Source organism: Argiope bruennichi, chromosome 8, assembly GCF_947563725.1.
Source record: "Argiope bruennichi chromosome 8, qqArgBrue1.1, whole genome shotgun sequence".
Taxonomy (NCBI): Eukaryota; Metazoa; Arthropoda; class Arachnida; order Araneae; family Araneidae; genus Argiope; species Argiope bruennichi.
Window position 1 is genome coordinate 20,246,215 of NC_079158.1, and position 144,179 is coordinate 20,390,393.

At 27.7% G+C, this 144,179-nt stretch overlaps 1 protein-coding gene across 1 annotated transcript; it reads left to right on the plus strand.

Moving 5' to 3' along the window:
* Window positions 1-51,992: 51,992 nt before the first annotated feature.
* Window positions 51,993-115,126, plus strand: LOC129981236 (peroxidase-like). The gene is made up of 14 exons (XM_056091994.1): window positions 51,993-52,260; window positions 87,505-87,710; window positions 90,476-90,608; window positions 92,821-93,047; window positions 94,724-94,891; window positions 97,004-97,159; window positions 98,363-98,464; window positions 99,836-99,949; window positions 101,813-101,948; window positions 104,190-104,570; window positions 105,969-106,151; window positions 107,300-107,469; window positions 108,059-108,161; window positions 113,647-115,126. Exons 1-14 carry the CDS (start codon window positions 52,244-52,246, stop codon window positions 113,726-113,728), a joined length of 2,178 nt encoding a protein of 725 aa, XP_055947969.1. The 5' UTR covers window positions 51,993-52,243; the 3' UTR covers window positions 113,729-115,126.
* The last annotated feature ends 29,053 nt before the right edge of the window (window positions 115,127-144,179 follow it).

The following is a 144,179-nucleotide window of genomic DNA, read 5'->3' on the forward strand; positions in this document are numbered from 1 at the left end:
TATGCCTGAAATTTTTAATTAAATAAAAATATCCCAAAATTAATTACTCGAAACCTATTTTTAATTAAGTGTTTGAGATATTCCATCAATTATTTTGTAAAAAATACTCTGTAGTACACTTGAGACTTCAATGTTGAAATATAGTTTTCTTTTCTAATATTTAATAAAAACCTTTTTGGTTTCAGTAAAAAACATTTTCGTTTAAATTGAAGTTCCATTACTTCCGCTTCAATTTCAAGTTCACATTTTGTGGGAACTGAAAGAAAATTAGAAAAAATAAACAATACAATGAACAGAACGGCGTAAGTCAAGATTTGAAGTTTAAAAATATTTAGCTGAAGAATCTACGTATAAAGTGACCAAGTTATATTAAGTATTGTAATTGCTTCAATTCCGTTGAATCAGCGGATCTCCAAAGGCGGCTAATTCACAATAAAATATAACAAACAAAATAATAAAAAACATATAAACTGCATAAAATGTTTGAAATTTTCGAAATTATACAGACTCTGATTCAAGGAAATTAAAAATGAAAATAAAGATCTAATTTTTATAATTTGTAAACATTTGAATAAATAATAAATTCAATAATGGCTTTAGTGGTGATAAAATTTCATTTCCGGTTAATTAAAATTTATTTGACACATAAGAATCATCCATTTGAAGAAAAAAAATAGTCCTTACTTTTGAATATTTCTGAAAAATTCGGTTACGATAAGAATATTGAGTTTTGATCTTTACCAGATACAAAAATGATAAAATAATTCAGATCGCATCATAATGCAGTTTCTATGAATATATTTAACAAAAAGAGCATTTTAACTTAGTGTTTAATGTTCACTTTATATATCCCTTAAATGTTCGTTCCTTATATCACATATATTTTATTTTATCCATCATAGCGCGTTTAGAAAATCAATGTGATATTGTAATCACCTCAACTAAGACCCACCATTTATTTTGACTGAATACCATTTTAGGGGAAAGTGATACGCCCTGGTTGGTAATCAAATAAAGAGACATCAAAATCAAAGAATTTATATTAAGTAACATACTAACGCATCTAAGCGAGAAGAAGGAACAATGAATTGAATAATCAGCGTTGCGTGAGATTTCATAGAGAAAATGCTGGTATTTAATTTCATATGCCTACATTCAGATAGAATGCGGCCAGAATAGATTTCTTTGACTTTTGATTTCTATATGCTTCATTGTTATGTCATCAAAGGTCGTGCTTCGAAACACTGTTAAGGAATTTGTTTTTACTCTGCAATTCTTACTTTGGTGCATGTATTTTTAATTAGTATGTCATCCGAGTTCGTTTCTTTTTGTTTATGCATGCTTGGTAAAATCTCGGTTCTAAAAATAAGACAACATTGTCAGGCAACAAATGCTTCGAGTTTTAATGACATCTTGCTGTAAACATTCAGAATTCCATCGTGTAAAAGAAAAGATATTGTTACAAATAAAATAGTAACAATTATGTAACAAAAATTACAATCTTTTGTAATCGAAAAGCTATTAGTTGTATAATTGTTCACTAGCTGCAATGGATAATTTTATTGTTTCGAGAAGTGTTGTTTTTTTTTCTTATGGCACTTGCCACGGATAAGCCCGCTATTACGAAGACAGCGATTTAAGCCGGTGGGGGAGCGTCTCTTGTTTTTTTAGTAGGGCCAAGAGTACGACTTTGCTACTCACGCATCATTAATTCCCTTGCACAACCCCTTTTTGCAGAAGGGCACATTCACACATCTCACAGATAGAACAACCACGCCCAAACCGGGACTCGAACACAGGACGCCCAGATAACGGGGAAGACGCGCTACCCTTATGCCAGGACGCCGAATGTTTCGAGAAGTGAAAAAAACATAAGCGTATAGATTTTTTTAACGAAAAAATAGCTTTTCGACATTTTAAAAACAGTGTAGCTATTTTGTTTTTTTTAAAATCAAGAAATGTCAAACTGGTGCATTGTTTAGAATGGCATCAGAGAGAAGACTCTTGAATGAAAATAGTTAATAAACGACAAAAATATTTCCATAATACTCAGCTAAGCATGAAAGCTGGTAACCACTAGTAAACCAGTGAAAAATTGTAATCAAAACATTAGGCAGTGAAAGACCGTACAGTTTTCACTAGTAATTTTATGTTCTAATAGAATAATCTCGCTTTAGAACCAAAATATAGAATATTGATATCAAGCATTTGTCACGAATTTATTTTTATTAAAACTATTGATGTTTTCAAAAAAGCGAATCAATTTTTAAAAATTGATATGGAATTGAGGTTCATTGTTTTTTAATCCATTACTATTCAGAAAATGTTCATTTTGATTGAAGAACTGTAAAATAAAAATCAAATTACTGTATTCCAATCACAAACTTGTACGAAGTAGTAAAATTATTAATAATGAATCTCATTACATAACAACAAGATAAATTCTAAATTTATTCCATTATTTACATATAAATTTAGTTATGAAAATTTATTTTTAGTTTGAATGTCTAGTAAAATGAGTTTTCAAGTAGAATAATGATATACATCCTGTATATCATTATTCTTTTTTTTTTGAAAATAAATTCTGATTTCCCAATTTAATTTACTGTTTTAAGCTGAAAAATGGCGTGAAAAACTAGAGGAAAATGGTTTTCATTTCCTAATTAAATGTAGTGAAGAATAGGTAGGTTGTTCTACTGTTTTCGAAAATTTAGAATTTCATACATATTAAATCTAACCCTTTGCACTCGGATAAGTAATTCAATGCAAAATTATTCATCTAAAACAAACATTTACTTAATGCTCTGAAAAATAAATATTTATAATTATTTTGAGTCCGATTTCTTTTCAAAAATTAATCTACATCTTTTTTCCATTCTGTAGGCATTTTTAACAATCAAAATTGAAAAATAAATAAAACGTCAAAACGATGCACTGTCTTGAATGGTGAGTGAGAGGCACCATCAGACTGCAAAGGGTTAAACTTTGTCAAATAAGGATACAAACTCCAGATAAAAATTTTAAATGAAGTATATGCTACCATATTATAAAATACCTTAGTATATACCATATTTCTAAAATACTTTAAAAGGAAAGCAGAAATTATGAAAAACATATTTTAAAATATATGTAATTACACACTGTAATTGTAGTTTTAAGAAAGTATGAAATAATTGTCTGTATATAAAAATAATTTTAAAAAATGAGCATCAACATTTAGTAGTTTTTCTTTAAATATCGAAGGAAAGGAACTATATAGAAAAGTAGATATAAGCTGAGTTTATTTATCATAATGTAACAATAGCAAAAATGTCTGATATATTTATATCAAATTTTAACAAATTTACCTTTCTATTTTAATATCTTTATGAAATGTTTAATAACATTTCCATACAGAAAATAATTGGGCGGTGTAATAATAAAAATTGCATCATTCAAAGTTGTAGCAATACCTATCTTTGAAATTCCTTTTGCAGTAACAAATATTAAGTACACGAAAGCGTAAATTTTTTATGTACTGACCGAAACATTGCGATAATGCACAATATGAAGAGTTACCTCGCCCAGAGAACCTCATTTTCATTTAGTTGAAGGTTAATTTCTTGACATCAAATGATCATGTGCAGTGGGTGCGGTTAAATTTTTTCACAGCAATCCCTTTAATGTCCTTTTGTGTAGAATTCAGACCAGATTTCGCAAAGTTGTTGACTTATTATGACTCACAATATTTTTTCTGGTTCTTAAAACTCGTATATCATACATTGTAGATATATAGATTTCTTTAAAGGTTAAACAATCAATCAATCAATTATTTAATGAAAGTGATCGGAAATCAAAAACAGAATTCCGGCCAAGAATAATACAGAAAAAATCGCGGAAACGCATTTGAATCTCATTAAAAAAGCGAAACAATTAAACATTCGGATTTCCGGTTTAATTTCTTTTAAATGTAGGAAGTACTGGAAGATAAAGATTGTTAGTTTAGCAGTCATCTTTAATTAGCGAAAGTTTCATTTAAACTACTGTTTGAGGAGCTATAAAGAATAAAAATTCATTTGGTGCTTAAAAGATGTTAAGTTTACATTTATTTTAATTCATAAAACTTAGTCAAAACATTCTCACTAGATTTGTTAACCGGTTGAAAACATTCGATGCATTTTCAAAACAATGCAATAGAAAATAATTTGAATCAATGGCAATGCATATTCGATTTCAAAAGATTTAAGTGAGTTGATCTATGCTAAAGAAGAAAGAGTTTAAGAAAAAATGTTTCCAAAATCCGATCATTTTATTTCTTTTTTTTTAATCTTATTTCTAATTTTTTCTTTTAAAAAGGCAGGAAACGGATAAAATAACATTCATGAAAGTATTTATCATCTTAATATAGACTTTCTATTGGGATAAATAAAGTTCTTACCGAGTTATTTTTATTTTTACTATTTAAGAAAAACAAATTCTTGACTGTTTATTTGGAAAGGAAAATTAATTTGCGATCGAATCAAATCGAAATCAAAGCTTGGAATATAATCAAAATTTTTTCAAACACTTTCAGTATATCTTACGTATTAGGTAAACCATTTCTAGTTCTAAGCTGTTTTGGTCAAGTGGCTCTTGCAAAATGAATAAAATTTCTTCAAATTTTTTGCCATATTAATGTTATTGAATTTTAATCTAATCATGAGTTAAATTAAATGGGGAAAAAAGCATGACGAATGTTTATCTAAAATCACTGGAAAAATAAGCCAGCTATAGATAATTAGAATTAAGAGCGTCTTAATGTTAAATTATTGTTTTTCAAGACGTTACATTGGTTCTTAAATAAGAGTGTTTTTTCTTTCAGTATGAAATATATTGTTCAAATAAATAATTCGCTATTTATAACATTAATCTATATCGCCGATTGTGATTATGATATTAAAAACGCCTATTGATGAAATGTTATTTTTATAATACAAGATGCTATCCACTTCTCGCTATCGAATTTCATCAATCAAACAATACTACATCCTTTTAAAAAAACAATGCTCAAACAACACCGAGCTGCTTATTCATGCATGTATTTTTAGATCTGATAGCAGATACAACCACATAAATAAGTTTAATCTTCGATTTTCAGGGGTATAATTGTCTTTTGGTGTGTTTTAAGAACATGGCACTTCATCATATGTCAGTTTTTTTCAATGTCAACATCTATTGGCAAGTTTCTATCATGCGAGATTTGCATTTCTTTATCTTGTGTTCATCTTATGTTTTCTAAGATTACTGAAAATAATTTCAATGAACACTTCGTCAATTCGTAGATTTTATCCTATTGGTGATGATAATAACATGCAAAAACTGTTACCATAAGGATGAATATGCAGTTGAAAATCGCATATAAAAAGGTGATAAGAGCACTAACATGAGATTTTTTTGTTGATATATCAATCCATGGATTATAAATTGAAAAAACTAAAACGTATAGCTCTAACTTTCAGCAGAAAGATTGCTTTATTTTTAAAAAAAAATGAAACTTTTTTTTTCAAATTTTAAAAAGGAGAAAGATTAGTACATGATTAAAATAAATTCTAAAAACTGATAGTCAATTTTTGGAACACATGAGACGCGGTACCATAAAAATTGCAGCATTATGTTTTTTTTTTCTTTTATGAATAATGCATATAATTTTAAACAATTTTATTACCATACCAAGGTTCATTCCTGGATTACTATTCTTGGGTTAACCTAAGGATTATAAATTTTCAAAATTATAGAACCGCATTTTTCTAAAGCTAAATTAAGAATATTTTACAGTTAAACCAGTATAACACAGAGATGCACATTTAAGTTTGAAAAAGGTTTAAATCGGCATAATTAATCCTTTTCGTTTCAATTCTAAGAGCCGTAAGGAGCCATAACTACAATTACTACCTCTGGATTTCAATAGATTTAATATTTTTATAATTTAAAGCAAAATTAATATTGTGCCCAAGAAACATGCTTTTTTTTAAATATTCCAGGAAAATAAAATTTGAAAGTGGGAGAATTCTTTTAGGACAAAAGCAATCTTGTTTTTCCCGATATTAGGAACAACAATTATATCTAAAATCTGTATTATTTAACCGACTTTTTAGTTGAAAATCTAGATAAAGATTACTTTTAAATTTCATAAAAATTCAGTAAATATTGTAGAAATATTCGTTCGAATTCCTTTTATTTTAGTAGCAGATTTTAAAAGCACTTGAGAATATCTCGCTAGTTACAAATAATGTTTCACATCTTACTTTGAATCTACATGAGAAATGTTTTGTAATGAGAATTCTAAGTTTCAGAGACAGATTAGGATAAAGCTGACACTCAGTTGCACCCCACTCTATATATTTCAATGCGATCCTCTTGAAAAAAAAATTAAAGACAATTTACACTCAATATAGAGTAGATATTGTATATTATCGTATTGTAAATAACTTGGAAATTCAAGTTCCAAACCAGAGGTTTTACAACTATGTTTCTGTGGTATTGAAGAACATCAGATCTATTTATACGTACATTTTAATTGAATTTGAAGACCAAGAATAAATTTATTGTTAATTTGTGCAAGAAGGTCGTGTATCAAATAAATACTCACTAAGGATCAAATAAATGGTATCAAATAAATGTTGATTTATTTGAGATTCGAACAGCTAATTAAATTTAAGTAATGAATATTTTTTTAATTCCATCTCTAAAATATACGTCAATAAGATCTTTTGATTATCATTTGTGAAGTGCTACTGAAATGAATGTGGTTGTTACGGAGTGAAATCTTATCGCCATTTATTTATAGTAGATTAGAAAATTAAATTCAGTTTTGAATGGGAGATGTAACAATTCCTTCCCTCTCCCACTCCTTTTACGATGTCTTTGTTGAAATCTACGTAGGTTTTTCCAGAAACAAAGTAACAAATTTGAGTGAAAAGGTTTATTACGGAATTAGAGATTGACAAAAAAAAAAAAAAAAGAAAGAAAAGATACTGACACATTTTATTTTCCCCCATAGTCTCCATGTTTGTTGAAGCCTTTGTGACAACTAATCAATTGAAATCGGCATTGGGGAAATCAGGACTTAGGCCACGCAGCCACATAAAGATTGCTTCATGAATTTTGGCATCGGTTCTGAAATAGCAACTTGCCAGGTGCTTCTTCAATGATCCGAAAGGACAAAAATCACTTGATGAGAGATACGGACTGTAAGGAGAGCATTCAATTATATTTCACTCGACATCAAATTGCCTGCAACTGAAGCCATGTTTAGTCGGACATTGTCGATATTGTTTCAGTAAGAAGACATATAATTAGAATTAAAATTTGACAGGGCTGCAATTTCGGTCACAAAATTAAAAATTAAATTTGATATATTTAAGTCATTGAGTTTTTCAGTTAAAGCGTTTACATACTTCTGAAAATAAAGACCGACAAATATCATTCTTTGGTTAAATTTAACTTGCATTTGATAAATGTATATATTATAGATGTCAAATCTATGAACAGAATTCTGTCCATCTAGCTGTCTTCATTTTATAGTTACCACATAAATTTATATTCAAACAGCATGGCAGATAGACCTTGAAAGAAAATTCTCTGAATGGTTTCCGTTCCAAATTTGACAGAAATCTACAAATTTAGAGTGGAAACTATATCCTAAATTTAATCAATCTAGCTCAAAGCGTTTTTGAGTGTCACAGACAGACAGACAGGTATAATGCCAAAAATGTATTTTTCAAATTCAAGGAGGTCTAAAACTTGGGAAATTCCACGAAATCTCGAGGACGCATTATTTTGATTGTAACAATACTTTTTCTACACTTCGTACACTAGAAAGTAATACTAAAAAGGCAGAAAAATAAAACTTACAGGTGGTTTTATCTTCAGAATTGTAAATGTGTATCAAATTTTGAACACCATCTAGTAAAGTGTTGACTTTCCAAATATGTTCATCTGAAGGCACTTCTTTCAAAGAGATAGCAATTGACATAAGCAACATTTGTAATGAGGTCTTGGTATCACGGTTTCAAATTTGGAATCAATTTATTTGGCTTAGTCAAATTTTGGAGCTCATCGGTCGATAATAAAGCGTTTAAAATGCGTACTATAGTGAGGCGCACAAAAGGCGTCATAGTTCAAATTCAAACGAGATAGTTCAGATGTTCCGGAAACTACTTTTCTTTCTAAATAAGTATTCCTTTATTTAAAAGTACTGAATTTCTTATTGTTGATGTGTTTTTTTCTTAGTGTAAGTTTGATACTTTTTAAGAAAACGTAACAATATCTCAAAAGATAACTATTGCCTTTCCCCATTTTGATTATTTTTTTTCCATCTTATAAGTGGAACCTAGATTGTAAAAAAGTTAAATTTCCAAATGAATTTTTTTTAAAAAAAATGAGCCTTTTGAGGGACAGAAAGCGTTATGCACTATTATGTTTTTGGTATACTAACAAATGACATTATGAGTGATTGGTATCATAAACAAAATGACGTTAACTTTTAATTGATAATGTAATCATCTTTATTAAGTGGTACTCACTTATTAAAAAAGTTGTGGTATAAGAGAATAATTGTATACATTTGAAGTTCGTGAAACACGTTTTATGCACCATCATTGGTATATACTTTTTACAAATAGTACAATTTTTCACTAGCTTATATATCAAGTGATTTCTCGCTCCATCAGCGAGATTCATTTAATCAAAAAGAAGAATATGTATATATGATATTAAAAATCTATATTCACTTGTTTTATTAAAATCTAAATAATTCTATTGAATAATAAATCATTTAGGAAGGAATATTTTATCAACGTTCTCCCTAAAAATACTTACGTGTACGGCAGGTTTGTTGAAAGTTTTTAAACTTTTCATACGTTAAAAAAAATATTATTATATGTTAATAATTTTATTTGTTAAAATGCTTGATAATTATTTTCAAAATGCATTTTTTCTTCCAACTATACGCAAAATGCTTCAAAAAATGAAGATAAATAACCAATGATTATATTAAAAAAAACACCTGTGAATTTTCAAAACGAGGTTAAAAAATTTTGTTCCATTTCGAAGTTAATCTAATAATCTACAGAAGATCTCATTCTAATCTAGAAATTAAATCAGAAATATCGATATTAATCTTGAAAGTTGAAATATTTGTAAAACTTATAAATTTATCTATTTGTTTCCATTTAAGAAAATCAATTCTACTGTTGTTGTATATTTATTTCAAATAGAAATCTTAGGAAGAATTTTACAACATCTTTCGCCTTTGGAAACATAACAAAATTACCTTACTTTTGGAGCGATAAATTGATAAATAATCCTTAAATGCAAAGCAAAACATCTTCATAGATGCAACAATCATAAAATGTTTACTCTAAACAATATAATTTAGCGCAAAGAATAAAATGTATCAACAAGCGTTTGAATGTTTTCAAATCTCAAAGTATTGTTGTTTCAAATAAAAAAAAAACTGAATTGCTTTCCTCGTAAATCATCAATAATAAACATCATTATGTGTTAAAAAGCTTTATATGGATTCATATGATTAAAAAAAGCATATATCTATTTCCTTTTAGGTGAATACTAAATGGCCATTGAAGCCATATTAGCTATTATTTCGGAAGAAAAAATTTGATTTCCTTTCTTTGAGATCGATAGATTAATCGTTATTGTTTTTCATTATCTAATCTTAGTTAAGCGGAACTTCCTGTAATAAATACAAAAATACACGCTGACGTAAGGGCATTTTTAATGGCAAATTAGTGAAACAGATTGATTCACAACACACATTGCTAAGCTATCTGTTTGATTTTATAAGGTAACCCGGAAATTTTCCTTCATTGTATTATTGTTATTTGGAGAACTTTATTTCTTCGCACAGTATTACTGGAAATTGAACTGCAATGCAAGTTGATTCAGATAGATACTTTGAATGTAGTGTGTTGATGTTCAATTCTTATGTATAATGATTTGCAATTATATAAATGCTGGACAAGAGGAATTGATTACAAAATTAAGACTTACTTTAATTGTCTTGAATTTCTTGAGTTCTGGTTTAATATGCAGGAATATGCTACAAAATTCTGTAAATAGTTGCCAGCATTTGTTGTTTCTCCCCCCCCCCAAAAAAAAAAGTTGGTTTTTAATTTCTAACTTTGTACACAAGATCATTATTTTATTTGTAACATTTTTCCTATGAAATATTTTTGAATTTTATATTAAGAAAACACTTCTTTAACAATCAATTTGTTCTTTTAAAAATTGCTTAGAATTATTCAGAATCTGATGAATGCACTCTACATCTGCATCACTTGTTTTTGGCAGTTCGGAAGACTTTCGTTATGTCCACATTTTCAGTTTTTTTTAACACTTTAAAGGTCTCTTTAGTCATCGGTGAATAACACTGATTAGAAGTATTAGGTATTTAGTCAATTAGGTCGCGTCAGTCAATAGTGACAGACGTTAAATCTTCCGTACCGTCGCCGGGGACTGACAATAAAAAATACGTTATAAAAAAAACAAAAAAAAAAAACAAAAATTACATTCTATTAATAAATGCCTTTAAATTTTCGTTATCAAAATATTTTAATGGGTTTCATTAAAATACAGTAAACATCCTATTTGTAAGATGAATCTAAACATCGGTAACATCCATGGAGACTCCGGATCAAACGAAAAGGAAGACAGTATCGACGTCGTTTTTTAAGTGTTAAAATACTTGATACACTAATCAGAAAAGATGGATCATTATTATAAACAAGTTGGGAAATTAGATGAATAGATTTTCCACAGAATGATTTGTATTGTGGTTACTGGATATTTGTTTCCAGTAACCATAAAACAATTCGTTCTTACTCCTGAACAATTATAGCCTTTACAATGCAGAAATATAGCAACAGGACCTCTTGAACTGTTTATCAATAATTAGCACGATCTGAAGGTATTTGCTGCAAAACAGTCAGTCTCAATTCTTATTCCATATATTTATTCCATAGATCCTATTTCCATCCATTATCCATAGATCCTATTTCCATCTATTATCCATAGATCCTATTTCCATCCATTATCCATAGATCCTATTTCCATCCATTATCCATAGATCCTATTTCCATCTATTATCCATAGATCCTATTTCCATCCATTATCCATAGATCCTATTTCCATCCATTATCCATAGATCCTATTTCCATCCATTATCCATAGATCCCATATCGATTCTTATTCCATAGATCCCATATCGATTCTTATTCCATAGATCCCATATCGATTCTTATTCCATAGATCTCATATCCATTCTTATTCCATAGATTCTATATACATTCTTATTACATAGATCCTATTTCCATAGATTTTTTTGTCATCGAATAATGCTACAATGAAATTAATATAATTGGACTTCGGGGAAGAAGAACTTCGGGAAAACATTTCTTAACTAAAACTATAAACACTGTATCATATGTAAAATGCTGAAAAATAGTACATTGCATACTAAATTGTGGATATTGTTTTAACCACCCAAATCGTCGAATAATGAAAAACTTTTCATCATCAACCTATCATCCAAATTATAACATTACATATTTGCATTAATAATTTCCATATTACGTAACTATTTACAAACTACTGTATCTTCAAAATGACCTTGCTCATAAACCATTTAATGCATCCTGAATGTGGAAATATTTTTGGCCTGACTACTGCAGCACTTGATCAAAGTCTTTTTCTAGTAGTTTTAACATAAAGATGCACCTTTCATCACCAAACATAGATCTTTTGCAACCTTTTACGTCATTACTTTGTTGCTTGAGATTATAAAAATGTTGAAGAGATTTATTGCCAGTTTTAAACAAGTCTGGTAAGATTATTTTATCACCAATATTTCATTAAAATTAGCTATCTCTCTTCTTGCAATGCAGAACCGATTTTAGAAGAATGATAAATAAAATCTGAAAACGGAAAAATAAAATAAGTAAAACTAAATTGATTAGGAAACTATTTTAATAGGATTCATTAAGTTTATAGTTAAAAATGTAATAATAAGTAAAAGAATTTAAAATTTCCAAAATTATTTTTATTTCTGTACAATTTTAAATACATCTCGAGTAATTTTGGATTTCCTAACCATCAAACATTACTTTCTTTGAATGCCTTCTCATGTTTGTAACTATTATAATAAATGATATTCCAATTAGAAAGACAAAAATTCCCCCACATAAAAACTCGTTTTATTAAGGAAAGAATTAACACAATAAATCCATTATCTTTATTAAATTCATTTTTCTTCAATTAAGTTGTAAAGTTTGATATTTTGATAAATTTTGATAAATTTTCATCATCAAGCATATAATTAGACTCCTTAAAAAACTGAATAACTGGAATCATTTAACAATTCTAATTGCTATTTTAAGCTACTTACAATTTTAACTGCATTCTTTAAAAATGGTTATAATTTAGAACACAGAACAAAGCAATATGGAAGGTAGTTTAGGAATTCACCCAGTTTACTTAATTCTTTTTTCTGTGTTTCTAAAAATAATTCATTTACCCTTTTCTGCTTTCGCCTATTCAGCCGCCTTATAATAGAAGAATTCATTCTCCAATGAGTGAACGAACTTTGCGTATCTTACAACACATAAGAGTCCACAATATAAAATTCAGTCCATTTAAAATTTCTTTTAAGTAAATAAATAAATAAATGTTTTGAGAAGAAAAGGTGGTAAACACGCGTGCAGAAATATTACATAACACAATTTGTAAATGTTTCTATGAATTATAATGTTTCTAAATTTGGGGAGAATAGGAAAGAAAAATAAATTCCATTCATTCTATTTTGCATACTCGGAAAGAATTTATTTCCGTAAAAAAAGAATGAACAATGCGGGTAACTATTAACTTCTGTAAAGAAAAGGTGGTATGAATGCTCTTTGGAATATTACATAACATAGGAAAAATGGTCATATTTTCAAAATCAGCCACTGTTGCTCATACAATGTATTTTTGTATGCACTAGTTACAATGTAATTCATTCAATGGGCATAAGACATTGCCTGTAAGGAAAGAAACGATCAAATAAAAAAAAAATTACAGCAGCTTAGAAACTGTGAAACAATGGGAGAAAGGCACATTTCTTTTGTTCTAGCTAATAAAAATAATAGTTTCATATTTAAAGCTTTCTGTTACTTTTTTTTATTATAAAAAAGACTAAATTCACAGAAAACAATACTTCTCAAGGATCAAGCATTTAATTAAAAAATGTAAAGACTTAATAAAATAAATTTAACTAATTAAATAAATCAAAGTGGTCTTTGTAGAAAACTTAACAATGCAAATGAGCAAAAGCTTATGAATATAAATTTAATAAAATTGACTTTATAAACTCACGTTTATTACTGTATTAAAATATAAAATATTTTATTTTTAAATATTTTTTTTTACTTTTTGTTCTTTTTAATTTATAATTAATATAAATATTATGAAATCTAGTAATGAATTTTCTCAATACTGAATTAATTAAATTGATTAATTGACAGTTAAGTTCTTACCATATTAATATAATTTATTGTGTTTATGAGTTTAGAGTTTTAATACAATGGGAGCTGAAAAACAGACTACAAAATTCGCGTAAAATATTGTAATTTGAGTTCCATAAAATAAGAATTTGCTATAAACATTACATTTTAATATCTTTTTAGTTTTTACGCATTTTTTAGACTTTCTTGATTATTCTCCACACGTTATTGATTTTTTTTAAAAATTATTTTTCACCTCGTCTTTAACAATTAAAAAATATCGATGAAAAATTTACTGCGTCGAGTTCACATAAATTACTTTTCATAAAAAAAAAAAAAATGACTTTAAAAAATGTTTAGCAGGATTTCAACAAATCCTGGAAATACCATTAAATGTTTTTGTTATCATAATGTAATAATTATATCATGGAAGTAAGCTGAAATAAAATTTATTTTAAATTTTATCAGAATTCTAGGAAAATCATATTAAAATATGTTAGATGATGATGTTTATTTCTGTTTTGATTAGTGTTTGCTGTATTATTTAATTCCTTTGTTCTTGTTTGTGTTTAGAAGATTCAATCTCGTTATAAAAATTATTTTTTTGTCCCACAAAGAAGTTAAAAGCATCATCTTAAAAATGGGATAACGAGAATAGGCCATTTTTGATACTATTTTATTTCAATTAGATATTGAATGTTGCTAATATAAACAAACAATTTCAAAAATTCGAATATTTATATTATTGCCAGGAATAATTCCTTTTTTTCATCGGGGAAGTTTTCAATAACTGAGCAATTATGTTTGTTTAATGTACCAAAAATATCTCAATGTTATAAATTGCCATATAGTAAAAATATTTCCACTTTATATTAATAGATTTAATTTTCAGTTATTGGGTGAAAAGAAGAAAAAAGTGCCTACAGGCCATTGCTTGGTTTAATTTTTCTGAAAAAATTTCCTCTACAATATTTACTAATTTTTCGAAACCTGAATAATTTTTATACCAGTTTTTTTCCCCTCCCCACAATGGATAATGTCAATAAACTCTGCTACTTCTATACAAAGATACCCAATCTGCATGTTTGGTAATTGGACTACTTTTTAGGAATAGGTTAAAGAACCAAAAAAAATCATAAAGGCATCTTCCCTCCGAATGAATCCCAAACGTTTATTAGACTATTTACCTTACCGCTATCCTGGACACTGAGAAGGTCGAACCATTGTTACAATAATAGTTTTTTCTCTTTTTCTAATTCGACCTAGACAGCATTTCGTTCTAAACTACTATCAGATAGCAAGGTGTAGGCTATCTTTTGTGAGGGATTTCAAAGCCGTCCGTCTGGACACTGGTCTGAAGGGTTAGACAATGAAGAAACCTTTCTTTTTCAGTTCAATTCGTGCGCCCGCCACGGACAAGTTCTGTTGGGGGGTTCGTGATCTTGATACAGTTCACTTGACTAACGAACACCCCGAACGTGAGCGGATGCCATTAACTAAGCCATAATAAACGCGTTGAACAAAGATTGATTCGAAATCAAAGAATCTTAATCCACGGGGATATTCAGGATCCCATAGGAATGTTTGATTGGATAAGATTATCCATAATCTGTTAGATAACCTTGAATGGTGCTTGTCTTAAAAAAATATAAAGTTAACTCTTATCTGTTGTGTTTGAAAAGTGGTGTATTTAGGGTAATGGTTAGTTCGTCGAATAGAAAATGCGCCTGCTTTTGTCGACATTTTCTTTCAAACTAATTATATGAAAAATAAAAAGTAAGCCTCATTATGATTACTACTGTAAAAAATTAAGGCATTTATTCAGTAGTTTTGCTCATAATTCCACACAGAATAATATCTGAGGTACTTTATTTAATACTTGTCACCTATGGAAACCGGCTGGTTCGCCAGGAGCAATGCTCTCTAAAATTTTCTATGTAATATTTATGTACATTTGTCTCTTAATAGCTTCTTCAGCAAAATATTTTTATACTTCAAACTTTGATAATCACGTAACTCATATTACTATAGAAATCTTACGATATTCAGTACTTTGTACTATATGTCTCTAATTTTTGTCAGCTCCCGCAAGATTTGAAATGAAAGAGAACTTCAATAAACACAAATTCTTTTGATGAAACCAAACATATTTTTTTTTTTTAAATATGACAACAAAAATCAAATCTTATGTGTTCCATGGAATATTCTGTTTATAATTTATGCAACTTTTTTCCAAGGATTATTCAATAAAAATTTTTTAGATTCATCATAAAATTCAATTATAACTTCAAAAAGATTGAAATAACGTAAATAATGTTTTATTTCCATCAATAAATGTACTTCTGAAAACAATTATGAAATCTAAATTTTATAAAGTGCTTCGATCCTATAAATCATATTCAGTAAAATTATCTTGATAGTGTAGCGCTTCAATCTTTTGGGATCTAGCCTGACCGAGTTGTAAAGCTTTGAACATATTATGCAAGTTAAATTTTAAAATAAATTGTCGGAAAATATACTTCAAATATTTAGTTAAGAAATTCCTTAAAAATAGAAACTTAATTTCTTGGTTAAAACAATGATATTATTAAAAAGATAATTTTTGTATTTTAAGATGGTGTAAAAATCAGTTTTATTTCGCTTAACTTTTAATTAAAATTAAAAATTTAAAAAAATCGTTTTGAAGTGCACATTCTGGACCACCAAGGTAAAAGTGTGCCAACTTTGATAGTTGTAATTCAAACAAACTGGCCTGTAAAGCGCCAATACACGCATTTTTATCTTTATTATAAATATGTATATAGATAGATATAAATGGAACCTATTCAAAAGATCTTTAAGGACAGGCCGAGTCATTCGAATAATGATCAAATGAGGAAGATGACTTTTAAGGCGATATCTTTTTCTGTTAACTTCCACTCCACACCACTGGGTGGACATTTGATATTTTAAGAGTTTAGCGTGCACCAAATTATAACGTATGGTAGATCTTCTATAGAATTTAGTCTTTAATTCGAAGATATGTCACAAAGTCACTACAGCTAAATAATGTCTAGGAAACTATTTTAATTTGTATAAAATAAAGATAAATTTTGAAATATAAAGAACTGTCTGTATTTTCTTCTATAAACATTTGTATTGCAGTAAGCAGTTTCTTTCAGAAAGATATATAAGTTGAAATTGAAAAAACAAAAAATATTTTTATTTTGCCTTTCTAATAAAAATCCTAAAGATATCAGTTAAAGTATTATTTATAGTTCTTCTCCATCATATCACAGACAAATTAAATTACTTCTTAGCATGTTTGAAAAGGCATGAACAATCGAATTATCAGCACTTTAGGTTAAAAGGTCGTGGTTAGGTTGGGTCGTGTTTCTTTTAACTGAATTATAATGTTATTTTATAATAAATTCTCTTTATACAAAACTATCGTTGCTTATATTATTGCGAATCATAATTTTTTAACTAAGGTAATTTTATTATGAATCCCATAGGTATGTGGAGAGTTTTGAAATAATTTCATCCCGTTTTATCATTTTAACATATTGTTATGGATTTTCCTTACCGCCGGGTTCTTTTGATAGTGTGTGCATGGTGTGAGAACACGATCAACAGGCCTCAGTAGAACAGAACGACGTTTATTTACACGAAGACAATAATACTAAGACGACGAGTACACAGAAGAAAAAAATATTTACAGCAGAGACGAATACAGGACAGCACACGGTAGCACACTACAGCAGACAGTGGCCCACAAGTAATAATCGTCCACGAAACACGAAGCGGCAAGACAGAATCCAGTTGGAGAGGAGTTCCTCAGAGCTTCGCTCTACGGTCTCTCCAACGGCTGAACTTCTCTCGCTTTAGCTGCCGATTCACTACTTCTCACAACTGGCTACTACATACAATATACGACGCTGCCTCCACAGTATACAATAGGATTCCGCACACAGCAGTTCAGTACTCGCTCCACGCAATGCTGGTAATTCACCTTTGTTTCGCTATTCTCTGGAAGACTCGTTAGTACGCTTCAATTCACGAAGACGACCCACCACAGTTTGAGAGTGTCGGAATTTTATAGTTCCCGGGAGGCGAGGCTAGAAGCTTCTAGACCAATCAGGCATATCTTGGTTCCTAATGGATGGATCGACACAATTCTCGAAGTTTCGAGCATTATCCATTTTGTCGCCAAAGTCGCCAGCTCTGGGATCATTGGCTCTGCATCCGGCTGATCCAATACGGATGACTGTAAATCTTTCTTATGATGACACTATCCGTGCTGGGTAGCAAAATTACACGTTAGTAACAATATTATACAACGTAACAATACTATCTACTATTTTATATCCAAAGTTTAATTCGTTAACATTGTAAAATTTCCTTTGGAAATATTATTTTAATCAGTTTTTAGAATATTAGCTTCTGCTATTAAATTGAGCCTTCGGTTCCATACACCTATAAGACAATTTTTCAATATGTATTTATGTACATTTGATAATTTAAATGGAATAAACTAAATGCATAAAAGGCTGTATATAGTCAATACACAAAAATTGTTGATCTATATAGAGTTTTAGGTGAAATTCGGCAAAAGAGCACCATCTATCCCTCTTCTGTATGTGATAAAACTCAAAAATTTAAACTAGCTGGATAAAGTTTAGCCTTCACCTAATTTACATTTAAAATGTGGGTCTATATTCAATTTTTAAACAAATCTGCAAAGTGATAATAAATTTCTGTCTAGTAATACTTTAATGTGATAGCTCAGAAACTTATTGGGCTTTTCGAGTGTGAAGTGTTACCATACGTAAGGTATTTTCCATAAATTAGCAATATATCCATAGATGGGAAGATTTCCCATGAGCAAATTGTATATTGAAAAATATTAGAAACGTTATTCAATTAGATAAACGTATGATTTTTGATGCAACATTGGGTCTGTTTGGGGACGAGAGGGGATCAGAAAGACGACATCTGAACCGCTACCATTCTTTCAATAATTCGATCATCAACGATCAGACTTTCGGCCATCGATGCAATATAGTGGTATCTGGGCAATTGAGTATCGTGAAATAGAATGAATATATTTCTTGGTGCGATGACAACGCTTATACAAAGAAATGCAAGATACAAAAAATAGGAAGTTTTCTCTCTTCGAATTTTTAAAATGCTTCTGTAAATATATGTCTTGGTGTTGCATTATTGTTTTGAAAAAATATCATGAATTGAAAATACCACGAAATCGACACTTTTATGCTTTTCTTCGGTCCTATTAATCATATATAATACTAGCTTATTATCAGTTTTTTTTTTAACAAAAACAATTTTAAGCAATTTTGTGATCTAAATTATCCGACGTGCGAAGCTTTGAATTTCATTATTTTAGATCATTTTAACGGTTGCATCCTTTAACGGTTATCCCCGTTTTACCCACAAACACCTTTTGTTTGGTGAACGATGTCTAACTTGCACATCATGTCAAGTCGAATTTACCATCTTTCATATTTTAATCGAATGCCCAGTTTTTAATAGAAACCGGCTGCATCATTTCGGAACATCAAATTTGAACATCCGTGACTTATTGGGAGAAAATCCTCATGCGAACATTTTTAAAAGAAATTGGGTTTTTACATCTTATCTAATTTTATAATTCATTAGTAAACTTTTGAAGATTTATATTTTTATAATACTCGATATTACTATTGACAAAAATTTTAACACCTAGATTAAAATTTTTTTAAAACTTTTTATCTCATTTTACCATATGTTTGGCGCAGCATAGCCAAATCTGGCTCTTGTGCCATAAACATCAAACTCAAACTCAAAACTCAAAAGCATCCTTTAAAAAACCATCTCTCAAAGGATGCAACGTTCTGGAAGTGACCTTTGGCTAGCTTGAAATCATGACTCAATCAAGAGTCGAAAAAGAGTAAAAATATTTCAGTTAAAAGGTTTGTTTCAAGATTATTTTATTAAATATGTTTAATAAGACAAGAGTATGTATTAGTCATGCATGCAATCAAACAGGTGAAAATGTAGATTTTTGTAGTACTTTCAATTGTGCATTAACTGAAGCAAAAAAAAAAAAAACTTATTTTAATAAAGAATTTTTTTATTGAAAATATGTGTCTGTTTCTAAACTTGAGAAATTTAGAGATAGGTTGTTGAGCCTGTATTAGAGTGGAGATCTCGTATATAAAATTTGATTCAAATTCTATGGAATTTTCAGTGTGGATGATTCAACTTCCACTCTATTATTTATAATTTCAAAATTTCTGAATAAAAATGTAGCTTAATGTTTATTTAAATATAATTCAAATTTGTAAATATTTTCCTAAATATTTTTTTGCTGGAAGTTTGCATTCAAATTCATTTGAGAATAAATTTGCATTAAAAGCATATAAAAAATATCTAATTTTTTTAAATGCTGCAAAAATTGTATGTATTGTTTCTATGTTTAGTAATAATTTTTAGAAATGACATTAGAGTATTTAATGCAAGGTTTATTCTTTTATCTTATCGTAATATGTCGAAAGACAATATAATAAAAACTTTTCAAGGTCAGTACTCATTTGATTAATGATAACCTACATTATAAAAAGAGACTGTTATAAAGCATTCGGGTATCATTTTTCTTTTTCTGCTAATTAGTCTCTTTAGTAAATGCGCTGCAGATTGTTGGAAGAAAAATTATTGCAACCGAGCTTCGAAAATTGACATTTTTATATAAATATCTAGCCTATCCAAATTTTTTTTAAAAAACTAGATCTAGAGCGATGACCTGTAATACACATATAAATGACACTATAAACAAAAGAAAATTATAAATTACTGTTTTGAAATAACGATGTATGCCTTCTTTATATTTCAACATATTTTGTTTTTCATTTTCTCTATATTTATGATTTATAATTTTTAATTACTGTATGAAAATGTTCACATTATATGCTATAATTCTTTTATTACGTATATTCTAAATATGCATTGTTTCCTATTTATATTTAATGTAATAATTTATATTTTTTCATAAAATATTTCACGTCGTTAAGGATGCAGACTTATAGTCTCAATTTAATATATATATATATATATAATATATATATATAGGGCTTAGTTTTTTAAGAACACATTCTAATATAATCGCATTATTTATTTTTAAATCGCTTAAAACTTCTCATTTCTTTGGTAACAGTCTTCTAAAATTTAAATGCAATTTCTAAATCTTTTTTAAATCTCACCCTTTTTGATGTATAGCCGTTTAAGATTAATTTTTTTAAAATGAAAAATATATTTAAATTACATATAAAAAATATTTACATAAACTACAGAATTACATTAAGAAAATACCTAAAAAGAGATGTTGGACTTATTTTCAAAATTGAAATTCAGAATGTGTAAAGATTTTTTTTTAAGTGTTTTACAATAATAATGAATAATGTTTAACGCTAGAGCAAATACTTTGTTTTTAATTCCAAAATATTCAATATTGATTATAGAGATTAATTTTTTCACATCTCAAGAATTTCTAATGATATAGAAAATAAATATCTCGTATAAAATACAGTGAACTTCAACTCATTGCAAGGTAGAAATGATGAATAATAGGAAATAGCATTGTATGGAGGAATTTATGTAAATTCTAACATATCTCTAATTTGTAACACCAAATACTGCAAGGACGATGTTATACTTTTTAAACTGTAAGTTTTATTGTGTGTATATAACCAATATGTAAATATGTAAGCATTTGCTTTTATTACTTTAAAAAAACAATGAAAATTTTAAGAGTATTTCACACGTAATGCAGAAAAAATTGTGACTCTGTATGAAAACTAATAATGAATTATTAGTTATGAATTCACATTATTCGGGAGTTTCCTCTGCATATGGTCCAGAAGATTATTTATCAAAACGAGGGAAACTTGATTTATTAATCACAAAAGTAAAATATTTTTTAAAAAAATTGAATTTTTTTATAAAATGCTTTGCAATTTTTCAATGAAAATAAAAGATGCTCCAAAATTAATGCAAGATTTAAATTTGACACCATTCGTTCAGTGAAGAGTTTCCAACCCTATTAATAAACCGTTTGAAAATGATAATATAAGGGTTAGTAAAAACGGAGCATTACATGATAGAAAAAAGTGTGTTAAAAATTAATAAATGTCTGGCGGCCACAACTCGAAAATTTGAGAATTGGCCCCCTTGATCGCGCGATTTAACACCATTCGATTTCTTTTTATTATGTTATTTGAAGTCAAAGGCCTATGCAAACAAGCTCGCAAGCATTCGTGCATTGAAGGATTAAAGCTGCATCAATGAAATTCAGCCACATTTTCCACAAAATAGTGTGTATCTGCCAGCAAAACCGTGGCGGCCATTTGCCCTATGTGTCATTCCATGCATAAACTTATCATGTATATTTATAAGATTCAATAAAAATATAACAACAAAAAAAACCCTGTTTTTTTATTTAATTCAAATATTGTTTTGACACGTTGTTCTATTGTGTAACTCTCCATTTTTACTGACTCTGAACTATAAGCTTCAAATGGTTTTTTTAATAGTTACCAACACTTTATTGCACGAATGATAGCAAATTCAAGTCTTGCATTAATTTTGGGACACCCTTTCCTTAAAAATTTATATTAAATTCCTTCTTTTATTGGAGGAAAAAAGTTTAAATAAAGAAGAAAGCCTCCAGCTATAAGAAGTTGACATAGTTGCATTTAATTCTCTCAAAATATCGCGCCATGATTGTTCTTTCATATGATTTTTTTTTATTGAAAATAAGAAAATGATTTCAAGGAAGTGAATTTTTTGAACGAATGCTTCCAGAGATTGAGGCTGCAGTGTGACGTTGTGAAAAATGCAGGAAACAGAAAGAGATGACAAAGAAAATCAGCAATTTCTTTCCCTTTTAAAGTGAGACTGATTATGTCAGCTTATAGAAGTTAAAATGATAGACAAAAGAGCTGCTTATTTCATTATTATTATTGTAATCATTCAATAAGCAAGTATTTTAAAGGACATTAACTCAACAACATAAACCATCTCAAATCAAGAAAGCCTGCAATTTATCTTTGTCAAGACGGAGAATTAGATTCGCGTATTAGCTGTCATTTCGAAAGGGAAAAATATTTCTCTTTCAAAAATAAACAAAATCGCTTTGTTTGATAAATGATTTCGTTGTTTGACGTTCATATTATCTTATTAGCGATTTCTATTTAAAAACTTGACATTTCCCCACTTGCCTTAAAAAAAAAAGCCAATAATTTCTAGAGCATCGTTTTAAAGATATGAAAATTTTAATTTATATTTAGCTTGAATTTTTAAAATAATAATGGAGGATTGTTTGTGAATAATCGCTGAATATCAGCAAAATGAAAAATTATTTATTAATAAACAATGTTTTAAAAATGAAACTCTAGATCCGAATGTGGATTACATCATATAGTTTCGAGACTTGATTCCGTGTTAGATTCTCAACATCCACGGACCTGCTGTTGTAAAACGTGTCGGTGTTTAATATCTTCCTGTTGTGCGGATAAGAAATTTGAAGAGTAGGGGTTTTGGATTTAAATGATATTCATATCACCTGACTTTAATTTGATGTTATGAACGGGTCCACGGTGGCCGAGTGGTAAAATCTAGACTTTGGGACCGGTGGGCTCCAGGTTTGGGATTCGATTTCTCTAAAAATTCATGAAGTGTACAGACCTACTGCATATTAAATCTAACATCGTGGGCTAAACTTCTCTGTCTAATGTGATACTGAAAGTTTAGTCAGAAAGGACCAACTCAAGTATCGTCCTCATCATCTGAGCGGGGTTGAAAATTTCGAGATCCATCCCAACATATTTCTATTATTGCTTGCACACGGGAAGTTAATATAACTACACTAAACTCAAAATCATGAGCATTCTTTGTGCAGCTTCAAAATGAGGCATTATTAAAGGGACTCTAAAAAAATCCAAATTATCAACTTTTATTTTATTGTCTAATGATTTCTCTCATTATAGCAAAATATCAAAGTTGTACTTTATTTTATTTCAGAAGTTACTTAAATTTATATTTACAACCACAAATATAATTCATGCACAAATGACAGATTAAATTTTTTTCCCCTCTCTACTTCCATAATTTACAAATGCTAAAAAATTTTTCTATTTAAGCTATATTTCCGAGAACTTTTTTATGCGTATTTTTATATTGTGTAAAACAGTGTTAATAATAATAATTCAATTATTTTTAAGCCAAATATAAAAAAAGCTATAGTTAAATACTTTCATGTTATACTGTACTTTATTATTAGAAAATATAAATTAATATCTCATAATTTGAAATCCATGCATAAATTTCTATAATAAACTTCATCAAATATAATAAAATTTAAAGTAAAAATATTCATATAAAGAACTTAAATTTTTAAAACTGCATTTAAACAGAGGGATTATTTCTTTTCGTTTTTATTATTTTCTGGGGGTTCTTGTTTGAATGTTATCCTTCAGTGTATTACAAAAATAATAACATTTTTTGAAGAAACAGAAAATAATATTTTCTTTACTAAACAAATCTGCTATTAATACTTTTAAAAATTGTACTGCGATTTTCTGCTTTCATTTCATATTTTTATCTCTTCTGATAATAAGAGAGTGTTTTTCTATGCATACTGACTCTCTCTGCAGGACAGATTTAGAGCAGAAATACTTCCGAAGACGTGAATGTGTTATTATGAGTTAAATTTGTCACAGTGACATGGTCAAAGAGATATTTTTTAATATTTTAATTTTTTAATTTTTTAATAATTTATTTTAATTAATTAAATTTAATGAATAAAATTTTAATTAAATTATTTATTTTAATTAATTTTTATTTTTTAATTTTTAATAATTTAATTTTTAATTTAATATTTTAATATTTAATAATATTTTAAGAGATATTTTTCGAACTCGGGGAAATCTAAAATGTGGAAATTCGTCAAAATCTTGAGTTTGAATTTTTTGACGATTACAATATTTTCTCTATATTTTCTATATGAGAAAGTAAAAAGATCAGCCTTCCAATGATGCTCATTTTATTCCGTGAAATTTATCTTCTAATTTCAATAAATTATAGTTATACTTAAACAATTTTTAAAATTTTTCGTTTACAGCCCGATTGTTATGGTGATGTTAACTTTTTCAATCCAACTTTTGCATGATTCAGTTCTTAAATCCCATGTAAAAGTGATATAGCTCGTGTAAAGGGAGGATTACTTACCAAATAAGTGTTGAAATCTGATCTCCGGGGCGTATATGTCCATTAGGGTCAAAGGTTAAATAAATGTTTTTTGTGTATGCATGTTATCGTCGCTACAATTAGGAATAAATTTCTAAAATCCTCAAGAAAAAATAGCTTTCAATTCAAATCAACATAACTGATGTCTATTTGCTATAGCATTGCAACATCAGAACTTTTGGTTGGCATTTTTACCGTAAATTCTGAAATACCGTAAATTGTAAAAATCCATACAAACTGAATACAATCGACAGCTATAGTCAAATCAGATGAAGACAAGACAAATATCAAGTGTAAAATATTATTATTATTGGCGGCTCAAATGTTCCCTAAAGTTTTTCCTCTTAAATTAAAATCAGAAAAAAAATTGACTAGATAATTCTGTTGAACCCCAAAATTGTAGACCATTATCATTTCTCAATATTCATTCCTTGAACTTTCCATGCATATGCGATACTGTTAATTTTAAAAGTAACTTTTACCAATTGATGTCGTATCCTGATATAATCTAATTGAATATAATAATAAATCTATCATTCAGTTGCCAACTAGGGTCGCATTGCAAAGACCGAGATATGTCAGTTCGGCAATAATTTCTCTTAAATTATACGAACCTTTTAAATTATATTTAAGTACACGAACCAAGAACTCGTTAAATTTGTCGCAATCAAATGTCCACTGTTGGCGTGGAGTGGAAGTTTGGAAATGAGTATAGATTTAAAACTGATTCTTATTAATGACAACGGACTAAAATCGCAATGTCTGAAAAAAACAGCTTTTGCATCGCTGTTAGATAAGACAGCAATATAATTAATGCTAAACTGAAATGCAACTAAAGTGGTTTCATAAAAACACTTCACCGGTGTGTTCATAAACCTTGTTGGTATTCCTATAATTTGCAGTTTATATGATCTTCTGCCATTTTACAGAATATTACATATGTGTTAATACATCTTAACATTAACCCTAAACTGATAGTCATCTATCAATTTTTATGTGTTCAAATTACTGGTTAAATAATTCCTGGTTGGTTAAGAGTGTACTTTATTGATGGCCTTTATATTAAATGGTTGAATAAACTGTAATTAACCTTATTAATTAAGACATGGTATATGATGTCATTTATCATTAGTGATAGAAACTAATTAAATCATTGACTAATTAATAAGATAGTGATACGCCAGCCGTTAAAAAAATAACATATAAGCTTAACTTCAATATGTGAGCTTTATTAAAAAAAAAACCTTTAGAAATGCTTTTTTTTATTATTGCAAGTTTGTCAATAAAATGTTTCCCGAAAAGAATAGAAGTTTGGACTATAATAGAATTAGAAGTGGGATAAGGAACGGTGACTTTTTGTACCTTCAAAAACTATGTTATGGTATAATGTTTTTATTTGGTTCAAAAGTTTCTCATTATTTACTCAATTTATAAGTCTAGATATGCTAAATATATGATACAGTAAATGTAATTAAATTGTTAGTATAAATAAAAGCGGGGTTAATATATTAAAAATAACCAGTATTTATTAAGAATAACCGATCGGTAATTACATAGTAATAACATTGGTCTTAAGAGCTATACATACAATCTATTATCAGATTTTTTAAATATAAATAATATATGTAGTTATAGAAAGTTACAAAACTACACGAAAAATCCGTAATTCGTTAGTTTAGTAAATACATTTAAATAATTATAATAAATTAAAAATTAAAATCATGTTTAAAAATGCTAACATTTTCCAAAGTTTGTAATGCAGAAATTTTTTAAAAATGTTATTGAATAATTACTTCAAATTTATTATTTATGTTTAACTCTTGTACTTAAGCCATATTAATTTCTATTGAAAGCATAAAATTAATTTCTACTTTGTCAGAAAATACCACGGAAAAAAAATCAAATCTGTAGCCTCCATTTCTTTACAATAACATCTGTTGAATTTATGTAAAATTCCACTTTGAAATCAATTAATATAACATTTATCCAAATATAAATTCTTTTGTTCATTTTGTTCATTTATCAAAAACATTTTGAAAACTTTTTTGACACTTGGTCATTTTTAATAGTTTGTTCACTTTTGTAGAACAATCTTGGTCATTTTAAATAGTTTGTTCAATTTTGTAGATCAATCTTGGTCATTTCAAATAGTTTGTTCAATTTTGTAGAACAATCTTGGTCATTTCAAATAGTTTGTTCAATTTTGTAGATCAATCTTGGTCATTTCAAAGAGTTTGTTCAATTTTATAGAACATTCTTTGTCGTTTCAAATAGTTTGTTCAATTTTGTAGATCAATCTTGGTCATTTCAAATAGTTTGTTCAATTTTGTAGATCAATCTTGGTCATTTCAAATAGTTTGTTCAATTTTGTAGATCAATCTTGGTCATTTCAAATAGTTTGCTCAATTTTGTAGATCAATCTTGGTCACTTCAAATAGTTTGTTCAATTTTGTAGATCAATCTTGGTCATTTCAAATAGTTTGCTCAATTTTGTAGATCAATCTTGGTCACTTCAAATAGTTTGTTCAATTTTGTAGATCAATCTTGGTCATTTCAAATAGTTTGTTCAATTTTGTAGAACAATCTTGGTCATTTCAAATAGTTTGTTCAATTTTGTAGAACAATCTTGGTCATTTCAAATAGTTTGTTCAATTTTGTAGATCAATCTTGGTCATTTCAAATAGTTTGTTCAATTTTGTAGAACAATCTTGGTCATTTCAAATAGTTTGTTCAATTTTGTAGAACAATCTTGGTCATTTCAAATAGTTTGTTCGATTTGATTTAAACTTGTCGAAAGATTCTATGAAGAATATAATCAGTTGGTTATTTATGGTAATCCCATTAAGTTAAATAATCGGTTTTCATATTAGTTATTTGTATTCACTCATTAGATATTTCTAGCATTCCATTTCTTATTAATGATTTAATGATTTTTTAAATGTGGTTGATTACAAGCAATGCTTTTTTTTAAATATTTACTTATCTGAAAATGTATGTTAGTAAATTTGACCCAGTTTTAGAAAATAAATTTTAGGCAAGAGAAATCTATAACAATAATAGCAAAATGACGTTACTATAGTTAGTATTCTATGCTAAAGACAACATTTTTATCATCTTGACAGTTGAACTAGTTAAAGCATTTGGTTTCGCGCCGCTAAACCAGATTCAAATAATAAAACGTTAAATTCAAGTCCTTAAGTTAATGCTGACCTTTTATTATTAATAGCTACACAACTTTGTGGGCTTCGTAAACATATCTCATTGACATGCATGTCAAGTGACAATAAAAAAAATATGGAAAGACAATTACAGATAAATAAAGAGACGAGTTTTGAATCCGATTTTGTTTATATCCAAATTTCGGATTTCTATCTCGAACCTATTTATCAAAGGGAAGGAAGCCGAATTTGCAAATAAAAAAAAAATGTTGTGTGAGAAATTATAGCAGTGTCCTTGACCGTTCCAAACCACTTGTTACCTGAGTAGGTCAACGCCTCACGTTCTCCCTGGCAAAGCCTGAGAGCCACCCAAAAATGAGAAAAAAGAAATTCTTCTCGAAATCAGCTCCGATGCGTTTGAGTGGAAATTCGATAAAAACTATCACACAAAGAGTGGCATTCACCGTTTCACTAACGAATTGTTCTGTGAAGAAGAAATTAATGGATGTTGTAATTGAGGTTTATGTACTTCACACAAGAAATCATCATGTTTTCTCTTCTTCTTTTTATTTTTTGTAACTTTTAAATTAGTTTCGTAACGCTAATCCTTTTTATCTATATTAAAAGATATTCTTTTGATTGCCTTTGAAAGAAGTTTGATCTTAACAATGAAATTAATTACAATATTGTATTTCAATCGATATTTATACAAAAATTAATAGAATGTGTGAATTTAAATAATAAAATAATTAGTATTGCACCTGTAACAAATAAATACAGTCGGAAGTAATAATAGTAGGTGTTTTCTAATTTAATAATAAACTACGTTAAGGAAATAATGTATACTTTAATCAAGATTCTACTGATAAAAATCTGAGAATATAATTATATATTGATAATAAAATTATATTTTTTTCTCTTATTCATTTAGTACAAGTAGATAATTATATTGGTAATGTAATGGATGTATATTATACGATTCGTTTTATTATTTTCAAAACTTAATAGAATTTTAAAATGAATAGATCTTATCATATTCATTGGTTTTTATACATTTAAAATTGTAATAATTCAATTATATGGCATACAAATATTGTGAGAAGAAAATGTTTATTTTAAACTTTATATTTGAAAGAAGCAACTATTATGAGTACGAGATTAGTTTTGCTTGTCTCAATAAATATTTCATTTCGAAAATATAAATAGGGCAATTTATGCATATTAGAAAATGGATTAATGTGGGTAAAAAAAACAAAGCTACTACGTGCTTTATTCTACAGGTGGTTTATTACACAGAACAGAATGCCGTCTCATACCCCCGTTCCTTAACCATTCTAATCATTGAATGGTTTGGTGGGCATAATACGGGAATTTTACTAAACACCAAAATATTTACTGCATAAAAAATAAAAATAACCATGTACAGAATTTACGAACATATAAGAAATGATAATAAAATGAAACCATTTACGAAGATTTTCTAATCTGAAAAATTAGTTGGAATAATAGGCAGAAAGATATTGTGTATGAAAAAAACCTCATGAGTTCTGTGTTCACTTATTATTATGACATAGTACTGAGGATGCTATTATAAAAATCAAATAAAAATAATTTGGTTAATGGTAACAAAGAAAATCTCCGTTTGAAGGATATTTATGAATGCAAATGTTTGCGAAAATGATGCTTCCCCGCCCCTTAGTCCTTGTGGTTTATTACACAAGGATTTTGGTAATTAGCCATTGCATTCCTTGGTTGAAAAATAAAATAAAAATGCTCAATAAATTATCATTTTTTTTCGTGCATTTCACGAACATACGTTATTATAAAATCAGAGCGAAAAACGAAAAATTTAGCATTTAAAAAGGGTATAAAGATTAAATCACAAGCGTCTAAAAATATAATATTTATTAATGTAGATGCTTGAAAATTTAAAAATCGAAAAAGTGAAATCAATAATAAATATAATTATCCTGAGACTATTTATATCTACAGCTAAAAATTATTTTTTAATTAATTAATTACTTTTTTGAGTTTGTGTCTATTCAATAAAAAAAGGGGGTCTCAAAAAATAAAGGAAACTTTAAAAAAACTGTTTTGTGTGTTTTTTTAAAAAATATAATGAAGAAACAAATTAATCATGAATTCTTTTGTAGACGGATATTTGGATTTCTTATTTCCTGTATTAAGTTCTTTATCATTTCCTGAGAATATAGGAACTACATTAAAAGAAATCATGGGCGTTGGCTTTTCGAAAACTCCATATTTCATCAATTTGAATATACATGAAAGAAAAAGTATTATCTTCTTAGCTGTGTTTGGATTAGTAAAGAAATAAATCTCAATATAGACTTATTTTTAGAATGCCTCAGTCAGTACACGGAAGGTTTTAACACGGTTTATATATATATATATATATATATATATATATATATATATATATATATATAATATGTGTGTGTGTGTGAATCTATATGTTTCCTTTTCTTCTCTTCATGTAAAAAGCATGTCAGAGGAGGGAAAATATAATTTCCAAATTTGCAAACAATAGGGGATATGAATTTTGGTTAGAACAAGAGAAAGAATATAAAAGACTTTTAGGATTATCTTTAAAAACGCATGAGCTTATAAGTAGCCGCAATTATGAGCTTATATTATTTCATTATTTTTTTTCTTCATTTTTAAGACTCATTGAATTACTCATATTTATAAATAATTCTTCCTGAAAACATATTTCGTCAATACATCTATAGAAATAATTTGATGTTGTATTCCATGTTTTTTATGCTATCATAGTTACATTGTATAGTTGTGGAAACTACTTTTAATACAGCGAAATTAAACAAAATTAAAATAGTATCATTTCAATAATTAAAAAAATATTTAACTCCTAAAAAAATAGAAAATGTCCCTAAAAAGATTTGAAAGAAGTTAGTAATAAAATTTAAGAGGTAAAGTTTAATTTTAAAATGTGCGTAGAATTAAGTATTAAATTCTCTCTTTTATGAATTAAAAGAAATTGTTTATCTATTTTGTGTGATTTTCATCGAGTAGAACTGTTTAGAAAAGTGTAATTTATTCATGCAATTTAGAAACTTTTTTTCACATGTGAAACTTGCAGACGTAATATGTAATTATGTGATCATTAAAGAACGAGAATATACGTTTAAAGGCAGTTTATTACAGGCATTCCACAACTGAATTCATGTAGATCGGTAATGAAGTAATAAATGTGTTCATTACATATGTGCCAGTAGGAAATCATTTGCAAGAAAGCAGCAGAGGCAGACAAAAAGTGAGTTTCCTCGTTTTTTCTTCGGTTTCCATTTCATTACTGCCATCCGGTATATCACCCAAATTCAGTACCTGCATACGATGGTGTTTCGTCTCGGAGACTTTTTACGGGGAGGAAAAGCGGGCTTTTTTGTGTGCCCTGAGCAGTCATCTGGAAAATGGGATGCGCGCACCTGTGAGCATTTCTCTCGTTTCATTTCAATCGACCTTCTTCGAAGCAATTGTCGTGCCCTGAATCGTCAAGATTACATTTTTGTTTTTTACGGAGTTTTTTTCTTCTTTTCTGTGAAAAAAAATGTAACAGACGTCTCTCTCTCTTTTTTTTTTCTCTTAAATTCAGCTGTTATTACTTTCTCGCTTACAAAAAAGATAGTATTCTTATTGTCAAAAAATTTAAACTCGACCAAAAAATTTAAACTCGACATTTTGACAAATTTTCTTATTTTTCAGACCTTTCTGAATCCGGAAAATATGTCTTTTGGAATTTCTAGTCCTTTATTCTAACACTTTTTTCCAACCCTCTCCTTTGCTCCAAAGGTTTTCTATGATTTTACACATATTTGTTATATAATATTGAAAGAAGTTGATGAATATATTTTCCATTCATTTGTTTTATGGGTGCAACATTTCATAAATTTAAACAGTCATTTCACTCATAATCTATACTATGTACTAGTAATATAGTACATAGTATAGACTAAGTACTAAAAAAATTTATATATGCTATGTACTTGTTAATTTTCGTATGAGGTATTACCACTCTATTAACGCCCAGTCAGCATTGAGATTTTATATAAATTTTGTCCTGTCGATGCCTGCATTGTTACTATAGAGCGACAGAGAAAATTAACATTTCTAAAGCTTAGGAAATGATCATTTGAATGATCTGAGATTATTGAATTTTTTTTGTATTATAATGATTGTCAAGGTCAATTAAAGAGAAAAAAATCTGATTTTCAATCAAACTGTTATTTCTGAGTCGCAAGCTAATTCACAGTTTACAACAAATGAAGAAAAGAGTGGAAAACTGAAGGGAAAAAAAGTAACAATGTATTAATAAATCAAAATCTTTCCAAGGATCTGAGATGCTCTTGGCAATGAAAATCGTTGAAATTAGTTCTAAATAATGGAGTTTTTTTTTTTTTTTTTTTTTTGCTGATTAATATTATACATGATATAAAATTTAGTATAAGGAGAGAAAAAATTAGCTCTTTGCATTATATAACAGGAGAAAAGTATTTAAATTTTAAAGTATGTTTTCTAATAGCGAATGATGTGTGTTCTGCGATGTAATAGTATTCATGTTTACAACCAATAATCGGTAAGTTCAGAAAAAGGAATTTCGAATAAAATCTCTACAAATTAGTAATGATGTAAATATAGGTTCAATAATGTAACGAACTTATTTCATTTGAATTTACTTAAAATATTTTTTTTAAAAAATAATGAATAAAACTTAATTTGAAAATCTAAAAAATACTTGACACCTTTGTGATCATTTGCAACCCTAGGATTAATGGTTGCTCAGAGCTTCAATTAAACATTTTGTATATTTATTTTTTAAAGGAGTTTTCAACAAAATGTTTTTAAATTAGATATTTTAATAGCCATGTAACTCTTACTAATTTAAAAACCTTACACTGTTCTGTTCAATGGGCTATTTCCTGTTTTCTGTCTATAACTTTACACATCCAATCATATCAAAGAAAAAAGCAGCAGCATTTAGAAAAGACGCAATTTTAAATTTTTTCAACATTTCTTGATTCTGAGGTTAAATTTTATTGGACATTTCAAAAATTATCTAAGTCATACCTTGCAACATTTAAAATGGAAAAATTAACCGAATCTTCATATCTTTTAGCATCAACTATGAGCCTTGATGTAATATTAGTAGTGATAACGAAAATGATTGGTGTTTCACTTAAATAAATTGTAAAAAACGTCTAAAATAGCTTTAAATTAATTTTAAATTGTTAAAACTTATATTTTTCGTGACATGTTTCAACTTAAAGATAAGTAAAATCCTCATAGTGCCGCAATATTTAAGGAAATTATAGAGAAACGATCCAAATTCCTCATAATTTCTAATTAATTAAAATTTAAAAAACCATTTATCAAGGTGCGCATTTCTTCCTTCAAAGTATATATATATATATATATATATAATATTTGGTATCTCTAAGTCTAATGATCTAATTTGTAGAATGCGTGTACACGAAAAAACCTTTTATTATTTGACAAAATAAAGTCAAGATTTCATATGAATACAATGTAAATTGTTTTGTGCGTATCAAAATTTGAAAAAAAAAAAAAGCGAGAGCATTGTGAAAATATGCATTTTTTTTTTTTATTATTATCATCAGAGCTTCTATTCGCTTTCCATTTCTATAATCATTAAAATACTTTCTACTTTCTGAGACTAAAATAAAAATATTGATTTAATTTGTAAGTATAAATGTTCCAAATCTTTCAATCGATTATCAGTCTTTGATAGAATCTCACTGCCTAACATATGCAATAAAATAAAATAAATATCTCGCTTATGAATACAAAAAATTAAATAAGTTATTTTTATTAATGATGAAGAGAAAGAAATTGTTTACAGGGCTAATATGCTTTTCAATTTGAATGAAATGTTTTATATCTGAAAGCATGTAATTACCTTCGTCTGCCAGGATTGAAAAATCGGACAGAAACTTGCATTAAAGTTTTCATGGAATTTGAATTTTTCTGAAATATTCCAAAATGGAACGCTTTTATAAATTAAAAAAAAATGACTAATCATGAATAATTTCTAAATAGAATTCCTTGTTTGCAATGGAGATTTGTACATTCGGGTATCTATTCCAGTGAAAAAAATAGAATTATTTTTTTAAAAAAGGAGAGAAAATGAAATATATGCATTTTATGATTCTCTAAACTTAAAAATAAAAAAACTCCATTTTGAGAGTATTGATGTTTAAAACTATACATTTAATATGTGAGAAAAAAATGTATCTGAAAGATGGTTGACAATTTCAGTATCAGCAAATATTTTCACTCTTGTATCAGTAATTAGTGATATTCTTCTTTATATTTGAAAATCTCGTTTAGTCTTCTTATTTATAATACTTTTAACTTGGTACTCGAATTTAAAAATGCATTGAAAATAAATCAAATGAAATGTTTTTCAAATTCCTCTGAAATACGAATAGAAATATAACGATATAATTACCTATTGATGAAGATTTGGAATTCGTATTTCTGTATCCAAGAAATACGTTTCCAAGTCATTTGCGCTTGGAGCAGAATTTTATTACTGACATTTGTTAATTAGTTATTTTTATTAAACAGCCCAATCGTAATATAATCTTTCTGATTTTATGATCATGCAAATTTAATGATGTTATAGCAAATTTGATGACATTATAATTTAATGAAAATGACTCATTAACGAATCTGCAACTATATACAAGCAGTTATTTTAAAATACATTTTTGAAACAAAATATATAATATAACTGGTTAAGAATAATATTTGTTAAATCCTGAAATATAGCAATTGAGAGTTGTTTGTACAGAACATCTTCAACTTGGTGATTTTTGAGTAAACTTCACTCAAACCAGTATTTTACACATATTTTATTTTTAAAATTCTAATAAATGTAAACATTTGATAACAAAAACTGAAGAGCTTGCTATTAAAATTCGAATATTTCTTTCATTAATAATTTCACGAACTTAAAAGCTTCATTTTTTAAAATCTAATTGTTTTATTGACCTCTAAGATTAAAAAAAAAAATGTATATTCAATAAAATTAGATCAGATTGAAAAAATATAACTTTTTAATTGTCCTGTTATCATTTTATAGCAAATGTTCTGCTAGAACATTCTTTTTAGCACATATAATATAGAAACAGTGTAGACTATGTTTGAAAGAAAAGTATATCACAACATGACAGATTAAGGAAAGCAGGAACCAGGTCGAAGCTGGGTATTTGCTTTGGTCACTTGATCTATTGCTTTAAGGAAAGTGATTTTCCGAAGAAAAATGATCGAGTATGAAGTTAAAAAAAAATCTGTGACTTCTATTTCCCATATGTTCTAGTATATGGCCTAAATAATAATCAAGCTGTAACTTATTGATATTTTAGAAACCTAAATTGCATTCTGTTTTTCAGGTGAATTACGCTAAGAAACATAAACAGATACAAACAGATTTCTTGTATACATAAAAAAAACATTCTTTTTTTATACTCTTTTCAAACGAATTCACTATCCATATTGTTTAAACGGTCTGTTTGTAAAATAGCTCTCGTTCTGACTTTATGTATGAGCATTTAAGCAAATTAAAGATATGAAGAAGCAAATTAAAGATTTCCCACGTGCTTTCATTTTTTTAAAATTTGTATTGGTAATAATTTAACAATTGTTCATCGGCTTTCTGTTGCTAAATTATTTATATACATATCATTAATATATTTAATAAATCAAGCCAATGAAAAGATAGAAATTTTAAAGTTCCTTTTGATTAACTCGTTCTAGTTTTACGAAATAATATTTTAAGTTGTTGTGGGAATGCTTTTATTAAAATGCAGAAATCCAAATTTAGAATTGTTTATTGAAGTTACTGTTACATTAGATTTCATAAAACTTTCATTAATTATAAAGAAGACAGAGAAAATACTAATTAAATGAACATGGAGAGAGTTTAAATTAGTCGCGAACAAAAACGAGCACAAAATATTGTTTTAGTAAAAGAAGTATTCAATAATTAATGCTTATACATAAACAAATATAATATGAAAATAATTATATAACATATTCTTATTATCTTTCTGTAGATAAAAATTGCTTTTACAACGGTATTTTTATCCTTGTTTAAATTCCAATTGAACGCACTACTGATTATCTGAAATTTATAATACATATAATATGAAAAAAAATAGGTCTAATTTTTTTCTGTGACTAAACATTTTTATTTTAAATATATCTTTTAAATTAAATAAAAAGGTGAACATCATTTGCAGATACGCACATCTTTTTAATTTTACATAAAAATAATATGAAAATAATAATATAACATATATGAAAATAATAATATAACTAATTTGTCATCTAATTTTTAACTTATGATTTTTGTTAATGTAAGACTAACAGACGAAAAAATCTTTTAATACCGGTGGTTCTGTAACTTCAAAAGAAATCGCAGATAATTGTAAAAGTTTTTGTTTATCCATTTAGGAACATATTGCAAATTATGATTATTTATCACGAAAAATTTTTCAAAGTTGGTTAAACTCAATTTCTTTATGCTCTTCAGAATACATGTTAATTTAATCCCAACAAATACTAAGGAATTCCCCCTTTTCTTTTTACTTCATAAATAAATTTTTCAACAAAATATTAAATTACTGATCTTTCTGCCTAACTGAATGAAATGTTCGCAAAAAAATTATTACAATAAATGAAATTGCTTTTAACCTTTTTGAAATCCAGGTTTAATTGTACTCATTAAGTTTCCTCGTCGTTGTATGTTAATTTAATATCAACTCTTATAAATTGCTTCAGTTATTTGAATAATGGTTGTTATTTAGGATATTATTACCGCCGAACTTAATTTTGAAAATCAGTTCTGTAGATCAGCAACGATTCTTAACTCTTTAACCTACAGGTAAGTAAAAATGGAACGATGCTACAATGAAAAGATCTAAGATAAAAGAAACTGTTTGATTTAAAAGTGTATAAATTCATTGTTGGATATCTACATTTATTGGCGATCACTGTACGTAATAATTTAAAAAAAAATATATTATTCACCTTTACACGATTGGCAGAATGTAAGGCAGACTTATTAAATCATTTATTGACGACAGCCGGAATCAGTGATAATCATCTGTTAATTTACGTTCGATACTTTGTTCTACATTTAATGTCTTTCAAATACGTGAAACATTTTTGTCTTTCTATAAAGAAATTTTTAATTGCGTCTTCAACTAATTCCGTCAGAATCATATAATTCAAAATTATTTTAAATTTGCGTTTCTAACCTTCTTCAATCAATATTTCTCAAAAACGAAAAATTAATATGTCATAATATTTATTGAAATATATAAAACAAATATTTTTTGATCTGAAAATATAATAACAGGCTGAGTCCTAAGAGCCATCACCGGTCACAATACATTCTCTTCCGCAGGAGATAGTCACCCTACTCCAATTTTGTACCTACCAGAGTAGTGAGAACCAACCAAGCCGAAAGTTTTTCATTCCTATTCTTGTGATGTCCAACCGTGATTTTCTTCAGAAGTTATATAATTTGCACTTCAAAAGTGAAAAAATCTGCATCAACTGAAATGCTCTCTTCGTCGTGTTCTCATATATGCACACACAATAATGCATATTTTGTGTTAAGTATTATAACACAGCCTATAAAGTATATCTTTGGATTGCTTGTCTCTGGGAAATGGGCCTCAGAATTTGAATGAAATTGTAATTGAAGACCATATGCTAGATTTCATTTACCAAGTATGCTGAGTTTTTGATTTATCACATTAATAAACCCAAGGACATAAAATCGAAACTAGGACGGATTTAGGCTGAAATTTGACCACTTTTATAATTTTAATGACATAACAATATGCTAAATTTTGTTTCTTTATTCTGATGTATATTCAAGACATCGTGTGCGCATGCATTATGAGAAGAATTTATAAGGGCTTCCTGCTAAATGATATATTTAAAAAGTTGTGACAAATTGATAATGTTTGTGTTCAAGATTACATTCCAACCTAGTTCAGGTAAACAACCATCTCTATGTTCTCAATGTGACTGTCAAATGTCTGTTCAAGATATAATGTCAGAATGCTAAAATTTCAATACTCAGCGTTCGCTATTTTTCAAAACACAAACTCTCCATTACCTTTCTTACTTGGTCAGAAACCACATGCACAAGTTTTTGTATTTTAAAAATTCTATAATATTTTATGTACTCGTTTAAATCTTGTTCATTTTCAAGTAATCTTGCGCACAATCCGTTTTTGATCATTGTACATTTATATGATTTTAACCCTGGTTTGGCGCAAAATAGTGAAAACCTTGGCTATTGCGTCAGAAAAATGGAAGCAAATCAAATCAAATCCAGACGTCTAGTTCGTCGTGATCTTGAGGTAATATGTAGACAAACATAATTCCAAAAATGCTTCTTTTTAAATTGAATATGATCTAAAATGTTGTGATTCAACAAAATCTGGAGGTGGCATTTTTGACTGTACGAAACTTTTTCTTGGTATATCTCATCCAAAAAAATTAAACTAATGCCACTTCTTTGTTTCGTTTATTTGTTTTCTATACATGCACATTTGATTTAAACTATAATCTTCGGTCCAATTGGGATTCAATTTTCCCATTGTTATTTTCTTACACTTCAAATACAAAATAGCGTCTTTTTCTTTTCGACAAACAATACATGCTCTTTCTTTTGTCACCAGACACTAAAGGTTGTGGATTAAAGACGTGAAAACCGTTATCTTCCGGGATGTAATAGCCGGGTGACATCCGGAAGAAGCAGAAACAGAAGAAAGTTCGACAATGAAGAAAGGTATCATTATTGATTTTAAAATATCCTTGGTGCTTTATTTTCACGGAAAACATCCAGGATATTCTGTTCTCTGTGCTCCGAGCAAAGGAGGACGGAAGAAATAAGAAGCGAGCATCGTACCTTCCTTAAATCTGAATAATGTCTTTGATTTTGTCCTGATTTAGATTCAGAAAGATAAAATGTAGAATTTTTATTTGCAAAATAATGCTGAATTTAATTCTTGCATTTTGGATATAATTATTAGTTATTTAATATCTCCCTATAAAATATTTTTACTTTTATTTTTATATTTTTTAATTATGGACATCAAAGATGAATTATATTTGAACTTCTTGGTATTAGTATTGTTATATATATATTGGAAATTGAACGCTGTATTTTTAAATGTTATTGTAATATTTTAACTCAACGTGGTTAAATGTGATTATTATTTAGTAAAATAATAATCACATTTAACATTTTAAAAGTTACTATAATTTAAGAGCACAAAAGTAATTTTTAAATAATTACAATAAAAAATGTACATACCCTTTTTTCTTATCTATAAACATAAATTTAAATTTTCAAAATAATTCGTGATGAAAAGAATTAATTTATAAGCTTCAGTTAGTCCTAAGGCTGTCAGGAAAAAAAAAGCATTCAATTGATACTATTCGATAGCTGGTTATCTGGAAAATGGCCTTTAATATTAAATTCTAAATGAATAAAATATCTATATTAATCGTATTTTTTATAGCTCGTATAATTTATTTGTTGCTTATTCTTCTTTATAATTCATTCTCCTATAATTTCATATCTTTTAATACCATTCTTGTATTTATTGGGAAAATATCATTTAGCCATATCTCGCTCCCCCATAAATTCATTTCATTATTTTAAGACATATGTAAGTACCTATTACAAATTTATAAGCGCTTTTGAGTTTAGTGTTTATTGTTTATAGATTTCTTTTAATCTTTAAATCAAACACCAATATGAACCATCAAATTTAATTGAATTTTTTTTTAAAACTACATTCTTTGTAAGATTTCAGGAAAAATATCAAAAGAAATCGCGAGATTATGATGGTTTAAAAACGATCAATTTAATCGTTTTTAGTCATTATCGCGTGTGTGTGTGTGCGTGCGTGCGCCCGTTTTGGAATTCTACAGGTCAGATCGTTTGACCTAGAGCTACTGAAACTTGACGCATATTTTGAGGGGAAGAATTTGCACCCGGGGACAGTTTTTTGGAAATTTTAATTAGAATTTTCTTGAATTAAAGATTAAGCGAAATTTTGGGATCTTTCCGCTTCAACTTCCAAAAATGTTATCTCACAAAAATGATTTTTACATTGAAGTTCAAAATATTATCTTTTTAATGATACCAATATTTTAACACATAAATTAAGTTTCGATTTTCAATCAATTTTTAAATAAATAATTTAACCACATTTTTCAAAAAATTTTTGCACAAAATAAAATTTAACCTGCACGAGTTCCTTGCATGGGGAAACATTCATTTTTATCAACTGTTGCCATCACATTTGCAGAAACTCAAAATAAAAAAATGAGTTAGCTATCACTGCAAATTAAACCTAGAATATTGTTATTTTCAGCACATGTCTATATTAAATGAAATAAATATAATTTCTAAAAAATAAATGCAAGAGAAATTTTTCTGACTTTTTACAATATCTATATTATTAAATAAATCCGCTTTATTTGAGGCAAATATGGTTTAACATATACACGATATCGACTCTAATAAGGACCCATCAGTTAATTTGTAGATCTTTATTAATAGATATACAGAAATCTGCTTACAAAATTATCTAAATGAAGTAAATAATTGTTTTATGCAACTTCAGTCAATAAATGCATTGAAGAATTACGAATTTTAAATTTTTATACAAATCATTTCTTCTGTGAGTCATATTTAATAAAATTTTCTTTAGGCACTAATATTTTAAATAAGAAAAGTTCTACTCTTTTGCAATTAAAATTGAGTTATGAATATTCTATAAAATCGTGTGATTTTGGACCTCTTCATGGATGGTCTTGAAGAAAATCCGCCAATCAGTGTCAGGAGTTTTCCTTTCCCAAGATCAATTGCTTAAAATAATGAAATTGTTGATTGTCCTAAAATAATGATATTGAAAGCTTTATGGCTCGTTCAGGCTTGCTCTCGGAGGATTGAAACGTTAGATAGTCAAAATAATTTTACTGAATATAATTGTATAGGATTGGTGAACTAAATAAAATTTAGACTTCATAATTGTTTTCAGTAGTACATTTATTGATATATATATAATATAATTTTCTGTATTTATATCTTTTTGAAGACAAAACTGAATTTATAATGAACCAAGGAAATTTTTGGTGAATAATTCTTGGAAATATTACATAAATTATTTTAAAAAAATATTTTGTGACACACGCAAGATTATAGTGTTGAAGGATTCAATTTTCAGTAGTCATTTAAAATATATATATATATATATTTGATTTATGCAAAAATGTTTTTGTATTGATGGAAGTTTTATCTTTATCATTTCAAATTCAAATTTATACATTAAGGTTGCTGACAGCAAATTAGAGATATTATATTTTGTTCATTGTACTATATATAAGACCTTCTATAATAATATGAATCATGTGACTATCGAAATTTGAAAGTTAAAAATATTTTGCTAAAGAAGCTTTTAAGAGACCAAGATACTAAAATTTTCTATTAAATATTTATGTAAGTGTTACTTCTAGTTAACCAGCTGGCTGCCAAAGGTGGCTAGTTATACACTAATAGTAACATTCCGAATTCAACTTGATTGTTTTAGCTCTAGCCCCTATTTCTATACGCTTTTTGCCAAGATCAGGTCAGCTAACGTCAGGTGCAGTCAACGTTTGCGAAAGAATACTGTATATATATGTTCCCAAAATCGACGTTTAAATAATTCTCAGAACAATGTAAATTGCTTTTGTATATTTAGAAAAAAAAGAAACTATTGACGGATTCTATTTTTAGATAATTATCCATGATTTAAATAAACTGCTCAGGAAAAAAAGGAAAACTCCTTTTAAAATAAATCGTAGAAGCAATTACTTGGGTGACAAAATTAAATTGTCAAACAAGCTGAGGAACATTATGGTGGCTCCTAAATTACTAACATCGTCCTCCCATTTTATTTCCAGGTAGAAACTTTCGTGTCTTAAAGCATTTCCTACCAAAACGAATTATATCTGTCGTTTTTCTTAAGCTGCTGTTAAAGGGTGTCTTTTTTTTCAGCTGTCATGTGTCGTAATCAAAGGAAATGTGTCAAACTTGTAACTTTTCAACAATTTGATTAAAGGCGACCGCTGTCACGACTCTTCGTCTTTTACCAGAAAATACGGAAGAGTGATAACAACGGGTCTTTTATAAAGGAGTAACTTTTGAAAATCATAAAAGTGTCTCTCCAAGTGAGAAGTTCCGTTTAACGCTCTAGTTCGCAGGAAGATTCATTTTCTAATTCAGAGCGAAGGTCAATACTTTTCCTTACGTTTCTCATTAACGTTTTGCTTTTTAACGTGAGTTGCCTGAAATCAGACTTTGATTTAACGTATGTCTTAGATTTTAGAGGGAACCCACTAGTTACAACATTCTTTTAGAATCGTTTCGAAGTTTCTTTTTGGAAATTATGGTAAGACCCATAAATAAAAGACCTTGAAAGTTTCAAAGATAAGGAATGCCTTTAAAAAAAGTTCTGAGAAAATTCTACAGAAAACAGGGAATAATGTTTTGCACATAAAGAGCAGAAAGTTACTTAAGTACTAAAAAAATTATTCAGGGAGCAAATTTTTCACATTGTTAAGCATACGTTTAAGCGCTCCGTTATTAATGGACATACACCCACCGTAGGACACCACGAATGTGTGGAGTAAAAGCTGCTGTATAAATAAAATGTAACTCACTTTACCTGTGATATAGTAATCGCTGGGTTAGGTTTCTTCAATTTCAACTACGGTATTTCCTTTTACTGGTGGGGGGTGGCTGTAGTGAGGACTTCAATTTTCACCCATACTATGGTAACGGTCATTCAGATTTCCTATAGGTATGTAGCTCCTTACATACCTAAAAATAAATCCCTTATGATTATTAAGCTGTATCATTTGGTTAAAAATATACCATTATTGTTACTAGTTTCGTATAAATAATGCTACCATCGCAATACTGGTTGCAGTTCGTGTCATACATGCCTTCAAATTCTGCCATTTCAACTAACTTCTGCCAACTAAATTGCAACATTTGAAAACATGATAAAATAGTTTAAACATATCTTTGAGTATGTGTATTAAAGAAACAATTATTAAACATTACGTTAAAGGAAAAAAATTTCTTGTACAATTCAATCATGTCACAGTAGCAAAAGAAATGCTTAGCGAATAAATGTTTTAATTATGGTATATATTTATCGAATTAATTTAAAATTAGAAGAACTATTAAGTCCTTTTAATTTTTTTTTATTCTTCAAACTGTCTGCTTTCGTAAAAAATATAAGATAAACTATATTATGAGTTATATAATTTAACAGTAAATACTACTTTTCAAGTAAGTATTTACTGTTACTCACTTCATGATTTTTATGTAAATCAATTTTTTGATAAACTTTTCAAAACTCTAAAGCCAAAATCTTAGTTTTAACAAATTAATTTAGTAATATGAATAATTGAATTTAGTAATATTTAATAAAACAAAGCTTGATGTTTTTGTTTTCTTTATACGACATTTTAAGACGCTAATAAGATAGGAAAAATGTCATAATCACATGAAAAAGCAATTGCGCCATACCATCTAAATGCACTTGCCCTTTTTCTGTCTTATGAGGCATACTGTTTTTATACCCTGTTAAATAATTATAATTAATTCTGTTCATTTAATAAGTTTTTTTGTTCATGTATTAATTCCTTTAATATTCAGCAATACTCTCTATTACATGACATATCGAATGAAAAATATTACAACTCTCCGAACTTTTGAAATTCTCAGTAGAAATATTAATAAAAAAGGTTTTAATAATAACATAAGTAGAATAATGCGTAATCTACATCAAAAGCCCTAGGGGACAATGAACTGGTGTTTTCTCATGCACAATTTTTGCTCTGTTCGAGGAGAATTTATTAATAAAATTTATTGCCAAGGCAAACATAAAACCAAAGATGGAATATATCTTATATAGCTTGTTTTTTCTATTGTTAAACAGATGAAATAAAAACTTATAAAATTTTTGATGAATTTGGGAAAACCATTTTCAATCTGGATGACTGCCGATGACGTAAACTTGAAAAGTAGGTATTGTACATGATTCTTGGAAAGTAGGCATTGTACAAGATTTTTGAAAATTAGGCATTGTACACGACTTTTGAAAAGTAGGCATTGTACACGATTCTGGAAAAGCATTTCGTGTCTTTTAGATCCTGAAATGCACAATGGCCCTGATGGACCAATGCTACAACATGAGAACAACTGATCATTAATAAATAAATAAAGAGTCTCATTTAAGAAAATTTCCCGGAAGAAGATGTAAAAAGTATATTGCTGAACATGAAGAGTATTTTCGAAAAGCAAACTGTTATGACTTATATTTTATAAAACAAAGGTTTCAAGAATCGTGTATTTTCTTGCACACGCTTGGTTTTGAGTTGATTATAAAATTTATATTGAATTTGTTTTAGAGTACAAATTTATTTTTTTTGAAATGCTGCCTTTTATAAGTTTAGCAATAATAAAAATAAGCAAATGCTTACTTGGATGTAAGGATGTGCTGAGATATATTCACATAATCATGCTGCCAGTATATGTACATGTCATAAAACTACACATGGTCTTATATTGTGTTGGAACATTACATTCATTTTTCCCTTAATAAAGTTTCGAGTATACTGCCACAATCAAGTTAATAATTAAAATGCCATAACACTTTGGATGTGTGGCATGAATATTAATGCATGTCTTTACATTAAATCGATAAATTTACACGATAAATATTTTTGAAGTTTATGTTAGTTTTACTGTAATAAAATTTTTAGAAACTTTTATTGTCGGAATAACATAAAAGAAAAATTTATATTATTTTAATTATCACATTTTTTTTAACAATAAGAATATACTTTAAATTATTTTAAACATTATGAAATTCCAGTTGGCATTGCTTGTATCTGGAATTAAAATGTAATTTTTTTTATTTCATTAATTAATGATTAAAACCTCTAAATATCAAAATATCAGTTACCATCGATAGCACAAATGTACAAAGTTTCAAAATTCTAGAACCTCGGAAAGTGAGGGAAAAGTCAATTATAAATTTCCATCTTAGTTAACATACGTTAAATTGAACATACATTTTAATGTTGTTGAAATGCACAAAAAAGAAATTCTGAAATTGAAATTCTATTTATACTTTTTCAACAAAGAAAAAAATTATTATTTTTTATATTGAATTAACCGAATGATGTCATAATACGTTTCAATAAAATGGAGTTCAATGAAAGAATTGGAGATGAATTATTAAAGGTGTCCAATCCATAGCAAATTTCTATAACATCGTTCTTTTATGTCATTATCACTGTTTTCATTCATTAACCTTCTTCAAATCACTTAAATGTCAATTATGAATAATCAATGCATCAATCCGGTTAGTTAGAAAATGAATTTGAGATCATGTCCTGATATTCAAGATCGTCATTTAATCCTTGCATCCCGGTCAATTACTTTTCTCTGCGGTCTTTAGCTATTAAACTAGGTGAGAGTTATTTTATTATTCTCATCACAGATTGTAAAAATACCATTAAACTTTTTCCTAATTTTTCTGCAACTATCGGAAAATTTCCATTAACAGTCAGTTGATATGTGTCAATACGTGCTCCGATTAAAGTTCCCACCATAATAAATCTCGAACAAAATTGAAATTTATGGTTTATATTCAGTTGAATTTCACCTTCAAATCAACTGATTTTATAAAAATGAGTTTTTAAAGAAAATGATAAAAATAGTAATTTAAATAATAAAACTCTATACATTGACCTACAATTTAATTTAGTAGTTTTTTTTTCAAGGCATTAGTGAGTAATCTGGCAATCGTGACATTAAATTTAAAAGTAATAATGAAACAAATTAGTTGTAATGATAAATTTTAAAAAAATGTTTAAAATATAAAATGTGTTGAAGTAGGTGAAATAGCTTTAACGCCAATTACTTTTTCGATAGTATTTTTATGTTATTAAAAGGTTACCATAAATATTTAGGGTAAAATAAAAATTTTATTATTTGTAATTAAATAACTATGATTTGTGCGTTTAAAAATTTCAAAGAAACGATTTCATTTGAATAAAAAAATTCAATTTTAAAATAATAAGACATTAAAATATCATATCATATTAAGATAATAAAATTTAGAAAATACCATTGACCTAATTATTCGTTACAACATGATCTATCAATACGTAATTTATTTCAGTGCTACTTCATTAAAAGATTTTAGTAATTTTTCTAACAAAATAATATCTATTGTGCTTTTTCAATGAAAATTTCTAAAAAATTTTATAAGAAAGTTAATTACATTAAAAATTAAATTTTGGTTGAATTTAACGGACGTGGATATTATTATTATTTTTAATTATTTATTTCTTGTAGAAATTTTTCTGTAAAAGAAATATTTTTTAAAAAAATCTTAAAACAAAATTTACGAATTAAAAATTACAATTATAAATATTAAATGGTTTATCAGAATTAAGATACTTTAATTCTTCAAAAAACTTCAGATTAGAAATAAGAATGAAATGGCCTATCGACAGAAACTTCAAATATGACAGAACGAATCATTTAATAACACCGTATGTAAACTTATCAGAATAATTATTAATTAGAAATATTTTTTAAAATTTTAATTAACCAATACTCGGATCATTTTAAATATCTATGATTTATTGTAAATATTTTTTTAAAAACTGTCCTTGTCAGTAAACCATTCTTGTTTAGAAAACATTTTTTCATTAGTTTATTAAGGTATAAGTTATTATTTTAAAATAATAAATGTATATACTGGATATCCTTCCAAAAGTAGGAAAAAACTTTTATTTTCCAAAATATTGCACCTAGGCAATATTTTTAATTAAAAAGTTTCATACATAAGGTGAGCAATTGTATGAAAACACTTTGGCTGCTGAGGAGGTTGATAGTATTAAGGTGGAAAAATTAAATGTGTATACATTCCCTCTCAGTGTAGAAATATCAATTAGTAAAATTTTTCTCGTACTTTCAACATGAACACAGTTTCATATTCAAAAAAATATGCATAAATATGATTATTTTTAAATTTAAAGGGACTAATCACAAATTTAAAAGGAAACATTTATTTCTGAAATGCAAATTTAGAACTGAACAGAAAAATTGTCATATATAACTATTTGTCTATTAGTACACCATCCATTCATACGACTCCAGAGAAATTTGCTAATCACGCATAATATTTAGTTTATTGGTTGATATCGAAGTTATAAATCGAATAACTGGACATTTAAAATACCTCAAAGAAGTACTGGAGTGCTGAACAAGAAAATAAAATTTTTTGCTCGCACTTGTGTGTTTTCAAGCAGAATGATATATTTCAATAAATAGAACGTATAGATATTCTCATGCTACATATAATCATAGTATCGGCCTTGTTGTAGAATAATATAAACGTTGGTTTCTGAATTTCCTTCTAGAAAGTTTGTTACAGAACTATTTAGAGATTACAAATTATAGGATCCTTACTTTTCCCACAGAAGAACGGAAAAGAAGAGTCATGATGTACATCTGATGTAAAAATTGTAATTTTACCTTATTTTTAGAATTACCTTCATGCTACAATCTAGAGTTAAATTTTTCAAAACCAACAATGTAGAAAATATTTTAACATAGTAAATTATTCCATAAATTATACAACAATAAAATCGATGTCTAGAATTTTACGATTGAGCCTTATCTTAGGTAAAATCAAATTCTTCTTTTCAATTTGAACAGAAGAATGTTGCTTTAATTGAAATAGAAAACAAATCTTTAAAATATCGCTTTTGAAATGTAAAAATCAGTTCTTCTTACAAGAGAATCATCACCAGTGGAAATTTTCCATAAATATGTGATGTGACATTTTTAGAAATTCTCCTGTTGGTTTAATTTTGTACAACCGTATGTTTATTAGCGATCAGATCATATTCATTTAGTTTTTATTAGTGTTATGTTTCTACTAAGGGATGAATTGTTTATGTCAATACACGCTCTGTAAATCTTTGCCGATAATTTCGAAATATCATTTTTTAAATCAGAAGTGATTACTCAATCGCATATGCTTAAGTATTGTTAAAAGGATACAACTGTATAGGTGTAGAAGGAGCCAATTTTGAACAAATTTATGAGCATTTCAATCAATGTATTATTTCATATTTTTTGAAAGTTAATAAACGCATTATTATTTTCTGATTCTTTCAAATAATCATGATATGTATATTATGCTTCAGCGGAATGTTCGTTGTAATTTCGAAATACCTTTCAGAGGTATGGAAAAATGATTCAACTTAAAAATTTGTGGGTAGAAGCAAGAATTATAAATAGCTGGAAGTGTGAAAAAATATTTTAATAAAAGACGCTGTTTTCGCTAAGGGAGAATAATTTATCTTCCTCCCATACAAGCTAAAGTATTTTCCCATATCTGAATATTTTATTTAATATATTAGTATATGTCTAATTCCAATAAAATATATGTCTAATTCCAATAAACGCTTTCTCTATTCTCTTGGACACCCTGTTCCCGCTAGTGTGGTGTGGAAGTTTGAAGAAATGGTACCAGGTGTCTTCCTCTCCATCTAACCACGGTTCTAAATGACGAGCTCCATCCCAAAATAGCCCTAGTGTTGCTTTAAAACGGGACGTTAATATAATCAAACCCAACTTGGACACCCTGCATATTATACATCTAAACCGATTGATCATCCCACATGCACTCACAGAGCATTCTCATTTCACATTGCTGAAGCTGAATAGTTTTAATTTATTAGACAAGATGAAATGATATTAAATAAAATGCATAACATCATTTCATATATATCGTTTCTCTTTATTATTATTATTAACTGCAGTTGAAAAATATCATGTAGCTTGTATGATCAATAAAATAGCTGATATAAGAAAAATCTTTTTTAAGCATACAAAATTCATTTTTATTATTTCAACCTAAATTTACAAACTGTCCTCAGTTCATAAAAAAAATGTAAATTAAGGAAAACATGTTTACAAAGACGAAAATTATGATAACATGCATTGATCTTCATTTGCAGTTACTCAAGGTATTAATATATTTCTGAATACTTTTATTTATGTAACTCTCAGATAATTTCCCTGTAATTTTTGTCTTTCTGGTTCTCATAATATAAATCTAAAAACAATTATAAAGGCAAATGGCCTTCATTTTTAGAGTTTCAATTTGACTAATTAAGAAAAAAATCTTATCATTTATACTAAACCGAATTATCTCCAAAAAATTATATGACATAAATCTTTTAACTTAATATTTTTGTCTTAGTTTCAGATGAATAAAACAATTTATATGCTTTTAACTTAATAGGAAATCCATGAAATTCGTTATCTTAGTATGTTTAAGTACTTTCCTTTCGATAAATCTTTGCTTATGGTATGAGCATTTTGGAATGTGATATGACACGAAATATATTTAAACAAAAAATATCGCTAAAATAAGAAATAATATTAAAAAGTATTTAAAAGTCTAAATTTTCTAAATTTCAGAGGAGCTGAGTTCCGAAAATATCGAGATCAAAGAAATATTTAAATTCGATGTTTCAAACTTTTGAAAATATGCTCTTAACGAGATGTGCTATACTTAAGGATAATAAAGAATAAAAAAAGAATATAAGAACTTTCCTACTTTGCTCCTGAAAGATTCAAAACAAAGCTATCTATAACGGAGTAACTAATACTTGATCACTCTCCATTTGTTTGGAAAGGGACTATCACCAAATTTATTAATGAATATTGTGATTTATTTTGAATGGAATGATCCTTTAAACTAATAGGCGATATATGCCCCATTGATTCAAAAGATATCTATTTTATTGATAACAAATTCAAAAGAAATTCTAGCTACTTTTTTTCATTTCCATAAGAATGCTTTATTTCTTTTTTGAAGTTGCATAAACTTCTTACGAGAAAATTATGTTTAATTTTTCAAATCTATTAATGCTCTAAATATAGGGTAATTCTATTCTGGTTATGTCATTAACATATTATATTATAAAATTGCACGAATTGTTTTATTAAACAGTCATTGTCGATTTTGTTGTAAATAATGAAGTAACGAAATCCAGACAATGAATATTTGTACATTATTTGTTAATATTTGTAGATATTTATTTTCTGAATTCTTGTCTGAAATAAATGGATTTCCATTCATTATTTAGTATATTCTAAAATTCTTTGTTATGGTGTTCGGTCGATATACTTACTTTGAAGTACGAAATAATAATTAAAATATAAACTCAAAAATACCCGAAATGTCTTTTATTAAACCATGATAATCTAAAATGCGTTTTGTTTATTGCATTTGCAAACTTAATTAATTTTAAAAATAAACTGTTTATATTCTTAGAAATTTATTTACTGAAACTGTAGATAAATAAATGTGCAAGAAATGCGAACCTAATTTAAATCATGAAGGAAATATTCAGTTTAAAATAAAGGCAGTTAAGGACTGATAATGATATAATGTAGATAAATAATCTTAAAAAAAAAAGCTTTCTAAGCAAAATTATTTGAAACAAATAATCAGAGTATCAGACATAGAACGTGGATTATATTACTAAGGAACTGCTATATTTTCTAAATTGCCTCCGTAAACACTCATTTATCATAATAAATGAATGTTTACGGAATTGCAATAATAAAGAGTAATTTGAAGCAAACTCAATAATTATGTGTGAAGTGAAATTTTGGGGATATCATTTCGTCCCTTGGTTCGGATCAGGAGGAGAGTTATGATGAAATATTTTTTTAATAACACTATCCTAAATGTAAATATTAAAACTATATAAGTATCCTAAGATCACTTGATTCTAATGTAAACATTTTAACTTTATTAAATAAATATTTTAACTACTTAAAAATCCTTAATGCAAATATTTTAACTATGAAAATATCATAAAATCACTTTTTCCCTTTCTAATTCAAATAATTGCAACAATATTCTCGTCAACTATTTTTTTATTTTGTCATTATTTACAAATTACAAAAAAAAAAAAAAAAAAAAAAAAAAAATTCACGTAAAACAAAGATAGACCATTTCTATTTAAAATATCACAATAAATGAAAAAAAAAGTATTTTCGAGTTTTTCAGCTATTAAGTCATTTTAAAATATCTAAAACTAAACAATGGTAATTGATTATTTAAAATTTTTGAATAATTGATAAATTTAACAAATTAGTATATTTATTTTCTGTAAATGCTAACCACGCAATTTAGTTTCATGCATTAAAAAAAGTTATATTTTGAGAAAGGAAATGAATTGGTCTTCCTGTTATAGATTGGTTTTATTTTCGAAAATGACAAAGAAACAATTTTTTCTTCATTTTTTTTCCATTCATATTTGCATAATTTTCTAACTGATTTGCAACAGGCGATGCATTGTTACAGCAAGTGTGACATCCTTTCCGTAAATCAAAGGGAAAAAACAAAACAAAAATGTCAACAAGAGAGACTTCTATTAAATATTCACGGTTTGTTAAACCCATACGAATTTTTCAGTTGTGCAAAAAAAAAAAAAAAAAAAAAAAAAGAGGAGATTCAAAAAAAAAAAAAAAATATTTAAATAGGTTGTCAATTTATAAATCAAACAAAAAAATTACTGAATAAGTTATTTTGCATGTCAATCACCGGCCAAAATCCATTTAAAAAATAAGACAGCGATGGACTCCAGTTGGCAAGGAAGAACCCTTTCGCAGGTGTTTTTCTTCTTTTGATTTGTATGCGGTCCCCCAACCTATATTCCTTTCCCCCTATAAGACGGCGCGCCTCGAAAATCGGGTCGTTCGCAAAAGGATGTGGCTCTGGGGATGAAAACGAGGCTAACCCGCTGGACATCGAACCACGTGACTGAAGGGTAGCAGATAGAGAGAAAAGATTCGGATAAAACAAAACCGTTAACAGTCGAATATTCTTATCCCACTGTGAGAACGCATCTCGAAGGGGACGGACACTTTTTTTCGCTCTGATCCTACGTTCCGCACTGGATCACTGAGAGTCGTTTCAACTCGTGCTGGAGGATAGTGTTCAGTGTCTTCGCGCAGCTCACTGGGATTCAATAGTTGGACACTTGTTGCTGAACACTATTTTTGGACTTGAGTGATATTCTCTAAGTGCCATGATTAGTAATTGGAGGTAAGATAAATTTTTTCGAACTCTTTTTATATTTTTAAACGGCATAATTAAATTACCTATTTTTAAATCACTGATAATTATAAACTAGTCATATATATTAATCTAAAATTTTAATTTTACTTTAACCATTTTTGGAATAATATATATTTTAAATACTATGTATTTTTAATTTTAATTTTTTAAATTTTCTACGAATGAATAGGGGTATCTACTTCATCATCCTCAAATATGGCAATATAATCTTGCACTAAATTTTATTATTTTTTTTAAAAAAAAATTATAGTTTTTCATATATTTTTCCAAAATTTAATTTATATCCAATTAAAATTACAAGAAATTGAAAATATTTAAATAATTTGCCAGAAATGCTAGAATATTTTTATTTGCTTTAAACTAATGAATGTATATTACTAAAATCTTAATTCACTTATTTTTAAAAGAATACCATTTTCGGTACTTCAGAATTATTTATGCAAGTTTTTTATTAAAACATATAAAATGTGGAAAAAAAAATACCTGCTACGTTAGACTAGATGAAATTAGGAAAACTTTAAGACATTTAAGTCCTCGGTTGTGGATACCTTATCAAGGAAATAACGATTTTTTTAATAACACCTTTTCCAAAACCCTCATTTGATATACAGTAACTGTCACACACAGTTCTTGAGGAATTTCCGCAGACCGATTAAATAGGAAAGAAAACGCTTTTCTAAATAGCATTAAATTGTTACTAGAATTCATAATAGAGTAATTGCTTGAATTTTTCTCTCGTTGGTTATCGTCACGTCACTTTCTTATAAACTGGTTCGAAGCTCTCCAGTTTCTAACAAGCTGTTAATGATGAAATTGAATGCAGCCAATTTACAAACATTATACTCGTGATAATTTCCACTCTTATCGAGATACAGGGAAATGGATAAACATTTTCTTCCTGAAGGAAAAGTATTATGTTATTTAAAAAAAAATGGGTGCCTATTATTTTCTCATTATAAAAGATTAAGCATGAAAAAATATATAATTTCAATGTTAAATGTATTGCAATGTTAAGTAAAGCGTCTAACATTGAAACAATTACTGATGATGTTTTCTGTGTGTGCATTAATTAATATATTAATTCTTCTTTGGATACTCAAATGCTGAATATTTAAAAAATATTCTTCTTTGGATACTCAAATGCTGAATATTTTAAAAATATTCTTCTTTGGATACTCAAATGCTGAATATTTAAAAAATATTCTTCTTTGGATACTCAAATGCTGAATATTTCAAAAATATTCTTCTTTGGATACTCAAATGCTGAATATTTCAAAAATATTCTTCTTTGGATACTCAAATGCTGCATATTTAAAAAATATTCTTCTTTGGATACTCAAATGCTGAATATTTTTAAAAAAATATTCTTCTTTGGATACTCAAATGCTGAATATTTTAAAAAATATTCTTCTTTGGATATTCAAAGGCTGAATATTTGAATCTTCCGTAATTAAGAAGATATTTTTATTTAACAAAACTTTTTGTTATAATTCATTTTACAGTAAGACAAGCTGGGTTTTAATTATAGGAAGAAATAGCTTCGCCATTTTAACTATACCCTTTAATTTTCAAAATTCTATTTTGAAAATTAACAACTTCTTGGGATGATCAATGAATAAATAATATGTTATTTCAATTTATATTAAGATTGTAAATTATACTATAAATTTTTATGCGTACTGTGCACTGTTAAGGAACTGCATAGCATACATTCATCTACACATACTTCACATATTAATTTTTGAACTAATCCATATAACATAAAATTTTTTTAATAACTTTTATGACATAATTGTGTAACGAGAGTCGCACTGAAGAATGGAATGCAAGAAATATTTTAAAATTTAGCTGTCAAATAATTTCAATATTCAGCAACAATGTAATCAAAAATTCTTATAATTTATCTTACATTACTTATTTTCAGTACTTAAACGGAAAAATTTATCAGCCTAAAATGATTTATACTTTTACTAAGGTAAGAATTTTTTTTTTTTTTTTTTTGAAATGACCGATATATCCTCATCTATTTTAAACTCTTTCTTTTTCTCTTATATAAATGCATAATACCTTTTTATAAGAAGTAATATTCTATATAATAATGGAAAGGTTAACAAATCTGAAATGAGAATTGTAGATTTAAATTTAAAAAAATCGTCGCAACTTTAAAATTAATCGCCTTTTATTTAATAATATATTTTATTTTTTCATTTAATTGATGAATAAGAAAGAAATTTCTTACTTCATCTCTTTCAAGTTTAAATTTTAAAAACATGAATTATTTGTTTTCATTCTGGTTGTATCTCGGCATTAAATGCACTCTTTATGCGCATACCTTAAATATCAAAGACATTCGCTTGCAAACACATGCAAGCCTAATCTTTTCTTAGCTGCTATTACCGCTTATTTTACATGCTTTGTAACGCATGCAGAACATTAATCTAAATTAAGTAAGAAACCGCTCTAAACGGAGAGATCGCATCATTAAAACTCACCATGTCGAGGATGTTTAAGCATCATCTCACGTACATTAAATGAGTTGTTATCATTAGTTCAACAAATTGAATAGAAAAAAAGAAGAGTAGAAGAAACAAAGACTTCACACCTAAAAAGAAAATTGTTTCTTAAGGATGAATGGCCTTTTAATGAGTGTTGTGCATAGAGTTTAGAGGAAAGTTGATTTAAAAGTGAAAAATGAAAATAGATGTCATTGATTTGCAGATAAACTTTTGGACTGTTGGAAAGTTGCTAGACAAGAGTTTTATCTGAGATACTACTAGAGATATTTAAATAAAACAAAAGCTGAGTAATAAATTCTTTCTCTAGAGGTAAAATTAATGATTTTTAATAACCGATATAAAGAATCTATAAGAATCATGCCAACTTGATAAAAGTTTCTGGTTAGGTAATATTTTATCAATTATCGGCTATGATAAGAAACGATTATTAATAAAAACAGCGGGAATAATCTCTCCGAAACTTTCCTGAAAACTACCTAATAAAGATGTTTTTCCTCCCAACATAAAAATTGTGAAAATAGAGTAAAACCATGAATATCATAAGTGCTCAGATTTTTCATTTCAGAGACTAACATATAAGCTTTTTGAGCATCGTAATAGAGTAACTCGGACAGACGCTGTGTTTAGAGTCTGTCCAAGTATGAATTTTTTTTTATTAAAATCAAAATTTGACATAAAACTACAAATTTTCACACAACATCAAATACCTAATTTCATTTATTTGAATCAATGAATTTCCGTGTTATCGCTTTCATGCGAAAGAATAGACCAAAATACTGTCAATCCGTGTCAGATTTAATTAATACTTTTCTATACTTTAAATGCTATAACTGTGTGCCAAACATTATCTGTCTTTTTTACTTCCTCGTACACGAAGTATAGAAAAAGTGTTGTAATCATTAACAAATTCGAACTCTTATCTCCACGTTTTGGACCTCCTGAATAAGAAAAACGCAGGTTTGGCATTATGTCTAATCCAACAAGGAATTGACCGTCTGTGGGTCATGTTTCAGAAACATGTAGAAGAAAGAACTAAAAAAATCAATGACTTAATTTTATCAAATTTGGTATATGATTTTGAGAATATATATTTTGGTCAAATTTTGGTTTCAATCGATTGGTGGAAAATACCTCGAAAATACAAATTCATCCTTACGCGAAAAAATTTTTGGGAGTCCAGATTCCTGCTGCTCCTTTGGAATAGTAGTGGTCGCTTGTACAGATTGACGAACATTATTTGTATGGATTTATTCCAAATTTGACACAAGTCCAGAAATTTGGCACTGTTCAGAAAAAGCATTGTTTGAAATATGCGTGTGTGTATCTACGAACACGATAGCTCAGAAACATGATCAGTTAGAAGAATGTGTTTTAATTCGCTACTTTTAGACAAAAATTGCAGATATTTATCAAATTTTAGATGAAATAAGGCAAAAAAATCTTTTTTGGTTTAAGACTATGTGTTCATTATAGCTTATAAAGGCAAACAAAGATTGATGAGATTTCAGAATGATAGACGTACGTTAAAGTTTCGAAAAGAAATTCATCCCAGAACTTACTTTATATTCTATTTAGCGAAAAGTGAAAGTTTAGAAAAATGAACTAAGATTAGTTTTCAAATGAATTCATTCATAATTTTAACTAATTTTATTTAATAAATGAATGAAATGCTTTGGAAGAAATGCTAACGCAAGCGTTTTACTGTGTGTGACACAAAGGTGGGCCAATTTCTTTGGGAAGTCATTTATTTCATATTATATTTAAAGAATAGTAAATACCAGCAAAAATGACGTCTCTATCACCGCACACAAATAAGACAAAATAATGTGTTTTGTTGCATATATTCCTTAAATTATAAGAAAATATGAAGTTTCGTTTCGGATTCGCTCTGATAATGCTATATGAAAGTGTTGGAAAATGTCGGTAATATAATACTGCCAATGATATTTTTAAAATCATTGATTTTCTTTATGAAGATAACAGCTAACTAATTTTCTGTAATACTAGTGCATAAATAATATTTATTAGGAATTAAGTACAAAATAATTCTGCACTTAAATTTCATTCTTATGCTATTATCTTAAAGAAAGTGTTTAGTTTCCATAGTGAAAATTTAAATATTCTTTAACTTTTTAATTGCAAAATGTCATTCCGTATTTTCAATATTATATATACGAAAGTATATTAATATTTAAGTAATTAATATAAACTACTGAAATTTTTAAACAAAATATCCAAATGTCTGCCTTTTTTTATTTATTGATACTATTAGAGCATTTTTTAAATCTAATATAAATGAAAAATTGATCTATCTAGCTGAACCTCTTCCTTATAAAATGGTTTGCTGTAAATGTAATCCTAATTTTTGTTACTTTACCTAAAAACATCCAAGTAAAAATTAGTTTTCAAAAGATGACATTTTCTAATTCGTCTATCTAATATTTGGCAATCGAATTAAAATAAAGAATATGTTTTAAGTAAAAAGTCATGATCATAAAAATAATAAATTAAAAGTTACTTCTTGGAGACATGAAATCTTAATAATGAAATAATTTTTTATTTAATAAAATACATGCTCTTTTATTTCTCTAAAAGGTCAATTAAACATTATATATAATGGGAAAAAAATCTCTAAACGATTGTAACAAACTATTATAGAATAAATATAAAACTTTGTATGGAATTCCATTTTTTTTTTTGTAAGAAAAAAATTTTGTCCTAATATATTAAGACATATGTTCTGAACAGCTAAGTTTTATTTAAAATTCTTCTTTTTAGATAGATATGCTTTTAGAATTGATATGCAGGCTTTCTTTTCTAAAAATTAATATTACTTTTCTTCTAATTCTAGAATGAATACAAATCTGAAATTCTAAAAACATCTATGGGAAAATTAGCTGTAAAATATATCATTCTGGAACGATTATTGAAATGCACAAATTAATACCTATCTACAACCATATATTTCTATGAATACGTTCATCAAAGAAATTCGTAAGTGAAAAAAGAATAAGAAAGAATTCTTTTACTAAAGAATATATTACAGAACAAATCTAAAATATTTTATAGAATCGAATATTTCTTATTTTTGTTCATAAAAAAAAGTTGAATTTTAAATCTATATATTAACACATTATTCAGTACAGATATTATTTATTTAATTTCCACTGTTTGTATAATAACTAATATGCCGGTTTCCTTTTTTAAAACTATTATTTTTTTTTCTTTCTAATTCTAGAATATCTTGCATCTAAACTCTAGAACATCTATAGAAATTAAAATTGCTAAAATGTATCATTCTGTAACAATTATTAAAATGCACAAATTAATTACCTGTCAATATGTTCGTGTATTTCTACGAATTCGTTCGCCTAAGAGCAACCGTTTTTCTTTTTACCTGTTATTGAAGTAACAATGTAAAAAAATAGTTCTAAATACGAACAACCGGTTAACAAGCGGCGAGACGTCTTGAACTTGAACTTCAGAGAGAAGAATTCACTGAGATTTTTTATTTTCAATCTGTATGTTGTCGGTCACTGGAAAAGTAATGACTTTTAAATGAATTCTGAACATAGAGTCATCTTTCATTCTGATGAATGGTTTAATTTTCCATTTATATTTCTATGTTTACTGAGAGTAGCACCTGTACGATAGGTTGAAATTAAAGAAATGAAGTAAAAAAATCTTAAACACAGTTTCATTAATGTGCTGTAAAAAGCATAGTTTTTAAAATTCCTTTATCTACTTTTTAGAATTAAATTTGTAATTCACAACCGTAAATATTGTGGAATCCTGAATTTTCTTTCTAAATTCACTACTAGATTTTAATTGGTATACAGAATATAGTATCAAAATTTATTTTTAATTTATAATTTTCTAAATATATTAAAATAGTATACAATTATCACCAAGAGCACACATGTATACAATATTTCGAAGCTCTAGCATACAAGCGTGAAAAATTCGGACACAAACTTTCTAAATTCGAAAGTATTCTACTTTTTATTTTAATTTTAAAAGAAATAAAAGCTTCAAGAATTTATTTCAAAATTTTAACTTTTGAATGAAATTAAAATATAAAAATCAAATATTTTCAAATAAAACAACAATTGGAGGGAAACGGGATCTAAGTTTGTAAATCAAATATAGCTTGGAAACGATGAGATGAAGTAATTAATACAATTTTGTTCCTTTTTATAACAATATTTTTAATTACATTTATTTGAATCTCAAGTATAAGTAAAATCCAACGAAAACCTCTTCTTTTCAATTTTTTTTAATGTTCCAAAGCAAGTATGTTTTTTAAAATTTTTTTTAAAAGAATAATCATTACGATGTTTAAAACTACCGATAGTACCCTTGCGTCTAGTGGAATGACATATATCTTTCCTTTTTCTTAATAAGATCAATGCTTATCGATTTGATTCCATTGCCGAATCAGGCCATTGCCATACTATGTCAAAGACTTGTCAATTAATTGCCGAATTGTTTTACAAATGTCTGGTGACAAAATAAAAATGAAAAGTCGGTAACTTTGTCTGGAGATTAAAGAAGTAAAGCTTTCGGTAACAAGGATGCTCCGTCTCTAATCATTATTGTCGAGGAAGATTAAGGTCAAATATCTCTACTAAGCACACTCGATCGTAAAATAGACGCAATCGTGTGAAGAGTTTAGCAATGGAGATTACAGTATTTTTTAATTACATCGATATTATATAACGTAGGACAAAAACAGAACAATTATAGATTAGCTGTAAAGTTCCGCCTTTTAATGTAAAATTTAAAGAATAATGTGTGCTAGTTTCTGTAATATTTGCCTTAGTTTCTCGAATTTTCTCACTTTCATTTAGATGCTTTGTTTCTTTTTTATAGGGATACATTAAATTTAATCTGCTTCAAGGCATGCAATTATATCTTAGTTTTAGAATAACGGATCATTAACCCTCTAACATAAACATGTATATTCATTTAATTAATTAGTAGTCATAATGATCGAAATTTTGGTTGGAGGTTTGAAGTTCTCTATCATATAGTTCTTTCTTTAGACCAGGTTCCTAAAAAATATAATCATATAAAAGAAAGATATCCTTTTCATTTTTATCATTATGTCTTTTCATATTATTTGTAAAAAAAAAAGTCCTTGATTTTTTTAAGGGAAAATATGATTTATCGATGGGTTATGAAGTCGAACAATGATGCATATACTAAAATTAAGAACAAAGAAGTTATAACCATTATAAAATTCATTTCAAGCCGTTAATCAATCAAGACCATTTATCTGTATCCAGAAATGAAGATCATTGATAGATTACTAGCACGATATTGATTGGCCTCTACAACTAATAAATCAAATTAACTTCCAATTTTAAAGCTATATAAAAGTTATTTTCAAACGGACCTCATTATTTTGAAACTTTGTCAAATGATGAACACAACAACTGAACCCCTTTCAAGTCATATCTTTCCCCGTGAAGGATAGCCCTAAATGGTAAACTTAGCAAATTCAAGGTACACATAAAAATAGGTTTCTTATGGAATCGGGTTCATGCTTTTAGTTCACTGATTCTGAGACATTACAACCAACGCACCGTTGCTCCTAACGCTACTGGATGAATAATCTTGGTTTTCTTGAAAGTTTTATTGTTAGATAGCATTAAAAAATTGAAAAAGAGATTATTTAAAGGAGATTTTCGGCAAAGAAAACAAAAAAAAAAATCGTTTTTTTTTTTTTTTTTTCTTTTATTAAATTGGATGTGAAAATGTGATGCATAAGATACGATGCATTTAGAGAAATTTATGATGTTTCATGATCAAGAGTAGATAAAAATTGATATAATTAAATTTAACAAAGAAAGATTTTTAAAATATTTTTCTATTGTAAGAATAAAGAAGCTTTTTATTGATTTATTTTTGCCTTTCAATGTTTCATTTGAAATTATTGTAAAACTTATAGGATTTAGCAGTTTATTTTTTTCAAAAATTGACAATCAGGTGGCGCCATTCGTATGCATTCAAAATTTAACTAAACCAGTTTATTAATTGATAAAAAAGCCTGTAAGTATTAAAATATTATTTCTCGTTCAGGATATACAAGCGTCCCAGCATATCTAAAAATGAACGGAAATGCGATTTAAAAATTGCATCTTTACAAATAGAAATAAGTTAAATAAAAATGTTTAGAAATAAATCTTCCATTTCCTCAAATACATACTGTTGTTTTTTTATCTTGATTTTATAACAGAGCAGGAATAGATTTTGATAATTAAAGCTGTTTCCATTAATTGGATTAATAATTTTTAAAAATGCTTAAAAAATGAAACTACACATGGTTGTTATTGGAATCATATCACAAACATGACATTTCTTTTGACTATTTAAATTCTCCTGAAGTATTTAGCAGATCGAAAAATGAATGCTTTTATTGTAGTTTAAACTACAACTTCCGTCTTTTTCTCAATTCAGATATCTTTTATTTATTTTCTGTGACAGAACGAGATGTGTCGCTTATATTCATTCATTCATTAACAAAAGAACTGTAGTTCCGCTCGATAGTCCCCCATTTGCGAAGATAGAAAGTGAAACGACTTTCGATTTCCTGAACGCAGTATATCTTTCAATTTGTTTTATTTGCATGAAGAAAAGACAACTAATTATTCAGTTAATAACTTTCAGGAATGCGTTTAGTCAATTTGTGCATATAGTCAAAAATACATATAGTATACTGACTTAGAAGCCGTTTTTTTTACTATTCATCATCGAGAAATCGTTTAACACATGGAATGCCGTGGGGGGGGGGGTAGGGAATATCACCGATGACCCACACTGAGGTTTTTTGTAGCACCAAAGGGGTTGACGGTGACCGCAAAGCCAAAATTACAAAGTTCATATAATTCGAGTAAATTTTCAATAAAGAAATAAGAAACGTATAATTCATGTAAACTTCCAATATTTTTGAATTTTTCAATATTATTGTCGTTATTAAAATGGTATGAAAATCCAATCAATACAATACAGAAGAACATGCAAATATAACAAACAACTGCATTTCAGCACCATGGGAGTTGCTAGTGACCTGAATAAAATATATTATAAAAGATTATACAAATTATCTGTATGTTTTAATTAATATATCACAAATATCCAACACATAATGAGAAATTCCTGTCGGCTAGACAGACAAGCCATGTTAAATTAACAATAAGCAACGTTAATGTAACGTGTTGAATAAATGATGGAAATAAGAATTTTAAATTGAAATTTCAGTGAGAAAATATTTTTAACTATCTGAATCATAATTTTGCAGAATATCCGTCCTCTCCAGTTAAGCTGATAAAAAATTAATTAATTGATTTTATAACTCATTACATATTATGTTTTGTTATCTATTTAATGATAAATAGATTAATCTATTTTGATCGGTATTGTTACCTATTTAGTGATTAGCATAGAGTTGGTTCAATTTCGAATTTTGAATTATTACTTTTGTTTTTATTATTATTAAAACTATTGTATTCAAATCTATGTATAAATAGGATTATCAGAAAAAAATAAAAAAAGTTAATGTGAAAAATATTATAATTCTTTCAGAAAATTATCCATATTGAAAGTTGAGAGAGTTATTGAATGTGATTGAAAGTTCGCTAACTCTGTGATGAGATCATGTCGTCTTTCTTATATAATCTTCATTTATTTCGTTTTACGGGCCAAAAATGTTTTGTATAATGTTTTCGCACTAAGAGGATACATTTTAAATACTGTGCTTGGAAACATCATTTTTTTCCCTTCTATATATTCAGCTCATTTTAGTTGGTTTGCTACTGAAGAATCTTGGCTTCGATTTCGATCCAAAGTTCTATTATTTGTATAAGCTTCATATAAGAATAGTACTACTTATAAAGGACTTATATATAGGAATATAGGTATAATATAGAAAGTTAAATGAATAGGATCGGGCCAAATGTTTTCATTAGATTCCCCCATATATATGAATCTGGTACATGTTAAATCTTTGGAAGATTAAATTCATTCAGTTGGTGTTATGAGAAAGTGCTGTCCTGGTTAAATTCCTCTCTCCACCTAACAGTTCTATTAACAGTCCAGTAGTTAAATTTAAACACAGAAAATATTTTGCATAAATGTGACTTAACAATTTCACTTATCTTTCGATCTTCAAATATTTCGCAAAATGCAGTCTTGTTTTTTCTTTAAAAATTCGTTGATGTCTAATTTTCCACTCTGCCGGCGTTTCTAAGTCCTGAAGGTGAACGACTTGAAGGAGACGTGTGAATTAAACCCATTTCCACTCGAGTCGCATCCTGGTTATGCGTGACTGAAATTTTCAATATCAATTGTGAATTGTCCAACAGCTTGAAGGGCGCGAACTTGACTCATGGCACGACCTAAACATACAACTTAATGTGTAGGACAAGAAGAATAAGAATTGTAAACATTTATTAACCGTATGTGGGGCGCACGTTTAATTTGGTTAAGTGACAGCAGAATCATAATTTGTGGAAAACAGTGCAATACCAAGACAAAAAGGGGAGTTACTGTCTTGTATCTTTTGTGAAATGAATCCAAGGATAAAGAAGAAACATTAAGTGTAATTAGGGGAACAACTTCTTCTTTTTAGCTTTATATGAATGTCTTGTAATTCTACGCTTATGCTTCACAGAGTTTGTTAACCGGATCTCGTTTAGAATAAATGAAATTTACTGTCAACATTAATATCATCTTGTTTGTGTTAGTCGAAACTGCTGAGCTGTTTTAGGTTATTTGCAAAATTGCCTAATGATAGGTCTACGATTGCTTCAGAAATAAGCAGAATTTGATAAATAAATGCTAAGTTAAATTTGATAATCAAAATTCAAACATTGATTCAGCAAACATTGATTAAATGTGATAATCAAAATTCTAACATTAAGAAATTCAATGGGTTTTTTTTTGAAAAGGTAAAAAAATAATTAAATTTTAATTTATTGGAAAGTTTGAAATTATTTGTATTTAGAATTTTTCTTCCTATTTCGTTTATAGAATATACTGAAGATTTTTTTTAATAATCAATGGCAACTTATTCCATGGGTGGTTATTTCACAGTTTCTTGCAGTATCACTCACAACTTCAGATATTGCTTTGCACTTGAAATAATTTTAATTACTTTTCTTATTGATATTTTTCAAGAATTCAATACTGAATTTATCTGCAAATTCTTTATAGCCTTTCAATTGAAAATATGGTAATGTTAAATAAGTGGATCTTTAAAAGCTGTTTCGATTACAACATTTAAAATGATGAAACATTATTATTATTTATAATTATTTTTCAATATACCAATTGAAGAATTTCAAAGTTACCTTTCAAATAATAAATTTCAGAATGCTACGATTGCGCTATGTGTATCATTAAATTGAAGAATCTTTTCCGCTATAATTTGGAATCTAAATGGAATTTTAGTTTCTTATTTATGATTTCTAAAGTTTCTGTACCAAAATCAGTGTTAGTTTAACATGAAGAAATGGATAGCATTGAATTAAACATTTTTGCAGCCGGGAAAAATAAATTAGTTCAAATTAAATATGTAAATTAGATTACTGAACTTTTAAAAATATTTATACTTATTCAATGCATTAAAGTTTGAACATTGGTTCTTAATTCTACTAGTTACTTGATCTACGAGAAAGTTTTGTTCATTTTGAAAAAATTGCAGTAAAAAGAGCATTTTTTATTTAACTTTGAAAAATAGGATATTTTTTCTTTCTATTTATATCAGCATTGAAAAATTATCAAAATAGGTCTTATCATTTATTTTAAGTTTAAATATTTTTATTACTCTGAATTTCCTAAAATAAAATTTAAAAGGCTATAACTGTCGTTTTTTGAATTGAAATGTTTTTCATAAATAAATTGTTCAAAAATACAATAGAGAGATAAAGAACACAATTCGATTATTTATCATACAATGATAGCTTTATTATGTTCCAAATCAATTACTTCTGCTGAACTCTTAAAACTCTCTAAACTTCACAGTGACTTTTATAGTAGAGTTTAATAGTTAACTATCTTCTCGAATACCTGACCTTTACTTCCCATACTATTTTGAGACCGGTAGAATGCTAGACCAATTAAACTAATAAAAAAAGCATATTTCTGCTTCAGTGTAAGATGCTTTTTGAGGTCAATGCCTAACACGCAATATGGCAATAAACACCACACACGCCACCGGTTCATTCAGTTAGTTTCGTTCTGAAACTTGATACTATTATTAAAATTCTGAATCTTCACGATCATATAGACCTTTCAAGATCTTTATTCGAGAAATGGGTTATCACGTGCTGTTGGCCGCTAATCTAATCTTATTATTATTCGAGCCAATATTTTCGTCTGTGTTATGTCATCAAACAAAGGACGAAAGGAAAACTTAAATAACTTTTTTTCCTTCTATGGCAACAGAATCGATATTTTAATAGTGATTTCTTCTGGGAAAATTTAGAAAATGAATAGAATGCATTTGATGATAATCAGTATTTTTATGGCTTCAACTATTTTGCAAAACATGATAGCAAATGGCAGATTTGGGAGGTGAAATATAGAGCTACATTCATAAAAATAGAACAGTTTATAGGATAGATATTCTGAATATCCATACAATACTTGCAAATAATTATTAGCAATTATGGGAGACAAAACATTGTCTGCGTGTTTAAAATAATTTTTATCTCAGAGTGGAGTGCAAATTTCATAAGATACTGATCTACTGAAAACGATCATAATTGTTTCTGTAGTTTAAGCGGATATTTTATGCAAACTCTTGCACATTTCCTATGCTACTAAACTCATGTAAATGTGAAATATTCCATGCATTTTCACAGATAATTCGCAAGTATTTAATTAGTAACTCCTTGTACTATATATTGCAAACGATCTATTAAAATAATATAGGGCAAGGAAAATAGAGATTCTCTCTCGAGCAATTTAAATTTTTTTTTTTGATATAATCATTCAATTCTTTTAATTGATTTTATTTTAAGGTTTCTTTCCAACTGTTTAATTGATTTAAGATTTTTTTCCAACTGTTTTTCCAATCTTAAACGGATTTTTGTTGCTTTTCTATTTTAAAACAATAAAAGATACATGATATGAGCATATGTATTTCATGCTAAAGAATCACATGATTTCATATTTTTTTATAGAATATATGAGTCTTTATAAAAAAAACTAGTATACTTTTAAACCAAAACATATAAAGATATTACTAAAAGAACTAAGATTCTGATTATAAAACACTAAGATTCTGAAATATTTATACTCAAATAATTTTTCATTATGAATAATTTCATTTCATTATCAATTCCTTAATGGCAGCTTAAAAATGATAGCTTTTATTCAAAACTATTTAGCAGAAGCAATTGATAGGAAAATTATAATTAGTAGCTTCAGTAACCCACTTCAAACAGAATTTGGAATTTAATTTTTCGGCTTTTTATTTGCTTTTCCGTCCAATTTGACAGAATTTACGTCTTAAAACAATGGAAAAAATGACATGCAAATGTGACTAAATATAGCTTTTTTTTAAAAAACTGTATATAATTTAATTAATTTGAAACAGAGTTCCAACGTTTATAAATATAGAAAATAGTTATTTAAAAATAAGTAATTTGTTATAAATATACAGCGTTATTTAAAAACAATTAGAGTTTGCAAGAAATAATAGAAATATCTGATGCACCAATTATTTTGCTTATCTTTTTTTCTTAGTAATTTTGATAGAATTATTTTTGCAATTAAATTACAAAGTTCGAATTATTTTAAATCTATTTACACTTTAAAGAATAATTTTTTGGAACAGAACTTTCGATGTAAAAATGAGTTTCCGTTTGCTCTATTTCTTTTGGAACTAGTAAAAAGCAAAAGAAACTTCTCAACCTTAATTACCACTTTTCTTGAAAACAATCAGTTCTTATCGTCCTTTCATCGGTAACCGCATGGTACCGACAGGTTGTCAAATCTTCGATGTGTCTGACCTTCTTTCAGAAACAGCAAGGCTGAAGACCGATTTCTTTATTAAAAGTTGCCTCTCAACAAAGAAACCTTTATTCTCTCACTTTTTTTAAAAAAGGAAAAAGAATGTTAGAATTGTAAAATTTAGTTGTATCTCGTATATTTGTGTGAAATGAAAATGATTTCATGATCTATTTGCACAACAGTCAAAAAGTTCAAGTACGCATGTTCCTAATACCTTTGCTTATTTAGAATTCACTTTGAAATAAACTACTTTCATGCAATCCCCCCCCCAAATAATGGAATCGTATAAATTACCAATTTCGAAGGTTTATTATGTTTACTTTGTTTATTTTTATACAATTCATAAAACAATCTGTTTTTGGAATGCTTGTTATTTCACTATAAATGATATTTGATCACAAACACTTGCAAAATCGTATATAAAATGGATAATCCAAATATATTTTTCAGTTCTGTAGAAAACGAGAAATATGTAAATTAAAATAAAAAGTTTTTAATTAAAAAATGTGTATAATTTATAGATTAACTTTTAGATAAAACATTTCTTGTTCAACATTCATGCATTGATTTGTGCTTTTTAATACAGTACTTTATCCTAAAGAAATTCTGTGCGGTAATTCATTCTCTTTACTTACTAAACCTCTATTCGAAATATTTTAGATAGTTTTAAGGAGGATTGTTTTCTTTGGAAAAAGAGTTGCATTGTTCAATCAAATTAAAGAGTCAATTTTGTGTTTTCAAATTAAAGAGTCAATTATTTCAACGCATTTTACCCTTTCTTCTCGGATATCTCCTCTCAGACACCATTCAAGACGATGTATAATATTTTATTTTGTTTTATTTATTTATTTTTTAATTTAATTAGTTAAAATATCCCCCTGAACGATAAGAACAAGTAAATTAATTTTTCGGGTAATGTAAATGTATATTAATTTTTCATGTAAATTAAAACATGGACATGTAAATTACATTTAACATGTAACATGTACATTTCACATTGTAAGACATTTAACATGTAAATTAATTTTTCATGTAAATTAAAACAATTATATATATATTTACGGGACAATATCCAAGTCCTTGTATTAAGTGAACATATATGCATCGAATCACTTTTCATTGGGCAAAGGGTAAAAAGAACAATATTGTTGATTATTAGGATTAAATTTTTTTTCATTGTCTGATGAAGATTAATCAATTTAGAGATCATAATTACCTATATTCTGGCTAGAAAGTTAATATACCACAAGTCTCGTGCTAAAATTCTCTTTTATAGAGCTTTCTATCTTAGTTATATGTATCTTTTAATGGCGCTATCGAGTAGTGTTCCAAAAATTACTCCTTTGCTTTCGTAAGAGTAATTGTAAAGGAGATCATCATTTTGCTCCAGGTCGTATAAAAATAATTGGAGCAAATGACGATCTATTTTTATCTTAAAATTTAATTTCCAGTGATCAGCTGTAACTTCTTTACCTGAAGCTTAATTCCTTTGGTCATTTTTCTTCAAGTGGATCCCAGTTAGGACGCTAGGCACCCGGTTAAACTCGAAAATGAGGTCGAGATTTTCATCGTTTTCCAATACATGACCTAAAGTTCCTTTAAACCATTTTTCTAAAATAGGTTACATAGTTTGTGAAAATAATCGATTTATCCATGCACTAGGTTAACATCATTTATTATCGGTTTGAGTGGATTACAGAGAATTAAAAATATTTTAGATACATAGAAAATATGATTTTAAATGAAAAATAGAATTTCTAGATAACTATAAATATGAAAAAAATATTAAATAAATGCTACAGATTTCTTAGTCAAGTTAACCTAAAAATCAAAATTAGTTAAAATATTTAATGGTAGCAGCATGGTAACCAGCATTTATTTTAATAATTTATAAATTGGATAGAAAAGGTATTCTTTCATATTTTAACTTTTTTTTTATTTTTTACAATTTCATGAATATAATACAATTTCAAGCTTTTGTAAAGATTCCTGTGCCAAGTTATGTCGAAAGCAAAAAAGACATACCGAGAAGCAAGCATAGGCAAAGTATGAAAGAGAGAACATGAGAAAGAACGCTTATAGAATTTTAAAAGGAATATTTAACACTAGGTTTACCAAGGAGTCATTTTGACCCCTCTGAGAAAACTTTTCGCTAATTTTCTTCAAGAAAATTTTTGCCGTATTTTATGAGAATATTTAAATTAATTTTTACTTACATTTATAAGACATACAATCGCAAAGCTTAGTTTCGGAGTAATGTATATAGTATACTTACTTTTACGTTAAGGGTATTTTGATCATTCGAATAAATATTGTTGAGAATACATACATTTATATTTAAATATGTAACGGCTTGAGAGGGACGCACATAGATATAGTTATAAATGTAGAAATAAATATGTGTTAGTAAAATGTGTGTATATAAGAAGCAAGACGAAGCAGAAAGTCAGTCAAACAGAAGCTATCATAGGTTTTTAGTAAGAAGGCGTGTGAGTCAGTATTTTGGTAGAAGATGATAGTAGTAAAATAAATGGTCTTGAAGACCTATATTAGAAAATAAACACTTTTTTTAATAAATAAACATAGAGGAGTTGCCTTTTCACGACACCAAACCTCAACAAATATATTAAAAATATAATTTTTTTTTTCTACTTTAACTTCATAACATGTTGGTCAATTTATATTTTTTTCTAATTAAATATCAAAGGGAGTCATTTTGACCCCTTTGGTAGAAATAGATATATGCCAACTCATGGTAAACCTAGTGTTAAACACAAGCGTTTTGTAAATTCCAAATAAATATAGTAAAAATGCAAGCAAGTTACTAATTTTTTTAAATTTTAACAAGCAAAAAATTGGAATTGAAATCATTAACATTGTTTAGTTTGAAAAAAATAATTGGCATCTTCATAAATAACATTTTGAGTATCCCTATTAATTAAATAGATTATTGCGGACTGAAATTTTATGATTTTCTCACGTGCGTTTTCAAAATCGAAACGAGTTCAGAAATGTTTTATTGCCTTCCTTCAAGCTTTTCAGCGCATTGAAGTTGAATGAGTTTTCATTTTATTTTTACTTCCACACGCCAAAGTATCTTCATTGGTAATAAAGAAAATAAGTTATTCCCGCTACAAGATTCCTTTTATGATCACAGAAACATTTAATTAAGAGCGAAAACTATGTTTATTCGAGTCTTTTAGAGGATGAAACAAACATTAGCTGTTGTTTTCAAAGTTCGAGAAAAAGAAGGCAGGATTTCTCTTATATAATATGGAGCGGAACGAGTTTTCATTTAGCTCGAGGATTATTGCACCCTATTTTTAAAACGCAACGTGGCTTTGACCGTGTTTATTGTTTTGGAAAGATATAATTGTAAAATGAACATTCGTTGTTTGAATTTTAATTTTTGCAAAATAGTCATTTTATATGGTTTTAGTAAATTTATTGCTTTTTATTTTCTTATTTTCTCTAGATTTTGCTATTAGTTCAGTGAACGAAAACAATTGTTTTTGGTTGGTTAAAAAAATTTAATACGTTGAAAAATTCAATACATTAGTAATGAATGCGCTGTATAAAATTTAAAATTCATATTTTTTCTTTCAAAATTGGCATTTATAATATTTTTTTACTTCAGTCGATATGTAACCGATTCTCACAACGTTTATGCTTTAAAAAAATCTGAACAATCTATAATATTTTCAGTTCTATTTTTTATTTCAGAAGTATAATTAATAAATATTATGACATCCTTTACTTTTTTATATTAATTTGAACATTCAAAATCAATCATTTGCAAGCTGATGCTAAAATGCATTAATATTAAATACACATTTATATGCATGTAATAATTATGATTTATTAACTTATTTACAAATTAGAATTTAAATATATCGTGCCATTATCTGAATGGAAAAGGTTTTGTTATTCTGGTAATAACGTTTTTAACCATTGTAGAATTCTGCGATAACATTAAATGTTCAGTAAATGATACTTCGATTTAAAATGTTTTCAAATGCTCTAATCGAAATTATTAAAGGAGATAATACTTAATTATAATTACAAATAATCGATTTATCCCCAAATATTTTAGAATATTCTAAAAATATCAAACTGCAGTCCATATAAGCCAAAGTTTATCATGATGGAGAAATCTGGAGAATGACTTTGAAATAAAATTCTTTCCTTCAATATTAAGATAAAATTTCCTGAATTATTTTAAATAGATTTTTAACATTAAATGAAGATTAAATCCAATAATAACTTAAACTCTACTTTTTCATTTGAAAAAAAATGTTAAAGGTAAAGAGTAGAAAATAAAGTAAAATTGTTATTACTAAAAGAATTGTTACGATGCATCCTTCTCAGACTTTCATATCTCTTGTCATAATCTTTTTAAACAATTCATCACAATTTTGCAATATTTATATTTAAAAATAATAATTTTCAATGTAATATACAATGCCATACATATTAGTTTCATCCATGATTAATGTGAGTTTTTAAGACCATTCGAAGCAATGGCTGATCATACGAAAATTTCATTAAAGAGAAAATTTAATCCATTATATTTTGAAACGAAAAGTATTTGATATATTTAATGTAAAGTAAAAGTACTAATTCGAAAAAAATATAAAATTTTACTTTGAAAGAAGAATTTACCTTAAAGTAATTTTAAAAGTAAGTTGGAAAAATTTTTAATAGAATATATTTAATTGGGATATAAAATAGCTAAAAGTATCATACATAACTTTTACACCCGTTATATTCAATATCATGTTTGCAACATTAATTGAAACACAGAATTTAAATTCTATTTTACCTTTAATTACCTTTTACCTCTAATTACCTTTTAAATTTGTAAATGGCAGCGGCATGCTTCATTCTCCTTTTCAATTCCAATGCTTTTAAATACAGAATAAAATTGTTATCCAGGTCATTTTGATATTGAAAACAGCAATGAATTTTTTTATATATATTAATACCATTTCATTTGATTTTGGTATACAAATTAATTACAAAATGCTAAAAAGTTGATTAAAATTGTTTTTAAATTTTATAGCGATTTATTTATAGAATCGTGTTTGATTCCCTTTACAATAAAAGACTTTTTATCATTAAAATGATAATTAGTCGTGTATCAGGATAGAACTATCAAAATTAATTAGCCAGATTAATTTTTACAAATCAATATAATTGTTGAGAAAAAGTTTTACTCTGTCTTGCCTTGTTTCGAAGAGCATTGGCTTTGATTCCTTTGAAATGGCTTACATGAAATTTTGCTTCACATTAGTTTCATTAAAGTTGAGAAGACAAACATTTTTTTTATTTAATCAGTCATTTCAGAAACTTTAAATAAGCATAACTTAAACGTCATTTTATTGTGAGGTGTAAACTTGCACGAAAATGATTATGATTAAAATGATTACGTGATTATGATTTATGAAAATACTGATATAAGGTTTACTAGCGGCGGAAAGTGATCAAAATCATGCATATCTAACCTGCAAACTGAACAATGCCATCGCGTTATCTATTATGTATGAACAATTGAATCCTTTCTAATCCCATAAAAATCACTATTTCATTCAAAAATCTGTTACAGTTGCTGGTATTGAGACAGAAATGTTTATCAAAACTGGAACAATCCTTATTCAGTACAAAAACAATGTAGCGACACAACTATGATTTTAATCGCTTACATAATTCTCATCCACTTAAAAAAAATCTTTTCATGGGTTTATTTATTTGCAAAATTAAATTCTGATTAAAATGTGTATCAGATTTTAGGAATGCACCTAATAAATTTGAATTTATTTTGATAAAGGAGACCGCACTTGAGTCTGAATCGCGATTTCACAATTTCCATGCTATAACAGTGTGAGGCCTATTGTTTGCAAAGCAAAAGATTGAGAGTTGAAGAGATTTATTATATAGATGGAATCTCAAATTTGAATGATCTCTCTCCAAAATGGTTTGCTTTTTGTAATCACTCAAAACTATTGTCGTTAATGAGTATTTAAAAATGCATTCGACCACCCCTTCTTTTTTGCTCAAAACGTCATTTTAATTGGTACGTATTAAGGAGCAATGAAATATCGTTTTCATTATTTTCAAAACTCATTAGACAAGTGATATTTTCGAAAAAAAATCATAAATTAGATTTTTAGTTAGATGGCAGAAGCGACACTTAAACGAGCACTTCATTCTTTAAGTTCCCACTCCACACCAGCGAACTTTTGATTCTGGGCAGATTAAACGTTCACCAGGCCCGAAAAAATGGTGCATTCCGTGGAATCAGGTTTTGATACTATTTACTGAGTACTGACAACATGATTTTGAATATTCCTGATGAAAATTGGATATCTGAATAAACATTCATTTTTCCAAGATTAACTCCTTCCCTGTATTGAAATGATTAATCAGACGTTGGCATATGGTTATAGAATTTAGGATATTTAACTATAAATAGCAATTAATTTAAAAAGCAAAAATCACAATGATGCGCCTGAGTACATTGTTTCCCTTTCTGCTCTTTTATAGGTGGAAAATAAAAGAAAGTATAATTGATTGGTTATATAAACTAATTCGAAATTCAAGGGATTAAATTCTATACCATTTCCACTTTTGATGAAAATCGGTGCACACTGCATCTATATATGGTGTATCTTTTCCATAATGAGAATTGCAAAGCAGTCATTAGACTACGACCATACCGACACATCAATTTTTAGTACTAAGTATTCAGAAATACACAATGCAACTAGTCTTCTTAATTCTTTCACTGCCACTTGCATTACCCGTGAGTTACAACTTTCTATTTGGACCCAACCATCTAATTAGATTACACCTTCTTTAATACGGATTTGTACCGAACCAATTCACTAATTAGATTACGCCTTCTCTAATACAGATTTGTATCGAAAATCTAACTAATTAAATTACCCCTTCTCTATTATAGATTTGTACAGAACCATCTAATTAAAATACACTTTCTCTATTACAGATTTGTAGCGAAACATTTAACTAATTCGATTACCCCTTCTCTACTATATATAAAAGATAACAAAGAAAGGGGCATATAATTAGATAAGTGATCCGAATACCAGGCTTGAGGCTTGGCAATGAACATTAAGGATGAGAAGCAAAAATTTAATAAGTAATCATTTCCCAACTGGAATTCGTATATCAAAACTAGATCTCGAGTAATAGCACAATTCTCTCCAATGTGCAACCTTTCAAAAGATTTGCTAAGCGCATAATTTAACATGTTCGAATCTAAATATCAGTAATATCAGCTGTTTAAAGTATTCGATATTGATCGCAAATGAACTTAACAACTTATCGGTACCGTTTTTTCGAGACCTTCTTCCTTACGAACAAGGCATGCAAAATCGTTTCTAATCGTTCTGATTCCCCATTCTGTCATCGTGGAGCAAAAAAGGTATTAACATATCTTTCCAAAATGAGTGAATAATTCAGATTTAAGAAGGTTAAATTTCTCGAAGCATATCCGATCGCTCCTTTCTTCGACTATTTTTTGTAGAAAATTCATTTTCCTCCTCCTCCTTCTCTTTGTCTTGAGGTGTAGCCCAAGGCGGATTGGCATCAGAGGCGTGGAGAAATCACGAAGAAGAGTGAAATCTCTGTGAGAAAAGGAATGACACACATCTAATAACAAATCCAGTTTCTTTTCTCTTTTTATGTGTGTCTAGGATAAGCGGATACTGTACCTTGTAACAACAATCTGGGGAACACCATCACCTACGGGTGTAGGTAGGTTGTTGACTCAGTGGGATAGTTACGCCGAGTTAAATTGCTTGGATCTTCGAGTATGGTTCTTTTAATCCGGGTTCTATAAATACTCGGGCTCTAAATGGAATTGATAGGCTTACGCAACAATCAAAGATTGCCGCTTGTCCTTTTCTCTGTCTTGATCAAAGATTTCCGCTTGTTTTTTCGAGGAAAATGGATTGGGAAGAAAAGTGTTCACTATTAAACATTTGTTAAATATAGTGTGCAACGTATTATTCACTTTAAATTTAGTGTAATTTTAAATAAATTCAATTTTATCAAGTATAAAAAGAATTACAAATTTTTTGAAGGATTGGAATTTAATAAAATGATTGATAAGTATTTAGATAGCAAAATTTTCTTATAAAATATACTTTTTATATAGAATATATTTATAAATAAGAATAAATTTTTAAAAAGACACAAATTATATCATAATGATTGCAAAATACATTTCTCGTACTGAACATTTTTATATATGCTCCCAATATTCTTTCTTTTATTTCAAAATATAATTTGCATCTTTTCATTGTCATCAATAGAACTTTTTAAAAAAATATCCACATTTTTTCTTAAATAAATAATTTTCCCCTCAATTAAGAAACAGAACACAAACTTAACAAAAATTTTAATATTGTTTTAAAACTATTTTTGATCTATAAATAAGGAAAATCGATTTTAACGGCCTTATTGAATAAAACTGTATCATGCATATCGAGATCATTTTCTAATATTGACCAGTTTGCGTGCCATTTTCTCTAAAGTATTTAAAGTAAAAATGCCTCTTTGAGTTCCATATCATTAATCATGTGAAATAATTTCAATTAACTCTTTTTTTATTAGAAATCAAAAGATTAAGACAAGTTCTTTTAATTGCAGCTTTTGTTTTCGTTTCTTGTAACTTTATATCTGAAATATTGAATACAGTTTATGTTTGACACTGGATTGCCCTTTTTTCACATTTAAATTTAAAACAATTAATTTCCGCAAAGGATTTTCTTTTAAATATCGTCAAATATTAATATCTGTATTTAATGAAATTTAAATGATGGATAAAAGTATTAATAATCTTATAAATGTGACTAAATAAATACGATTTTTAGTACAGTTTATTTGAATTCTTATGCTTCCTTTATTTTTATATTGTAACTGATGGAAACATTTCTTGAGGATGGAATTGTGAAAACAAATTATGTATATTAATAAACTATTGGAATAATATTGCAAACAAAGAAAACTTCGAATAAGTCAGGTTTCTTTTTTTGAATATTAATAAAAAAAAATGATCTGTTATATATATGCGTTTATATATTATCAGTACAGCATTAAAGTATTGCGAAAGAGCTATATCACTCTTGCAAATTTTGAACAAAACGAATAATTTTAATTGTTCATAAATATAAGAATTTTCAAATTTATTGAATTTTATGCGTTTCTAAGTTTGTCTCGTTATTATTTTTTCGGAAAGATTTATGCAATTATAATGAATTGGTTACTTCATTTAATATTTGAAAACACATAGAAAAAATTTCAAGGACAATATCATGTTTGTAATGTGTTCTTTTCTAGTTTATAATGTTCGCAATTAAATATTTACAAGAAATCATAATGGTTTTTATTTTATGTAGAAATCATTATTTCTGCTATAAAGGAGAAAGAAAAAAATCAAACAGGCTTTGTTTCCAACATTTTTCTTCCTTTTAAAAAATATAAAACCAAGCATAGGAATTTCGAAAGAAATAGACCAAATTTAAGTGTTCGAATGACTTAAATGTGACAGAATTCCTTTGATTTGTTTGTTTCAAACATTTGATTATTAATATTTGCAATTAAGTCTTTACAAGAAATCCTAATGGCTTTTATTTTATGTAGAAATTATTATTTCTACATAAAATATTAATAGTAAGAAATAATAAAGAAGGGAGAAAAAAAATCAAACAGGCTTGGATTTCAAATCTTCTTTCTTCCAAAAATATAAAACCAAGCATAGAAATTTCGAAAGAAACAAATCAAATTTAGGTGTTTGAATAACTTATATGTGTCAGAATTGCTTTGATTTGTTTCCCAGACAGCGTATTTTTATATCACATACGTAAATGAACAAGAGAAAAACTCAAGAAAGGAAAGTTGTACTCTCTAAACTACGGAATGTAAAAAAAAAGAGTTAACCAACGCTTGCGGAACTGAAAGATCTACTGCAATTGAGTAAGCAAAGAGGTTTGAAAATCGGAGAAACTTTGACGAATGCATCTGAAATTGCTCATCTTTTACTTAAGTGTTGGTAGAAGTTGTGTTTTTCTCAACTATTGAATCGATTTATTCCTCAACGGATGAATAAATCCAATTGTTTCAGTTGTTTTTATGTAAAGTATGTGAATTTTAGGCAATCTAAGGCAGTTTAAGCTTAAGATGCAATGTATACTTTTTTTTATTTTTAAAGGAAACATTCCTTAAAATCACTTAAACTGCTAAAATTTGAACTAGATCCATCGAAAATGACATAAATGATCATGTCATTTACGTTCCGTTTCAGAACTTCCCTGAACATTTAGCATTATTAAGAATGATTTTTTGAAAATAATTTATAGGCGGCTTTGAAATCAAACATTCCACTAAAAGTAACTTAATAGATAAATAATTTTCATTGGGACAAATAAAAATGGGAAATGATGACGAATTAGATCAACTTGTTTTTTGCTGCTAAACGCCATTTTTTTTAGATAGGGATGTTCTAGCTGGTGGTTCATATTCTTAAGGAAAAGAAAAAAAAAGAAGGCTGTGTATATTTTATCTTTTATTATCTCTGCTGTTTGAAATATTTAAAATTGTGGCTTCGGAAAAAAAAACTTCTGATAAGAAAATTAAATGAAATTTTGATGTTTCCTTATGAAAGTACCTGCACATTTTCAATTAGAAATAAAGATTAAATAAAATACAATAATTGGCTACACCATAAATGACACATTTCTTTTCTTCCAAATTATCTGATTTATTTTCAAAGTCCTTATCTTTAGAATTTGATTCATATTAATTACAACAGAAAGTAAGTCTAAAAAAATGAGCATAATTTTTAATAATGATTTTGCAGAAAAATATCGAATTCCATTATTCTTTCACGCATTTATTTCAGAAATAGTTATCCCCTTGAACACTGAAATAATTGTATTATTTAAAGTCAACAAAAAGCAATAGAAGTTATTTGGAATTGTAGGTATTGAATGGAATGGTGTTAAATAATTAGAAAATATAGAATTTTTATTTTGTCAAAATAAGAGTCAACGCCGAATTTACTAAAGAATGTTAAATTCTCGATAAAGTTTTGTCACAAACTAAATTCCTGTTTTGATGAATGATGCATCAAGTTGTTAAAACTATACATTTCAAAAATAAAAAATATATATAATTTATAAATTAAAATTTCCACCTAGAATGAAATATTTTAATGTATCTAAAAATTGTACTTTTATTTGATTTACGTAATGCTAATTTTAGTTCATTACTTAATATAGTTATTTCTGTCTGTAAAAATATAAGTTTGAGTGGTTAAAAAGTAAAACTTCACACCTAAATATTTATTATAATATTCAGCAGAATTTCAGATTGGTATTTTAAGCAAATTTTTAGATATTTCTGATCTTCTACGAATTAATATAATCGATTCCCTAAAAACGCTTGCTTTCACTGTCTCTGCAATATCTCATACAGTAAAAAATTAATGTCTGAATTTTTTTGCATAGTCCTTTAAGAATGTAGTTTAAATGCTTGAACTTTATGAATTTATTTTTATTCTCAATGAGTTGATTATATTAGTCGTAACTGTAACTGTAATAAGGAATGAAACATAACACGAAATATTTTCGTAAGATTAATTCACGTCTGTTCATTGTTCCTTACTTGACATCGGCATGAATCTTTCTCAGACATGCAAGCAATTAGCCAAGAACACTTGAAGAATGGTGTAAGAATTTCAATAGGTATGAACCTTCTTGCTAGAAACAATATATCATCGCCTCTTGCGAAAAACTCCATAGAAGAATATATACATTTTTTTTCTTTTTTGTAATATCACTTTCCTGTTAGCCACGCCATGTCCTAGAAATAAATTTAGGTATTACCGCTGTGGGTCAGTTAGTTGCTCCAAAGAACTCTGGAATGACCAACGCCACTGTGTTACGATCTTTCCGGTTCAGAGGTTTCCGGTATTATTGTTGTCTCTTGCTTCGGAGACACAAAAAAATGTTTCTTATTTAATTTTACTTTTGGTTTTATATCGCCTATTTGAGATCTTTATCCGTGAAAGGTTGATATGGAAACTGACAATCAGATATGCATAATTCAGAATGAAATCGAGAAACTCGCCATGCATTGGGGCTTTTGTCTATTTATTAAAAATACAAAATTACTGACATTCTAATTTTTTTGTTTTCTTATACGATTTTTATCTTTTATTCGATGTTTTTTATTAGATGCAAATACAAGCGTATTATTTCCAAAAATAAACTGGCAAGAATGTTTTTCATCGACATTTTCGTATGCAAATACAATATAATAATGTAATACTAATATTATAATGTTTTGATTTAGTAAAGGATTAAAGAAGACCAACTTCTTTTCTTCCATTTTAAATTAAAATTGAATATAAATCTGTAATTTTAGATAAGAAGGCAATCCAAAACTCATTTAAATAAGTCAGTGCACTTTATTTTAATTATTGCGTTCGTATGCAAGCGAATGAACAAACAACTGTCAAAAACTTAATACAAACCTGCATTTCTGATGTTAAAAGTCAACTAGTTTGTTATTATTCGATTTAAATCTTATACCTGAAACTCTTTGCGTTTTTAAGACTTCCCATTCACAGGCACACGGGCAGTCGGAAATACGAATTTCATGTTTAGTGCTTTCATCTAAAATTTGATAGAAATCTTTCATTTTGTACAACATATCATTTTTAAAATTTAGCGCACTTCATTTAGCATTGCATGATTTATCGTTTTCATAGACAAATAAGCAACACTTTATTTGTGGGGACGGCGGGGTGGGGAGTTCGGGAAGGTTTAAAGCTTGGGGACTCTTCAAAATTTGTCTTTCAAGAATTTGACGAGTTTAGTACTTTCTCTTTATATACTTAATATGCAAGAAAGTAAAAAGTAATTTCCATATATTTTGCAGATTAATAATTTAAAAATTCCTTGAAAGAAATGCTCAGTGAAAGAAAGGGAAAAACAGGAAATTAAAAAAATTCTGGATTAAGTAATAAATTGTTTTTTAATATCTGGATGTTCAATCGCATTTTTCATATATTGTGAAGATTAACCCATTGAGCTCGGGAAAGTAATTCGACACAAAATTATTAAGCTAACACAAGTATCTGCTTATTGCTATGGAAAAAAATATTTATTATAGCTTTACGTTGAATTTTATCGAAAAATTAATCTACGTCTTCTCATCATCCTTTTGATATTTTTTAAAAATAAAAGTAAAAAAAAAAAAAAAAAACTTCAAAATGATACATTTCTTGAATGGTGAGTCAGAGGCTCCATCGGAATGCATAATTTTAACATTTTTTAAGAAAATTTAAATTAAAGAAAAGTGGAAGCAGAAAAGTAAACGCATTCTGGATTAAGTGATAAAATGTTTTTAATATAAAAGTATTCAAATGCATCAACTTTTTTTTAAAAGAGTAACTGTATAAAAGATTAAAGTTAAATTAAGATATTTTGTCAGTTACTCAAAATATATTTAATCAAAAAATAAATATTATCAAAATGAATTCGTAATTAAAAAGTAAATTAATTAAAATATTTGAACTAAATAGACACATTTTTTTAAAATATGTGATACATTACTTTCAAGCAACATTGATTCGTCCTTAAATTAAACCATCGGTTTTCGGCTGCTTTTGTATTATTCACATGCCAGGGATTAATCGCCGAAAACCGTATGACAAATTTAATAAAATATATTAACGTCAAAGATCTATAAGCCGTCACTATTGTACGCTACTGCCATGCAAGACATTCGCTGCGATTTTATGAAGGAAGGAAAGAGTTAACACTTTTATTAGTTTCAAAGTTTTGGGTACACCATTTCCTTTAGTTTTTGTGAATGAAACCACTAGGCAATTTAAGATCAAAGATAAATAAGAATGATTTATTGACTTATTTAATTTTAACTAAAATAGCAATGCATTTCCAAAAAACTTTTTTAATTGAAGTAAATGAGTTTAATGACCGGAATTTGAAAAACAAACAACCAATGATTGTTTAGGGAAAATCTGATTATAAACGAAGGAAATTCTCTAAATAATAATTAAAAAAAAATATCACATAGAATGACTAAAAAGTTTTCAGCGATTGTTCCAAAATATTTTAAGCTTAAATGAATAAAAACATTTGAAAAAAAAATCTAATCATACTGTTTTTTAAACCACCATTATTTAAATTCTCTAAAAATAAATGCGTTAAATCAGAAAAATAAACAATTTTAAAAATAAAATTTATTCTTGTACGTTTTTTCTCTTAAAAATAATGCATTCATGTTTTCGTACATTAGTGTCGCTTTGTGTTTTGGAGCGTTTAGACGCTAACTGAAATGATATCAATCGTGGTTTGTGTGACGAATTTTAAATGCACTATAGAAATTTTAATTTCAAATTATTTGCGCATTTTACAAGAAATAGATGTGCATCTTAACGCCATTAAATTAACGCCATTCCTGTCCAATTTACTGCAGTAAACTAAATAAACTACAATAAACTAAAATATGTATAGCTTTTTTTTAGTTTACAGTGTTTATATTTTGTAAATTATATTGAAAAACCCACCTAGTGATGAGTCACAGCTAAAATACAGTATTCTTAAGTTTTTAAAATCATTTGCCATCAAAATAGACTCTTATATAAACAGAAATAATTTCAGGGAAATGAAAACAATTTTTTCGAGTTGAGTCATTTCAAACATGAATCAAAATTTTAAATGAAAGTGAAATCTGAATTCACAACTTCTATTGTCTTTCAAATCCCTATTGTTTGTAATTAGAAAGTGACAGTATAAGTAAGCAACGTAAAATACATAAAACATTTTCCAAATAATATTCTTAATATTCACCGTAACATTATTTTTAAATCTTACGAAAATGAGAAAGATTGAAAACAATTAGCATCCAAATTTATATTACATTCCAGTATTTGCTTTAATAAAATCATTCTTTTCGCGGGTTTTTTAATAATTACCTCGATTTATCTACAAATTACTCTATATTTCTATTTTTAACTTCACGTTCTATTTCATTTGCTGAAGGCAAACGTACTTTTAGAATTACTCCTCAAAACAGAAGAATAGTGTGTAATAAAAGGGGAAGGCAATCATACTGGGATCGAAATTAGGACATTTCCATCTGGGTTGAGCTCTCTTCGAATTCGTTCTTGAATCCGGATTTCTTTATAAAAGTGTGTAATCTCGCAAAAATAAGCTCATCTTGCATTCGACAGAGCGTTTCGTTTTTGCATTAGAAACGAACTCTTCACATGTTTCAGAGTGCACTACTTTTTTCCCTTCTTTTCTTTTCTATTTTTCTAATCTTTTTTGGAATTCTGTGCCTTTTTCTTTTGCATTCATTTTCTTGAAAGTATAAACTATGTTAAGCTCTGAAATAATTGCTATGATTACATATTTTTATTTTCGGAAATTATAAATTCGACTTTCAAGAAAGATGGTTTAAAATTCACCTTTCAGCGTTTGTCATTTCGTACTATTTCTCAAATTGATTAGTCAGTTTTTATGAATGAGTGATAATTTTGGAAAAAGTGATAATTCAATCAATAAAGTGAATTAAAGTGATAATTTCAGTTCAGAAATTCGCTATATTAGTCATTGCATAATTAAAACGAAGCAATAAAAAATTTACTTCATTTTTGACAAAGTATTTGATTTCTATGAGATATATATTACAAAAATATTCAACATCAAATATTGCAAAAACATTCCTTTTTTTGTACTTTCAACCCATTTTTTTTCAGAGCGTGGAAATTTAAAGATTTTAATTTCGCATTTTTTTTCTTTAAAATGTTTAAATTTTTATTATCATCTACAATTTTAAAAGGTTTTAGCTTTTTTTTCTTTTGGAATATTCGTTAGAATAATCTGCATTAACATTGATTCTGAAATTTTAATGTAACGAATGTAACGTTGGAAATTTTAATGTAATTAACAATCACAAACACACACACTAATCTTCTTATTTTTTTTTAATTCGCTGTTTAGATGCAATATTTACAAACAAGTTAAAAATGTAAGTATTGCAGTAAATAAAACTGATTGCAATATTTGCAAATAAGTTTTTTAAAATTATGTTGGATTTTATATTCTATATAATAATAGCATAATATAATTCAAATCTATAATAGCAAAATGTAAACACAATCATTTAGGTCCTGCCCTAGAAAAAGACTGACTTCCAATTTACAGAGATCACGGAATGAGTAGTCGGAGGGTTATTATTATTATTATTATACTTAATTATTATGTGTATAATAATTATTAGTATTATAATTATTATACACATTGACTGACTTATTATTTATTTATTTACTTTCTAAGTATTTTTGATCTACCAGTTATTTTGTAGAGAATAGTGGTTATATTTTATTTCAATTAAATTGCTTGGACTTTATTTAATTGCGCACAGACACATATTCATCTTTATTATTAGTCATTGATTGGAGACATTTTCTCTTGTTTTCATTACCTAAAATTATTTTTTTAAACATTTTTTCATTTATGTTTATTATAAATTTGCTATTCGTTTAAGCTATGTTTCATGTATTGCAAAAATGCTATTGTTATTTCGTTACTAAAGTTACATACCGAATTATGAAGTTAAAGTACATCATATTTAATTTTTAGAAAACGTCTTTCAGTGTTATGGCTAAATGTCACCTCTTAAAAAGAAAAAACAAAACTAGTTAATGTTTCCTTATTTTAAAATGTAATTTCTATAAGATAAAATACTGCACATATATTGAGATGCTCAGTATCGTTTTTCTTTTTCTTTGGCCATTTTTAGCAGTATAACCGACGAGATAATGGCTGCCATTAAGCCTAATAGCACTAACACGATGGAAAGGTCAAGTTCACACAAGCTTACATTTGTTCTACTTTTTTTCAGTACAATTATTAACCGCACCTAACTTGTATGTAAGGAGGTTCAAAGTTTTCTAACCTTCATCCAATTCGCTTCTCACGGTTTCAAAAGCATAGAACACAAGTTCGGTTGTTTATTATTGAAATTCAGTGCATTTGTCCTTAAACATATGTTTAGCACAGCATGGAAAGTCTACCACTTGTTCTATAAAATGGAAACAATTTCAACAACAACCCATACTTTTATCCCAATTCAGAACACAAAGGCCAAGTTTTGATAGTTTGCTAATGCAGAAACTATCATTAGTCCATAAGGCGTTATACTTACTAAAAATTCCGTGGGAAAATATTTCTACTGATAGAAGCATGCAAGAAAACATCCCATAAGAACAACTTACGAATAATTTTACAATCAATATTAAAAATTAGGTATATATGTAATGATATTCCTTAATCTAATTTAAGTATTAGTTAATTTTATAACTTTTATCTTAATTTAGCCCATATTAAACTCTTGTTCTTTTATTTCTTGACCCAATTCCACCTTCTTTATTTAAGTAATTCTACACGCGCGTTCTAGAAGTCTTTAAATTCATTTAAAGATACCTAAATTTCCCATCCTAAATCGACAAGAGGCAAAAATTCCCTATCAAACTCTCATTGTAAAAATCACCGAAGGGGAAATTTCGGTCTCTTTTGCCCATGTGTCGCGATGTAGACTGATGTTTTTCAGACCACTTATTCGTTGTACATAATATGCCAATTAGGATTTAAAAAAGCGAAGTTATAAAATTTTGAGAAGTTTCTTCTATTCAGCCCCATATATTCTAAAGTATGTTCATATATATATCCTGTTTTGGGGGGAGATCAATATACATTAAATTGGTTTGATAAATAACTTTTTTTAGAAATCAAACTTAGTTTTTTTTATTTGTTTTCTGAAGAAAATATCCAATATAAAAGAATTGGCTATCATTTATTCCCATTCCAGAACTTCATTACATTCGAAATATATATATATATATATATATATATATATATATATATATATATATATAATTTTTCTATGTGAATATTGTTTTCAAAGTCTAAGTTCTAATGTTCACAATTACATCATGTATTTTGTTTCATGTATATTTTAAAATTACTCGACTGATATGCAAAATGTGTATGAGCATAATCTTGATATGTCAGAATGGTGACAGAGTCGAAATCTGAATTGACAAAAATCCTTATAATTCAATATCTAATTCGAATACTCCCATGGAAATCATGGGCATAACTTTTATGATTCAGAAATTTAAACTCTTAATATGTTAACTATTATTGAAAACGTTTGAATCGTGATTGGGATTCACATCTAATATCTAATTGGATGTCCTACATTAAGAGTTATAGATAGGTCGAAATCACCTATTTGAATTATGGTAACAAATGTGTTAGTGTTATATAATATTTGTTAAATGTGTTATTTCATGAAATTTAATTTAACTATTATATCTTGATAATATGGAAATTTAGCTAATGATTTTTCGGAATGTCGACTTTGTCGAGATTTTCAATATCGCGATTTGTCAATCGGAATGTCAAAACAAATCCACACATGACATAGCAAACGCCTTATGTAATTTGACATCCAGCTATTCTTTCAGACACACAAAAACCTAGAATTATGTTAGTTTCAAATTAAATTAAAAGATTCCAAAGCTTTAAACCGATGTCGGAAAGTGCGTAGTTAAAACATTCGTAGCTTTCAAGCAAAAAAAAAAAAGTTATGAAGTTTACCATTAACACAGACACACACACATAATATAATATAATTATCAACCTTTTTAAAATTAATAATAATTCGATTGAATCGCTGTTATCGATTGAATCATTACAACCATTTATTTAGGAAGAACAGTTATCGAAATATTTAAAGAACACTAAAAGACTATCAATAACGTAAACAACAAAATATACAAAAATAAAAAAAACTAAGTATCATAATAATAAAATAAAAAGTTTAAATAAATAATAATAAATAAAATTAATAAAATTTTGAAATCAATTTTAATGAAATATTATTGAACCAAACAAAGGCACGTGATTCTGCTTAAAAGTTTTAGCATTAAAAAATGCAATAATATTTAGACTTCCTTGTTTTCTAGTAAAATAATTAAATCAAAATTTCTCGGTTTCATAAACTAAACTTTCCTTATACGTTTATTTCCAACACACGAACTGATCAATAGATCTATTTTTATCTAAATCAACAACTATATTTATGGCTATCTGTAATAAACATATCAAACAGTCAGTTAGCTCGAAGTTAAACTAATTAAATAAAGTGGGACCAAAACCTGACTGTCCATGAACATGTTGAACAAAAAACTCAAGAAGGAAATACTTTTTTTTCGCTGTCACGCATATATGTTTTATTTTGTTTTCTAAACAACCAAGCAATAAATTTATAAAAACCCATTCATTTAAAAAATAAGGAGGCTATAACTTTTTTTGAAAACGTGTCTATTCTGGCAAAAAATAGACGTTGTTCAGAATAATAGATAAGTCTTATTTTCTGGTTTTTCTCCTACTTTTTAATTCATTTTGCATAATATATGTTTGCTTTTCAAACACAAATATTCTTAAAATAGGATTTTATGCACTTCCTGAATAGCATACTAATTTTTTCGAGAGCTACCGTTTTGATATTTAAAGCTTGACCTTTGTTTTTTAAGTTCCGCATCTGCTACAACATGAGGAATTTTAAATTGAGTACAATAAAATTTATAACAGTCGACAGTAAGTTACAGATTCGGATTAGTGCTCGGACCCAAAAAATGCCTGAAAATGTCATTAATTTTCTCGAGAACTACTGTTTAGATATTTAAAACTTGACCTTTGCTTTTTAAGCTACAGATCTTGCTACAATATGACAAACTTTAAATTCAGTACAACACAATTTATGGCAGTTGACAATAAATTACGCATTCAGATTAGTACTCTGGACAAGTAAATGCCTGAAAATGTCAACTATATGTGTATGCTTTGTTTCGTTTTTAAATAGTTCAACATAAGATACCTGAAGTCAAAAACGAAGAAGAATATATTAATGTACTTTATTTTAAAATATATGAAATAATTTAATCTATTTTTTAATATTTCCTGGGATAAAAATAGTTTAATGTAAAATATATGCTTTTTTTAAATTTTATTTTTAACTGTCTCTCTCTATGTAATGCGTGTATGTTTCAGAAAAAATCTTATTCTTTAGATTCGCAATAAAAATTTCAGTTGCAAGTTTAATTCGTAACATTTTTTACAGAAATTCTTTGTTTTTCTCTCAGAATTTAAAACTGAGTCATTTAATTAATCACAAGTTTAATGCAAACACCCTATATAATTCTTTTCACTAATTAAAATATAGAAAAAAATTCAAAATTACTTTTTTTTCAGTTTTTAGTTTTCGACTAAAAATAATTTAACTTATTCCGTGTACAGTTCAATAAACGTATTAGAATTCTAATATTTGAATGGAATTGACCAGGGCACTTTGTTTTACTTAACGAGGCTTAATTTTTGTCATATGTCAAATCGGAACTTTTGAATAATGAAAATGTTTTTATTACTTGAATCTTGCTTATCATAAAATTGCTAGAACCGATTTCTTCATCATAATCATTTGCACATTTAAATATTACTTTGTTCCTTTTTTATAGTTTTATTAATTATTTTAATATTTTTTTTCTTAGGCTTATAGTGCGGTTAACGTTGGTGATATGTGCGTGCAAATTGACCGTCGGTCAAGGAATCATCACCCCCAGATATGCCATCCTTCAACGAACACATTTCGAATGGTTACCCCAGATCACGGAATATGACATGGACCAGGCTTTTGTTGTCGCCGAACATGTTATCAAAGCCAAAAGAGCTCACGAAGAGAAGATATTTAAAGGAGGTATGCAATCTCAACAAGTTTTTCAATTGAGATTTTTTATTGTGATTTTCTCACTGGTACTGCATTATTGCCATTTAAGCATAAGACATCTGCCCAATATAACAATTTATTAAAAGTAACAGATTGAAAATTATTTAACATAAAATTGAGATGTAAAAAGAAGAACATTTAAGAAAGCAATACATCAAAACAAGCATATAATTAGGAAAATTGTCAAACCTTTTCATCTAAGTTTGTGTTTAACTTCCTATTTAGATAACATGTCCTATTTGAGTCGAATGATATATGGGCGTTTGAAATATTGAAGCCTTCTAAGTGACTCTTGCATTTTCCATTACTTAATACTTCCATTCAATTGCAGATATAAAATTAAAAATTCTGTGATTCGATACGCAATTCAGACTCGTCTTTGTATGCGAAGGGGTTAATAATATCCTGTAGAAACAAGCAGTTAAAAAGTTATTTAAAAATATTGAAAGAATATTCTCAAATTAATCTAAACATGTTGGAAAGCTATGACACATGTTTTAATTTTTGATTCGTGTTCCATTTTCTTTTTCATTTTGAAAGAAATTATCAGATACCTAGAATTCAACTATCAAAGAGATACAAACGGTTTATTTTTTAAAATTTGGTTTGAATTTCTCCAATTAATTTTAGATGAAATAAGTTCAATGCAATGAATTTTTAATACATGACTATGAAATTAAAATAACGTTTATAGTTCCTATATACTATGAAACGTAACTTATCAATTTACTTTTAATATTAATATAAAAATAATATACAAAATAGAAACTTGAATAAAAAAAATGTCTATTAACGAACATACGAACATTAATTTCTATTTCATATATTTCTACTTCTTACATTTCTATCTACATACGAACATTAATTTCTACTTCATATATTTGTACTACATACATTTCTATCTAAATACGAATATTAATTTCTACTGCATACATTTCTATCTACATACGAACATTAATTTCTACTTCATATATTTCTACTGCATACATTTCTATCTACATACGAACATTAATTTGCATGAATATTTCATTATTATAAAACTTAGATAGTCGAATTTAAACATATAATGTAGATTGGTAACAAATTTCTTCAAACTCTCAGAACATCCGTTATTTGTCAGATTAACTTCGTCTGCCACTATTTGACTTCCGCTTGAGATTCATACTTATCCAATCAGATTATCCATTTTCTACTATCTAATTACACAAGAGAAGATATCATGTAAAATATACGTGAAGAAAGGCTTTAAAGTGTTTAAGAACCTTTAAATTGATTCAAGAATATATTACCACTAGCATGTAGTTATATAAATAATCCAAATAAAAGAAAGAAATTATTTTATCGCTTAAAAAGTGTGAAGCAAAATTATCGTGGAGAATTAAACACAATAAATGAGATGACATTTATTCCAAAAAGTGATATAGTAAATAAAAAGAAGATAGGTTTATCTTCGAATTTTACTTGAAGAATCAAAAACTAAAATGTTTTAAAATCTTATTCAAATCAAATACTGATAAATATTTAAAACAGTGAAATTTACTTTCATTTGTTTTATAATATAAATAAAAGTTTTTGATATCTTATTTTCTGAACAATACTATCATAAGAAAGTCCTGTCATCAATACTGAGAAACGTGAAAGCGATTTGTTGCAGTAACTTTTCCTAACAGACTATCGCAAGCGAATCATTGCAATTAGGAAATTAATTAATACCACAGACTATTTATGGCTAATTATCGTTTGATAAATGGGAGGAAGCGAAATTAGAAGTGTGACATCATATGCAAATCGAGATTCCTTTTTATCGTCTCAGGATCTTGGTCTATGTTTGTTAGATAAAAGTAAAAAGAAAAAAAAGTTTGAGGAAGATGAGAAAACTATCAAGATTAATGCATTGCCAGAGGAAGGCGTGGAAGTCATTAATCAACAGGTGAAAGTGTATGTAAATAAATGTGTGATAGTGCAGATTGTTTTCCCATTCAGTTTAATAGATTAGAACATCTAATGACATTATTTGATAGATCAGGAGAAAAATATACCAAGCTGGTTCGATTATACCTTCCTTTTCATGAGGAGAAATGGTAAACATTACACCTTATAGTCATTCGCCTAAATTCAGCAACATTGCATTGAATTTTTGAAGAAAATATTTTATAAAATAAATAATATATCAATATAGAATTATATTTAATGAAAAATCGTTTGCTAATCTTTATTTATAGCTTCCATCATTTTATGATCTTATCTATCAAAAAGTATCAATAACCACCAGATTTTTCTATTAATTACGAATGAAACAACAAATTTAGAAGCATATTGAATAATTTAATTTATAGGAAAACAAAATGGAACAGAAAGCATGTATGTCACAAATGTTTTTTTTTTGTCTATTTCTTTGAATAAAACATTCAAAATAAAAACGTTTTAGTGGTTATAAATCAACAAGTGGAAGAACAGACAGTTTTAGGTCTTCATGAGCAACATGAAAATGGATAATTAATATTTTTTTTAAAAATAATATGGATACATAATTTAGATTTCAAATATTCGATTGCACATCAGTAACTATGCATTCGCTCGAATTTCAAATAACACAACATCTAGAATTGTAGCTAAGAGATAATATCTCAGTAATATCTTTTGTAAATATAATAAGATGTGGAATTAAATTACATGAACTCCGATATATTTTCTCTAATTATTACGATTTTAAATGCCGTTCTTTTTTGTTTCAGGCCGACTCATGAAACCCGGGCAATATCCGTCTTCTGCTCGACATCAGAAGCTTCTCGCCCCGCACCCGAAATCTTCTAAGATGGAAAGAGTGACAGAAAAGTTTGAAGAAGCTACCAATGTCATTAAGGATATGTAAGGAGCAGTTATTTTTTTTAAATTATCCATAAATATGTAGTACACATAGATAAAATACAGAAAATTAGATTGTATTTTATTTAATATTTGGCGCATAATATGCTAAAGAAATAATCGCTAAAGAGATCAAAAATTCCCAATTCAGTACTTATAAATATAAATAACAGATAATGTATATGAACTCAAATACATACTCATTACGTGTGAATCATGAAATACAGTATTTTCCAAAAATTGCGATTAGAGACATTATTTGTCCATGTAAAGTTTCTTCCACAAATGTTATCACAATTTTGATTTAGATTCGCAAATTCAACATTCTTTAATTACAAATAAATTATGTTAGATATTTAATGTAAATATAACTAAACTTACAAACTATAAATACCTTCGGCACAAAATGTAGGCAGTTATAATTAGTACAAAGTGTAAAAGTTAGTAATTGTGTGTAAATTAGTTATAACATTTCTTTTCCAGTAATTCAAAAAAAAAAAAATTAGAACTTTTAAAATATGCAACATATTTTAACATTTTGGCCTCTTAATACATTTATATGTGTGTAGTAATATTATCAATATTATAATGTTCCCAGACAACCAAAGATATTTTTGTTAAGCATGCATAATTTTTTGAAAATGATTTTATTTAAAATATATCTTTTAATTTCATTTGAGATATCTTTTAGAAATTTTATTCCCTTACCTTTAAAAATTCCTGCTCATGAATGTAAACTATTGGATAAATTTATCAAATAATTGCAAAAATACAACACAAAATATTTTTAAAATATGACGAGTCTCTAAAATGAATATGTTCGCAATGTAGGGAAACCATTACCAACGTTTGCAGTTACGATCACATTTTATGGATTTCGAGAGCAATTGTGTTAATTGTGCAAATTGTGTTAAAGTGTCTTTATGTATCAAGGAACCAATTGTAATCCAAATACCATAAAATGTAGTCAATACAAGAATTAACTTCTTCAAATAGAGGATTTATTCTTTAATGCTTTAAGATATAAGGATACATCAAAATATATCATTTGCAGTAGGTTATTCTTTGTCTGCTTCAAAGTATTGTTGTTTGTTTTGTTTTATATCACCATAAATTTAACATGTTCTAGAAAATAAATATTATAGCATTTATGCTCATTGCAGAGCAGAATGATAGGAAGGATTGTAGCATCTAATAATTAATGCACATTCTTATGTAATATATTCTTAATATTTTGAAATTATTATGCTCTTTAAAAGAATGGCTGTTTCATACACTATTTTCACTTTATTTTGCCTTTTCTTTATATTCTTGGCGAACATCTAAACTTTAGTCCTCACTGATACTAACTTTTCTAACATAATATTCTGGAAATGTCCCTGTTTGCCTCCTCTATTAAGGTACACTAAGGACTGGTACATTAAACATTTTCACTTTATTTTGTCTTTTCTGTAGTTTCTAATGGCACTTGTCATAGACAAGCCCACTGACTTCTAAAGTCAGTGATTTTAAGCCAAGGGTGCGTCTCTTGTTTTTTCAGTAGCACCATCTAGGGCCAAGAGTACGACTTAGCTACATACACGTCACAACCCTTTTTACGGGGTGGACTTCATTCATGCATTTCATTCACTCATCCACATTTCGTAATTTAGACCTGAATCAGAGAACGATCACCCCTGATCCAGTACCCTCAGTGGTATTACTCTCGATCTGGAGGACTTTGTGACCACGACAGATTTATGCGTGCACCAGCAACCACACACACGGAGAGTCTTCGGCCGGCGGGGTTCGAACTCGCAACCCAAGGGACGCGAATCCAACGCCCTACCAACTAGCTATCCCGGCCCACACATTAAAACTACTCTTTTGAACAGAAAATATTTTAAAGGGTATTAACTTTGCTCATAAATGTAAAACAGTTAATCAGTATTATTTCTATAAGTATGATAAGAAAATTTTGCTATATAGATATAAAAACATATTGTCTGTTATTTCCATTCTTAGCGAACATCTAAACTTGAGTCCTCATTGCATAATAACTTTAGTAACAAAAAATTATGAAAGTGACATCCCCTGCACTCAGAAACAGTCCATCTTCCCATTGACCTACTGATGACATTATTCTTTTTTGAAAAACGGGTTTACCGAGTCAGACGGAAAGAAAGAGGGAGCACCAAAGCGTCATTCACATGTATCTATTTTTACTCTCCCTCAGGTTCAGCCTGACTAAGGAGCAGGTCACTCTGGCGCTGCCACACGAAGAGCTCAAAGGTCGAGAGGCACTGAAGGCAGCGGAAGAGTGTCACAAGGAGTTCATGTCTAACGGATGCGCGGACTCCAAATACAGAACCGTTGATGGCAGCTGCAACAATCTCCACAATCCAACCTGGGGGAAATCGCAGACCTGCCTGCAGAGGTTACTTCCTCCAGATTATGCTGATGGTAATGCAAGATGCGGATTGTGATGGCTTTTTTTTTAATGGATGGGTTGCTTTACAGGATTTTGGGTATAAAGGATATGGAACAAATCCCTTTTGACACGGAAGTGGTAGTAAAATATGGTAAATTCGGAAACTCTAGACGTGAAAGAATGTTTTATTTTGATGGTTTTGTTTGCAAATGTTTTAAAATAAGAGAGGATAAATTTTCATAAATTATATTATAATGTAAAAATAAGAAGAAAAGAAATAGAATAAAAGAAATGTTATATTTGAGAGCAATATTTGGTGATATTTCTTAATAAACCATGCTTAATATATTCATGGACAGTACGGTTATTACCGAAATTGACATATATGTGATTTAACTGCGTCATAAATACAAATAATGAATATAATTGTCAATAAAAATATCACAAAATGTGTTTTTTTAGTTTTTATACCCACTAGGATATTGCTATATCAATATTTGAAAAAAAAAAAAATCGCTTTACCAAGAGAATAAAATATTGCCAGTTCTACTACATTTTAAAATTGCACATAAAAGTGTTTAGAGATTATCAATCTTCTCTTAAATTTTAGGGGAAAAAAAGGTAATAAAATTTAAAAGCAATTTTTTAAACAGACTTTTAATGAATAACGAAATGTGAACAATAAATTAAATAACTAGCTGTACTTTCAATGGACCTCATTTCTCTTGAAATTAGAAATTTAAAAATGATTTTGATAATCATATTTAAGAAATTCAGTAAATCCTTGAAGTAAAGTCTTTCTTATCAACTAATGAAAGAGTTTACAGACAAGTTGCTTAGATTCAATTTAATTTTTCAACATTTATCTTTCGATCTTTAATTTTTTATTTTTTAATTTGATGTTACAATTGAACCATTATTTATGATCCAATAACATCTTGTATAATGAGTTCTCTCATTACAGCAGTTTCACCTGTAAATAAGAGAGAAAGTTAATATATCTGTTGATGGGATAAAGTGCAATTACATTATTAAAGTTTTTGGAAAAATTATAAAATAGACTTTATTAGAAGAACAGATTGCTATGTTAGTCATAATAATAAATCCCTGTTAAATACTCAGATTTCTATATTTAAAAAGCTGAAAATACTTCATTTCTATTGAATTATCAAAAAAACTAATACCGATATGTATGTGTATTATTCATTTTTCGTTTTAAATTGACAAAATAAAATTGAATTAAAAAATAATAATAAACATTTTTTGAAGAAAGAAGGCATTCCATTTCTTTCAAATCCTTCAATAATATTTTATCAATAACAAAAAATAGTTTTAAAATTGGTTTAGAGCGCAAAGAAAAACGGTTATTTTAAATGAATGAATATTACCTAAATTATTTATTTAAGTAATTTTGTCATACACATTTTTAAAAGAATTTCTATGACGGTATAATGATTTCTAATGCCGCAATTTCGAATAAATCATTACTTATACCATGTATCAATTATTTTTTAAAGTTTGATTCCATTTATTGTTACAATGCGAATTGTTACTATTTATATCAAGAAAAATGTCTTTTAAAAGGTACTCTTTAGACAGAATATGAGTATAGGTCATAAACTAAATTGCATCTTTCTTCATGCTCTTCTAAAATTAGTGACTTATCTATTAATCTTTTTTGTTAATGTTTCTTTCTTGTACTTTAAAGGTATCTCTGTGCCTCGTGTATCTAAGTCAGGAAAACCTTTACCACCACCACGAGTGATTTCTCTCTACATTCATCGACACATGGATCGCCCAGCTCCTGACTTCACTCACTTGTTAATGGCTTTTGGACAGTTTGTCGACCACGATATTACACTCACTCCTATAACTGGTATGCCAGCTGGTACGTGTCGCGCCATGCCATGGCGATGTTTAGCGTTCTCCTTTGAATTTTATTAAGGAATGCATTTGAATTGGTGCTGCCATCTGTTGATTAAAAGTTTAACTATAGTATAGAAATTTAATTGAGCGAACACCCATCATAATACAACTAAAAATATCTAAGTATATAAAAATAAAAAATTAATTCTAAAAGTTTGTTCAAAAATAGAGGCAAGAAATAATGAAATACTGTGATTATTTTTTTGTAAATTCTTGTTTTCATGATAGGACAGTTACCAACTAGTAAGTCTCACTTTTAGAAGCGATTTTTTTTCCTTCCTAAAAACTGAAGAAAAAATGAAGAATGGAAAGAAAGGTTAAGAAGAATTGAATATGCATTTTTTTTTTTAATTTATAATTTTACTAGTACTATTCTCACAAATTACGGAGCATTAACACGCCCCCTTCTCAATATCCACTTAAGCATTTCACAAATAAATAAATAAATGCTGTCGCCATCTAGTGTGTATAAAATATTTTTAAATTTTATTATTAAAAATAAAGCAATAACGATGAGAAAAATTATATGAAACAAAATGAATGCTTGAAATATCAGTCGTTGTTCTTCTAAGAATTTTTGATAAGAAGATTGAGAATGGATTCTTTTTTCTAAGAACTATTTAAGGTAAAATTATATTTCTACCAAAATATTTCAATTACAATTCATTTCAATCATTCTAAACCTCTAATCTAGAAATGTAAAAAAAATTATAAATTGTTTTTCAATGCATTCTAAATTTACCAAAAATATTGAAGTAACCAATGAAATACCAGTTAAAAATAATAATAGCTAATTACGTAAATGCTTCGTAATTATTTATGATGTTTTAAGTGAAAAATATGGTTTATACTTGGGAAAGCAAATATATTTAATGTTAAAATTTAATGCAATTATTTTATCACAGAAAGTACACGCATTCCACAGAATCGCTAAACATCGAAATGGTAAGTGAATTCAAAATCGTAAGCAATAACAACAATTAACAATCTAACGCAGCACAGGTAAGAAAGCATGCTTAACCCTTTAACGTCTGTAAAAATTGTAAAAAAGAAACTAATATTAATAATATAGTTAACATTTAATTTTGTAAATGCACTATAATCGAAACCTCTAACTAATTAGTATAATTATTACTAATACACTTTTTAAAAATTATTCGCCTATGTCACAAGATGTGCTATATACATCAAGAAAAAATAACGATCACTAACACTTTTTGTGAAAATAATTATCGTCACTTAACAGCATTGCAGCTAACATTTTATTGATGTATGTATCTTTGTTGTAAAATGTCCGTAACCTACTAATAATGTTATAACAACTTGTGAAATATGAATTTATTAACATTTTATAATTCTATTTTGTCTTTGTGTAATATATTATTATTTGCTAATTATGATAAAATTATTTTATTCATAAACTAAAATGTATTTACTGATTTTTTTAAATAAAAGGTTTTATTAATTTTAAAGCTTAAAGTATTTTAATATTGTATTTGGAGTTAACTTCAAAGTATTGTAAACTAAAAAGTAAAGTATTACAATTAAATGAATATGTTTATAACCGAATGTCTCTGTACGATTTTAAAAATAATTCTTAGCCGATGAAGTTTTCTTAAATATTTTAGCTTTTAGCTTTTTCTTTGTTTTTTCATTAAAAATAGCAAGATGAAAAAATGCTAAATTTTTAGAATACTATATTTAATTTTTTTAATCCTATCCTTTTGTAAATCCATTCAAAATCCATTGTTAATTTTATTAATGTATCATCATTAACTTTCTAAAGTTTAAATGTCAGTAAAAACATTCTTTTCTTTTGTTAATATTAATAATTATTAATCATTAATGATAGATAATTATCAAATTATATTAATAGTGAAATATTAATGGTTTAAATTAATGGTCAAATAGATATTTTATAAACATTATTATTTTATAAACAGATTAGAAATTTTTCCTTACATTACTATCGATTTATTTAAGGTATGTAAAAAAAAAAAAGAAAGAATTTTTTAACATTTTGCTTCCTTCCCTTTTTCTTCCCCTTTTCAATTATAACCAGGTGGTCCTCAAATGATTCAGTGCTGCCCTCACGACAACGCCACCCATCCTCAGTGTTACCCGGTTCTGCTACCTCAAGACGACCCTTTCTACTCAAAATATGGTCAAGATTGCTTGAATTTTGTTCGATCAGCACCTTGTCCTCTCTGTACCTTAGGTAAGAGAAACAAATCAGATTTCTTTAAAATGATTATAAAAACTAAAACTTTCCTAATCTTTTCCTCATTCTGAGTCAACTTTTTAAAAAGTAAATTTCCTTAATTTTTGTGATTTTATATACTAATTGTATCAACATGTGTTAGCAAACATTTTTTCATTCTATTTTATTTATCTATTGAGAAGATTAAAGCTTTATTGCAAAAGATGCTTAGACACATTCGATGGTTATTAAAACTGTAATTTTTTAATAATTGAGTATTATGTTCAAATCTAATGTTATATCGATTATAATGGTGGTAGTGTTAAAAAGTATTATTTAATGTCTGTGTCTATCTTAAATGTTACTAGTATTGTTGTGGTTAAGAAATTTTGTACAAAATTTTCAATATAGTCTTAAGACGTTTTTATCGGCTTCACAAATTTAACGGTTATTAATTTGAATAAGTGATAAGACATTGCAAAGCAAATATAGGGCTTCGTAGGTATATGTTTAAATATTAGCTTCAAATTTTGTCATAGATAGTAGGAGTAGCCTGTTGCACTTTATTGTACAATATTATGTAATAATATATTATTATATATTCAACAATATTGGGAATATTGTTTAGTATCATACAGCATTGTGCATTATTTAACGTGGTAAATATAAATAACCTTCATACATTTGTCAGTAAGCGTCTAAGCATGAAAAGAAATAGACAGTTTATTAAATAGAACAAGAATTAAATTTGCAAAGATATTCTTTCTGTAAGTAGGATTAATAACTTGATAAATATATTTGATCAGTTCAGTTATGATCAATTCATCAGTTCATATGAGCAGTTTATGTTATTATTATCCAAATTATGTTATCTTCTGTTCAATTTCAATTCTTAATAAATTTCAATGTATGTAATTCATGTTTGTGAAACACGGCAGCATCTCGGCACCAGTTTTATATATATATATATAATACAGAATAATTTCTGTATAATTTTGAACATAAGTGTATATAAGTTTCATAGTAAAATAACTTATGTAAATATTGCAAGCAACTTGACATTTTACTCTGATGATTGCTTTTAAAGTAAGTTAATTTATCTGAAAAATATATATAATAATGTTTTACAACTTTCTGTCAAAATAAGCAATACAATCACTGGCACAGAATGACTTTTTATATTTGTTAGTATTCTCACCACTACCATACTATTACCAACAGGTCCACGACAACAGATGGATCAACTGACAGCTTTCATTGATGCTTCAACAGTTTATGGAAACCAAGAGAATGAAACTGAAGCTTTGAGATCATTCAGAGATGGTAAGGCTAATAATGGTTTTGGATTTCTGAATTATACACAATTTTATCATCTTCATTAAAATTCATTGATTGTGTAGGGTTAATGACTTTGTTTTATGAATATTCTTAAACTCTACTCATCTGACCTTAATCATACATGATTCGTGAACCTAGCTAATTTACAGTATATAAGGGTACGATGGTAATAAAATTAACCAAAAAAATAAATTTATATAGAGAAACAAGGATACAGAATATTTTTGGGACTAAAAATTAAAATTACTTGGATTAAAGTGAGAGCATAAATGTTCTCATGAGAAAAGTTATGTAATAATTAACTGAAAAAAATTGCTATTTCCATCTCGAAGTTTTCTAGAACAATTCATAATGTAAATCAATTTATTAACATCATTTTTACAATGCTTTTTTTTTATTAAAACATTAGTCTTTCATAAATAATCTCTCTTTCGCTTACAACAATAAAACATCTGATAATAATTGTTAAAAAGTCCAATATCCATTAACAACGTTGTGTTATTTGTCGCCATGCATACTCAGTGGACACCCCACGTGTGAGAATATCGATAAGTAACTATGTTTACTTGACTTTGTGAATGTAATGCATTATGCCACACTTGGGATGTAACATGTTATTCAAGGACAATTTGTGGATACAGAAAGAAGTATTTCTATTTTAATATCGCGAATTCAGGTAAACATAAGACAAGGAAGAAAAGGTAGAATTGAATTACCTCTACATACACACACTTGAGTTAATTTCATTTTATGCAGATGCCTAAAACAATTACATTTGCAGCTGTTGATTTATTTGTAATATAAATCAGCTAAAATAAAGGAGTTAAAAATAAACAAATAAAGAGGTTAAAAGTGTTTTTCGAAAGAGATCATACTAAATTACAATTTGGTGATTAATGCTATTTGAAAAAGCCATGTATTGTTTTATAAGGCTACAAATCTATATTAATACAAACTGACTTATGAAATTTAGGTATATGGTGCTCATTATATACATGACAGTTATTTAATGCACTTATACATTTCTTGGGAAATTCTACCTAACTTTGCAGGTTAATTTTTCATGTTAATGACTCTGTTAGTAGAATTGAATCGTAAATTTTGAATTTTTCATGCTCCTTATAAACTTGTCATAAGTTAACTATGTACGAAAGGTTCATATGCTGTTGACTTGCTATTGATGATGTAAAGAATATGTTGATATATATTTATAATAATCATTTAAATTCTATATAATACTTTTACTAATTAATCATCTAATTCTTCTTATTAATATTATTAATTGAATATTCTTGTTATTATAATATTGTCAGAAATTTATTGAAAAACTTCTCATAATTCTTTCCTGACTAATAGGTAAACTGATTGTCACAAAAGTTCCTCATACTGGCGATTTGCTACCTCAGACTGATGATGCCAAAAATGATCAGTGCAGTGTGCCACAGAGGAATCTGTTTTGCTTTAGAGCAGGTGAGTACCTCTTTCTCACATGACTCATTTTCTGTAATATCTTGTCATAGAAATCAAAGCTATGCGAAAATGGGTATTCTATACAAGTATCACAATTTCTTCTGATTAAAAGGTTTTTAAAAATTATTCTTTCCATGTCATTTAATTTAAAAGAACTGTTGTGTTTTTTATCGAAATAGATAATTCGTATTCTATTAACCATCCTCTAAAACGAATACATCACTAAGCACTTTATTAATTATGTTAGCTATAACCCCAAAATTATTTTAACTTAACATTTATTAGCGGAAGAGAGGAAATGAATAACAAGAGATGCTGATTTAATCATATTTCCTTTAAACTTTAGACAGTTTTCAATAAAAAAGTTCAAGTTCACGGAATTTATTTCTTGCAAAAAAAAGAAAAACAAAAACAATAAAACAAATCTATTGAAAATTTCACCATGGCCGAAAATAAATTACGAAAAAGAATTAAAAAGACATAATTAATACAGCCATAATAAAGAAATGGGCTATTTACTTTTTACAACAGAATTTCAGTACAAAAAAGTAATTCAAATAAAAAAGATATTGTACTTAAAAAATGTCACAGCAAAAATCTTTTTTTTTAAGCATACTTAATGCAACACGAATGAATTCGACTGTTACTTCACAGATCTCCGAATACCGATTTAAATTTAATGAAAATCAATTTTCTTTTAAAGATTTTTTTCTTTGAATGTTATTAAATTGGTGATTTAAAATTTATTTATTTGAACAGTTTTTTAAGTAAATTTATTGTGTAATCCAATTTAGAGGTTTTAGATTTTCGATTTGTCTGCGGGACTCGTCCAGTGTTCCATTCTAAAGCTCTTCTATATCAAAACGAATAATTGCATCAAAAAGGGCAATTCATATGTTACAACATAAACTTACTTAGTCGAAGAGATCACGAGTTTCTCCTTTTGCGTTATAAAAGATCCTTTTGCAATTATCTTCCTAATTTACTTTTTTAAAAAAATAATAAATACTCTTCTTTATCCCACATCTATATTTGAAATGCCTTTCACATTATTTTTGCAACTGAATTGATTAATAGATGCTTTATAATATTTATTATTTATAACTATGACTTCTTTAAACTTGATATAAATTTGTGAAGATCTGAATATTACTATAATTAACCATAAATTTTTTTACTAGAAAAGTTATCTTAATTTTTACTTTTTTTGCATATGAAATACTGAAAGGACACAATTGTCATCATCAAAATAATCCATCTCAATATTGTGAAGAATCTCTTCACTCTCTGAATGCAAAAATCGGTGGTTAGAATTATGTCTGTTTTACGTGTAAATACCACAACATAAAAATAAAAAGGTAGATGGTTGAAAAAAATATTGAATGAATGAAATTTTATATGTAATCACAACATTCAATATGCAAAGATTTTTTTATATAATTTTTTAACCAAATCTATCATTGAAAAGAGCTCCCAATTCCTTGTATGTAAAGCCAAATATGCAGTGAACCGAACAAATAACATGCAGTATGAATCTTTATAGAAGAACTGTAGAGTATTTCATGTAGACTTCCAAATTGTTGAGTTCCTTATTATGTACTCAATAAATCATCATTTCAAAGGTATGGTAATAAAATGATTCTCATCTCTGTACTACTAAGCTAAGAACAAAACGTACTTTATTACAGAATACGAGAAAATTGAGGAAAGAGACGATTCTTTTAAAAAACTTTTCATGCAAAATATTCTGTCAAAGTGCAGTTTAGTGAAATGAAAATTCGAGAAAGATAGATAATGTTTATTTGAACTTTCAATTTTTTTCTATTTGCTTTGAAACTTACATTTAATTTCTGGATATTTCAGGCGATGTCAGAGTCAACCAACATCCAGCTCTCACTTCACTTCACACGATATGGATGAGGCAGCACAACAGAATAGCCGAAGGATTGAAAAGTGTGAATCCTCATTGGGATGATGAAACACTGTTTTGGGAAACAAGGTATAAATTTCTCCGCTACACAGTCCATTTTATTATTCATTTTTTTTTATCTAACTCAACATGTTTCACATTTGTTTGTTTATTCATGTACCAAAATTGTCAAAATTTTAATTGTGTATTCTTATTAAAAATGCACTAAAAATTATTATCAATCAATCGATTCACTTAATTAAGTTCTGATTTCATATTGGTGATGTTGACTGATTATGAATTTCAGGAAATAATTATTGGAAGCTAAAATAATGTCACAGATTCAAGATTAAAAAGTAGAAAGAAAGTATATGGTTATTGTTTTATAAACACAGAGAACTTCTATTAAATTTATGCCTTACTCAATAGAAATAACAAGATCTTGTTTAAATAAAAATAAGCTTACATGGTAGAGAAGTTTCAAAGCTTACAGGGACATAAAATTGAACAAAACTCTTTTAAAATGATTACAAACGAATCTATTTATGTGAAAACTATGTTTAAAGTTATGTTATTTGATTAATATAAATGTGCATATCTCTTGATTCTCATTTATCTTATTCTGCTCTGTAAAGTTACGCTAATTTTCCTTCTGTTGAATGCACTTTTCCAAAATTTAATTGTTGAATGCATAAGTTATTGGGATTTTAAAACGTTTGTCTTCATTTCGCATCTGAAATTCATATAAAATTAGTGAGAACCTTAATAAAAATAATGAAATGATTATTTTCATATTTATTGAAAATTCTTTTATATATTGTTTATTCTTGATTATAAATTGTTTATACAAATTGCCACAAGGAAATGTGTTTAAGAACTCAGAAGTGATATTTGGGGTGATGCTTGTGAGTCTCAAATTTGAAATCGCTTTTAGATGTCCAGTCTTTTTCATTCGAAACGAATACCAAATCTTGAGTTGCTTATAACTTTATGGAATGAAAACAAAAATAAAAAAAAACTTAATAAAATCAACTTTTTAAATTCGACAATTATTAGTGTTTTTATTAAAAAAAAATGTTACTTTTTATTAATTTTGAAGTTTTTAATTTATAATTCTTTTATATAAACATTAGAAACTCTTGAAAATATTATTCTTGAATGCATCATCAAGTGATACAATCCTTAAAGAATCAATATTTGATTAAATCAAACAATTAAGTGATAATTGAGTCATTGAAGCATTAATCAATAATGAACAAATTTAGAAATGTTAAAATAGGTGACTACGCTTAAAAATCGATTTTTTGCGGAGTTATGATTCTTTTTATTTAATATTTTTAATGTTTGAACAGGTTTTTTATAAAGCCACTAGATTTTTGTTTCTGAATCTATTTTTCGGGAAGTTGAACTAATCTTTATATTTGTATTTACATGCGCTTTAATGCTACTTTTCTCCTTTAAATGCAATTTTCTAATCTTTGGTAGAATTTTCTTAAGAAAAACCTCATAAATTAAAATCTAATGCATATTTTTAGTTCATATTTAGAATAACAATTTCTCAATATGTTTTGCAAATTCTGAGCTTGAAAATCTGTAATCTATACATTTCGAAAAATGTTACATTAGTTTTAATGCTCCACAGTTCGAAAAAAAAATGAAAATTTCGTATTATTTATCAGTTGAATCCCATTGTTTAAAAAATGAATAGAAATACAATTTCTTTTTTCTTCAGGTACTAGATAATATATTTCTTAAGCTAACTGCAAAATTTAAAACAAAAATTATTTTATGAACCTCAAAACTAGAAAATCTTTGCTTTATGCCTCTTTTAGACTTTTCTTCAATTTTTAAAACACTTTAGTCATTTAACTAGTATATTCGGGTTTTATAGATGCATTTTTTCAATCTCTTTTGTGCAAATATTCAAAAATATAACTAACTACGAAAGTTTTTTTTTTCAAAAAATTCATTCCGAACGTAGTCACATATCTTAAACTTTTGCTTATTAAGAAGTAAGTAAAAGAATCAGTTTAAAAATGAAATCTTTAAAAACATGGAAGAGATCAGGTCAAATAAAAATCTAAAATTCAAATACTTTTCAACATATTGTAATATATCAAGGAGTTTTGATACTGGAATGGATTTGAGGCGAATTGTGATGTGCGAGGATAGAACCTGGGACTTTGTGGTTCGCAGCCCAGTAACATGACCACAATACAAAAGCAATTGCTCGGGTAGCGTAGCTGTTAACTGACTTATAAGCTATTCACTACAGATTCAGTGGACGGAGAAATTTTGAATGCAAAACCTAAATTCCTTGTTAATTTATAGGAGAATAATTGGAGCCCAATTCCAAATGGTGGTCTTCGGAGAATATCTGCCTGTTGTCCTTGGTTCTCACTACATGGATTTCTACAGTCTCTGGGTCCTAGAGAATGGCTTCACGCAATACAATTCCAAAATGGAGCCCACCATGATCAACGAGTTCTCCACAGCCGCCTACAGATACGGCCATTCCTTGATCGACGGACTTTTCAGCGAAATCCAAGAGCATTCTGGTCACATCTCCGGCATCATGTTGAGGAATTACTTCTTCTTCCCATTCGAACTCTACGATGGTCAGCTGGATCCACTCATGAAAGGTCTCACTTTGCAGCCTTCTCAGAAATTCGATCCATACCTTGTGCCAGACGTCAGGAATTTTTTGTACAGGTACACTCATTTCATCATGTTTTCACTTGAAAATCTACAATATAATTTTATACATAGCATTTTTAGTTACAAAAATTCAAAATTCCCCTATTTTAGTAAATTTGAAACCATTGAGGGAAAAGGATAAATAAGTATATAGTCGTAATTATAGTTCTTTAAATCATTCAAAATCTCTGGCTCATTTAGGATAATTTAAAGCAGATTATAAAATGTGCCAGAGTTTTTTAAATTCATGAACAAGCAGAAGTTGCTTTCATTTCTGAAAATAAGCTCCTTAGTAACTTTCTATATGTATATATAGATACAATAAAAATATCTTGTTTTTAAACATATATGAATACACTGTTTTAAATTTAATCGCTGAAATTTCAAATAATTCTATTCTCTCTAATAGGCCAATTAGGTTTTGATATTTTTAATATTTATATGTTCAATTCAAAAATCGATCATTCATATACAAAGTTTCTTTAAATTTCAGAAAATCGGTTATGTATAAAAGAAATTCAGAGTTTTATTAGTGTAATAAATTACACTAATAAAACTGTTTTATTAGTGTAATTTATTACACTAATTATAAATTAATTAGTGTAATAAATTTAAAATTTTTAAAAAGTTAAGTTAAAAAGTTTGTTTTATAAATTAATGAAATAAAATAATTGGGTGCTTGCCGCATCAAACGAGGCTAAATAAAATTTATATCGAAAACATTAGTTTATCATGATATCTTTTGACTAATGTTAGCAATTGTTTAAAAATTTATCAATTTTTTTACAGTTTCTGTTATACAGTTAACAGTTATACATATTAAGGATAAATTACCATTTTAAATGGAAATACGGAAATGAGTAACTGAGGTTGGAAGGTAACAACAATAGCAAAAAAGACCAAGAAATAACTGACATATTTTTTTTGGTGAAATCACTGCTGTAGCAAAATCATTCTCTCCAAACTGTAAAAAAGTGTTATTTATTACGTAATTATTTCCCACCGAATAGAGGCCCACTAAGTAATAAATGCGCACACTCTCGCTTTTTGTTGGGCATCGAAATTGTGTGGAGTTGAGTTATCTACAATGGATAGAAGTTGATCATTTAATTAAAACTAGATCTTTAACAAAGTTAACAAAAGGGGGGGGGTAACTATTCACTACACTTTAGTCCAAAATAACAAAAAAAGACATTAATAAGAAAAGTTATTTTATATTTTTAAATACAAACTAAAATAATGCTTAATCCGAAAACTAAATCATTTTAAATAACTCTAATGAACTTCTTGTTCACCCTAAATAATACTTTAATTATCAATATAGGATCTAAGATATTTTTAATAAAGTTTTTATTTAATATTTATTATGTAATCAAATGAGTTTCTGACGAAGTTTTGGTGCCTCTTTTACAGACGACGTGGTAATGCTACTGGTTTAGATTTAGCCGCCTTCAACATTCAGAGAGGGCGAGATCACGGTCTCCAGGGCTACACCAGCTACGTGCAGTATTGCTTCGGAGTGGAAATCAAAACATTTGAAGACTTGGACAGGTTTATGACTTCTGAAAGGAGGAAGAGACTACAAGACATTTATCAGTATGTTAAAAATTTTTAACAATACATAAAATTATCGGTGCATTAGAAAACACAAAAAGGTTTTGTGGAATTAATGGTTTATAGTCTCAGCCAAAAGATTTTAGGTGTTTTTCTGGACAACATTGTAGAAATTGAAAAAACTTTCTATTTAATATAATTGTAGAATGTTTCTTTCCTAATTAGTATATCAAGCATGGTGAAGATTATTATAAAAACCAAAATTACTTTTATTTTCTTGTTACTTTTGAGATTTTATAACTTAATTCTATATTGGCAATGCATTCTAAAATGCAAAAGCTGATTTAGATTTTTTTGCTTCAGGATTCTTAAGTTAAGCCAGATTGTTCAGAAACATAAGTATACGTCATATTATATATTACTCAGATGAAGATTTTAGAATGTGTTTTAATATCATTGGCACTGATTTAGTGTAGTATTTGTTCATTTCAAATAAGCACACTGCAGAGATGATTCCATTTACAGAGTGAATGAAATAAAAATTTACATAAATTAACACAAGACACAAAGCAAATTAAAGCACACATGAAAAAAGGAACAGCAAAAAATAAGGAATTACAAAGTTCTAAAACATATATAAATAAAAAAGTAAACAATATTGTGTTATATTATGTTGTTAAACAATGTGTGTTGATATTGAGCATAATAGAAGTTAATTCTCAAGCTAAATATATATATAATATACAAAATTGCTAATATTATCTTAAGCCATTATAATATTTTATGACTTAATCTAATTTTAAACGTAACCATGGAATCACTCATTTGGTCGCATGTGTTTTGTATATAGATATATATGTTTTAAAGAAGTTCGAATTAAAAATATGCTCAAAAGGAACGAAATTCAAACCGAAACAAAATGAGAAGAAAAACAAATGGTTACAAAATTTGAATAATTTAGTTTATATGACGTCAAATTCTAAAATAATAATTAAATTTTAGATATTTTTGAAAAAAGTTATAAATTTTTATTTATTAATTGTGAAAGTAAAAATTATGTTAATTCTAGAAGATTTTTCTCCTATTTTAAATCAGATTATTTGAATTTTTGAAAATACAATTTTATTTTACCAAATACAAATTATTACTGATCAGTCTTACTTTATACCGAATGTACCTGTCTTTTCCAGATCTGTTCACGACATTGATTTATTCACTGGTGGCACTGCCGAAAGTCATGTTCCTGATGGTATCGTTGGACCAACATTCGCTTGCATTATCGGTATTCAATACTACCATCTCAAATTTGGCGACAGATACTACTTCGAACATCATGGTGAAACAGGATCTTTCACATTAGGTAAAATTTAACTTGTTGTATTACGCATTTGTAAAGAGAAAGAAAGTAATAAGATTTAAATAGCTGCTAATGTAGAAAGACCCTTCGGTTAAACGGTTTGGATTGGCATATATAAGAATAATTCCAACATCTCCCCCCCCCATTTGACTATATGGGTATATCATAAAAGTTCATTTTTATTACATACTGCTTTATTTCAGGTCTTCCATTTAATTAAATAATCTTTTTTATATCAAGTATTAATTAAAATGAAATGATGTCGGAAACATTCAATGCCTTAATTAAATTAACTAGATGTTACTTTTGATATTTTCAGTCAAAAATTATTTTATTAAATATGACTAATTTGAAAAATCAAACTGGAAAAAAATCTAGCCTCCTTAATTTTTTTCAGTTGTGCATTTATTGAATGATGCAAAATGAAAATCCATTTTTTGTAAATTATTTTTCTCATGTTCAAATTGAATTCCTTGTATTTTATGTATTCTTTTATTCCTTATTTTATAAGTAAATCCTTTACTTTTTATGATACTTCTAATTTTTCATTTTTAAGTGTGATATAATTTAATACCCAATTTTAATTTTCCAGAGCAACTAGATGCTATCAAAAAGACAACATTTTCTAAAATCATCTGTGAAAATACACATATCCACGAAATACAACGCCATGTGTTCAGGTTCCCTTCATCTGGGTGAGTAAAGAAAATTTTCTTAATTTTTCTTGTAAGATATCTTAGTCATCGTTTGTCAAGAAGTAGTACATATATTTTTGAAAATCGCACTTCTTCAGTGAATAGAAATTTTTGAAAAGGATTGAAGAAATTTGATGAAGAGTACTTTTATTGTTTAATATTATAATCTGAATATAAATTGAAGAATGTAATTGCCATTACCGTCTGTTTAATCTTCAGATTATCAGGTAATATACTTTATGTTAAATACTCTGATGGATATGAAAAAGTTTTATCTAAAAATTAGCGCTAAAACGTTTTTCACTTTGAAAGCTAATATTTTTTGTAAAAGCAGTAATTATTGAGTTAGAAAATCTATATTATATTAGGCTAATATACATGGAAGAGAAATAGCTCTTATTACTTATTGAGAATGGCAACAGTGTAATGAAAACAAAGCGTCATACAAACGTTTCAAACTACTTGATTGACCATTTTTACAGTTGCAGTTATTTAATTTCTTCACTAATGACAGCTACAAAATAGAATTCATCGGATGCGGGGTTGCCATGTCACTAAAAACTCCATTTCTGTCGGAAAAAAGAATTCCGTGTATTACAAATAAACTTCAAACAAAGTTTAATTCATAGTGACAATAGGCTTATGAGTCTCCAAATAGATAATCGCTATGACTTGCCTATGAAAATATTCATATTTTCCAAACTATTATTTCCCAGAAATGTTTTGGTATTATCTCAAAATTTGAAGAAAAAATTACCTTTTTAATGATATCAATTTATTTCCGTATATTTTTATTTACTATTTCATTCTAAAACAATGTTATGTTGAAACTCCAATACATCCATCAAAATACTCAATCATGTATTTTAGACTATTAAAATTAAGACTCAAAAATTGATTCATTTTATCATTACTTCCCATATAGGAATTTCACAATATATATATATAAATTTTTATTCCAGTAATTTATAGTAATGTGATTCAATTAAATAATGTCTTCCAATCGTGTCGCTTTAAAATTTTTCAAAAGATCCATTTCATATTAGTCGTGTTACAACGATAAAAGTCAATAATCTGGACAAAAGCGCTGATCGCTAAAGGCGAATAGTATATATGAAACTGAAAATCCTGAATAAAATTATTTTAGATCATTATTTGTGGAAAAAAATGACACTATAGGGGGAAAAGGCCCAACATTGAGATAAATCCACTGCATATTATAAAATTATTTCAGCATCTTAATAGAATTCGTATTATTAGTTTTTTATTCGCTCAAACAATTTAAACAATTAATGAGAAATATATTAATAACCCTCACGCTACTAAATGTTAACTTACTATCAACAGAATGAAAAATTAACAACTTTTTTTTTCCATTTCTTGAGATTACCATGCTATACAAATACGTCGGTGTACCTGTTACTCATTGTTAACACAGAGACACGCAATAATTTAATTCAGGATAAGAAATAACTGTTTTAAAGAATATATGAGAGGAAAACAAATGTAAGCAGCTATTTCATGAATTGTTCAACTCTTGGGTAATAATGTCACCTGCAACAAAATGCTTTGTTTTAACTGTTATGAAGATTAATTGTCCCAATATAATTACATTTAGCACTTATAAGAGATATTTATTTTTATCTGATTATTTCCATGTAGTCTAAAAACAAATACGGAATTCTCTAATATAAATCTGTAATAATACATAACAAAATGAATACTAATTATTTTAGAATAAATAAAAGTCATTTTGGGTGTGTGTATATGTTCCACATTTGTTACTAATCAATTGTACTTATTTCACTTTAAAGTTGTTCTCTTTTCCTTTGAGATACAAGAAAGAATCTTATTAAGATAATACTGGAAAAAACAGGGCTCATCTACTCTACCACTACATTATTTTTTGAAATTTTTTTTTGGATTTTTATTGGTTTAAAATAGTTATTTAACAGTCCTCTGAAAATAAGAAAACCCTTCACCTTCGAGTGATAGCAAGTATCCAAGGCCCAGTGGGCAGTCAATCGTGAGGTATAACAGGATTCTGTAGGAAATAAAAGAATTTGTTTTTATAGTAAAATATTAGATATGAAAGAATTTTAATTCCAAGCAATGCCAGATGTATCAATTGATATTTATATAAAATTCCTTAAATTTGAAGAAATGGGGATAAAATTATTTTTAAAATTTAACCTTGTTTATACATCAATAATCAAATCGATTTCAATGCAGAAAATTTACTTTCATGACAGACAGAAGAATTCGGATTATAAATTTGTATTTTTGAGTCAGTGTAAACTTAAAAGAATATATGACATAACTGAAGACTCCTATATGAATACAAGTCATATTTATTCAACTGAAAAATGTTGAAAAGTTTAACCATCAATAGCAAGCATCGAATTACAAAAAGTACTATTTTCATTAAACATGAAATAAACTAATCGAAAATGCAAAATAAACTCGAAATTAATTACAGACATGGTTTTAAATTTATCAATAGCTTATCTGTCCCATTATATCCTTTTCCCTCCTATTTTAAATTGTCGCAGTGTGTGTTAAATAAGCATCATCATCTAGATTGTATTCAAAACTCTAATGTCTCAAAAAATATTCAATATTAGTTTAAATTATGAATTACTAATAATTAAAAGGAGAATAAAATTTTAAATGTTGAAGAAAAATCTCAGAAAATTAATACACATTTTACATTTATAGAAGAGTCAAATGTAGCCTTTAGTTAAAAATAAACTTTACAAATCAAATTATAGTTAATTTAATTTGTATTAATTAAAGTATTTAATTTTTCCCGACAGATAATTATGTATACAAAGAAAAAAAATCGCTTAAATTCGCTTGATAAAAGCTGAAAGTATTTACATATTGTGTAATAATGTTAAAAAGCTATCAAAAGAGGTTCATCCATTATTTTAAAAGTTTTTCTCCAGCCTATAATTGAAACTGATTACTCCCTTTGTATCTCAAATAGTTTGACTTCCTCTAACCAGTACAGTTGGTATATTATTAGTGTAGTTTTAAAATTTAAAAAACAACATAATAATAATAATTATTATTTTCGCAATGCTTAATAATAGTTCAAACAACGTTTCTTGGCGTTTAATTTTTTTTTTAATATTTCAAATAATTTATCTTCTGTAGTTTGCAACAGAGATCATTTGAATACATTAACCCAAAATGTAACATGTAGCAGATAGGCTGATTATAAGCTTTCTGCACAATTTTCACTTCTTATCAAGATCTTTTGCAAAACCTGTGAACAGTAGCAAACACTAATCCCGCAACAATGCTGCAACAGCATCTCTTCCTGTTGCGTGTTGTAACTGGAACTTGAAAATCCGATTAACAGGCAACGATAGTGAACCGCACGTCCTCTCTTGCGTGTCGGTCTCGTTCGGAAGGTAGTAAAATCTTTCAAATTTCCCCCCTAAAGAATGCCCTTGGGGTGGTGTGGCCGAATCATCTCTCTCTTGGATTGCTTAGTAGAAATGGGGCCAAGAAATCGTCTCGCTTTGGGTACTAAATGCTCCACTTGGCTTGTGGTGTTTCGCTGGTATGTTACCAGGAAAAGTACGTTTATTGATGAGTGAATGTTGCATTCTTTTTTTCCTGATCTGGGTTAATGTGATGGAGAAATAATTTAATTAATCTGCTTGTACACGACTTTAATTTCTTTTGTTTGGTATTAACTAAATGTTTTCAGATAACAACTGTATTCATTTAAAGTGTTTAACAAGATATCTACTATTTTCAAAACAGCTTAGTATAAAAACATTAGTTAAGGTTTATGACTAGATCGCAACTCCATCGCATACAATTGATGTGTTTCGAATTGGATGACATTTTGCAATCTAATACTTGTTTCTGTGATTTAGTTTATTTTAATCGTTATAGAAGAATCTAACATTGCATTTTTTCTACATCCAAGTTCGATTTTGATATCATAAGCAGCGTATTGTGCAAAGTTGTGGATAATCTGCGAAGCAAAATTGAAACAAATTTAGCCCTTTGCACAACAGATTACTTGTAATGCAATAATCAAGCCTGATATTTTGATTTCGCTATAGCGAATTGCATCAGCTGTGGATAAATCTGTGAAGAAAAATTGAAAAATCTGGTGCAATTTCTTATAGTGAAATCAGAATCCATTAAAGGCTTCGATTGCATAGTCTTATCCAAATATGCATATTTTAATACTATATTGAAACAGAAATTCCTTTAATTCATACAGTGCGAATGCACTTCAAAATCTTAAGATAATTGATAATTTTTCTGGAAAACATTAACATTTAATTCCCAAACTAACATGAATAGTCCAAGTATAATAAAAAAAATATAATTTTAACTGTAAATATATTTTAACTGTAAATATATTTAAAAATATAATTAATTAAAATTTAGATGAATCAATCTATCAATATTTTCTATCAATTTAATCAATATTTCACCAACTAATTGAGATTAGTTGGTGATATATTGATCTAAAAAAATAACCGCAATTATTTAGTAAAAAGCAAACATTACTAATTTCAGCTTTTAAGAAAAGCTAAATATATTGATAACAGTATAAAACTGAACGATAAGAACTGTTATTTTATATTTATAACTCCATGAATTTTCAGTTAGAAAAAAAACCCAAATAAGTTAACTTCAATTTGCTTATTTGTATTAAAATTGGGAAACGGATGTTAAAAGAAAGAATAAAAGACGATAGGCAGTAAAATTTTAATTTTGCTTTTATTATTGCAAGTGTTACCGTTGGTGTATAAAGCAATAAATTTTATAGAATAATTAGGTTAGGAATTATTAAATGAAGAAATTGAACATTAAGATAAAACCAAAAATGCATGAATTCGGAAAGTAATATAAGAAAATTGAAAGTTTAATCATATACTTAATGCTTCCTTTTTTTCATGAATTTTTGAGAATTTTCTTTCTTATAATATTCATCTTGATGTAATTTCTGTACTGTATTGCCTTCAACTTTACAAGCTTTTGAAAACGCATATTAACGTTCATATTTTCAACAAAAACATTTAGTTTTATCTTTATGTAATTCAATAAAAGCGTGTCTTTAAACACAATTTCATTTTTTTTTACTATAAATCTTTAAATATATTTCATATTTTATTATTATAATATTACAGCATTTAATAATGAGTTTTTCGCCTTTACTATTAGATTTCGACTCTCATATAAAATAAATTAATTAAAATCAGCTTATTAGCAGATATCAAGACTGAGAGTATTATCTATTATATTATCTCAACTTTACAAATTCCAAAGCTTTAATGCATCAAGAAAATATATACTAATATACAGACAATAGACTATCATGTTCCACTTATACGAACAAGCATTAAAAAAATAAGAAGACACCGTATTTTCATTCCACTGATCACTTAAAGGCCAGAAATAAAGATTTTCCCACTAGTAAAACTTAACCCTTATATTTTCTCTCTTTCAGAAATCCCGTGACTCATTGCCACGATATGCCAGATTTGGACCTAAGCGCATGGGAGGATTTTGGACACAAGAAGAAAAAGTAGACTTATCTTTAAACAAAGAATCAAAAAACCAACCTCATCTTTGTACCAAACAGCCATACTTTAGGTTTTTTTTAAGCTTTTGTAATTTACTGCCACATCACAAAGCTCTTGCGCGGGATTCGAGCATCGCCTGACTTCGGGGAACAGGCTGGACTCATTGCATCTAGTCTACTGTAACGAGTATCTGGAATATACAGGCGAATGAGATTATGCAACTCGTTATAGAATCGACTCCACAATCAGCAATTTCATTCCATAGTTTACTTTTGTATGAATGCAGAACATTTTAAAGTTCACCCCTCTTCATTACATACATTGTATTCCTTTACTCTACAACGATATAAATAGGCCTTCTATTCAAAAATTAATACATATTTAATATTTCTTGATTTTTATTCAGCAATTAATGTATCTTTTAATATAACTTCATAGCTTACAATTTAGAAATGTAGCCTTAATTTATTATATTTGACTCGAAGTTTGCCAAAAAGAATGTTTTGAATTCGAATGTTGTTTGTTATAAATAAATGTATGTTGTTACTTGAAGGAACAGTGGTAAGATTTTTTTCCTAATCATATGATGCAAATATATTCAGTTATTTAAAATGCTTCACATTGAAAATTAATTTGATTGTTGCAATTTCATTTAATATTTCTTTTTATCTAAAACAAATAATTTTTTAAATATTATATGAAAAACTAAATATCTATTAAAATAATCAAACCTAAAGCAATTCAGAAATTTATATTTCAATGTTTAATAACCATACGAAAATATATATGTTTTGCATATATTGAATGTTTGAAATATGTGCAAAATAAATGCAAAAACTCAATATCAATATACTCATTGCTATTTAATTTTTTTTCTATTTAAATAAATTATTTTTAAAACACTAGTATCACTTTAACTGCTTATCTTTTACACCTCGATACATAAGATATAAAATTTATGACTGCCTCCCTCCCACTACCAGATTTTGTATACATTTTTGTACAGAAAAATATATTTTATACATATATATTACTTGGAATGTGTTGACGCATACATGATGTTAATAATAAGTATTGTGTATTATTTATTGAAAATTGTATGATTATATATAAAGCTAATTTTTAATATCTGCAACATGTACTTAATTTTATACGAAAAAAGTAAATGTATGTAGATGGGTATGTACTTATTTTTTAGCTGTGTAATTAGCGTATCTTTTATTATTGGAAAACAGAGTGTTGATTTAAATTTATATGAAAATGTTACTATATTTTGCTTTTTATTATTTACAGTTGTTGACACAATAACTGTAAAAAGAAATTGTTGCTATAATAATATTACATGTACGGGCCAATCTCTTTGTATATTTGGACTATATGTTTGTGCTTGTTTTGTTTTTATAATAAAAATACTGAAAAATACTCTCTCTATTCATTTCATCGAAAAAATATCGTTGTATCTCTGAATATATTTCTTTGCTACAAAGTTAGAAATGTTTTCAAACTAATTATTTTAATCTAAGCACTCTTTGATGAATAATAATAAATATAAAATTTTTCTTACCTATAAATATTTCTTCCAAAATATTTTATAATTTTAAATCTTGTTTTAAACAAACGATACAAGCAGGTTTCGCTCAATTTTTTTCATTTTTCGATTGCTTAAAAGTCTGAAAAATTAATAACATATTGAATATAATTACCACTATAAAAAATGGAAAAATTATTTGTAAATTCTCATATGCAAGAGATAAAACTGCACATTGCTACACATTTAATAATTTGTACTTAAAATCGTGGAAATTAAAATAATAAATATTGAGTTTTGAGGGTGTTTACATTTTTAATGCATTTTTGATTATAAAATAAATACTTTCAGATTTTCTTTTCATTACTGTACTCTAAATAATTTAATCGATGCATATTTCTTTTCTTATTCTTTCGATATAAATTAACATTATCAGTTGTAATTAGCTCTATTAATGACAATAATTAGATTATTATGAATATTTCACATAAATAAAAATGTAAAATACATCTCATTTCAAACAAAGCTAAAATTCTTATGCATTGAAATTGACAGTTTCATATTTATTCCTTGATGAAAGCTCTATTTTTTACATTAATACGATAAAAATTCGTCTTAAAGTGATAAAGTAATTTACAGATAATTTTACGAAATATTTTTTCTGTGCTTTTATTATGGTATAGCATACATTCTCCTAAGTGGAATTTTTGGCCGATGTCATTTTTTTGTTACTTATTTCGTTCTCGTGGCATGTCTCATAAATTAAACATAGTGAATTTGCTGTAGCTACTGCGTTTATATAAACCAGCTTATATTTGGTTTACTACTGAGGTTATATAAACGCTGCTTGAATTTAAAAAAAATAACGTAAAAGGATTTTACCAATCACCCTATATTATATATATATATAATATAGGGTGATTGGTAAAATCTTTTACGTTTTTTTTTAATTCAAAGCAGCGTTATTACATATAATAAAAATAAGTAAAAGTAATATTAGAAAGGTATCTAGAGATTCTCAGAAAGTTAATAAATCTAAAATTCTTTTTTTTTAAACCAGCGGGAGTGATCTTTTCAAAAATGTCCCGCATATATTCTTCTGTATATTAACCCCATAACACTAACGAACAATAGTTATTAATAGAATTTAAATAACTATAATATGAGAAAATTTTAATTTAAAATGTAAAGGCACAGTAAATAAGCAGAAATATAAAAAGCAAAGATGAATGGATAAGAAAAAGATAGTAAAATTGGAGTCCATAAAATAATAAACAAACAAATGTATGTGTCATGAGCCAAAGCGACACATCAGTGATATTGTTATCAAATACTTCACTTATAAGTTCCAAAAAATCGCATTCAGCTGAAAATTACTTTTCTAAATCTTAATAACTTATAAGTACGTTAGCCTTACTATAAAATAGTAAATTAATATTGGTATATTCATTAATATAATACAATTATAAACACTAATGTGTGTGCGTGTGTCTGTTGGTGTAGCAAGAACACAGAGCTGCCATAACATAGAGTCACCATATTAGGCCCTAACATACTGTGGAAGATGGGAATAAGCAACTAGGGGCTTTTTAAAATTTCCGAAGAGCTAGGAAATCTTAAATAGAATCCCAATTAAAAGTATGTAAAATTTTCGCCTTTTCGAAAATATTATCATATTAAAATCAATTTTACTCCGACTTAAAACATCAAAATTATCTTTTCATTGACATCAATTAAATTTTCATCCCAATTTTTTCCTATTTTTAATAATGTTTTAAATATTTTTATGCAATTTGCAACAACATTTTTCATTGAGCTCTAATGAAATTCAATCATCTTCCATAGTTTGCAGAGAGTAGTAAGAGTAAAATGCGTATTTCTGTTCTATTTTGGAAAACTAAGAAATGTAAATAAACTAAGAAGTAAAGCTAGATATATTATTTTTCATATTCTTTGGGAATAAAAATAAAAACTTCATATTAAAGTAAATGATTTTAACTTTTTTTTTATATTTTTCATCAATTTTTTCGGGGGGGGGGGGAGATCAGTAACCATATATTTGGATATATAACCGGAAAATTCAGATTTTTTTTGTCAGCATGTTCTAGACCAATGAACTTAGTGTCGGACGCAAAATGCACTGTACCATTGTAATAATGGAACCTAGGGCACATCGCCCTATGTTTTTGTGACCATTTAGGCACTGACAGCTGTTGATTAGAGCTGCAAACAATTACGTTATGCGACTTGACACCACCTATTCATGTTTAAGCATACCATAAACAGATGAGAAAGCAACAGTTATTATAACAATGTGGTTTACTTTCGGTTACAATTTGAAATTCAAAACTTTTTGTTTAAGAGAACCATGGATATCAAATTATACAAGCACAGTTCATATAAAGTTCATTGTTTTTTTTTTGCAGTTCATATAAATTTTTTGCTTGCAATAGAATGTAAATTATATTGATCAATAGTGAGGAAATATAAACTAGGTTGAAAAATAAATAATAAAAATAAATTCTATTTTTAACACACTAATACAAGCATACTTTCAAATTAACTTTTTAAAATATATTAAGAACTGCAAATGATAAATTTCAGTACCTTATTATGAACTTGAGAGAAAGAGAAGGAACATTTACTTCATAGACGAATCATATAATATATATAATTATATAATAAAGCAATGAAAAGTAATTAAGTAAAAAACATCAGCGGGAGAAAATCTTTCAATACTTAAAAAAAAACAAGTATTAAATATATATATATATATATATATATATATATATATATATATATATATATATATATATATATATATATAACGTTGAAAAATAGGACTTTACGGATCAAGCTTTAAAATATCTGAAGGTCAATACCCTTTTCAGAAATAAAAACATTGAATATTGAACTTTGCTATTCCACATAGGCAAGGTATTTTTCGACATAAATTATTTTTAATTGTCATTTTTGGGCACAAAAAGTCCGTTCTATATTTTATCTTTAAGATACATATTTTCTGTCTGCTCAGAGATGATGAAATGTCCACATCCTTGTAATGATGAAGTGCCTTTAGTGCATTAAGTGCGAAAGAAGGTGGATTAGCCAAGTTAAGTACTTAAGGAAAATCCATCCCCGAAACAGACAGAGCTTGGAGACGGTAAATTTGCGCCGTTTTTTAACTTCCTTTTCCGCATTGGGAAGGAAAGCTATCACTTTTTTTTATTTTTTGTTCACTATCTTAGTTTGAAAATTTTTTGAAATAGATTATCTTTGGTGATAAAAAAAATAACTATTTTAGATAAATAATAGTAACAGCTTATCAAAAGTGAGGCCATTGAAAAGACCCATTTTTCGGTTGACTTGATATTTAAATCACTATGGAAAATGATGTTGACTGGCGACATTCGTAAAATATTTGTTCGAAAAAATGATAAACTTTTAATGAATATTTTATAACCCTTTAATAGTGAAAGAACTCTTGTGAACGAAATTATTTATAAACCTTGATAGTAAGTTGATAACAATTTAATAAAGATTTAAAATTTATCTTTACTTTTTTCATTTTACTAAACTTTTTATATTTTCACAAAATCTTAACAATTAAGTCAGAAATAGTTTTTTTCTATTATAAATATTTTAAAACCTACATAAATATTATATTTTTACTGGTCCTTTTCAGTTGATTTTTCTTTCTAGCTTTCACACTTCGATATCACTAATATGGAAAACATGCGTCAAAACTATATTTGGCAAAAAGAAGAAATAAATAACGTGTACTAAACTCAAAAAAGTTCACTATGAATATCTCAGTAGATAATGAAGTCATTTAAAGTCCTTCTTAGTCAATGGTAATACCGTGTCTTCATTAACCAAAAAAACATTCACTGTGACTTTTTTAGAACACTTTGTATGTCAAACTGCTTTTTCTTATTTTTTCTCAATTATGCTCTAGATTTTTTTCCTTCCCACCAAAAAAAAAGAATCCTCAAACATAAACTTTATCGGGTTGTTTCCCTTCTAATGATTAATAATATTAATATAAAGGATCTAGCAAGATAATTTTAATGTGTAGGACGCGTATCACAAAGGCAGCACAAAATAATCGGTAAAATATCAACCAAAAGACTATGCTTATTTTGATTAATTAAAAAAATATATACAAAAATACTCAACTAGTGAAGAATTCAACAAATTACCGAAAGTAACGAAATTGAACTGGAGCAAGAAATAAATGAATATAAATGCCACATCCTTCGCCTTCTGCCGTTTTATCATCTTGAGAGAAGTATAACCAGCTAAACAATGTAAAACACTGGGAGATAGATGGAAACGATTAACTAGTCCGTTTTTTAACTTCCATGTTAGGCGGGACATAGCACATTTGACTGACTGGTTTATGAAAGTTGTCTTCAACAATGGAATTTTAAACAACAAAGAAATTTCACTATTTTTCATGAAGTCAGAAGATGTTCCAATTTTCTGAATATCTGACACTGAAGTTACAAGACAAGTTCAGAAAACCTGAACTCATTGAAGCTAAGAATTCCAAATCTTTTCTCTTTATAAAAATGTCTATTCATTGAAAAGGGATTTTGAACTTGGTAATCGACAGTTACTAATTTGATTCTTGATAATATCTTTTAGGTGTGACATATTTATTTTTAAATATGTTATAATTATAAAAATATTAATTGTTATTTCATATGTGTCTATTACATATGTTCATATATGTCTATGTCATATGTGAAAACGCATCTTTTTTTAACACAGCTATAAAAACTATAAAAATTTATAGTTCATATATATGTAAAAGTAACACGAACATTAGAATTTATTATCATTAAGCTCAGTCTATCTCTATATGTGTTGCAATCAGGAACTATAAATATCGCTTGTCATTATTACTTGATTAATAATGCTTAAATTTTACTATATCAATGATTCATATGTAGTTTAATTTTTTTAAAAAAATTAAAAATAATTCTTGGCGTTATATACTAACAAATGTGATAGGATTAAATCTTTTTGTTTTCGATTTAATTTCTGTAATAACATTTACTGCATTCTTTGTAAAATATTTTCAACTAATACTAATAATCCTCGAAAACATTTCTGAGCACCAAAATGTTGTTTTATCTATGTTTGTATATTTCTCTATTTTCCTGCATGTGTATAGCTGATATAGCTACCTAGATGAATAAAATGTGCCATGCTGCATATTCAAATTAATTTTTTTTATCTAAAATACTGAGTACTGCTCAGTTCCAGAAAATAGTTCGGTCTCTTAATACATATTCTATAGCTTCTCTACTTTATAAAAATGAAAAAAAAAAAAAAATTGCGGTAAAACAGATAGATCTACATTATCCTTTCTTCTGTAACATTTTTAAATACATTTTTGCAAATGGCGGAAAATTATACACATGATTAAAAACGTTGCTAAAAATAATAATAAGTTGCTAGAAATAAATATTTTGGATCTTATAGGAAGAGTATTATTAATGCCCAAAGAAGATTTGCCTACACAACATACTTTGACCACATGCTCAGCTTATCTATATATCTATATACTTATAATAAAGCTCAATGTGTGTGTGTGTGTGTTGGCGCTCTACAGGCCAGGTCATTTGACATACAGCTACCAAATTTGGTACATGTATACCTTAGAGGTCGGGAATGTGCACCTGGGGTCCCTTTTTTTGAAATTTTAATTATTAATTAAAAACTAACTTTCTCGCCAAAAAATCTTCCATTTTCTCCACCGCCAACTTTTCCGCCAAAATAATCTTCCATTTTCCCCACCGCCAAATGAGTAAGGCTTCATTTTTTTTTCTCCCAACAGTCATGAGGCTAGGGTTAACATTTTTCGGCGGATTATTTCAAACGATTCTGTTTATTTTCTTAATGTTTTATGCATTTAAAATTAAACATTGTTAATGAATCGATCTGTTCATGATGAATCTAAGAAAATTTTGTTGACAAATTCTTGAGATATGACATAAATTAAGAAAGATATTCTTTAGTGCCCATAAAGTTTAAACGCTCAGTGACTCTATTATCAGCAATCATATTATTAAAAAAAGGCTTAGTTTCAGTAAAAAATATCATTATATTAATTTCAGATTAATCATTTACACTTTAATTTAAAGCATAAATTCTACGAGGGGTAACAGAAAATTAGAGAGATACATATCACGTTATGACTGAAGGCCTTTATAATATTATGAGTGAATTATATGACTATCAAAATTTGAAGTTTTAAAATATTTTGCTGAAGAATCTATTAAAGTTGGAATTGCATAAAATATATAATTATTAAAATTTTAACGAACATTAAGATTGGCGAACCGGCTGGTCACCAAAGGCGACTAGTATTAAATAAGAATAACAATTGCAATGATGAACTCTCAGTTGAAAAATATATTTTGGATCCTGTTAGAAGAGCGCTAAGTCCTGTTCCGACGACCTGTGCCAGCCTTGAGTCTGGCACACTTTACCCTCTTTCCCCTCTCGTGGTTTTATAGGGTTCTTTGATGTCAGTTCATTTCCCCGACAATCTGCTGGAAGCTCGGAACATATGTCTACAGGTGGGGGTGGTCCAACAATGGGTCAGTTGGCACACTTATGACCAAATCCGTAAAGTCACAGGTCGCCGGAACATGGCTTTATTAATGCAAGCGAAGAAGGTTTGGTTACATAGCGAACAAGGAAAATCATTTTGATCAAATACTCAGCATATATTAAATACAAAATAACTATTACACAGTAATGAACGCTCAGTAGAGAAAGGTATTTGGGATTTATTGAAGGAGTTTTACTGAAGGTTTGGCTACACAGCACAAAAGAAAAAAAAATCCTGACACAAGAATTTAAGAACTCCTGTTTTAGTAAAAGTAAATATCGCTATATTCCCGAGAAGATCAATAAAAAACGAAGAACAGGTATTATTTAAATAAAACTATAGTTGGATATTTATTGACTTTAACTTCTTCTGATACTTTAATATACACTGATGAAATATGAATAGAGCTGTATAGTTCTAGTACCTGCCAAAACTAGAAGAATCAGAAGAATTCGCCAATTAAAATAATTTAATTTTTCATTTTTAATTATAAATTTATAATTTCAGCGCCAATGGTATTGAGCGTTTTAGTTATTTTCGATAAATGAATTGGAGAGATCTCTGAAAAGCAAGAACAAAACTAAGCAATGGCAATTTAAATTTTTAGTTATAAAAAAATAGGAAATGTTTTTGCACTTAAAAATATGAACTTAAGTAATAAGTATGACTCGCTGCCGTTAAGCAAACAGAAATTCGAATTATATTTTGAAGCGATTCCAATATTTATTCAACAAGTTTTCAAACCAATCTCAGATTCCATAATAATTACGCTGGATTTCATTTGAAAACGTGCAATATAATAAAATAAATTTTAAAAAATGGAGAGAAATTAACTTCAACTACAGAAATGTGATCTATTACTTCTGAGGAATAATATATATATAAATCAAATCTAGAAATAATAAAAAAATTTCACTGTTATCGAAATTTCAAATTTCTAAAAGCGTTGTAACTAGAAGTAAGAGTAAACAGTTATTGAATATTTATTTATGCATTAATATATTATTCTTATTTAAAGGGTTTTAAAATTCAACAAAAGTTAAAATGTTTTTATAATTGCTTTATCTTTTATTTTTAAACGAACAATTTTTGTTTATTTTTATTTAATTCGTGATCTCCGAAAAGGCTGTCACGATTTGGATCAAATTTTATATTTATATAAGGTTTTGCTTTTTAATCTTATCTTTCCTCAAAAAAACGACGATTTTACACATAAAACATTTTTATAACTAACTATTAGAATAAGTATATTCAATTTCCGCTTTGAAGTGGGGGCAGTGCAGTTTAGTGGTCAGAACAACACTCGAGGCTTCGAGTAGCGTTTTTTGCTTTATTTTTTACCTATGCATTTATATTTAATGTTCTTGCTTTTTAAATTTATCTATTTAGGTGTCTTTCCTGAAAAAAAAACCCCGATTCTACATGAAAGTCACCTTTTTTTTATAATTAACTATTAGGACCTTTTTCTATCTGCTCTCATGCTGACAATGTCACCTAGCGCCATCATGGACCCGATGTCATCACGGTAAAAATGAGTTAAGTTCAAAAATGTAAATAATATATAAACTGTAATATAGCAGATTATTTCGAATAACATGTTAAACTAAGCGCATTCATGATTTTTTTTTATTTAAATGACCAGTTCATAAGAAGATCAGTTTGAAAAATATTCATATGTAATCAGTATGTGATTCGTATCTAAATATTTTCTCCAAAACTAAAAAAAAAAAAAATTTCACTCGTTCTTCCAGATATTTTTATAATGAAATGTTCATAACAATATTTCGTTTTATAATTCCAACTTATAATTCCAGTAAATTTATATTTTTTAATATAACAAATAAACATATATTGCTGATTTACTCGTTGTTTATATTTTTCAACTGATAAAGCAAATATTTATGATCTGATATAGTTACTGAAATGCCGGGAGATTTTATGAAATGATATTCTTTCTTGTCAAAACAAGGTTTGGTATACTTTCTTTCATAAAATATTTACTATATTTTTTGAACAATGACTTTTCTATCACAAAAACAAAGCTCTGCAAACGAGTCCAATATTTTTCTAGAATTTATTCCTCTCTTTCCTTCCCAAAGTCACAAATAATAGCAAATAAATCATGGGCAGTTGATATCTAAGTCAAATTATATCAGATTACAGCTGATTGAAATCAGATGAACTCAAAAGATAAAAATCAAATCATACTTTCTTTATATACTGTTTTCTATTTTTCTGAATACTGGGAAAAGTCAAATACGAGTCACAGAACACACACACACAAAGATCATTCATTTTAATCCTAATAGGAGCGGAAGAAAATATAACGAAGTTATTGTTTCGAATTGTGAGATGACTCATATTATGCTAAGATTACATCGATTTTATTTGAATCTAGTTCAGTAAACATTTCATCTGAAATTTTGCTGACTAGATTTTTTTTATCTGGAAGCGGGGAAAACAGTCTCAAAACATTAACTATTATACAATATCCAAGCATTAGTTAAGCTCTAAAAACAACTCAGCTTTAGAGAACAATTTATGAAAATGTATGTGAAATTGAATTTCCGACTTAGGATTGGATATCACAGAAAATCCGGCGGGAAAAAAATGCAGTGCATTTTAGCAAAAATATATAACATCAATCTAAACAATATAATGAATTGTGTTATAAATGGAAACAGTTTTATTAATCTTTGAAGCATTACTTAGTTTTACAACGTTATTAAAAACATTAAGGTGAAAAGTTAAGAAAAAGTTAATTTAAGGTATCCGACTAGGTTCAGAAGGGATTTAAAGAGTTATGAAAAAACTCGTTCTTCAAAAAAGCATTTAAAGTTTTTAAATGCTTATAAATAAGCATCATTTATCTGTCAATAGTTTTCTATAACTTGGTATCTAATTTACATAGAGACAAAATATAAATATTACTGAAAACAGAAACGTATTTATTATTTAAAACTATAAAAAAATAAAAATGCGAATTCAAGTTTTCAACCTATTTGGATACCTTAAATGTATATGCGCAGAGGTTGAATGTGAAATTTGTTTATTATTTGTTAAGAATATTAAAAAGCAATTTAAGTTACTTTTACAGTAATACTTCCTAAATTTATTTTTATGCATTTTTATTAATTCACTTTCCCGTTTATCTGTTAAGTACAAGTTTTGCAACCAATTTTAACCTAACTTCATAATGAACTAGACATCTGATGATGAAACTTTAAACATGGCTCAAAAGGGAATGACAATGCAATATTACCTTGCTTTTTTGTCTATTACATTATAAATTATGTCACTGGATGTAGCTCCTCAGGAAGTTCATTTAAAATGAATTGCAAAAGTTCACATACATGAGACTAAAAACCATGAAATAATTATTTAAGTAAAATATTAATATATCTCGATTTTAAAATGAACTAATAAGTAAAAAATCATTTCTCCTTCCCCTATGAAAACTTATAATCCCATATTGGTTCGTACCCCAATACAGATTCCTGTGGTATATTGTCCTGAAAATATATGATTGCGAAATTAAAAAAATCACAATTACAAATGTTTAGAGCAAATCTGTGCGAGATTAAAAATCGGTATGTGATTAGAAATTTGTATTGGACGAGAATAAATTGTTTGATACTTTTTAACTCTTTTTAAAAATGGGGTAGATCCTTTTCAATTTTCAATATTTTTAATTGTACGTTCATTCCAAGCCATGCTTACAAATAATGAAGACCGATTTCTTCAAACATAAAGTAACAGTGCAATTATCTACATACTCGTGCATATTATATATATATATATATATATATATATATATATATATATATACAAAGCAATAACATATGTGGCACAAAATCACTTTTACTGTTTATCCTCAAACAAGCCACCCTGCATTTTAGACTGCTTCATGGAATTCAACGCCTAACGTAACTAATTAATGAAACTGTAAAATATTATCAGAAATTATTTGAAGATGTACTGACATGTTTTCAAATCGTTCATTCAACCAGAGGAAAACAGATATAAAAAAATCAAGAAATAGGCTTCAAACGGAAAGTTTAATTGAGAACACAAATAGACTTAACTGTTGCCAGATGGGTAACCGTTATGAATTTGCCTACGGAAATTGATGCTCATATCTTTCAAAACAATTATCTTATTAGATAATATTTGTATTAACTTAAAATTCAAAACATTACATTTTAATAATAACAGTTCTATTTCTGTAGAATTTTCCCTCAATTTTAATAATGTTTTTATTTCAATTTGATTCACTATCTGTAAAAATGTTTTTAAACTCTGTGATAGAATTGAAACTCATTCATCAAAACATTTAATCGCGTTTAATTCCGCAGTAAGGTTTTTATTTCCGGTATTATTTCGTAATATGCACAGTTATTAATCCGCAATAAGCTAATTTAGCTAATTCAGTTATCCGCAATAAGCTAATTCAGTTGGATTAAATAACAAGGTGAATTGCTTATTTTAATAAATTTTTATCAATCATTTAACAGCCTAAAAAGTCAACAATTTGAGTGAACAAACTGGCCATCAAAGGCGGCTAGGTCTTTATAAAAAAACATAGTAATGATTAATAAAAGTAATGATTGCAATTCCTCGATAAAACCACATTTTTAATTCCAAATATATTTATGTGTATTATATATCTAACCACACCGCTTCAATTTTAAATGGATTATAGTTTCAACATTGTAAGTATTATTTAATTTCTTTGCAATTATTAGAATTAAAGTTTTATTTAATTCTAAATTTTAATCATTACGATTTCAATAAAATCATTGCTTATACTTTAATCTTATGAATAAAAGATTTTTTTAGAACTCTGTACTATTTATTTTTTATTTAGTTTTCTGTATATTGTTTGCATTTCTTGATGGATTATAAAGTTCATAAAATGAATCTCTCCAAATAATTTCATTAATCTATATGGAATCTGAAATTCCAGAACCAGAAGACATTCTGATACGACCTGAAGAAGAATTTTCTAGGAGATGAAACAAGACCAAGATTCTGTTTTCCTCTTCTATTAAAATTCAATTACAATTTTTATTTAAATTCCGTACTCTACTGTCACATTGCTGTTTTCCTAAAAAGCGGAAGTAATTTATTTAAAATATTTCCAATAGCATTTTTTTTATTGCGTTCTAATTTGTTCTTTGTTCAATGTTTTATCTAAAAAAAAATTTCATTCGGAAAAATAAAAATAAAATGTTCGCGTTGAATTAATACTGAATAAAACAGCTTTTTTTCCCCTCACAAAAATGTGAATAATTGTGAAAGAGATTTAAACTTTTTTTAATTTAATAAAGACATTTTATCCAAGTGTTATTTAGATTGATTGCCGTAATAGTAATTATTCTCTTTTTAACATGTAAACATTTATAATTAACTTTATTGTTGAAAAAGATGCGTAATTTAGGTACAGAGACATATATACGATTACTTTATTCTTGGCTTTTGTTTCGAGCATTCGTTCTCGAACTTTTTGATATTCCACAATCGGAATTTTAACACCAGCATTATAGCGTTTCTTGATACCTGAAATTGCAATCGTCTCGTTTTGACCGCATGCCCCAAATAAAAGAAAAGGAGTGCTTTTTGCTAATATTATGTACAATGAAAGTTCATAAGTACATAGTTTGCTTGTTTAATAAATAAACAATCTGCCTGATAATAAATATGCAATTAACAACACATTTGTATTGTTTGATAATGATTGGCATAATAATACATATATTGCTTGCTTAACGACTATACAATTTGCTTGTTTAATACATATGCAAAAAAGGATAATCTAATGACAACTAATAGATTATAATATAAAAGTTTATTATTATCAGAAATAATAATAAAATAATCAAAATCAAATCTGTTTTTAAATCGTCAACATACATACACAAAATATTAGTAATTATAAAAAAGACTTTAAATAATTAAAAAATTTTCCTAGTTGGCTTTCAACTTGTTAATATCATTTTATAAATTGCTTCAAAATAGCTTCCACTATGAAACAAATTAATTAAAAACTGTGTAAGTGAATTTTTTGCATTATTCATTTTCACCATGCACCCGAAATTGCTAATTTGTTAAGAAGTATCCATTTTCTTTAGGCTAAAAGCCGGATAATTTGGACAAAGTTGATGAGATCTCGTTTGTACGAAATAAAAGCATTGCTTCTGATGTTTTTACATTCATTTGTCTCCTTGTAGGTTATCAAACGTATATTACAGTCAAACCAAATATGTTTAATAAATAGCACTAGTCAACGTCTTGATAAAGACTTCACCGAATGCTTTCTGGTTACCTAAAGCATCAACATCCTATTTTGTCGAATTGAAAAATTTCACAATTTCGTGATTTCTTTTAATTATTATTATTAGATGTGATTTTCAATATCGGGTATAAAATTCTCAGACGCAGAACGGTTTTACTCTTTTCTTCCTTAATAAAACGCAAACAGTATATTGTCATGTCTAGCACTCTTATTAAAATAAAATCTAATTTTTTTGAACGAATAAAGACTATTTTTGAACGAATAAGGATTATTTTTTGAGCGATTTATTGGGCCAACACAGTTTATTTCTGCTGTCTTTATTAATTTAATCAAATTTAAGAAATTATCCATTGTCAAGTTTTTTTCCAGTGTTTTAGTAAGTTTCCATCAAACGAAAAACTACATTTTTATCTACCGTTTTATCCACTGTTATATTTTCACCAGCTTATAACACATCAAGAAATTTTCTATAAATGTATTTCAAATATCTGAAACAGGGGCAAACAGATGTGTTTGCAATTTTTAAGTTCGTGTTAAAGCGCAAATATTTCACAATTTCCAGAAATTTGTTCCGGCATTTGTTTCTTTGAAGAATACCGACCTAAACCTAAAATGTTGACCATTAACTAAACCAAACAAACCCTTTCGAGACAAAAGTCCTCAGAATATACAGAAGTGTCATAATGTTGCAAACACTCATTTGGATTTTGGTATGTCTTAGGGGACTTCTTTAATCTATTGTTAAGTGTGAAGAAATATTTTTCTCGATGATAAGTAATCCGCATGCACTACCTTTGTTGCCATCCATTATTTTTCTCTTTGCAGACGAAGTTGGCCCAGCTATTTCTCATAATATGCTCAACTGGGGATGCGTTCCTGTAACATTTGACGAGATGTTTAATATTTAAATAAAACTCATCTCTTTCATATTCCACATTTTGAAGACGCTTTGATTACATTCGTTCTCGAGTTCTATTTGGTTGCCCTTGATAACACTGAAATATTTACTTCAACAAAAATTGTATTTCCATTTATTGTTCCGTGAATAACCTCCACATCAGATGATTCTGACTCACTTGTTGCAGTATTAGGAACAATTCAGGTTCTTAATAGGTTAAATCGGATATGCTTTCGATATGAAATTCTGCATAAGGTTCAAATTCTAAGCAGGAATTGGGCCGCGGTGGCCTGGTGGTAAGATCTCGGCTTCGAATCAGACCCAAGACCCGATTCCAAAGAAAATCCGTCGAGTAAGTGAATCTGGAGCGTGCTAAATTCGTCGGAGCCAAACGTCTCCCTGTTAGTATGGTATGGAAGTTTGAAGAGGTGGGGGATGCTAGCTCAGGTGTCGTCCTCATCATCTGACCGCTATCATCTTAAGGACACAAACACCTCTGGAGAAAAGTACACCTATTCTTTTTATCAGTATAAAGAAATGGATAAGACAAAAATATTACATATATAAATATATACTGATATCGGCAAAAAGACTGGTTGTAGGTATGCATAGCAGATTGACAAAATAACTAACTAAAATAAAAATGATAATGAATAAAAGTAAATTTATGTAAAATTCGAAAATTTCTGGAAAAAGACTAAAATATCAAAATTATAAATAAGAATATAAGAAGTTTATGTAAGTGTTAACCCTTTAAAGGGCCACTTTTTTCTAGTCATTATGTTAAAATATTTTTAGGCTTGAAATTAGAATAAGTAAAGGGATTCATTTAGCTTATTAGATAAATTTAATTGATTAATTAATTAATTTGGTTAATTAATAATTAAGTATCAAATCAAGACACATCATTTTGTGCAAAATAAAGAACTAAAGCATCTAAGTTTCTGTCTTTCTAAAAAAATGTGCCAGAACTTATGCCAACCTACATAAATTCATACAAAGATTGATAAATTTGGTGGGAAGCATACTTCCCACGGCCCTAGAAAGGGTTAATTGAATTATATTAGATTTTCCTTTTAAAATGATTGCAACTGTAAATCCTCCACAATCAAAAACATTCAAGATGGATGAAATGCGAATTCAGCGATAACAAATAGCTGACACTTACTCATCTTACTACGAAATGTTTTGCTGTTGGTCTCAAAGGCAAATATGAGAAATTCTGAAGTTTCAAGCAAGTGAATCATTTTATAAGTTTCGAATTTATTGAATGTTTCGCACAAATTAAGAAGTATTATATTGAATTGATATAAAATTCATGAAATAAAATTAATTTAAAATGTCTGAAATTTTCAAAGAAAATTTGAAAAAAAAAATGTTTAGCCTTAAAATCTGCAATTTCAATGTTGAATAACTTGTCATTTCCATATTTAAACAACATGGCAGTTTGAAACTTTTCCGCAAGTCAACACGAGCTTTCACGAACAAAAACTTCCGATAAGAAACCGCAAGTGATCTAAAAACCACATACAAACAAAAGCTATCAGATCTGCACCAAATGATTTAAGAGGTTCCGCTCTTTCATTATTTTAAGTCAGCATTCTTCTAATCAAGATGGGTTTTTACCCTTTACGCAACCCCTGGACAATGTTTTGTTTTTTGCAAGCACACTCACGGTGACCTACAAACTATTATCTACTGTTCGAAGCCCACAGACACGCGAGGTTCATTCCGAAATGAGAGGTTCGGAAAAGAAGTCAAGAACTGAGCCAGGAACATTATGATATTGCGGCGGTTATTTGTTTCATGCGGGCTTATCTGCATCTGGATATTGCCTTTTTTCATGACTATTTTGCAGTTTGTTTTCAAAGCAAGCGTGCAGTGGAAAAATAGATAATTTCATTTTCTTTTTTGTTATGAAGTGAGTAATGTAGTATTCGTGTTTATTTTTCGCGAAAAATTGTATATTTTTTTATCAGAAGATCAAAACTTTGAAGTAACCAGCAGAACATTTTCAGAAATTTTTTATATGGTTTTTAGCCTTGTAGTAAAACAAAGCTTGTCAAAGTCTCGTAATGCCATCATTAATATCAATTTACTCATTTTTTTTCACTGCTTTAACACTAGTTTATTATTCCAAATCAGTGAATATCTTATAAATTCAACACGACAAAATCCTTTAGCAACAGTTAAGAACGTAGAGTTTTTAGTGCACTTCTGTAGTATAGGACACGTATGGCAGCTTCTATCAGAATACAAATAGTTGAATATGCCCTTTCAAACAATACTTTTCCTTTTACCGATTTCTCTTAAGATAGGGCACAGATCTAAAGATTCAGTAAGAACCATATGTTTAAAATTTATTTACTGCTGTTTATTCTGTTTCTGAATTAAAGCGTTCACACACTCTATTAGAACAAAATATTGTACGATATCTCCATGATGTTATTAAGCATTTCGTGCAAACAGGGAAACATCAAAATCAGATCGATGGGTGCTCAGTTTTAAATGGACTTAGTGCAAAATGTAATGCATATATACAAATCAAATAATAAAGCCAATGCCTAGCTTCAAAGATATGACTCATTGTGAGATATGACTCATATTTACAAGAAGGTAAAACTTACTTCTTGTTGACAAATTTTCTCCAAAAATTGATAGAAATCGAAAATATAGAATTAAGTTAAGACCACATACCCCATTTCTAATTCGTTTCCAGTATTTTCAATTCAGAAATTTTAAAAACGCGATGTTTTCTAACTCAGAAAGGCCTAAAATATCGATATTGATTGAAACCTTTAAAACGAAATTTTCAAATATTATACTAGTTTTCTTTATGCATACGGGAAATGGAAAAACCAAAATTCATCAAAATAATAATGTCTACAACATTTTTTAATGTATTCTTTTGTATAGATAAGACGTATTTATTCCTTAAATCATATTATTCTTCGAACGAGGATTTTGGTAAAATTTTTTCTTGTACTTATTGTTTATCCTTATTCTGGAGAAATAAAATACATACACACTAAACTTATGTTTAGTGTGTATGTGTAATTGATGCCACTATTGTTTCTAAATCTGTCCGAGGGAGGTACGGATTGTACAACTCTTGATGGCTAGCATACCAATAAAGGTGTAAACCAAAGAATGCCTATTCCATAATCCAAACCTTGAAGCTGGTACCTTGCTCATTTGAATTATTCTGATAATTTTTTTTTATTAACTTGTCTTTCCTCATATTTTGAAAAATGGAATTTTACAATCGATTATTCATTTCCTTCATGAAGCCTTAGATTTCTGAAGTTTCTGCTCTTTCGTATTCTTGAAGAAAATACATCTTAATATTTGCTGTTAATCGATTAAAATTTAATTAAATTTTATATGAAAAGCGCCATCTAGTAGTGCAATTTGAAATTATTACTTTTATATTTAATTGTACTTATTATAATGAATGTTAAATAAAATATTAGAAGCCAAAAACATAATTAAAATTTAAATAAAGTTCTACGTTTTAATTTATAAAGCACTAATTTTTTATTTGAAAACATGAGCTATGGGAAATAAAAAATATGGTTACCATTTTATCGAAACAAATGTCACTTTAGATGAAGTTTATTTTTGTCATGTAATAGCATTTCACTTACTGTAAAGCATATTTAATTGACCGTAAAACAATAATTTCATATCTCATTGTTAAAGTCAAGCGTAAAGTTATGCGCCGATCTCTGTTTCTAATTCTTCACGTGAAGAAAATTTCGCGAAACAAGATGATCTTTCAGATTTCATGCTTTTCTTTTCAATTATAATCTCCAATTCCGGTTTCATTTTTTTCCTAATTAAAAAAATCCAATTCCCATGTGATAATATTAACATTCGATCGATATGAAATAGCCAGTTTTATGGAATTTTATTTGCAAGAAAATGGCACAGTTTTGGATATACTTTTTTTTTATTCATTTGCTAATAGAAGAAGTTTAATTTATTCAGTGCTAGATTTTAAAATTACAGAAAGAAAATTACAGCTGAACTAATTTAATAACACTTGCTTTCGATTAATCATTTTTCGCACATTTGATTTCTGTGGGAAACTCGGTCATCGATTTCTTAAAACTCTGGTGATTTGCGATTGCATTATTATAGTCATTTTAATGTTTATTTAGCTCTTAATTACAGATTTTTACCTTCTGCTTCAAAATATGCCGCTCTGTTTTAATGTAAACACTTCTACAGATAACAGCTAGAAAAGTAAAATTTTTTCTTTTTTTATGTTTCTATTCTTATTCATAGCAACCTATTCTTTCATTTCTGTTAAGATCAAGTTATTACTTTCAGTCCTTATAAAATGAAACAATACTTCTTCGATTAATATGAAAACCATAAGCTAGTCAATTTAGGATAAATTAAACTAAAATATTTCAAAAAATCTCAAATTTAAAAATTCTTTTACAACAGCTCAAATCAACTTTCATATAAATCAGTGAATAATTTAAGATAAGTAGAGCAAACTTTTCATTCTAGAGATAAATGCATGGCATATTTACAAGCGACTGTAAACTTCATTCTCTGATTTTCATTTTTCTAGTTTATTAACTCAATATTTATAATTTTTCAGTTTTTAATGTGTGTGCGTGTGTGTATGCATGTGAATTAAATTTCAAAATATATTTTTGTACCAGATTAACAAAAAAAAATGATTCAATAATAAGTTTTTTATAATTAATTTTTTGGATTGCTATTGTATTTAAAATTAGGTTTTAGGCTCTATTTTTTTATTGGAGAGTTTAAAAATGTATTATATTATCTTAAATGCTTCATTCCATCTGACATTTGTGCAATTTTTAGGAATTTATTTATCATTAACGAAATGGTTTACGTCGAAGTTATAAGGCATTCAACTGGTTATAATTCATTTATTAATTCGGTAGAACATTATTGCAAAAATTACAATAATTATTATTCTGACTAAAAAGAAACAGCAGCAAATTACAAAAAAATAAACCTTATTAAATGTTTGAAGTAGTATCTAAAAGCATTAAGAATACAATTAAGGAGAGTTTATTAAATAAAATTACATCTAACATGCAATTTAGGATCAAAAATATATTTCGACACATTAAACTATTTGTGTTTATAACATCTAAAATTTCAAAATTATCAATAAGAATTCTTAACGTTAATTAATGTTTTCTTAAAACCTATTTGCAAAATTAAAGCTTATTGCAGACGCAATTAGAAAATTCAAAATTTCTATTTTTTCCAGGGAACAATTTTAATTATTTCAAAATTTGAATAAGCTTCTTGGTTGTATTGGAAGTTGGTCAATTAATTCAAAAGTTACAGGAATATCTTGAAATTAATAAAAATTAAGACATAACTAAGTTAGTAATGATTAAATTAAATCCCCTAGATCTAATGAAATAACTTTCTTGGATTTCGCTTTTTGAATCAATGAAAATAATTTATCATCTGTTTATTAGTCAGCAAATTTTAGGGAAATAGTTGGCTGGGATATTAAGAAGAACCTTGACTTAAGTTGAACTAAGTGACTTCCTAGCCTTTTTATAATCCTATATTTAACGCTATTAAATCTTTTAAAGAACTAGATTGAAGAAGTCGCATTTGTGAAAACTATTATTTTCTTCCCGTAGTTTAAGAAACAACTTGCTACACAGCTAATTGCAGCAAGTTCAACCTGAAAATTGGATCATGTGAATTTTACTTGTAATTCTTTGAAAAAAAATTTCATAACAATTTTAAGGCAAAGAAATCAAATGCAATGTTTATTCTCGCCCAATACCTCATAAACATAGTTTTCTCTGATTGTATCAAGAAGTTGCACAGACGAATGTGTTGAAAATCAGACTTTTATGAAATATGCGCAGATTTTCGTATAATCTAACGCGTATATGATCATGGTATAACTTCTTCTTAACCAAATAGATGAAATTAAATAAGATTTGAAATTCACTCAAATATAGACCTCATCATTTTATTAACCCCTTCGCCGTCCTCTCCTCCTCCGCGTAAATTTTTGTTTTTCACCGCATTAGAACAAACAAAAATAAAAACTCACACAAATAAACAATTACAAAGCGTTTTAAAGGTTTAAAAATGTAGAAGAACGCTTGAAGTGCGTTACAGCTGCCCTGCAGAAGTTTCACTTGAACGCGCTAGACACGTTACGGATGGTGAAGGGGTTAAAATGACAAGATGTGCCTTATAATGGATCTCGTACCTACAAAACCGAATTTAATAAATTGTATTTACCGAAATTTATAAAATCACATATACAGGTACTGGTCACTGAATTAGAAATTTTGATAGTCTTCTTACCCTTTAACGGGAATAATTTTTGGTATTGTTAGTAGCTTGGATTCTATGAGACAATGTATTACATTGATGTGTGTCGAGCTTTGACTCAAAGGTTTGAGTCAAATGATTAGTTTGTTACAAAAATAAATATTTCTACTATATGATGGTGGTAAACATTTAATCCAAAACATGATCCAGTATTTGTTCCAATTTCTGATTTCAAAAAAAACTGAAAGGTACTCATGAAATGATTAGGCAAAATGGTGTATGTCGCATAACCAAACTTCCTTTGATCCATAAGAAAATAAAATTATAACCATGTGAACATCTAACTCGAATATTCGGCGATTAGCTTGTAGGACGAAATCTCACCACTTGAAGGTATAAACTTAGGGTCCAATGACAGAAGATGTTCGTAGCATCGTGCAGATTTAGCTCCAGAAAGTACTAGATGTTGAGAAAATAAAGCTTTAGGGCTTCGTAACTTGACAGTCAGGATGTTGTTGTTGGATATCTCTATCGAGCATTTTCCGAATGTCCAGTATTGGATAGATTTGGATTCTGAAGTTAAGAGGATTTGTCTGGAAATTAGAGGCATGCTCATAGAATTATTGTTGAAAGTGTCTGCCTAATGCTATTATCATCCATGGTTTTGGCTATAAAAGGTGGCTATTTCGGCTTTTAGATAGGTGGTCATAATAACGAGACTCGGTTATGTCAAACCTTGAGGATTGCATCGAAGGATTATAGGCATCACAAATAAGTACTTCTGCTGTACCAAATGTAAAAATATTATTGCCATTATCAACTTTCCAATCGTTATAAACACTTTCAGAAAATAATCCCATTCAAACGAATACAACTTCTATATTGTTTTAAGTTCATTAAAATGCCCATTTTAATGTAGAATTTCTTCGAACAACTTCCGAGTATGTCGGAAATAGGAATTGCACATGAAATGTTGTAATGATGCTTCTGTTAAAGTTTAATGAAGCTTAAAATCTGTCATAAAATGATACAATCCAAAACATCGTTTTGGCTCATTAAATACCACGGAAAGATGGCTATCTCAGGCGCGAAATCAATAAAGCTATAAAACATTCGTGGGATACCTTGACACATTTTCTAGTATTTTTTCCTTATCATTCATTTTCATTGCAAAATATTTGAAGACATGAACTCATTAACTGATTTAATTGAAAGCAAATACTAGGTAATTTTAATATGAGTCGTCAAAACACAAATTCCATGGGTAAAAAAAAAAGATCTAAGTTAAATTAACAAATTAAGTTAAACTAAAGGAGTTTGAATTGTTGCGAGAAAATAAATTGAACAAACCGTCTGCAATAATTAAATATTGTGTTACTATTTTTAATTCAAATTGCGAGTCTAATGTGTACTTTAATTCTTTACCTTCAAAGCAAGTCCTTCAAAATCATTTTTCATCTAAAAATTGAAAATGGACATATCATTTCCAAACTGCCACTTATTTCTTAAAATTGAGTTCTGATTTTTTTTCTTACTGTATTAAGTATAATGTTAGCAAAAGCGATAAATGGTATAAAAATGTTTAAATGTACCCATTAAGTCTTTTAATGCAAATTACTTTTTAATAGTTTCTTGCATATTTTGTGATTCGTAATTCGAACTTTTATAGTAACTATCCATTATTTATTGAACATTTATCAATTCTAAATGTTGAATGGATAAAAAAAAATATTTTCTTATTTCCGCATAGATTATGTAAATAGTTTTTGCATTATCACATTAAGAAACTGAAATTTATAATGTAAGTCAGAAACTTTTTGATATTTTAAAAGTCTAATGTCTCAGAAATAATGATTCTGCTATAAAAATTGAATTACAAAATGAAAACTACATAATTAGTAAAAGATATGATTTTAAGAAAATTGAATAAATAATTTTCAAATTTTGTCTAAAAGAATAAAAATACAAAAAATATGCCATAAAAATTAATTAGCAACATATTTTCAGTTTCTTAATCAAAAATATTTAAGTTCATATTTTAATTTAGCAAAAGACAACAGCATGTAAGTAATGATAATTCTTAATTTCCGGTAGTTGAAATACCTTTACATTGATATTATCAGAAAGAAAAAGGACAATTTTTAGGCTCTCATGTATGAAATATGCAATCCCCCAAAATATTAAACTCATAATTATGATTAATACTTATATTGTAGTCCTCATTCAAATAGAAAATCACATTTTTGTATAAAAAATATACAAAAAAAATGCTCAAAACATATGCCTCTACATTTTTTTTCTCTGTGATAAGATAAATTAGAAAAGCACTCAGGGTGACAAATGAAATTTGGTACATGAGAACAAATAAATAAATATGAATCTTTTATGGTCAAAACGGGATCTTGACTGACCATTTAATAGGCAATCAATTTAACAAATTAACTCTTTTTGACTTGCTTATCATCCATATTTTTAAACAATACCGATCAAGCTTAACATCGTCTCTTTATAGTAAAAATATGAAACAAATATAAAGATATCATAATAATGATTCACAAGAACAAAAAGATAATATTATTTTTAATTATAAACAAAATCTTTTGTAAGCTTTTTGCTGTTGCGATAAGTTATTAGAATTTGCAATAGTCTAGTTTTGTGAACTTTTATCACTTAACATACAGTACTTAGAAAGATAATGATAATGTGAACAATTTCTTTTTCAATTTTGCATAAAATAGTTTTTAAATGAGATCTTATCACAACTTTAACTGATGAACTTTAAGTATTCTTCGGTCTATTGTTTCATTTTTATAACAAAAACTAAATTTCAGTCGGATGTTGATTGCGTTGAATACGTAAACACGATACCTTTCCTTGAAACAATTACTTCTAAAATACAAAGAGTATTTTTTTACTTGTTTTTATATTTATTAAAAGCTTTTGAGTATTATGCTAGATTGTTGTAGTTGAAGTAACCGTGCACATATTTACACTTGTTATGCAAGTTTAAAAAACCATAAAAAAAAGAAAGAAATCTGCAAAAAATGTTAATCTTAGTAATAATAATAAATAATAGTAATAAAATGTTAAATCTGAGTAATAATAAAATAAATTCAAATATATTATGTGAAAGCTGGATGTATTTTTTTACAACAGAATCAAACCTTATTATATAATTGAACTACTTTTTGCTCCAAGCCTTAAGGTAATTTCTTGGAAGTAGGATGGGTTTTTTAATTTTTTTCATTATAAATTATTTTGTAAAAAATGGAAAATTTTTGTTTTTATAATTAATACTGTCTTTTCCAAGGATTTAACTAGAATAATTAGAGTATCATTAGGCATTTTATTGAAAAAATTAATGATCCGATTTCATAATTTACAATAGTGGAAAAAATTCTTAATTTTAAAGTATTAATAGAATATAAAAATAACCATTGAAAATCTTGAAAATAGTAATTTAGCAGTCATTAATATAAATTGGTTTTAATCGTATTCGAATTATCAGAAAATTTTGAATTTAGGAAAATATTGCCGAAAAGTGCTAATTATTTAACATCAAAGCCTTTTTATACCAGCCCTTAGATTATCTTCTACGAGATCTTCTAAGACTGAAAGAAATGAACTAATTACATAATACTTCAATTTTTTTGCTAGCTAAAAAATTTCTTAAAGGTAGGAAAATCAAAGTGCAAACAAAATATTTCTTCTATTTATTATTTTAACTGGTAAAAATTGGCATATAAAAAATTCTTTAAGAAAAAGCAAAAATATTGATGATAAGAAAACTGATGATAAACTGATAAGAAATTTAGCTTGGTGATTTAATTTTCAGACATACATAATGTTCTATTTACAAAGTAAAAGTGTAATTAAAAATGTAACATTTTTTTCAGTTTAGTTTAGCATTTTTTTAGGATAATACCTTTATCCAAAAAAAGTCCCCAAGATAGGAAGGCTGAAAGATTTCTTGGAGGATAAAAAAACATATATCTAACATTTAGCATAATCAATAATTTTTTCTTCTATATCGATCGAATTCAGGTATTAAGTTGCTTTTAAGCTTTACTTTAAGTTACTTTTAAGCTCAAAATTATTTGTGAGAATTCTGACGCTACATAACGTTTAGAAAAGCCATACAAGTTATTTCTAAAATCGTTTCGCTTTTATGTTTTAACGAGAGAATCTATTCTACGTAATTTTACAATAATGAATTGAACTTGCGGATGTAAAAAATAACCAATTAAGAATTTTGAATGTGGCATTTGCATGTGGCAAATTTCATTTATTTAACTTGTAAGTAGAGGACATTATCGAATTTGAATCATAGCGTTCACAAACAGAATTAGAGGCAGAATTATTAGATTTCTATAAATTTTGTTCAAAACTTTGTACAAATATACACTTTGGTGATAAACTGAGATAATAGGTAGCATTCCTTTATATCTTCGCAATTTTAAATTATTTACTTCAAATACATCAAGATGGACGGATGGGCTGACAAGCTTAAGATATTTTTGTTTTCTCAATTACTAAGTATAGAGAAAGTACGATAATGGTCAAAAAAAAATTCCAACTCGAGATTTTGAAGAATATCTGCAGTTTAGACCTCCCCAAATTCGAAAAACACATTTTTGGCATTATGTTTATCTTTGATAAAAATAACTCAAAAACACTTTGAACTAAATGGATGAAATTTGGTATACAGTCTTTGTACCAAATTTGTAGATTTCTATCAAATATTGAGCAAAATCCGTTCAGGGGAATTATGAGTTTGGCTGTTCGAAATATAAGTTAACTTGATAATTACAAGAAAGATCTAGATAAATAAAATTTGGTACAAAAATCTAACGTCTATAGTGGTTGTAGCTCAATTCAAAAAGGAATTAACCGTCCGTACTTTCAGAACCATATAAACGCAGTATTTCAATAATACAATAACTTAATTGACTATATATATCAAATTTGGTATGCAATTTTCTGTTCAGAATTGCAGTTCAGTATAAAATTTTTGTTTCAATTTGTAGGGAAAAACGAGTCTAAAACCCAAATTCTATTCTACTATTCCAAATTCTATTCTACTATTATCTCCATGACAGACATTAATCATCGGAAATCTCGCCAAAAATTTCATGATAGTTTTAGTAAAAATTCTAAGTTCGCCAAAGTTTAATATTTCATAACTAATTTACTCAAAGGTCATGCAAGGCGTTCTCTGGGATATGATCTGTATTAAAGTATGTGAGAAAGGCTAGTTTTCTGAATGTTTTAATCAAGAAAAATTGCCAAAATATCGGTACGTATTTTTTTATGACTATAATAATTTCTTTTCATTTTTGCTCTGGATTTATAGCTTTCTCTTATAAATCCATTTCAACACATCAAAACATTGTAGCAACTTGGCAATGAACGGAAAACATGACGGTAAAGAGCAATCTGTTACTCTTTGAAATTATCTTTCGCGAAATGTGCCATTGTTTAAACAAAAATGCATCATTACACTCCTGTCGTGTAACAATCTTGAATACTCAACATTACGGAAAGGTGCCCTATAGGAGGTTTCCATTTCTCCATCCCCTTCTCCAACAATGGAACGATCCTCGTAATACTCCCCTGAATTGTGCTTTATGTAGAACGTACGTGGTCAATTCTTATGCTAACATTTATGTTATTTAAGTACAAATACAGGAAGACCATGCGTTTCTAGAATAGATCACTTTCACACCGTCCTTTTAGGCTGATTACCAGGTGCCCATAAGCTCTACAGAGGTAAAAGCTTGCCCACTCAATGGCCCATTGTGTTATGCTGGTAGTCAGGTCAATCCGTGACCCTAAAAAGTTTCCTCCCAAGAAAGCTGACCATTGTGCGACTTTGGAGATCTTTCCTGGCATTGTTTTTTTCTCCTTCATATGAAGTCGAGATAATAATTCAATTTCAAAGTTCAGATGCTACACTGTGACACACATAGAATTACGATCACGATAGCTAATCATAAGTGGAAGGTTGATTATGATTATGTGAAATGGACTGTAACACGAAATTCGTATCAATAGATCTGAATATGTATAAGATGTGATACACTGACCCCTTACTGAGAAGAGAAAGTTGGAGCACAAACAAAGTGGATTATTTTTAGGTGAGATTTCTCGTATTGATTTGATTGCTGGATCGGGTTCTACTTTTGATATACTCGTTCTAGATCACGGATGTTTACATTTTTTTTTCCTCGATTTTCTTGTCAGACTCACCGATGAAAGTATACAAACTTCTCGAAAATATATAAGTAAAATAAACCAGGAATGTATTTACTGTTAAATAAAAGATAGTTTAACAGATTTATTTATATAATATTAATAATTTATTTCCAAATAAAAAATGGTATTTTGAGTAATTTTTATTTGCAAGTGTGGGTCAATGTATTATGTGATCGTAATATGGAGGCTCAGTAAACTGGGTGTAAAGATATCCTGGAGGTCTGTTTCTGGGAGCATCATAGAAACAAAACATCAGCATACATGCAACGTACTCATCAGCACACGCACGCGGTCTTTTTGCCCCAATCCTTTCTTTTTCACTTAGAAATTTTGGGAATTTATAAAAGTTTACATCTGTTACTGCCAATACCCCCTGGAAGGAGCTAGAAGAAGAAGATTAGGACAATAGAAATCAATAAAACAATCTATCTCATTTTTTACTGGAGTTTTAGGATCAAATTAACCCCGGCAAGTGCTAGTGGCCAGATTCTTTGAATGTTATGGCTATGACAGCCTACGAATAAGAGCAACAGAGATTCAGAGATCTTCTCGCAACAATACCTATTGATTGTTAACATGACTCAGATTCGTCAAACACTGATAAAATTTTGGAGAGTTATCTTGTAACAGAATCGGAATGAAACGTAGATTCTGAATACTCAGGAAAATATGATCGAAAGTTTTCTTCCTGCCAATGAAAACTTAGCAATTCGATATGTGAAATACATTTTATAATATGAATAAATTGATATTAAAAATTCATTAAATTCGGAATGAGAAATGTTGAAATGTTTTTTTTAAGAATGTATATTAAAATGAAAAACAAAAGTTCCCAATTGTTAAATTTGTGTGGTTAAACTTCTGTTCTCTAAAATTTTCAGTTGTAAACTATATGTAAAATATATTTTTTCTTATTCTTCCAATATTTTTATACACAAGAAAATACTACTTACTTTAAAAAAAAGTTTTATATCAATGGAATGGGGGGGATGAACATAGAAAAGGTACGCAAAAAAAGTTAAGTTCAATTTCAGTTTTCTGTATTAAAAATCGCATTTTTGTCTTAAATAGAACATATGTGCATAAAAAATACTCATATACTCTGCCACTATTTTTAGTTTCGTACAAATAGTCGATAGAATAGAGAGTAAGAAATTGACAACTTGGCCCCGTGGACCAATATGACCCCGTGCGTGTGCTATGGGTGTTTGTATTGAAGAGTTAAAAAATGTGTGATGAAAAGGGTAAAAGACCATACCAAGTCATGAGGGTAGTTTGCACTAACAAAGGCACTAAGAGCGAAAAACAATATTATGCCCTGAGGGCTGCTTACCTCCTTTACACTATTGTCAAAATATTTTCGTGTCCCAACTTTTTGCGATTGAAACCAAAACCAATAACAAAAAAACAAAAAACAAAAAAATTAACAAAGTTTCTTAAATAATTTTGCATGTAACACCATTGTTTTGAATTATTAAAAAATGGCTTCAAAATTTTCTAAAAAATTTTTTCTAGAATCTCAAATGTGCAATTAAGGAAAAGTATAGAGAATTATTTATGGAAACTGTTCAATAAATTCATCATTTACTTATAAACTAAAATAATTCCAGTATATTATGGTAAGTTTTAATGAAATATTTTAAAGTACTTTTCTTGATTTGGACCATGAAAATCTACCATTCTTTGGTACCAGGAAATTCTATCCCACCATTGAGCATTACTGTATAGGGGACAAGACCATACTCATGGTAAAGGGGATAAAAACATGGTATAAGGAAAGAGATTATAGCACAGAAGATGAGACTATTGGAATAGGGCCTTCAGATAAATAAACGTGCTCTCATTCCCCTGGCGAAAGGAACGGGGAATGTCCCTTCTACGAGAAGGGTTTTAGCATGATTGATGATGGACCTGAGGATTCAATCCTTACTATCATGACGATTGTCATTAAAATCTGACATAATTGCCGTACAATTCTAATTAAATTAAAATTGTAATAAAACCGTTTCATATTAGTTCATTCATCACCACATTAAAAGAATTAAAATGCATAAGAAGCTCACTCGAAAGTTTTGATCTATTTATTAATAATCATATGGGATATTTGTGAATATGATGAGCTACTCCATTATATCTTATATTTCAAGTCTAGAGTAGTTAAATAAATTTAATACACAATAAAATAAAATTTCAATTAATCAAATATTTTAACAATTGTGACATTTTTTTAAAAAATAAGATAATGTCATTGACCACTAGAATGATACTTTCAATATCTTCCAAATTTTTCACAAATGAAATGAAATGACAGTATGAAAGATATTTTGTAGACCTTTCTTAAAAAGAATTAAAAAACTTTCCAGCTAAGAAGTTTTTGTGTGATTATATAATCTTCGGACGAAATCGGATAAAACAAACACACTTTCATGATAGCGGAAATATTTTTAACATGTTGATACTTTTGTTTACTGAGAATGTTTCTTACCGATTTTATTGCACTTCGAATTTTTGATAATTCTGTAGAAAATATATTTATTTTATGTAAAAAGG

Coding starts and splice junctions, on each gene's coding strand:
- LOC129981236 (XM_056091994.1), top strand. Junction 93,048..94,723: donor TCCTCCAGATTATGCTGATG/GTAATGCAAGAT, acceptor TGTACTTTAAAG/GTATCTCTGTGCCTCGTGTA. Junction 101,949..104,189: donor ACACTGTTTTGGGAAACAAG/GTATAAATTTCT, acceptor GTTAATTTATAG/GAGAATAATTGGAGCCCAAT.